Source organism: Asterias amurensis, chromosome 14 (assembly GCF_032118995.1).
Source record: "Asterias amurensis chromosome 14, ASM3211899v1".
Taxonomy (NCBI): Eukaryota; Metazoa; Echinodermata; class Asteroidea; order Forcipulatida; family Asteriidae; genus Asterias; species Asterias amurensis.
This window is the reverse complement of record NC_092661.1, coordinates 6,503,246-6,625,141: the sequence shown is the minus strand read 5'-3', so window position 1 is coordinate 6,625,141 and position 121,896 is coordinate 6,503,246. Positions and strand designations below refer to the sequence as shown.

The 121,896-nt window shown below is 39.8% G+C and overlaps 3 protein-coding genes and 2 pseudogenes across 3 annotated transcripts; 4 read left to right on the top strand and 1 right to left on the bottom strand.

Annotated features, from left to right (window-relative positions):
- The first annotated feature begins 1,068 nt into the window (after window positions 1-1,068).
- Window positions 1,069-60,020, top strand: LOC139947616 (U3 small nucleolar RNA-associated protein 14 homolog A-like). The gene is made up of 13 exons (XM_071945571.1): window positions 1,069-1,236; window positions 14,550-14,640; window positions 19,885-19,955; window positions 24,622-24,689; window positions 26,027-26,172; window positions 30,234-30,389; window positions 34,044-34,166; window positions 34,664-34,758; window positions 43,879-44,002; window positions 49,169-49,246; window positions 51,052-51,776; window positions 54,537-54,642; window positions 55,720-60,020. The coding sequence occupies exons 1-13, from the start codon at window positions 1,208-1,210 to the stop codon at window positions 55,975-55,977; spliced, it is 2,070 nt and encodes a 689-aa protein (XP_071801672.1). The 5' UTR covers window positions 1,069-1,207; the 3' UTR covers window positions 55,978-60,020.
- A 767-nt stretch (window positions 60,021-60,787) lies between these two features.
- Window positions 60,788-81,228, bottom strand: LOC139947617 (proteasome assembly chaperone 1-like). The gene is made up of 6 exons (XM_071945572.1): window positions 81,072-81,228; window positions 77,531-77,640; window positions 76,587-76,780; window positions 75,413-75,614; window positions 67,753-67,889; window positions 60,788-62,431 (listed from the first exon to the last, which is right to left on the bottom strand). The coding sequence occupies exons 1-6, from the start codon at window positions 81,164-81,166 to the stop codon at window positions 62,357-62,359; spliced, it is 813 nt and encodes a 270-aa protein (XP_071801673.1). The 5' UTR covers window positions 81,167-81,228; the 3' UTR covers window positions 60,788-62,356.
- On the top strand, window positions 70,379-71,396 carry LOC139947300 (uncharacterized; annotated as a pseudogene).
- A 7,170-nt stretch (window positions 81,229-88,398) lies between the features above and the next one.
- On the top strand, window positions 88,399-109,371 carry LOC139947050 (organic cation transporter protein-like). The gene is made up of 10 exons (XM_071944879.1): window positions 88,399-88,916; window positions 92,919-93,022; window positions 94,310-94,464; window positions 96,860-97,028; window positions 97,334-97,475; window positions 100,847-100,938; window positions 101,101-101,306; window positions 103,284-103,392; window positions 105,762-105,971; window positions 106,947-109,371. The coding sequence occupies exons 1-10, from the start codon at window positions 88,455-88,457 to the stop codon at window positions 107,080-107,082; spliced, it is 1,785 nt and encodes a 594-aa protein (XP_071800980.1). The 5' UTR covers window positions 88,399-88,454; the 3' UTR covers window positions 107,083-109,371.
- LOC139946935 (uncharacterized) lies at window positions 97,951-100,398 on the top strand (annotated as a pseudogene).
- Window positions 109,372-121,896: the final 12,525 nt, after the last annotated feature.

Genomic DNA, 121,896 nt, shown 5'->3' with positions numbered 1-121,896 from the left:
GTATAGGCCCGCTCGATCAACATTAGAGAGGTTTTGCAGAGTCCCGGATACGAATACGCATACAGATATCGAACCGTACGCGAGGCATGAGGCTCAAGAGGGCGCTATTAACCAAACGGCTGCACCCATGGACAATCGCCATTCTCTTTTTCTGAAGCATGGTGGTTAACAAATGTCCAACTACATCCATGTATGATACCTCTTATAGACATGTTGAAAACCTGGTGCATTAAAAAATAACAATCCGCTACAAAAACATGAACAAAATATACTTGATGTTTACTTACGGCGACAGATTCCTGTTTGAGCGACAACTTGTGTACAACGGTTATACAACGTCAAAAAATGATGACGTATTATGGCGTATCCGTTCACGAAAGAGTACCGGTGACTCTGCGAAACCTCTCTTATTACATAATTTTTTTTTTATACCATGCCAATTACCATCATTGACAAATGGCAATATTCCATACGGATTATAAATACAATTTCTAATCCAACCCTTTAAAATTATTACTACCTGTAAGAATACCTCCCTTACCCCACATTACCTTTCGCAACATTTGTATATACAAAACCATCCTCACCGGTGAGGTGCTAGCACCTCATCTAGCGGGGTGCCGCGCGAAGCGCGGCATCTTGCTAGGGCGGCCCCCCCCCGCTAGATTTTACAAGGCCGAGTCCGAATTGGCGGCTACGGCTAAAGCTGTTGCTAGGGGTGTTGCTAAGGACATATTATACCTCAACGCAGTGATGACGCGGAAATCTAGCCGTTGCCGTAGCTGTAGCCGCTAATTCGTGTTACGAGTGTTGGGTAGTGACGTCTAGGGCCAAGACTAGGCAGACGCCTAAAAGAGCACGTGTAGATTATGAAATGCAAGCGAGTTGAGCGCAAATCAGGGATCTCTCAATTTCCAGATCGCGCAGCTCATTTCGCGTTTTATTGTTTGTTGTTGCGTTCATTTACATGGCCCATTCTGCAAATTGAGCGTTCAGTCATCTCCATCTCCATCTCCATCTCCATTGGTTCAGTCAGCAAAATATCCTGCCGGATACATCTACGCTAACTTGCGCACTGCGTGTGGAAATAGACTACTACATATATACTACAGTTAACCAAAATGTTCTGAAAATTTGAGTCTCTGTAGATGATAGTCGGATGGTAGTATCATCATAAACCAACATTATTTCAATTTCCGCAGTCACCATGGCGTCACTGTTCTCTGAGCTCACCAGGTGATATTAACATTATTTATGTTTATTAATTAGTTATAAAAAGTTAATACTACTATATATTGCTAACATCACATTTTGAGAGCTAATGTTACAAAATAGTATTTAGTATACACATAATGAATGTTTATGAGTGCAATGGTGCGAATATGTTCATTCGTTGAAAGATGGAATGTTCTTATCAACGAGGCCGAACCGAGTTGAATGGAACATTACAGCTTTCAACGAATGAACATATTCGCACCATTGCACGAATGAAAAACATTCATTACAGTCGTTTGACCAGTTCTGGATCACTTCTTGAATTCACATGGTTTTTTGTTGCAATCTCTTTGATATCTTAAACAAAAAAGTTTATCAGTTTACCTAAACATGTCATAAAACTCACCAAGTATTCACTGACAAAAAAAAATTAGTTCTTTTGAAGAGGCTTTGAGAAAAGTATCGTCACCTGTTTGACCAGTTCAGGATCAGTTGAATCTATTCTGAATCAGTAGAGTGCCCTTTATTGCAAACCCATACTCCCATTCATAAAACTGTCTCTCAAGGACACGACACATCAGAGGTGTGTTGGCATGGACTTGGACTTCCTTTCTTTAGTGAATGTCATGCAAGTGTCTTCAATAGCAGCGCAAAAACCCAGCGACAAAACCACAAAACAACAGCAAAGGCAAATGAAAAAGTGAAGCGAACCTAAAAAGCATTATTGACCCCTCCAAGCTTAATTTTCTTACAAAATAAAAAATCTACAAGAATTTGTTGAAGTAATGTTTCTCAAAATCAACTAAATAAACTTTCTACTGCAGTAGTATGATTTTACCAGACTTAGTAAGTTAGTGCGGCACCATTTGACGCAATGAGATGTTAAGTGATCCCGAACTGGTCAAGGGTAAGTTGCCCCCTCAAAGAAGATATTGATAACTTTGTCTCCTCAAAGAAACAAGATGACTGCACGGTAATTACAGGAATGTTTTTTACACATTCTTATCATTTTACATAAATATTTTTTGCCCCGGCACTCCAATTCTTAAGGTAAGAAGTTTTAACAGTGGTTTTCAACCAACATTTTTCAACAAAAAAATGACAAATTTTGCAGACAACCTTCAGGAAAACGGCCATAATTTATTTGCTGATGATGTTTGGCACCTTATTTTGGGTTTGTTGGTTTAATGGATGTTAATCTTCACATTTATCAAAAGAAATTGGAAATAATGAGGAATGATATAATTATTTGGTTATTGCAAAGTTGAAGTGATCCCGAACTGGTCAATGATCCCGAACTGGTCAAATGACTGTATTTGTTTTATATAACATCCAAGTAGATTTTTGTCATTTTGATTGAAAGATACAACTTTCAAAACAAACAAAGCGTAGGCCTACAATTTTTAATTTTAGAATCCGAATGCTAGTAACTTTACTAATATGCCTTGCAGTAACACTGCTGAGTTACCAAAGCAAAGACACGCGCAAGCAGTGATGTTTTTACTCAGCTTTTTCGTTCCATCCGAAAAGTACCATTGCACGCTGGCAGCGCGCAATGGTACTTTTCGGATGGAACGAAAAAACACGATGAGTGACTCAGCGTGCAATGGTACTTTTATTTGCCATCACGTGACGGACAATCCTCCAATCAAATGGCAAGGATCGGCTTGGGTGTTATATAATATAGTCTAGTCTAGGGGGGAGTATAGTTGCGATAACGTAACCCTCCTCCCGACGGCCGCCAGGCAGGCCGAAGGGTTACGAGATTCTTTCGTGCGGCAAATGACAATCTGGTCCAACACGTACAATTTCGACAGCTAGTCACCAGTTTGCCCCATTTTTACCACTTTCAAAACTCATGACACAAATTCTGAGGGCACGAACTTAATCTGCAATGTCTGATGAACATTCAAAATATCATTGAAAAAATATTTTTGAAGAAAAAGGACAAAAACTTACCAAATCCGGGAGCGTAATCCAAAGTTTATATTTTGAACCTGTCGCATCGCTAAGCAATTGCTTTATAATCTGGTGACTAGCTGTCGAAATTATACGTGTTGGACCAGATTGTCATTTGCCGCTCGAAAGAATCGCGTAACCCTCCGGCCTGGCGGCCGTCGGGAGTAGGGTTACATTATCGCACGAGTTACGGGTCCTGCACGCCATAGATAGAGCTATCATGCACAGTACTGTTGCGAAGCCGTCTGGAAGTTAGTCCCCATCACGGCCGGTGCCTTTCGGCAAATCACGCTCTGTTAAAAAGCAAAAATCCATTAAAAACCCTGAACCAAACTAAACAAACCCTTATTAACATTTTTTATCGTATATCACAACTTATATATAAAATAACAAACCTGTGAAAATTTAGGCTCAATTGGTCATCGGAGTCGGGAGAAAACAACGGGAAAACCCACCCTTGTTTCCGCACGTTTCGCCGTGTCATGACATGTGTTTAAAATAAATCTGCAATTCTCGATATTGAGAATTGATATTGTTTTAATGTTTTTGCAAAAAGTAAAGCATTTCATGGAATAATATTTCAAGAGAAGTCTTTCAACATTACCTTCTGTAAACCCTGTAAGTTATTTTTAAATGTGTGAACTTTTAATTTTTTGTTCTGTTCCGAATAGCCCGAAACATAAAAACAGCGCCGCACTTTCACCGACATGGACGCAATTTCAGCCTAGGCCCGGTAGACCTAAACAATTACGTTAAAAAAAACTTGTAGACTGAACGCGGTGCGAGCGGACGGTTAATTTTCTGGGGGCCCAAATTTTCTTGAGAGTTTGGAATTCTTATCTTAAAACTCCCATCAAGTATTTTACCACTAGCAACGTTTATAAACAATTTTTTATTTTGTAATTTACACGTACGTTACTTTATTTTTAACCACTTGACTCTTCGAGCTCTTCGAAGAGTTTGTTGGTCAATAAAAGGCCTCTGCCAATTTGTATGGTGTCGACATTTTTGGTGCCAAATTTGCAAGGTGCCTAGTTTGCAGGTGCCAAGTTTGCGAGGTGTCGAAGTGTCAGGTTAAAACTATGACTCCCGAGGTGAATCTATTTCCCTCGGCTTCGCCTCGGGGGGAAATAGAACGCTCCGGGGATCTACTCGGGAGTCAAAACTATGCATAGTTTTAACCATCGCATGAGTAAAAGCAGACAATATTTGTTTTATAACACCCAAACTTTTCTAAATACTGTACTATTAAGTTACAGACCTGAATGCTACAATAAATCAAACCAACATACAACTCTTCTTAAAGGAACACGTTGCCTTGGATCGGACGAGTTGGTCTATGAAAAGCGTTTGAAACCGTTTGTTATAAAATGCATATAGTTTTTTTGATGTTTTAAAAGTAGAATATACTGATCCACACAAGTATCACTCAAAATTGCACGGTTTTCATTTTATGGGAGTCAAAGTTTTGACTCCCATAAATGGTCGACTGTGTTTGTCGACGAGGTAAAACGAAAACCACGCAATTTCGAGGCATATTTGTGTAGATCATTGTATTCTACTTTTACAACATCTTTCTAACCATCAATTTTATAACAAACGGTTACAGGACGCTTTTCAAAGACCAACTCGACCGATCCAAAGCAACGTGTTCCTTTAACTTCACATTTTTGAACATGTGTTACTGTGCTGCATGTACATGTAGTGTCATGTAATTTGAATTGGTTACAGACTATTCATCCTCCTTGTACACGTAACGTTCGTACCCTCATTTCAGATAGATGCACATCTACATGTAGGTACTGCACACCGTGTGATGCACTATCACACGGCCGCCATTTCTAGTAAAACCAAGACATATCATGTGACGCGCTCTAACATGTCTAAACCAATGAAAAGGCAGAATATTTGTAAGGGGTGTTAATATTTATTAGTATTACTAATAAATACGAATACCGGACACATCGGCACCTTGCAAACTCGGCACCAGCAAACTCGGCACCTCTCAAACTCGGCACCCACAACCTCGGCACCTTGCAAACTCGGCACCCACAAACTCGGCACATGCACAACTACAAACTCGGCACCTGGTTGAAAACGCTCAATCTGCCACGGTTACAAACTCGGCACCCAGTTGGAAATTGAAATAAATCCCGATCCTTGTCGTGTGTATCGACAGGTTCGGCGTCGTACCGACGACGATACATACCTAATAATTAATATGTATTTTCACTGTCATGGTGAGTTTGCCCTTTTCAAAGATCTGTATCAAAATAATTAAAATTTATTTTGTGTAAACTTTTGAAGAAGTTTTTGAGTCGAAAATACGTAATTTCGATGTCCAAGTATTTTTTGGGAACATTTACACGAAACTTTGATCCAATAAAACACTAATTAAAAATAAAGAGTACGTGTGTAAATAATTTCTGTTACAGACTGTCGTGCACTGACTGTGTTTTATTACAAGATGATCGTAACCACTTCAAAATTAAGGCTGCTGAGACATTTCACGATTCCACTAAACACCGGGTGAGCACGCTGAACTGTCGCTGCCGCCGCCGCCGTGGTGGGGCAAAAGTCCCCCACGGCCGACGGCCGCCATGTAGGCAAAACACACTCCCAAATCACACTCTCTTCAAATCAAAAAGTCATTCTCAACTAAACGCTAACATTTTCAAAGCCCATCACATCAACACATAGCGACTCATGCACTTTCACCAATATGATGTGAAAGAAAAAAAGAAAAAAAAAACTGTACGTGCGGACGTAAAGTTTCCGGGACAAAAAAAATCTCCGATGCCAATTTTTCAAAAGTTCGGAACCGGTTATGGTCGTATAAGCTAGCATAACTACTAATTATTTCAACTAAATTCAAACCAGTTTTTATGGTGTTAATACTACGTACTCTTCGGTTGGTATTTGCTGTTGGTGCCGAGTTTGTTGCCGGGTTTGGTGGACCAAAATAGGCCGGTGCCGAGTTTGTTTGGTGCCGAGTTTGTTTGGTGCCGACATTCTTGGTGCCGAGTGGGTGCCGAGTTCGAGAGGTGCCGAGTTTGCGAAGTGCCGAGTTTGCTGGTGCCTAGTTTGCAAGGTGCCGAAGTGTCCGGTACCCATGTTACCATCCTCTAGCTCTCAAACAAGTAAGTTAGTACTACTCTTGTACTACTGCTAGTACAGTAGACGAGAGGCTACTTATTATGTGACTAGTATGTACGTACTACTAGTCGCTTAGTAGTTTACATAGCCTAGTTCATTGGCTTGTGCATGCTAACCTCTAATGTGGCATGTGGTTCATGTTTGTATTAAATTAGGCATGCTGAGTGCGTATCCTGGGCCCAATTTCATGGAGCTGCTTAAAGACAACTGGACACTACTGGTTATTGTCAAAGACTAGTCGTCTCTCTTCTTTGTAGCCTTGATTCAAGGCTGTTGGTGTAGTGTGCCCCAGCCACTGGTGCGGCACGATTCGGCAATACAGTACAGCCCTTTAGTTGCCATCGAGGCACGCAGGGACCGAGACGAGCGAGACCGGCAACGTGTGCCCATGCTCGCTACACGCAAGGGAAGCTCGCGTGTTTGTCAATAAAACGAGGGCGTCTCTCGAGATGAGGGATCCCACGTTCAGTTGGGAAGCAGCTATACGAGACAAACGAGCGAGCACCCACGAAACTATCGAGTACCCACGAAACGAAACGAGCGCTGCACAATGCAAGGACAATTTCAGGGATCGTCTTCTTGAAAGTTATTACAAATGCAGTAAACACAACCAGTGTCGGTATTGACCAATAATGAGAGCAGAGCGGCGTACAAAGCAAAACATTGAAGTGTTGTTATACTTTGTAACAAGTTACAACAAAGTGTAGCAATTTTATAATGTAGTTACAATTGCGGCACATCTAAGGGGAAGTTGTCAATTACTGTGAGGCTAGGAGTGGCTGGCTCCAAACTCCTGTCTGTTGTTGCTGTTTGAGACTTTGAAGAATTTTCGACGAACTCCCATGTTTTTAATCATAATCGCCGTTAAGGGACGTTTCCATATACATGTACAACATTTATGTCTATACTCCTGGGCGTTTTGGGACTTTTGTGAATTAGGGAACATTTTTTAAGGAGAAGACGTCAGTTCAAACTGAATGTTTTCAATAATAATGTTGTGTGACGATAAGCAGTTGGCTTTAATTGTATTTCAACAGTTAAAATGTCCGTACTCCGTCTTTAATAAGTTGACGTTTTGAGACATTGAAAGCAATTTTTTTAAAGGGTAAGAAGGTCTAAACTCCGTCTGTAATTGCCATTATGAGACGATCCAGTATTGGAGAATAAATATATTGTTTATTAATTAATAAGCATGTTCGACGAACTTCCATGTTTTTAATCATAATAATCGCTGTTGTGGGACATTTTCATGTACCCAATTATGTTTTTTTTCCACATGTCGGTACTCCGTCGTTGTGAATAACAAATAGCCAATTTTTTAAGGGGAAAACGTCAGTTCGAACTGACTTAAATTTTGTTTTAACAGTAAGAATGTCCGTACTCCGTCTTCAATAAGTTGCCGATTTGAGACATAGATAACAATTTTTTTAAAGGGTCCAAACTCCGTCTGTAATTGCCGTATGAGACGATCCAGTATTGGAGAAAAAAAAATAATATTGTTTATTTATTAATAAGCATGTCCATCGAACTCCCATGTGTTTAATAATAACAATCTCCGTTGTGGGACATTTTCATGTACCCAACAATTTTTTGTGTGTACAAATTTCGGTGATCCGTCGTCGTGAATAACAAATGGCCAATTTGGGACTTTTGAGTATTTGGGAACAATTTTTTAAGGGGAAGACGTCAGTTCGAACTGAATGTTTTCAATAATATTGTTGTCGCGGGACATTTGTAGTTGGTTTTAGTTTTGCTTCAACAGTACAATGTCCGTACTCCGTCGTGAATAACAAATTGCCAATTTGGGACTTTTGAGTATTTCGGAACAATTTTTTAAGGAGAAAACGTCAGTTTGAACTGACTTTAATTTTATTTCAACAGTAACCATGTCCGTACTCCGTCTTCAATAAGGTGCCGTTTTGAGACATTGCTACAACATATTTAAAGGGTAATGAGGTCCTAACTCTGTAATTGCCGTATGAGACGTTCAAGTATTTGAGAAAACAATAATGTTGTTTATTTAATTTAGTAAGAACGTCCGACGAACTGCCATGTTCAATAATAATCGCCGTTGTAGCACATTTCCATGTACCAAAATTGTTTTTATTGTAAAAATGTCCATGTACTCCGTCGTCGTGAATAACAAATTGCCGTTTTGGGAACATTTTTTTAAGGGGAAGACGTCAGTTCAAACTGAATGTTTTCAATAATATTGCTGTTGTGGGACGAAAGCAATTTGCTTTAATTTTATTTCAACAGTAAGAGTGTCCGTACTCCGTCTTCAATAAGTTTACCTTTTGAGACATTGGTAACAATTGTTTTAAAGGGGTAGGAAGGTCCGAACTCCGTCTGTAATTGCCGTATGAGACGTTCAAGTAAGGGAGAAAAAATAATGTTGTTTTTTATAGTTAGTAGATTGTATCCGTTGTGGGACATTTCCATACAAACTTTTTTTAACTGTAAAAAGGTCATACTCCGCTGCGAATAACAATGCTGTTTTGGCACTTTTGAGTTTTGGGGAACATTTATTTTCAGGGGAAGACGTCAGTTAGAACTGAATGTTTTCAATAATATTGCGGTTGTGGGACATTTACAGTTGGTTTTACTTTTATTTCAACGGTAAGAATGTCCGTACTCTGTCTTTAATTAGTTGCCGTTCCACAATCGGTATTCCAAACTTTAACCAGGGAGAGTCGTCAGCTCTCATTGTTTAACGCTAAGCGCATTTGTAAGTAATATTCTGCTTCTCTCAATGATGGCTCATTGAAAACGGATCCGCATATGACAATAAACGTTGATGTTGCTGGGAAAGCTGGCAACCAGTAGTGGCTAGTGTATCATTACAACACCAGATAAGACTCACAGCAAGTGCATCACATAGACAATGCACACTAGGGGGTGTTTAAATAAAGCGTGGAGCCCCCATTGTTTAATTTGTTAGAGATCACCACTTGGCTTTGGGACCAGTCAGCTAAACCACAAAGAGGTGCGAATGCAGCTTTATTTGTGGGAAGAGTTGTTGGTGGTGGGGTTTACGAGAGGGTAAATTATCATACTGGTAGTCACGGCCCATAGGAGTTTTTCCAATGACTACCATAATACAGGATGAGGGTCGTTTCAAATAGGGCATACAGGGGAAAGTATTGAGTGCCGGCTAATTTATATTAAAAATAGAGAGTAGTGATGAGCGAGCTCAGCGCGTTTTCACCAACTGAACGTTTGTTAGTGGGTGCAACGAAGTGTTAAGTTCTATAATTGTATCTGTTAAAAAACTCCAGGCCTCTAATTACGAAACACATTTCACGGCACTACCACTTTGGCCTTGGAGTAAGCTAAATTTCAGGGGCACTAGATAGTAGTACCATACTGCCAAAAATGAATTTAAAAGAAAAGGGCACGAAACTGTAAGCCAGCAGATGTCAATGAACTTTCCTTGTTCAGTCACAAAACCACAAAAGACACTGCACATTGCCAGTCTTCTGAGTGAAACAATGTATAACAAACTGCAGAGGATTAAGATAAGAGGTATTTGTATCTAATCTGTTGGTGTGTCAATCTTCTCCCAGCATCGTGTTTTTTTGTGGGTAGAGGTAGTGATTCATTTCGTGGATATAGGTTTTGTTCTCAATTAATGTCAACTTTTGAAAGGGTTTTCTTTTCATTTTTTATTGTTTGCATTTGAACCATAGGTCCATTTGGTTTGTATGTTGTTTGCAACAGCAAAAATGCCAGACTGGATCGGCGCTTAAAGGTGTGGCTATACAATTCAAAACTTTCTTTAGGTAGTCATGATTAGGCCTTTTAAAACATGGTAAGGCTATTCCAATTTTATTAGATGGTTTACGGATTTGTAGCTTCTGAAAAAAGTCCGCCATGCAGAAAAATGATGATGATAAATGTTACAATCTATCTAAATCACTCAGCCGAGAATCTAGCTTTAGGTAACCTAGGGATGGCATCCATCTCGCAATTTCATCATTTACTACTTTAAACTAACCAGAGGTACACATAATAGGGGTAGTTCGTTCAAACATTTGTTTACACAAAAATAATAAAAAATAATTGTTTTCCTCGTGGAGCGCAGTCTTGTGATTTGCACATTTTGCGCTCTAATATCGAGCAGTTCTTTAACAATTGTATGCGCAATTGTGAGATTGTGCAAACCCCAAGAATGCGCCACACGAGTATCGCCACACAAAAATATTATTTGCTGAACATCTGGTTGGAGAAATGTATCGAACACACTGTTCTCGCTGCGATACGGCAATAAATCTTTGCGGAGAAAGGAGGCATTTATAGACCGTCTACTGAAAGTATAACCATAGCCCCCCCCCCCTAAAAAAAATAATAATAATCACTTAGATGTGCCGCAATTGTAACTACTGGGGGTAATTGTTATACACTTTGTTGTAACAACGCTGAATTGTTTTGCTTTGTACGCCGCTCTGTCTACATTTTTGACCAACACTGCTTACACATCTGTATTTCTATCTTTGTTTTACGTCCTAAACTGAATCAAAATGAACAAACTGTTAACATTACCTTTTAATAATAATTGCCATTATGGCGCATTTGCATATTGGACAATTGCGTAAAAGTAAAAAGGTCCATCTCAATACAATTTCCGTTTTGTGTCATTGGAGTAGTGGAGAAGAAAATGTTAAGGGGAAGACAGCAGTCCCAACTCGGGGTTTACAGCTGTTGCAACTTTTCCCCTAAAGCTGTTTCCCCAAACAACGGCAATTTTCCCCAAAACTCGAACGTTTCACAACGGCAATTTATTAAACAGACGGGTCGGACACTCCTATATTTAAACTTTTTTTTCTTCCAATACTCGAATGTTACAAAACGGCAATTTATTATACAGACGGAGTTTGGACAGTCTTAACATTTAAACAAAAATGTTTTCCAGTACTTGAACTTCAATTCATTAAACAGACGGAGTTTGGACAATATTAACATTTAAATAACGTCTCAAAAGGGCAATTTATTAAACAGACGGCTCGGACGTTCTTAATGTTTTAACAATTTGTTTTTCAATAATCGTTACAAAACGGCAAATTATTAAGCAGAAAGAGTTAGGTCCACTTTTTCCCAAAAAACAACGGCAACTTTTCCTAAACCATTTTTCCCCAAATAATGGCAAATTGAAAAACTCGAACGCTATCCAACGGCAATTTATTAAACCGATGGGTCAGACATTCTTAATATTTATTTTAAAAAAATCACTAATATACTCAAATGTTACAAAACGGCAATTTATTAAACAGACGGAGTTTGGATAATCTTAACCATTTAAACATTTTTGCCCAAAACTTGGCAACTTTTCCCCGAAACATTTTTTCCCCAAACAACGGCAATTTTCCCCCAAAACTCGAACGTTACACCACTGCAATTTATTAGACAGACGGGTCGGACATTCTTATATTTAAACAATTTTTTTTTCCAATCTCGAATGTAACAAAACGGCAATTTATTATACAGACGGAGTTTGGACAACCTTATCATTTAAACAAAAACGTCAATTTATTAAACATCAATATAAACCACATGGGAAACTGACTGGGTAAATTTGTAATTGATTTTTGGGGTTGAACAAAGAATTGACTAGAGTGGGATTCGAACCAACGACCTCCGGATTAACGTGCCGGCGCTCTACCAACTGAGCTATCTAGCCCTATATTGGCGGTGTCCCTATTTTGTCAATATCTTTGTTCGGGGGTGCCAGTCAGAAGCCATACAACCGTTAACTGCCGTGTAGCCAGACGGAGTTTGGACAATATTATCAGTTAAATAAAATTGTTTTCCATTACTCGAATGTCTCAAACGGGGCATTTTATTCAGAAGTTTGATATTTGTTCCCCAAACAGTCCCAATTTTTCCCCAAAACTTGTTTTCCCCAAACAACGGCAATTTTCCCCAAAACTCGGAACGTTACACAAAGGCAATTTATAAGACAGACGGAGTGTGGACAATCTTACCATTTAAAAATCTTCCCCCAAAACTCGGCAACTTTTCCCCAAACAACGGCAATTTTCCCCAAAAACTCGAACGTTACACAACGAAAAAATTATTAAACAGACGGGTCAGACATTCTTATATTTAGACTTTTTTTCCAATACTCGAATGTTACAAAACGGAAATTTATTATACGGACGGAGTTTGGACAATCTTAACATTTACACAAAAATGTTTTCCAATACTCGAACGTCAATTTATTAAACAGACGGAGTTTGGACTATCTTAACATTGAAATAAAAACGTTTTCAATTACTCGAACAAAACGGCCATTTATTAAACGGCAATTTATTAAACGGAGGGTTTGGAAAATCTTGCCATTTAAAAAAACAAACTTGTTCAACACTCAAACGTCCGGGCATTCTTTTCCTATACTCGAAGTTACAAAACGGCACTATTTATCAAACAGACGGAGTTTGGACAATCTTACCATTTAAACATTTTTTTCCCAATAGGCCTACTCGAGCGTTACACAGCGGGTATTTGATACAGACGGGTTGGACATTTTTTACATTTCAGAAACGTTTTTTTTTTCTCCAATACTCCCACGTCTCAAAACGGCAATTTATTTAACAGACGGGGCGGGCATTCTTGATTTACTTCCAATACTTCAATGTCAAAATGGGAATTTAAGTTCAACAGGTGGGTCGGACAATCTTATCATTACCTGAACACAAAATGTTGAACAGCAATTTATTAAACAGACGGGGTTTGGACAATCTTCGGCTACCATGAAAAAAAAGTTTTCCACTACTACCAACTACATCGTCTTAAACAGCAATTTTAAAAGAAGATGGAGTTTTATTGGACGACAAAAACTGTCAGCCAGACTGCATGGACAAACTCTAGAACTCTGTGGGTATTTTTTGACAACAGAACAACTTCAACACCACACGAAACCACATCCATGGGTTTATTAAATTTTGAACGAGAATCAGGCGTGGAATTTCGTTAATACACACAAGAAAAAAAAAGGAAAAGCAAAACAAATAATACTGTCAGATTCTGACTCTGACAAGTTTCTAGACGAAGAGTTTTAGTCTTCTATTTCTCATCCCTTCCCATGGTTTTTACAACTTTGCAACGTCATTCCCAAGAGTTTAACTCCTCCATTATGAATGAAATTCATGACGACACGGACACCAATAGAAGCGGGCGGCTTGAATTTCTGGTTGCATTCTTTATTATCATGTCTGTCTGTCCATGTTTTTTTTTTAAGATCCCTATCTGAGATCGTCCCTTACAGAAGCAGCCTGCGTGCCTCGCGTGGCTTAATCTTTGTTCTGTGTGTAACGAGGGCTATTGATCTGCTTCAGCGAACATGAAGACCTCGTCTCGAAAAGATGGTCATAACGAGCCTCGATTCACTCGCTAGCTACGAGGCGTGTGCACTCGAGAGGGGTAATAACACGCTCGTTAAAGCCCTCGTTTCCCCTGCGTGCCTCGATGGCAACTAAAGGGCTGTACTGTACATGTACATATATACAGTATGTGCAAGTACATACGTATAGCGAAGGTGCGCGTGGCTCAAACAACAGCCTTGATGGGTTTGTAACTGACAGCTTATGTGTTTCTTTATATTTTTTTGAAATCCAAGAAAAGCGCTTGAATGCAGGATGTGGTCGTTCATTCTAAACAGTGGCAAATCACAGGCGCGATTGAGAATGACGTGTTACTGCTAGCAATCATGCCACGTCCAAGCAATCATGCCACGTCCTTGACTGTGTGTTATAGGCCTACGCTGTACACTGTATAGAACATGACGTACATGTGCTTCAGCAGTGTGTGGTGTAGTGCTGGGCGAATAGTGAAATTTGGTATACGGTTAACCCCTGGCCAACTATCCGAAATTGACCGGATATTCAAATATTTTTTTCCGTCGTTTGAGGACGCTGTTTGTTTGTGGTCGTTCGTTGGGCGGATTGATATTAGTTTTTAGACAGTGTCGCTAGGTTCATTCATAAAAATAGCGGATCTAATTTAAAGATGGCGATTGGCTTTTCTTTTGATATCGTGATTGACTCTACGTAATAAAAATAATAAGAACCAGGCCTCGGCGGGTTTAAACCACTAGTTGAAAACCGATTCAACACACTTTGATTATGCTTGAGGTAGTAAATTGTTTCATATTAAAAAAAAAATTGCCTTAATGTATATTATTATTGTTTCCTCATTTCAATGAATGTCATGTTCAACTGTAGGTCATCCGATGACAGCATTGTTCTGACTAAAGATTGTGACATGAGTGATACTTGTAGTGATGATGAACACACTGAAGAAAGGTCACTTAAGGTAAGATCACTGTAGTCATAGCCAAACTATTGATCCCTAATGATATAAACACATTGCACGGTTAGTTGGCTCTCTTGCTATAAGCTTCAAAGTTGAACCTGAGTAGATGTTTCCAAAAAACCTGCTTAGTAAAGATTTATTGCTAGTCCTGAAATTGAGTGTAAGAATACAGTATGAAGAATTATGCATAGCTGTTTCATTAATTACATTTTGAAATTGTGTGAATTTGATGAATAAATTGTAATCGAAGCAGTTATGACCTATTTAACCTATTTAAACAAAATTATTTAGATTATAGACGATGTGACTTATGTTTACATTCAAACCGCCCTCTGTTGACAAAACACTGTTCACGTCATGTTTTGCCAAGCAAAAAGACGCCTAGTCATTGTAAGATTGCATGTACTTTATAGCTTGCTGCCATAACACAAAGGTTTTGCCCGGCTGTATGTGCGCCAATCATGTTATGGTTTTTAAGTGACATCAGAGGTCTTTAAATCGTCTATACCAAGTTCAGTTAGCAATTTGTGACTTAAAAGTGCAAAATTACAAAAAACATAAAATATCATGTGATGACGTCATTATAACATCATTTCACAATTTACAAAAACTTGCCAATATCTAACAAGCTACAAAGTTTCAAGTTGATCACACCATTACTTTGGGAGTTTTAGTACGACTGCAAAAAGTGCACCTTTATTATTAATAATAATAATAATGATAGTAGATGGTGTAGCCAATCGGCCCGAAAACAGATCCTTGTGGAAGGCCTATCGAACTCCTGCTGGGTTGAGATGACTTTCCTTTATTTCTACTTTGGTGGTCCAGTCTTCAATGTAGGATTTGAACCACTGGAGTGCAATGCCATCGACTCTTATCCTACTTGACATACGAGAGATATAGATTTGACGGTCGATGGTATCAAATGCTGCCGAGAGATCGAGTGATAACAGCAATACAGCATGGGCTTTATCTAAAGCAAACATTATGTCGTTTTTCACCTTCACAAGAGCGGTTTCGGTGCTGTGGAGAGGTCTGTACGCTGATTGGTATTGCTCATACAGGTCGTTTTCAGTCGTGTGATCCATTAATCGACGACAAACAACTTTCTCAATAATCTTTCCAAGAAAGCTCAGATTGGCAACTGGTCTGTAGTTGGAGAGACAGTTTCTGTCGAGTGATGGCTTTTTGAGAAGCGGTCGAATGACCGCAGTCCTTGCCGTCGATGGGAGGATTCCAGATGAGAGGGACGAGTTGACTACCTCAGTTATGATGGGAAGAAGGTCTTGGATGTTTTCCTTTAAGAACCATGTAGGAATAGGGTCCAGGCTGCATGACTTAGTCGCTGATGCCTTGATGATTTTCAGTATCTCATCTTCAGTTGTTGGATCGAAGCAGACCATAGGTGGAGATGAACGTGGTCTGGATTCAAAGGAGCGTTCAGAGCTTGAGGAGATATTCCTCAGACTTCGTTGAATCTTCTCAATCTTGTTGACGAAGAATGTAGAGAACTGGTTGCACAGGGTTTCAGCACAGTCGTGGAAAGGAAGACATAAGGCCTTTCGGTTCAAAAGGTGGTCTAGAGTTTTGTAGACTTCTTTGGTATCAGAAGTAGACAACACTCTTCGATAATAACATATCTTTGTACGGCAAATCAGATTTGATGTTTCACGTTTTTCAATGAGGTAGTTATTACGGTCTGTTGCGGAATCACTTTTCCGCCACTTCCTTTCGGCTCTGCGCTTTCTCCGTCTAGCGAGATGAATCTCATCAGAATACCAAGGCATTCTCCGGCATGCTGCACAGGTCTTTACAGTCACTGGGGCAAAAGAATCAAGAAGACCTCTTAATGTATCATTATACCATTCAAAACCAGACTCAGCGTCTTCATGTTGTGAAAATAATTGAGTGGACTGTTGAAAAGAATCTGTGAATCTGTCCCTGTCAATTGCACGATAATTACGCGAGGTTCTTGTTATCCTCTCACGTTGGTTAGCAGCAATAGTCAATTCCAGACTCACCACCGAGTGGTCAGACATGAGCATGTCTCGGACACTGCATTTCTGGATTATAAACTCAGAGTCTCTTGTGAAGACAAGATCAAGCGTGTGTCCATGCGAATGAGTTGGCCCAGTAACATGTTGGACTAAGCTGGCTGCTGATATAGCCTGAAGAAACCCATTTACATCTGTCTTGGTAGGATTGTCTACATGAAAGTTGAAATCACCTAACAGAAGTAGTTTGCCTGGGATGACGTATAGATCAGTTAAGAAGGTATCAAATTCACTCATGAAGTCTACTAAAGAGAGTCCATTAGCGGGTGATGGTGGTGGACGATAGACAACAACCAGATTTAGTAGAGCAGAAGATGATGACTTGTTCACAACATGAACACACTCAAATGTTCTGAAGTCATTTGCCAAAGCCCGGGCACAGAGTTTGAGCTCGGATTTGAAAATAACTGCTATACCTCCACCACTTCCGGTTGTACGTGGTTTATTGAGAAACGTATAGCCAGGTGGGGTACATTCACCTTTAATGACCTGGTCATCATCTTTGAGCCATGATTTGGTGATGACGAAGATATCTATATCATTTTCAAGAATGTAGTCATATGTCGTTAAAGCTTTGTTTCTCAGAGAACGAGCATTCCATAGATGAACTGTTGTACCGGACTGGATGTTAGTATTATGTCTGGGTATACTCCTTAGATTGCTGTAATTGATGCCCTGCCCGGTGACGTTGATGGCAGGCAGGCGAGCAGATGTCCATACTGGAATATGCCTCTGCTTCCTTCTCCCGCCTCTCTTGCCTCTGTGTACTCGACGTTTCCGAGCGATCCCAAGAGAACAAATGTTTTTCCAAACTTCATCCTGAAGTCGACATGTTGTCAGAAACTGGCTTTCACGATTGATTTGAAGCAATTTATTTCTGTCATAAGCATGTGGATTGGAGTGTATGCCATAGTCACTTGTAGACGTATCACATGAATAGTAATGCTCACCAGTAGTACATGTAGTAATGTCAGAGCTCCTAGGTCCAGGGTTCAAGCTAACATCTCCAGATAACAAGATTCGCAGTTGGAAGGTTGATGTAGAGTTGGCATAGTATGCTATGCGATTTCCAAGGAACTTTCTGGGTTTCAACTGGATCTGTACATTACATTCATTGCTGCTGCACTTGAATACATGGGGGTGTTCATTCCTTCCCAGTGAAGACACTATAAGGACAATGGCTATCAGGTTGACTGACTTCAAGTATTTCAAATAAAACACAGGTGATGATGTCATTATGACATTGTTTTAGCATTATCATTGCACCAATACCTGAATACCTTCCATCACTGAAAGTTTTATTGCAATTGCTCTTTAGGAACTATGGAAAAAGCGTGAGTACTTAAAAAAAATAATAACAATAACTAGGCACAATTGCATTTGTGCTCACAATCAATGATTGTCAATGGAAAAATCTCTACCTATTAAAGTTTCTTCAATTCGAAGTTGTCAGTTTTAGGGCCATTCACCTATTATAAATTTACTGCCTTTTTGGGGGGATACTTTTGAATGTTCCATCTACATAGCCTGCCTTATTTTATAGCGATGGTTGTCGCTCTTTTTTTTGCTGATAAACCCCCCCCCCCACACATACAACACGATGTTTTAAAAAGGAAGCACCCGCGCAGTGTGTGGCTAAAATCGCCACCAAATGAATACATGTATTCAGGTCAGTATGCAACAAATGTGTTGAAGAAATCCGATAGTGGATGAAGAATAATTACCTCAATCTTAACGATAACAAATGAATGAAACAGAACATAAAGTCTTTAAAATGTCTGCAGCAACAGAACCTTTTGGGTTAACAGCATCTTCAGGTGTGGATCTATGACACAAACTTTAGGGGGCAAATCTGTCAAGAGTGAGCATGCAAGTGTGAAGCCTTTATGGCTTGGGTCCGGGCCCTGAAAATTTGCATTTTAGATGCTCTGTGGTGCAATCTTAGGCCAATTTTTGGGGGGGTCACTTGATATAGTGTTCCCCACTCATCAGAAACTGGTGTCATCCGTTTCCCCCAGGATTGATGCCCATGATGGCGAAACCTAGTACAAAGTTGAGCTGGTCAAAAACATGGGGGGGGGGGGACTTTTGATATTGTTTCCCCCACCCTTCAAGAGTTGGGGGAAATGTCCCCCTGTTCCCCCCACATATTTTATACAATATACATATAAGCAAATGCAGTGCGCGGCCTGGATACATTGTAACAAGCCATACTTGAAAAAATCGGCCATGTTTTCAGAAAACTGGTCGTGCAAAACTTGGCTGCTTCTTCTCTTCTCTTGGCTGCTTCTTCTTCTTCTCAGCGTCCCTTGTGCGCTTATACAAAAGCACCCTTCCCAAACTTGTAAGAACTTGAAACTTTGCACATAGTTAGATTAGGTAGAGGAAACCATTTGAGTTATGTCATGATGACGTCATCAATTCTTGAGTTATGAAAATTCAAAGTTTATTATTGAATAAATAAAAATGCCTCACAGACATGACCCCATTTTGACCTTGTCTTCCGGCTAAAAAAGAGAGGTTGAAAATTTCAAAATTCATGTCTGTAAAGAACTGTGCGCACAGTAAATCTCCCACTGGGATGTGCATTTATAAACATTTTTTATGTACACCACGTGTAGTATATTATTAGCGGACAGAGTCATGCTCCGGTGCTCATCCCTACATCCCTAGAGGGCAAAAAGCTTTGCATGCAATAGTCTTCGTTCAAGGCATTTTCAACATACATTTTCCTTTCGGTTAGTTAGTCTCTTCTACAGTCGTCAATGGTTCATATAAGTTCATATTTCATCAACCACATAAGCTATGTTTAAACCAGAAGTGACCGTAAAATGCTTTGAAAAGGCATTATTTAATGGCTTTTAGGTTGAAACATAAACCCTTTGATACTTTACCATCACAATATACAAGTCTGTCAAATGTATTCCTTTAAATATCTTGAGAACAAGGAAACTGCAATACATACTATTGTTACTTTTCACCAATCTTGTACTCCTGGAAGCCAAAGACCTGGTTTTTGTAGATGACAAAAACTCGATGTCTAGTGTAGGATTAATCTTTTTCTAAAAAAACACACAAACAGAATAGTCAAAATATATACATACATGTAATAGTTATTATATTTAACATGGATTCTGTTTTGGTAGCTGTATAAGTTTTGATCATTACCTTTATCTTGTATATTGAGCAGGTTATGCCTGAAGGGAGTAGAAGTCACTCTAGCCTGCTGGATGCCATTGCTTCACTGGATACCAGTAAGAGGTAGGACTTTTTGCAGGCCTGGAATTACAACTTGTTTAGGGCAAGGCCACTTTGGCCTTGGATCAAGCCAAATTTTGAAGGGCACCAAGGCCAAAAGTTTCAAAATAAAGAAGGCGCGAAGGCCAGTAAGTTATAGAAGCCTTATTAAACAAGTAAATTTAAAAAACTGCCAGAGGTTTCCCTGTGGGTGGTAAACCCAATGGAACAGTTTTTTATGAATAAGATATTGATAAATCATATCTTATTCAAGATATTGATAAATCATATCTTATTTATAAAGAAACCAAACGGTTTTGTAAAAAGAAGACAAGTAAAAAAGAAAAAAAAGAGAGAAAATTTTGTTATGAAGAAGACAAAAAATCATGCCAAGTTGAGGCTCTTGCATTTGGGGGCATAGTTCTCAAATTCATAATTTACATCCCCTCCAAGCGCTCTTTTGCGCCTTTATTTTGGCAAATTCCTTCGTAAACATTTTCCAAGAGTCATTTCATTCACCAACTATACTTTCACGGACAATACCATATGGGCATTTTAACAACAGCGCCCTCTGTTGATCAATGTATTGTGTTAGACTGGTTCCTTGTGAAATCGGGACGTCAGATAAACGAGCGTGTGGATTATATGCGATGCAGGTTAGCGCTAGCATGTGCAATGACTCGGAGGAGGAATCGCTCTCCGTTGCGCTTGTATTGTAACGAAGTCTGTCCCTGGGCCAGACGGTGTCACGGCCGATCATCTAAAACACACTTCAAACACTAAAATACCAGCCCTTTTGGCCCACATTTTAAATTTTTTGCACTAGATTTGGCGTTGTTCCCACCAGCTTTCATGAAGGTACTCTCGTACCTATTCTCAAGAAACCGAATGTTTATCCTTCTTAACCAAAGAATTATCGTCCAATTATTGTTTCTAATACTTTTTCCAAGATTTTTGAGATGGGTTTCTTAGAATCTTGTTCAAATGTGAAGTTTGACCCTCTGCAATTTGGTTTTGTTAATGGGAGGGGGACAGCCATGGCCGCAGCCACAGTCAATGACGTCATGGATTACTGTGTTAATAAAGGTTCTACTGTGTTCTGTTGCTCTCTCGATGCAGAGGGGGCATTTGATGCAATCCCCCATGATGTCATTTTCGATAAGTTATGTGACAATATGTGTGACGATTGGTGGAGATGCTTTTTATCATTGTATACTAATTTGACAGTGAATGTTAAATGGAACGGCAACATTGGCAGAAAGATTTATTTGTAAAGGCACCAGACAAGGAGGGTTATCATCTCCTTTCATTTTTAATCTTTTTTATAGAGATCTCGTTTCTGGTCTAAGTGCTCTGGAATGTGGTATTGTTATTGCCCAATCCACCTATAATGTTTTCTGCTATGCTGATGATTTGTTGCTTTCTGGTTTAACTGCCACTGGTCTCCAAAAGCTTATTGATTATGCAAATGATTATATTACATCACATGGTCTGCGTTTCAACCCAAGTAAAACGAGTTGTACTATCTTTGGTAAGAACACTTAATCATCGGACCCCTCTTGGGTTCTGAAAGAAAGTATTTAAGGGCAATTCCACACTAATGGGCACAAAAGTGTGACTTGGGAGGGGAATGTTTGATAGTAGTAACACAATGAAGTATGTTGTCATGTATTTTTGTCTGTGTACATTCTGAAGCACATGAGGATTGTGGTGAACAAAAAAGAAGGTAAATGACCGAGTATTTAAGAAACTGGAAGGATAAGTCTTCAAGATTTACACGTACGTGACAAGGACAGACATTTTGGTTATCATTTGATAGAAGTTATACTAGAATAAATGTAAATTGCCCAATGTTGTCCAGATACCAATTCTACAGACCCTTAGGGATAGTTACCAGCCAAATTTAAGAAATTTTCTCCCCTGCTATTTAAGAAATTTAACTTTTTACAACAAATGGTTACGTACAAACAAAGACAGAATTTTGTCACAAATTGTCTGTCCAGTGTTTGTGCGTGATTTTTTTTGCGTTTTTATTGCCTTAATACCCACAGCAACATCTCAGTTTTATTGCTTACAATCTTTAAGAGTCAGAAACGTTACTGACACAATATTTTGTAATTGTTTTCAAATTTTTTCTTTACTTTCCAGGCCATAAGTCTGTCTTTTGTTACATACGTAACACATTTCAAATGACCTTGTAATTCCTAGAGGTTATTTAAGAAATTTAACTTTTTACAACAAATGGTTACGTACAAACAAAGACAGAATTTTGTCACAAATTGTCTGTCCAGTGTTTGTGCGTGATTTTTTTTGCGTTTTTATTGCCTTAATACCCACAGCAACATCTCAGTTTTATTGCTTACAATCTTTAAGAGTCAGAAACGTTACTGACACAATATTTTGTAATTGTTTTCAAATTTTTTCTTTACTTTCCAGGCCATAAGTCTGTCTTTTGTTACATACGTAACACATTTCAAATGACCTTGTAATTCCTAGAGGTTAATGATTTTTAATTTTTTTTTTAAAATAGGAACAATTATAAACAGATTTAAAATGTAATGGAAAAGACTGTAACAAAAGAGTTCCTTTTGTCTTGCTCTCACATGCCTATCTTACAAAGTTATCCCAAAGGTGCATTAGTGTGGAATTGCCCTAAACTCAATATCACTGACTCCATTACCTACCTAGGTGTTGTAATGTCAAATGATCTGAAACCTAATTTGCATTACGAGGAAAGAATTTGTAAATGTCAAAAGGCTTTTTATTCATTGCAATGTACATGTATTGGCATGTGTAGGAACGGCAGTTCAACCTGTGTTAAAACTCATGTTTGGAACACAGCTCTGACCCCTGTTCTTATATACGGATGCCAGTGTGTTAATTTCAATGCCACATCTTTCCAAAATCTTACAAAAAACACAGGGTAAGCTGGTTAAATCTGCCATGGGTCTTCATAAGTACTGTAAAACTACGCCTAGAGTGTCATGGCCGAGTGGTTAAGAACATCGAATTCAAGTTCTGGTGCGTTTTCACCGGAGTGTGGGTTCGAATCCCGGTCGTGACACTTGTGTCCTTGAGCAAGATACTTTACTATAATTGCTTCTCTTCACCCAGGGGAATAAATGGGTACCTGCGAGGGTAGAGGTTGCTATTGTGAATGAAAAAGCCTTTGGAGCGATATAAACTGTTGCCCAGGTTGTATACTCCCAAGGGAGCTGAGAAACATTAAAAAGGGATGTTATTGGCCCTATGACCAGGGCACTAATGTAAAGCGCTTAGAGAATTAAGTGTTAGTTATTAGGCGCTATATAAATCGAAAGTTATTATTATTATTACATGGTTTGAATTTATGTAAGATCAATGATGTTTTGTCGACATTTCAACTTGATCTTGTTTGTCAGATTTTTAACAACACTTCTAAGGCTAGGTCTTTTTATGCCCACCTTTTAAATTGCGAGGCCAGTGACGATTTGCTTATTCTAAGAACACATTAATTGATAGAGTTAAAAATAGTTTTAGCTTGCACAAAGTTTTTTTGCTGCTTAACTGCATGATTAATCCTTCTTGCAGGCGAAAATTTAACTCTGACCTTAAAAATATGTAAACTGCGTCAACCATGGTATTTGTGATAGTGTAAAAACAGTTTTGTTTCGTAATCAGTTTCTTGAATGTGATGACCTTGATACTCTCGGTCAACTGCTCAGATCGTTCCGACAATCCTTTTGTTTCATACTTTGTCAGGATGGTCTGGGGGTCGTCCGAGAGTGTCAGGGTTATCCTGTTTCTTTATTTGCGTGTTTATGTCCCTTATTTTGGTGGCACGGTTGGCTTGTGAGTAAAGTGCTCGCCTCTCACCAAGGTGACCCCGGTTCGATTCCCGGTCGGGGCCATATGTGAGTTGAGTTGTGCGTTGGTTCTCTGCTGTGCCACAAGGGTTTTCCAGACCATCCGGTTTTCCTCCCTCAGGAAAAAATCAAACACTTTCGATCTTGGCTGTGCTCCGTGGTCATAATGGGTTGAAGTGGCTGGCAGCTGAATGCGCCCTTGCATGCCTGCTTCTCGAACACGTTGTAGCCGCGTCCTTCGCAATTCAGCTCTTAGCTGCGAGTAAGGATGATTAGCCCCCCAAATTATTATTATTATTATTATTTTGTATTTTTGATGTAATTTTTATCTTCTCCGTTTTTGGAGGTTTTGAGGAAATAAATAAATAAATAAATAAATAAATAAATAAATATTATCTCTCATGATTGCACAGTTCGACTCAATTAATTATTGAATCTTGGATACAAGGTTCCATTCATCAACTTAAAAATGAAGTCAGGATGCCCTGCGACACAGGAAAAAATGCACGCAAAATGCCATTACCAAATAGCCTACTTCTGGGTACCAGTCGCTGCACACTAAGATCGCTGATTTTGTCGGGTGCTACATTTTTTGAAAGACGCATTTGGTGTTTTGAGAATTTTGGATGGGCGCATTGCTCGGACACAATCGCGTTTGGAGAACCCTGAGTCTGACTTACTCTTAAATATATTTAAGAATAAGTCAGACTCAGGGTTCTCCAAATATATACGTCTTAGGGTTACTGTCCTCTTTTATGGTGGAAGTTACTTTCTTGTTTCAATGTCTCATTATTTGCCAAGTCCTTTTCAGTGTCATAACTGGTTCTTCTCTTTAAAACTTATAGGCAAAAGATGATGCAGAGATCAGAAGCAACTGCAGAAGTATCAGAGTTTACTTTCACGAATCCAGAAGGTATGTACATTGTATCATGGATAGATGTGTCAATAACATCGGACTCTCTCATGACAAGAAGCCTTTGGTGGTTTTCCTTTTTTTGTGTGAACTAGTTGGTGAAATTTGACTCCACAAAATGTAGAGACCACGTCAGCTGGCAGATCAACGATGGCTTGGAACCCGTTTTTGGTTGTGACAGAGTATTTGAATGCCAGGGTTTTGTCATTGGTGACTCGTTCCACGTCGTACAAGGGAGTGGGCGACTTCTTGGAGTGGAAGCGGGGAGGGATTGCTATTGATGCGATAGCAGGCAGTGATCTGTGTTTGCAGAGGCTTTAGCTCCTCTGTAGACCCTGTTGAATTTTACAGTTTTCCGGTTCTTGATGAGGATGTGGTCAAGAACTTTTTGTCTGTTGCTGTCAATTGAGATCCAGGTGACTCTGTGGATGTTGCGGCAGCGAAACCAGCAACCAGTTATTAAATGTCCTGTGAGGCGCAGAAGGAGAGGAGCCTCACTGAGGTGTCATTGGAGGGGCCGGAGTTGAAGGGGCCTAGAAAGGATTCAAGCCGTTTCTGAGCAGCAGGGGGAGGAGGCGTTCATGTTGCCAAGGACGACGAGTTCATAAAATAACAAACCTGTGAAAACTTGTGCTCAGTCGGTCATTGAAGTTGTGAGATATTAGTGAAAGAGAAAAACACCCGTTGTTGCACCATGGTCACATGAACTGAAGTTGTGTGCTTTCAGATGCTTAATTTCAAGACCAGATGCGTAAGTTAAGTAGTGACCATGCTAGTAAGGCTTCTGAGTTGTTAAAACACAAATTCAATAAATATACATATCATATCCTTGGAGGTGAAAGGGTAAAATGAAAATTCGTCCCCTCCCTCCCGCCCCTGCTTTCCCGTTGCTACAGTGCTCGGGATTCTACACCAAATCACTTGTACCCATACCTAAACCTATGTGGAATTTAGTGCACTGTGCGATGGCGGCGATGCATATACATGTAGCTTACTATCAGCCTCTCCCCATTACTCGTATTCAAGAAAGGATTTATGATAATAATTATTTTGAGTAATTACCAATAGTGTCCTCTGCCTTTAATCATCACTGTATCATCTTAATATGGAGCTAAATGTATGCAAAAAAGAACTCAAAAGACTTTGAATAGCAGTTAATAAAATTAGACACATTCAGATGGTTTTGTACGTGTACATGTATGTTATAAAAAAAATTTTTTTTTATCTTTGTTGCAGAGTATTGATTGTGGAGGCATCTATTCTGTTAAATTGCAGGAGATTATTTGATTGCTCATTGCACTTTAATGGTATCACTTGTGTCTATTTTTCTTTTGCAGGAGAAAAGACAGGTGTGAAACTTCATGAGTTGATGGGTAGTCTGTCTAACACACGTAGTCATTCTGAAGTTAAGAAACTACTAAGCAATGTACAGAGAAATCAGAAAGTGGTTGATACACCCTTACATAAACACCAAGAAGACAAGGTATAGTAATAAATACCTCAGACAGTTTCGCTATTCCTATTGGTGGAGAGCGCATCACGTGGGTGTGTATAAACCTTTGTTTATGACCAGTAAAAAGTGTTGAAACATGGGCGTGACATGCGAGCTTGCACCTGTGCTTATAAGACAGTTTCTTCATTCCTATTGGTTGAGAGCAACAGCTGGGACAGTTGTGCCACATCTCGCGATACGCGCGACGCGCACAGCATTCTCTTAAGGAGTTGTTTACCCGAGGGCCTTACCATTCCATAGCTGGAGGGGTGTTGTGTTGAAAGAAATCATTGAACAATTATAATTTTTGCATTTATTTTACTTTTTGACCAAAAAGTGTTAATGTTTTATGATTGAAAAGGTATTTATGAATGGGAATCAAAGTGTGTTGAATCGGTTTTCAACTAGTGGTTTAAACTTTGTCTCGGTAAAATTATCAAGAACCGGGCCTCGTTGGGTTTAAACCACTAGTTGAAAACCTCTTCACCACAGATTGATTCCCTTAGTAATAAATACAGGCAGCTCCCAGTGACAAGAGGTGATTACAACACATTTCAAGAACCAGAAACATGCAGTTTGGCAATTTTAAAATGTCCTTGGATGGCACATGGTCACCTTTTTATTTGTGTGTGTTATGTAACTTTTTTGCTCTCTGTCATGTCTGCTGGAATACTTTTGGTTAATGACACAGTCTTATGTTATTGTTGTGTATTTGTGGTTATTTCAATAAGCAGTAGTGTCCTTCGCTGCGTAGCATACTCTAATGAGTTGACTAACCTTTGGCAAAACTGCACCGAATTATCTTCCTAAAAATAATTGCACATTACTCATATTCTCCTTGCCAATTATGATTTGAGTTCAAAACACTTGATTAAGTGTGTAGATTACAATCCAAACTCACCCCGTTGACCCTAGTGGCTGCTTGAGACGAGCTTGATAATGCAATGCCATAAGTCACGATCCCTCATGCAACAAGCTAGTTCATCCGTAGTCTCCATCTCTGTATCTTCCTTCATCGTTTTCACCATGTTCTTGATTGGTCTCCCTCTGCTTGGTTGTCCATGTGTTGGCTCCCACAGAATCACCCTGCTGTTAGCTCCAGATGCCTGATGCTGTGCCCAGCAAGGCTTAGACATCTTGACCTGATCTTCTTTGAGACCTTTGGCAGGTTTCCATAGAGCTCGGCATTAGTCATATGGGTCTTCCAGCTCACGTCCAATGCCATTCTAAGCAATCAGGTGTAGCACCCATTGAATGCCTCTGTCTGTGCTGCTGTGAGTGTCCATGTTTCACTGACGTAGAGAATAATTGTCTCAACTTAAACCTCTTTGACATGTTTGATTTCCAGATTTCCAGTATTTCTTCATGTAATGAAGAGCTTTCCATGTCAGGGGCCTTCTGTACTTTGATCATTGGGGCATCGTGGTCACTGATGTTGAACACCATGTACTCTGTTTTCCTGGCTTTGAGGTGCAGCCTCACTTTCTCACATTCAGACTCCATTCTGATCAGGCGCATTTGAGTCTTTCTGATCTTGTCTACTATCGCACCAATTAATCAGTAAAGTCAAGATCAGATAGAGTGACCAACTCATCTGGACTTCCTTGGTGTGTTGGTGAGGCCCAGATCCTTGTGTTCCTTGAGTGCCTGTCTCAGATTGAATCGAGAACAATGAAGAACAGGAAAGACGCCAGGGTGTCACCTTGAAGGACTCTTGCGAGAATGTTCAATGTGTCAGTCCACAGGAAGATTGTTCCTCTTGACTTCCTCAATGATTCTTCACAGGGCCAGGATCTGTGTAACCTTAGACTTCTCCCTGAAGCCATTCTGGTTGAACCTCGGCTTGGGATCCATGGCAGCACTTATACGGTTGAGAATCAGTCGGTTATAGATCTTGATTAGGGTACACATATATATTATATTTATTGGTTTATAATGAATAGTGTAGATGGCCTTAGCTTTCGATCCAATCCGGACCTTCTTCAGAGGCATAAAACAAGTACAAACAAATACATATCCATTTATAGAAAAAGAGAGGGGGAAAGGGATTAAGGAAAGGATCCAGAAAGAAGCGGGAAAATAACAGCCAATCAAAGTTTCTATTTCAGAAACAATATTGGTGGCTGCCTTGAGGCTGTCAAACATGTACACATCAAAGAGTTGAGCTTGGGCTGCCAAATTGGACATTTTTATTTGCACGCTTCCCTTGAGGTAGACTCTTAATTGCTTCAAAGTTGGCCTCCATGAAGTACTGGCAACATATGGTTTCGCAAACTCTCCCCTTTGCTTCACTCCTTTTCACTCTTTTCTATCTCTCCTTCCTCTTCATTTTAAAAAAAAAAAACCCAAAACCTACTTCTTCAGTTAGCCTCGTCATTAATCCTTTGCGGTTTTGTTGATCTCTCTTTCCTTGCTTTGTTCTTGTTCTATTTATTGTTCAGCCCTTTGATCTGTGCTAAAGGCGCTATATACATGTAAATACCTATGTTATTATTATTATTATTATTATTATTATTATTATTATTATTATTATTATTATTATTATTATTTATTCCATAGTACCTGGAGGCGGATGACCACCTCCACAGTGTACTTGTCCTGTAGCTCAGGCCGGAAAGAAAGTACTAGCAGTCAATCTTGTCTATGGGGCTGGTTTTCTTTGGTTGTCTCAAGCTGAGCCTCATTCTCATAGACACTACTCATTGATCCAACATGTCAGTCTTGAAGCTGCTGTAAGCCTCGGCATTGAGAACACTGTTGCGCCAATTACGCCTGATCAGGATGTTTTTGATCTGGCACTTGGCTTCTGTATCCCTGTCTTGGAAGAACAAAGTTTTCCTTGTCATTTCTAAAATTGGGTGTTGGCTGCTATGAGGTCCTACTCTTGTAGAAGATTGACTAGGTACTGGACATTTCTGTTAGACTCCACATTAAGGTAGGTGAAGTGAACGTCTTCTGGACCTAGGCGGGCGTTAATATCGGCAAGTACGACCAGGAAGTTGTGAAGTGTTGCCTTGTCCAAGCATTGCTTGGAGATCCCTAAAGAGCTGCTCAATTTCAACCTCATCGCTGTTGTGTGGTGAGTGAACCACTATAACGGTGGTGATAGGATTACCACCAAACTCGGGCTGACAGAGTTGACACTCTGCACAGCACTTCTAACTCTCAGACTCAGCAGCAATCCAACTCCTCCTAGAGCAGACTTGGTAGTTGGCTCTCTCCAGACAGATGAATTAATCAAGCTCATCCCCTCCACCTCTTTTAACATGACCTCCTCGAATTCATGGACGGGGTGATGTTCCTGGATCCCCAGAATGTCAAATACGCAGTTCTGACTTCGCACCACCAGTTTCTCACACCTTGATTTCTTTCTGACCTTGAAGGCCTTGAAAGTCGATACACATGTAATCACCAACTTCTTGCCTTTAAGAAGGGATGCAGTGGCCTTGACTCTGTAGTTTGACTGATCCCATCCCGGGGTTTTAAGGACCCGTCGTCATTATGCTCTGAAGAGTGAGGATCTTGGTCAGCTGCTGATCTCCTTCAAACTCCCACCGCTGGAAGCTGTATAAGATTTGATATAATGTTGTGCTTCATCATGCTTTTCAATGCTATACTATCCTGGGGGCGCTGCACTCCAGGCCGACTCAAATGTTGGGGTGTGAACCTTCCTTCGCCCTTCGTTCCACCCCACCAGATAATTGGGGTGTCCCTATACGCAAGTCACCCCTAACAAGTTGTATGGCCGCATGAACAGATGCGTCTGAGATATTCAGCTGTAGTCTATGCCTCAAAAGACGACAGTAGACACCAGGAGAGCAGATCTGCTCTGTCTCTCTCTTTGAACCAAAAGAGGGGGGGGGGGTTAAAATGGGACTTTTCCTTCTCATATGTGAGTTATTTTAACTTTACAGTCTCCCAATGTCTCAAACTATTCTGCTTAGAGCCACGATACACAGTTGAGTAGATAATACCACATATCAATGTGCCCCTATTTATTCGTACATGTACATTAACCTCAAGTTGCGTATTTCTCTTTTTTTGGAGTGTAGATCCGACGCACTATTGGATATGAAGCAGCTTCTAAAGAAGTTTCCAAATGGGATCAAGTTGTCCAAAGTAATAGAAAAGCTGAGCAATTGTCTTTTCCAATCAACCAGCCTGTTATTGGTCTGCAGTCTACTGATCAATTTGTCAACAAATTTAAGGTTTGTTTTAGAAGTTAACATTTGTTTGATTCTGTTACGCCTCTTCTTTTTGTGTACTGTCTTTATTGACGAGTTGGCAACACAGCTAAGACCCAGTTTTAGGGCTTGGGGCAACAGACCGAACAGCTGCTGCTGTCGTTTTTTTTTCTTGTTCTTTTGTGAACTTTGTGAACTTTAATGACAAGTGGAGCTTCCACAAATGTGTGAACATTGTTTTTCCACCCGTCTTAATCAAATCAAATATAATTGAAACTGAGTTAAGCCTCAAAATTAAAACAATAGTTTTACTTCATATAAAGATGAAAAGTCATGTTGTTAGAAGTTGGAGTTAATAATGTGAAAAACTCAGCCATTGAATGAAACAATTGATTTTTACAATCTATACAGAAAGGCCCTTTTGAAAAAAGAGAGTAATTTTTGCATAAAAATAACTCCAATTCAACCTCGGCTTCCGGCTCATAACTGTAATTTGAATTGAGAATTATTCAAAAATTGAGATTGCATCTCTGTAGTCTAAATCTTTCTTATTTTTGTCTAATCGAAAACCTTTTCAAGGGTAAAAAAAAAAAATTTGTTACAATTGTTAAAATAAGTTGTCAATGTAACCGTTTGTTTGACCACATTTAGTACTTTCTTGTACATTGATAATCAAAGAGAACACCCTGTTGCAGCGGATACTTTGCATTCTCCCCGATGAGATGTATTGTTGTATTGTTAGAATGGCTTGTGCAAAACTGTCTCAACAATAACGTGAAACTGTTAGAAACAACAAATTTCTTTGAAAGAGTAAGCTAACTCCTATAAACAATTTAGCTCAATCAAGACAACAAGAACTTCCTGATAACTGTACTTTTGTGTTTAAAAGATCATACAGTGTCAACTGTTCAGGTGAAGTTCAACAACCAGTTCAGTGGAAATGTTCAAGTTTTTGTTTTAAAGTTTCAGTCTTTGAGATGAGTTGTTTTGGGTATGTACAGGCCCAAGCCAAGTGAGATTGTCATATATACATGTACTTGCCAGTAGTTTTTGGTAAATTCAGCTATGTTTTCCAATATAAGAGATAGGCCTGGGCGAATTATTTGAATATCCGGTTAATGGCGAATAGGTTTTCCTGTCCGTAACCGCGAATGCCTTTTTTTTCTTAACCGGATATCTGCACAGGGCGCGAATAGCTATTTATAAACCGGATAATACTGTAATTACAACTAAGTAACCGGATATTCTTTAATATCCGAATATCCAGGGACGTCGAGCGACAACTGATATGAATGTTTTGTCTGAATCCTTATGAAACTTTTATTAAGACAGCATAAAATACATGTAGCATAAATTAAGTATTTAACTATGCCACCTCCATGAAGAGTACAAAACAATGACATTTCCGACGTATTTTGTTCAAAGATTACAAAAGTTTTCCTTCACGTAGAGCCATCCACGATCAAAAGAAAAAGCAAACCGCCATCTTTAAATTAGATCCGGTCATTTTTATGAATTAACCGAGTGACACTGTCTGAAACTAATATCAATCCGCCCATAAGATCTCATTCACAAACGAACAGCGCCCTCTAGCGGCAAAAAAAAATAAAAATATATATATATGTGGTTTATAGAATATGTGGTTTATATTATATAATGAATAGGGTAGATGGCCTTAGCTTTCGATCCAATCCGGACCTTCTTCAGAGGCATAAAACAAGTACAAACAAATACATATCCATTTATAGAAAAAGAGAGGGGGAAAGGGATTAAGGAAAGGATCCAGAAAGGATCCAGAAAGAAGCGGGAAAATAACAGCCAATCAAAGTTTCTATTTCAGAGACAATATTGGTGGCTATGAACCAATAGGAGTGAAGTGGCGAGGACAAAGGATGTTTAGAATGAAAGGATGGGTTACTGGACCATAAAAGTGGTAAATGTATTGTTCGACAACAATGCAGGGAGACATGAAAGGGTAGGATTAGAGAGCAAGTTGCATCATGATGCAACTGACAATGGTCAATTAATAAGAATAGCAAGATCAAAGGTATGATGATTTTAAAAATAGGTATGAGGGACCTGTGGAAAAAAAGGGGGGGTTAGTTAGTTACAGTGATGAATTTATAAAAACAACTTTAAACAAGATTAATTTATACTTTATGTACAGAAGATATACAACATATAAGTTCTTAGGCCGAAGTGAAGAGGAGGGTAATGAGAAGTTATTTAACACCAGTGTTTATGTTAAGTCCAAAGGGTTTGACTGTCTTGAGTTGGTGAATCCAGTGTGATTCTCTACTCTTGCGGTGTGTGTCATCACCATTGGAAGCTTCAATCACCAGAAGTTCAACATCACTGACACTTTGATTGGGGCTGTTGAAGTGGATAGAGACTGGGTACGGTTTCTTAGTCTTTATGGAAGAGACATGATTCGCAAAGCGAAGACTAAGTTTGGTCTTAGTCTCTCCCACATATTGTAGTCCACATCTCTTACATGATATGACATAGACTACATTAGACGTGCTACATTCAGAGTCGGTCTTGATGTTGTATGGTTTATATTGTATATATATATATTTTTATTTTATTTTAATAGCGCCCTCTAGCGGCGAAAAAACTATTAGAATATTTGGTTAATTTCGGATAGTTGGCCAGCGGTATCCGAATAACAAAATTTCACTATTCGCCCAGCACTAATAAGAGATGTTGTTAAGTTTTTGGAATATTATAAAAGATTGTGTAAGTTTTAGGAATAAAAAAAATGTTAACAGTTTTTTTTCAGGTTCAAACAGTAAAATCTGGATTTTAAAGAACCAAACACAAACTTAAATCTTAATTGAAATACTTTGTTTAAACAAAAATCAATCTCTCTGTCACATGTTCCAGTTGAATGAGCTGAAACAATGAAAACCTTTTAAGGTTCAATACATCATTGCACTAAGGAGTGATGATCATTTAAAAATGATCATCACTCCTTATTGCAATGATGTATTGTATGGGCTGTAACAGTCACCAGATGCTTTCAATCTGTAGAAAATAAGCCCTAGGAACCAGACAGATGCAAACTCTGTGTGTGCATAGACTGCAGGAGTTGACTGTTCAAACTACATGTAGCTCAGTACGATCTAAACATGCGGCATTTGATCAAGAATTAAATTTGGTTGAATATTGGAAAGGCACTTTTGCTAGACAATTTAACCCTTACTGCTTCCATACTCCAATTTAACCCTTACTGCTTCCATACTCCAATTTAACCCTTACTGCTTTCATACTCCAATTTAACCCTTACTGCTTCCATACTCCAACTTAACCCTTACTGCTTCCATACTCCTGTTTTGATGAAGATCATACAATAACTGTTAATTTTCTTTTTGTGAAAGCAAACTTTTATGTCATATCAGAAAAAATAAATACTTTTAATCAACTCAAGGCAAGCACAGCAATCTACTTTGTGTGAGCTTTATTAGTGACGTTTCAGTATAAGTAACAAGTATGTACAAATGTACAATGTACATGTACATGTACAACGTCACTTGATTAAGGGTACACATATGTACATGTTCATGCACACTGTTACATCAAACTCCTACCTACATTGTACATAAACAAGTATTCACATATAATGTGCACCAAAATTGTTCATGTTTGTATAAACTGATTTGTGTTGCATTATTTCAGCCAAGCACTCCCTTAGAGCAAGAAGTCTACAAGATTCTTCACGGGAGTAGACATAATGATCGACCAAATAAGCAGCTGACATTAGCAGAAGAAGATGCACTCACATCATTGAGTATAGAAGAGGTTTGTTGTAAATTCTACTTAATCTGTTTAAGTTTATCCTTATGCTAACACACTGACTGGCCCCCAAATTAACTGCCAATCCAAAGCCACCTATGATTCTAATGGCATCCAATGCATTGTTGGATAGTTTGCTAGATTATACATGTACACTGTTCCCAATCTATTGCAGGGTGGGCCTTTTTATGATAAGTGTACCTGTTAAGATTGACTCTGTACCCGACTAACAGTAACTAATAAGGGAATCAATGTGTGGTGAAGAGGTTTTCAACTAGTGGTTTAATCCAAATGAGGCCTGGTTCTTGATAATTTTACCGAGACGAAGTTAAGGTAAGGTCAAAATCATCACAGACTTGTGAGTTGTGAATTCCAAACCTTTGGACTCCAAAATTCCTTTGAAAATTTAAAGAAAACTTTAACATTGACTGTGGGAGGGTTGTTGATCGTACAGTGATGTTGTGTTGTATATTGAATGTTCATTACATTGAATTTCATACTAGGCCCAAGAACGTCGCTCTGAACTGCAAAAAACACGAGCTCTGCTGTCTTATTATGAAGCCAAGTGTCACAGGAAGAAGAAGATCAAGAGCAAGATGTGAGAAGTTTCTTTGTGTAATTTTACCACAGCTTTTGTGTTTTAAATCTCTGCACAATTTGTGAATGGTTGATGTATGCTTTATTTGTTACATGTATCTTGCTTCATGTCTATACTTACTGTTAACAGACATATTACCTATACACAGCACCTATGGAAATCAATGTCTGGTGGATAGTGTCATTTTCAAAGCATCCGACTGTACCCAAACCATGGGCAAAATCTGTGAAAACGCAAGCGACAACACGTGAAAAGCAATGGGCGAGTGGGGAGATAATGACAGAAAATGTGTGTTTTTAGGGTAAACAAATTACCAAAACTCTAAGAAACAATGTTAAATCAATCGCTTCATGTAGATACCTTTTCTCTCGTTACTTGTGTGCTGTTTCTCCTCTTTTTTAAAAACTTTCTCCAAAATGATGAAAGTAGATGGATTTTATAAAAATAAATATGTTTGTCACAAAATACTGTACAGTATATCTGGCCAAAGTGCGCGTCGGTGCGTGTTTGCGCGGGCGTTGATGATGCGTACCGCACACAGACTTACGTGCTAATGATACGCGATTGTTTGATGTGCATTCAACGCAAGCGTACGCAAAACGGCGGGCCAAAGTATGAACTTGTGTTACAGAGTGAGCCTAGAAAGGATTTGCCAGAAAAAAGGTGTAGTAACGACATTTTAATGGTTAAACTTCAATGCCAAACATTGTAAACAGTCAAATGGAATGATTATTAAGTATTGTCTTAAATTGTAAGGTTATAACCCAGCATCGGGTCAATATCTCATGAAAATTCATAAAATAATAACTAAAAGTTAGGGCACTGCCTCAAGGCTATGCCGAAATGTGTACACAATTAGCATTGATGCACGTTGTACTTCCGCCCATGGTTTGAGAAAATCCAAAACTTCACGCTAGTGCCCCCTGCTGCGGGTCTTTGACAAAGACCAGTCTTCTCAATTGGTGTATCTCAACTTATGCAGAAAATAACAAACCTGTGAAAATTTCAGCTCAATCGGCCATCGAAGTTGCGAGATAATAATGAAAGAAAAAACACCCTTTTCACTCGGAAGTTGTGTGCTTTCTGATGCTTGACTTCGAGACCTCAAGTTCTAAATCTGAGGTCTCAAAATCAAATTCGTGGAAAATTAATGCTTTCTCAAACCACGTTACTTCAATAGGGAGCCGTTTCTCACAATGTTTTATACTATCAACCTCTCCCCATTACTTTTCACCAAGTAAGTTTTAATGCTAAAAGTTATTTTGAGTAATTACCAATAGTGTCCACTGCCTGTAAGTATTATATGTCTGTGTTAAAGTTCATGATGAAAGCTTTTATTTTTTAAATCAATGATGTTTACTTAATAATGTATTAACTGACCTCATAGTGTTTTTAGTGTTAGAAACAGTAAATGTCTAATATATCTTTGGATTTGTCTGTTCTAGGCAAAGTACTGTCATTGTTGATTGAATTCCATATAATCAAGGCAGACCTAGTGGAGAAAGTTGGCAATTTTACTTGTTCTCTCATGCATCATGTTATTTGAAAGATTTATTTGCATTTACATCAGAAAACAATATATTAGACAGAAAACAGACCAACTATGACCACTGACTCTTAAAATAGCTTTTTTATTTGGTATATTTGTCTTTAAAGGATTCGGGTACTTTTTCAAAATGTCCACAGATTTACATTAAACTTACAGGGTTTGTAGACGATGATAGTGGAAAGCTTCCCTTCAAATGTTACTAACTAAGGTTGTGTAGTTTTTGAGAAATGAGTAAAACAAGTCACAAAATAATTTTGGTATCATGAGACCAAAATGATTTTAGCATGTAAAATCCCCTTGACCAGTTATGATATTATACAAAAACCATAGCATAACTGGTTTATACGTTTTTACATGCTAATCTGAGACAAAAATTATTACTTTTACTCATTTCTCAAAAACTACAGCACCTCAGTAAGTAAAATTTCAAGGGAAGCTTTCTACTATCATAATCTTCAAACTGTGTAAGTTTAATGTAAATCTGTGGACATTTTGTTTTTTGTTAGGAAAAAGTACATATACCCTTTAAACAAACAAAACAGCAAATATTTATGGTTTGTGGTTTTTCTCAGATAGCTGGCCAGCAGATAAAACATTTGTAAAAATCGTTAAAGGGAAGGTACACGTTTGGTAATCACTCAAATCAAATATTATTTTAAAAACTGACTTGGTAACGAGCATTGGAGAGCTGTTGATAGTATAAAACATTGTGGGAAGCGACTCCCTCTGAAGTAATGTAGTTTTTGAGAAAGAGGTAATTTCTCACTAAAATAATAAGAGACTTCTAGCTAGAAGTCTTTTATTCCTATCTGAAAGCACACAAGTTCGTCCAACAAGGGTGTTTTTTCTTTCATCATTTTCTCGCAACTTCGATGACCGATTGAGCCCAAATTTTCACAGGTTTGTTATTTTATGCATATGATGGGATACACCAAGTGAGAAGGCTGGTCTTTGACAATTACCAAACGTGTACCTTCCCTTTAAAGGGAAGGTACACGTTTGGTTATTACTCCAAACAAATATTAACTTAAAAACTGACTTGGTAACGAGCATTGGAGAGCTGTTGGTAGTATAAAACATTGTGAGAAACGGCTCCCTCTGAAGTAGCATAGATTTTGAGAAAGAGGTAATTTCTCACTAAAATAATAAAAAACTAAAGACTTCTACATGTAGCTACAGTACAGCCCCATAATAGCCATCGAGGCACGCAGGGGAAACGTTTTGTAACTTTGAGTATAGGAAAAGAATGCCCGGACGTTCGAGTGTTGAACAAGTTGTTTTTTTAAATGGTAAGATTGTCCAAACTCTCTCTGTTTAATAAATTGCTGTTTTGTAACATTCGATTATTGGAAAACAAATTGTTTAAATGTAGGAATGTCCGACCGGTCTGTTTAATAAATTGCCATTTTGAGACGTTTTATTTCTGGAAAAAAAATAGTTTTAAAGCCAGTGGACCCTTTCGGTTCAGAAAAAAAAAAAATTCACAGATTTACAAATAACTTACAGGGTTTACAGAAGGCAATGGTGAAAGACTTCTCTTGAAATATTATTCCATGAAATGCTTTACTTTTTGAGAAAACAGCCAAACAATATAAATTCTCGTTACTGAGAATTACGAATTTATTTTAAACACATGTCATGAAACGGCGAAACGCGCGAAAACAAGGGTGGGTTTTTCCGTTGTTTTCTCCCGACTCCGATGACCGATTGAGCCTAAATTTTCACAGGATTGTTTTTTGATATAGAAGTTGTGGTACACAAAGTGTGGGCCTTGGACAACACTGTTTACCTAAAGGGTCCAATGGCTTTAAACGGCAAGATTGCCAAAACTCCGTCTGTTTAGTAAATTGCCGGTTTGTAACGTTCCAGTATTGTAAAACATTATTGTTTAAATATTAAGAATGTCCGACCCGTCTGTTAAATAAATTACCGTAGTGAGACGTTCGAGTGTTAGAAGGAAAAAAAATGTTAAGAGTGTCCGACCCGTCTGTTTAATAAATTGCCGTTGTGTATCAGTTGGATTATTGGGGAAAAAAGTTTAATTGGTAAGATTGTCCAAACGTTGAATAAATTGCCCCATTTGAGACGTTCGAGTATTGGAAAACATTTTAGTTGAAAATTGTAAAGAATGTCCGGACCCGTCTGTTTAATAAATTGCTGTTTTGAGACGTTTGAGTATTGAAAAAAAAAAATTGTTATGGTAAATTGCCGTTTTGTAACATTCGAGTACTGGAAAAAAATTGCTTACCGGTAAATATTAAGAATGTCCGACCCGTCTGTGTAATCAATTGCTTTTGGTGTAACGTTCAAGTTTTTTGGGAAAATGTTTAAATGGTAAGATTAGCCAACCGTCTGTTTAATAAATTGCCGTTCGAGACGTTCGAATTCTGGAAAACATTTTTGTTTAAATTTTAAAAATTTCCGACCCGTCTGAGTGTTTAATAAATTGACGTTCGAGTATTGGAAAACATTTTTGTGTAAATGTTAAGACTGTCCAAACTCCGTCCGTATAATAAATTGCCGTTTTGTAACATTCGAGTATTGGAAAAAAAAAGTCTAAATATAAGAATGTCTGACCCGTCTGTTTAATAAATTTTTTGTTGTGTAACGTCCAAGTTTTTGGGGAAAATTGCCATTGTTTGGGGAAAAGGGTTTTGGGGAAAAGTTGCTGAGTTTTTGGGGAAAATGTTTAAATGGTAAGATTGTCCACACTCCGTCTGTTTTATAAATTTCCGTTGTGTAACATTCGAGTTTTGGGGAAAAATTGCCGTTGTTTGTGGAAAACAAGTTTTTGGGAAAAGTTGCGACTGTTTGGGGAACAAAAATCAAACTTCTGAATAAAATGCCCCGTTTGAGACGTTCGAGTAATGGAAAACAATTTTATTTAACTGATAATATTGTCCAAACTCAGTCTGTTTAATAAATTGACGTTTGAGTATTGGAAAACATTTTTGTTTAAATGATAAGGTTGTTCAAACTCCGTCTGTATAATAAATTGCCGTTTTGTTACATTCGAGTATTGGAAAAAAAATTGTTTAAATATAAGAATGTCCGACCCATCTGTCTAATAAATTGCTGTGGTGTAACGTTTGAGTTTTGGGGGAAAATTGCCATTGTTTGGGGAAAAAAAAGTTTTGGGGAAAAGTTGCCGAGTTTTGGGCAAAATGTTTAAATGTTAAGACTGTCCTAACTCCGTCTGTTTAATAAATTGCCGTTTGTAACATTTGAGTATATTGGTGACTTTTTTTTATAAATATAAGAATGTCCGACCCGTCTGTTTAATAAATTTCCTTTGTGTAACGTTCGAGTTTTGGGGGAAATTGCCGTTGTTTTGGGAAAAAGTTTTGGGGAAAAGTTGCCACTGTTTGTGGTAAAAACAATCAGAACTTTAAATAAATTGCCCCGTTTGAGACATTCGAGTAATGGAAAACATTTTTATTTAAAGGTAAAAAAATTCCAAACTCCGTCTGTTTAATGAATTGACGTTCAAGTATTGGAAAACATTTTTGATTTAAATGTTAAGAATGTCCAAACACCGTCTGTATAATAAATTGCCGTTTTGTAACATTCAAGTATTGGAGAGAAAAAATAAAAGTCTAAATATAAGAATGTCTGACCCGTCTGTTTAATAAGTTTCCGCTGTGTAACGTTCGAGTTTTTTGGGGGAAAAATGCTGTTGTGTGGGGAAAAGGGTTTTTGGGAAAAGTTGCCGAGTTACAATTGCAGTACAGTAGTTACGATTGCGGCACATCTAAGTGATTTTTATTTTTTTATTTATTTTTTTTTTTTTTGGGGGGGGGGGGGCTTATAGTTATACTTTCAGTAGACGGTCTATGATGGCCTATGCCTCCTATCGCCGCAAAGATTTATTGCCGTATCGCAGCGAGAACGAGCCGCATGACAGTGTGTTCGATACATTTCTCCAACCAGATGTTCAGCAAATAATATTTTTGTGTGGCGATTCTCGTGTAGCGCATTCTTGGGATTTGCACAATCTCACAAATGCGCATACAATTGTTTAAGAACTGCTCGGTATTAGAGCGCAAATTGTGCAAATCACAAGACTACGCTCCACCAGGAAAACAATTATTTTTTTATTATTTTTGTGTAAACAAATGTTTGAACGAACTACCCCTATATGTTGCGAGATGGATGCCATCCCTATGGTTACCTAAAGCAAGATTCTCGGCTGAGTGATTTAGATAGATTGTAACATTTATCATCATCATTTTTCTTCATGGCGGACTTTTTTCAGAACCTACAAATCCGTAAACCATCTAATAAAATTGGAATAGCCTTACCATGTTTTAAAAGGCCTAATCATGACTACGCAAATTTTTAAAAACCAGTGCCGTGACGACGAGTAAACATTAGTGGAAAACAATTTACAAAGAAAGTTTTGAATTGTATAGCCACACCTTTAAGCACCGATCCAGTCGGGCATTTTTGCTGTTGCAAACAACATACGAACCAAATGGACCTATGGTTCAAATGCAAACAACAATAAAAAACGAAAAGAAAACCCTTTCAAAAGTTAACATTAATTGAGAACAAAACCTATTTCCACGAAATGAATCACTACCTCTACCCACAAAAAAACACATGCTGGGAGAATGATTGACACACCAACAGATTAGATACAAATACCTCTTAATCCTCTGCAGTTTGTTATACATTTGTTTCACTCAGAAGACCAGCCGCCATGTGCGGTGTCTTTTGTGGTTTTGTGACTGAAAAGGAAAGTTCATTGACATCTGCTGGCTTACAGTTTCGTGCCCTTTTCTTTTAAATTCATTTTTGGCAGTATGATACTATCTTGTGCCCCCGAAGTTTAGCTTACTCCAAGGCCAAAGTGGTAGTGCCGTGAAATGTGTTTCGTAATTAGAGGCCTGGTGTTTTTTAACAGATACAACAATAGTACTTTATAACACTTCGTTGCACCCACTAAAAACGTTCAGTTGGTGAAAACGCTGTGCTCGCTCATCACTACGCTCTATTTTTAACATAAATTAGCCGGCACTCAATACTTTCCCTTGTACATGTTGTACAACTCCTATGGGCCATGACTACCAGTATGAAAGATTACCCTCTCGTAAACCCCATCACCAACAACTCCTTCCCACAAATAAAGCTGCATGTGCACCTCTTTGTGGTTTAGCTGACTGGTCCCAAAGCCAAGTGGTCATCTCTAACAAATTAAACAATGGGGGCCCCCACGCTTTATTTAAACACCCCCTAGTGTGCATTGTCTGTGATGCACTTGTCTTATCTGGTGTTGTAATGATACACTAGCCACTACTGGTTGCCAGCATTCCCAGCAACATCAACGTTTATTGTCATATGCGGATCCATTTTGAATGAGCCATCATTGAGAGAAGCATAATATTACTTACAAATACTGATGTGGAAACTTCGTATCTTTTATGCTGAATGTAATTCTAAATACATGTAGGTCCCTGAGTGATAGTGACTGCCCTGCAAAATCTCCCTTGTTCCAAGTTGCAACTTTGTAACGGAGTGAACACTATACAAAAATATCCCACAACGGCAATAATATATTATTGTAACAATAACAACTTCGGACATTCTACACTTTTACAATATTTTTTCCAATTTGCAAAGGTCCCATAACGGCAATATTATCAAAAGGAGGAGTTCGGAACTTCTTACCCTTACAAAAAATTGTTCTCAAATACTCGAACATCTCATACGGCAATTACAGACGGAGTTCGGACCTTATTAACCCTTAAAAAAAAATTGACTGTTATCAATATCTCAAAACGGCAACTTATTAAAGACAGAGTACGGACATTGTTACTGTTGAAATAAAAGTAAAGCCAACTGTAAATGTCCCACAACCGCAATACTATTGAAAACATTCAGTTCAAACTGACGTCTTCCCCTTAAAAAAAATGTTTTCCAAGTCCCAAAAGAGCATTGTTATTCACGGCCGAGTATTGACCTGTTTACAATTAAAACACTGTACTTGGAGATGTCCCACAACGGCGATTATTATTAAAACAAAGCTCGTCGGATATTCTACTAATCAATAAACTACATTATTTTTTTCTCCAACACTCGAACGTCTCATACGGCAATTACAGACAGAGTTAGGACCTCTTTACCCTTCAAAAGAAATGTTACCAATGTTTAAAAAGGGAAACTTATTGAAGATGGAGTACGGACACTCTTACTGTTGAAATAAAATTGAAGCCAACTGCTTATCGTCCCACAACAGCAATATTATTGAAAAAATTCAGTTCAAACTGGCGTCTTCTCCTTAATTTGTTTTCCCCCAAATACTCAAAAGTCCCAAAACGGCAAGGAGTATAGACAAAACTGTTGTACATGTATATGGAAACGTCCCTTAAAGCCATTGGACCCTTTCGGTACAGAAAAAAAAAAAAAAGTTCACAGATTTACAAATAATTTACAGGGTTTACAGAAGGTAATGGTGAAAGACTTCTCTTGAAATTTTAGTCCATGAAATGCTTTACTTTTTGAGAAAACGGTAAAACAATATAAATTCTCGTTAGTGAGAATTACGGACTTTTTTATAAACACATGTCATGACATGGCGAAACGCGCGAAAACAGGAGTGGGTTTTCCTGTTATTTTCTCCCGACTCCGATGTCCGATTGAGCCTAAATTTCCACAGGATTGTTATTTTATATATAAATTGTGACACACGAAGTGTGGGACTTGGACAATACTGTTTACCGAAAGTGTATAATGGCTTTAACGGCGATTATTATTATTAAAAACATGGGAGTTCGTTGGAAATTCTTACTATTTTAACAAACAATATTGGAAGTCTCGAACAGCAACAACAAACAGGAGTTTGGAGCCAGCCACTCCTAGCCTCACAGTGACAACTTCCCCTTAGATGTGCCGCAATTGTAACTACATTATAAAATTGCTACACTTTGTTGTAACTTGTTACAAAGTATAACAACGCTTCAATGTTTTGCTTTGTAAGCAGCTCTACTCTCATTATTGATCAACACCGACACTCCTTGTGTTTACTGCATTTGTAATAACTTTCAAGAAGACGATCCCTGAAATTGTCCTTGCATTGTGCAGTGCTCGTTTCGTTTCGTGGGTACTCGATAGTTTCGCGGGTCCTCGCTCGTTTGTCTCGTATAGCTGCTTCCTAACTGAACGAGGGATCCCTCGTCTCGAGAGGCGCCCTCTTTTGATTGACAAACGAGCGAGCTTCTCTCGCATGTAGCGAGCAGGGGCACATGTTGCCGGTCTCGTTCGTCTCGGTCCCTCCGTGCCTCGATTGCAACTAAAGGGCTGTACCGTAGCTAGAAGTCAATTATTCCTATCTATAAGCACACAAATTCGTCCAACGAGGGTGTTCTTTCTCTCATCGTCTTCTCACAACTTCGATGACCAATTTAGCTCCAATTTTCACTGGCTTGTTATTTTATGCTTATATGTTGGGATATACCAAGTGAGAAGACTGGTCTTTGACAATTACCAAGATTGTACTTTCCCTTTAAGTTTGCTTCCAATCATATACAAATTTACAACATATTTACAAGTCATCTTGATTGTTTTTGAAGGTATCACCGTATTCAACGAAAGAGCAAAGCTAAAGTAGAGGGTGAACAATTAAATAAAAGGCTTCAAGATGATCCTGAACAAGCCAGCACACTGCTTTTGCATCTGGACAAAGAAAGAGCTAAGGTGACTAATAAACTACACACTAATAACAAAAATGTGCATGGTGAAGACATTTACTAATTTTTGCTATCCCATGCCTGGCCATTTAACTTTTATTTGTAAATACCTCAGACAGCTTCGCTATTCCTATTCCTCATGTGGGGGTGTTTAAAAGGTAAGGATGATTGGTCCTCGAGGCATGTCCAAGGCCATGTCACTTCTTGCAGTCAGGCAGTTTATTCAGTAAGGGTGATTGGTCCTTGATGAATGTCCAAGGCCATGTCACTTCTTGCAATCAGGCAGTTTATTCAGTAAGGGTGATTGGTCCTTGATGAATGTCCAAGGCCATGTCACTTCTTGCAATCAGGCAGTTTATTCAGTAAGGGTGATTGGTCCTTGATGAATGTCCAAGACCATGTCACTTCTTGCAATCAGGCAGTTTATTCAGTAAGGGTGATTGGTCCTTGATGAATGTCCAAGGCCATGTCACTTCTTGCAATCAGGCAGTTTGATAAGTAAGGGTGATTGTTCCTTGATGCATGTCCAAGGCCATGTCACTTCTTGCAATCAGGCAGTTTGATAAGTAAGGGTGATTGTTCCTTGATGCATGTCCAAGGCCATGTCACTTCTTGCAAGCAGGCAGTTTAATAAGTAAGGGTGATTGGTCCTTGATGAATGTCCAAGGCCATGTCACTTCTTGCAATCAGGCAGTTTGATCAGTAAGGGTGATTGTTCCTTGATGCATGTCCAAGGCCCTGTCACTTCTTGCAATCAGGCAGTTTAATAAGTAAGGGTGATTGGTCCTTGATGAATGTCCAAGGCCATGTCACTTCTTGCAATCAGGCAGTTTATTCAGTAAGGGTGATTGGTCCTTGATGAATGTCCAAGGCCATGTCACTTCTTGCAATCAGGCAGTTTAATCAGTAAGGGTGATTGGTCCTTGATGAATGTCCAAGGCCATGTCACTTCTTGCAATCAGGCAGTTTATTCAGTAAGGGTGATTGGTCCTTGATGAATGTCCAAGGCCATGTCACTTCTTGCAATCAGGCAGTTTAATCAGTAAGGGTGATTGGTCCTTTATGCATGTCTAAGGCCATTTACTCCTTGCAATCAGGCAGTTTGATCAGTAAGGGTGATTGTTCCTTGATGCATGTCCAAGGCCCTGTCACTCCTTGCAATCAGGCAGTTTGATCAGTAAGGGTGATTGGTCCTTTATGCATGTCTAAGGTCATTTACTCCTTGCAATCAGGCAGTTTAATCAGTAAGGGTGATTGGTCCTTGATGAATGTCCAAGGCCATGTCACTTCTTGCAATCAGGCAGTTTATTCAGTAAGGGTGATTGGTCCTTGATAAATGTCCAAGGCCATGTCACTTCTTGCAATCAGGCAGTTTAATCAGTAAGGGTGATTGGTCCTTTATGCATGTCTAAGGCCATTTACTCCTTGCAATCAAGCAGTTTGATAAGTAAGGGTGATTGTTCCTTGATGCATGTCCAAGGCCATGTCACTTCTTGCAATCAGGCAGTTTAATCAGTAAGGGTGATTGGTCCTTGATGAATGTCCAAGGCCATGTCACTTCTTGCAATCAGGCAGTTTAATCAGTAAGGGTGATTGGTCCTTTATGCATGTTTAAGGCCATTTACTCCTTGCAATCAAGCAGTTTAATCAGTAAGGGTGATTGGTCCTTGATGAATGTCCAAGGCCATGTCACTCCTTGCAATCAGGCAGTTTGATCAGTAAGGGTGATTGGTCCTTTATGCATGTCTAAGGTCATTTACTCCTTGCAATCAGGCAGTTTAATCAGTAAGGGTGATTGGTCCTTGATGAATGTCCAAGGCCATGTCACTTCTTGCAATCAGGCAGTTTAATCAGTAAGGGTGATTGGTCCTTTATGCATGTCTAAGGCCATTTACTCCTTGCAATCAAGCAGTTTAATCAGTAAGGGTGATTGGTCCTTGATGAATGTCCAAGGCCATGTCACTCCTTGCAATCAGGCAGTTTGATCAGTAAGGGTGATTGGTCCTTGATGAATGTCCAAGGCCATGTCACTTCTTGCAATCAGGCAGTTTGATCAGTAAGGGTGATTGTTCCTTGATGCATGTCCAAGGCCCTGTCACTTCTTGCAATCAGGCAGTTTAATAAGTAAGGGTGATTGGTCCTTGATGAATGTCCAAGGCCATGTCACTTCTTGCAATCAGGCAGTTTATTCAGTAAGGGTGATTGGTCCTTGATGAATGTCCAAGGCCATGTCACTTCTTGCAATCAGGCAGTTTAATCAGTAAGGGTGATTGGTCCTTGATGAATGTCCAAGGCCATGTCACTTCTTGCAATCAGGCAGTTTATTCAGTAAGGGTGATTGGTCCTTGATGAATGTCCAAGGCCATGTCACTTCTTGCAATCAGGCAGTTTAATCAGTAAGGGTGATTGGTCCTTTATGCATGTCTAAGGCCATTTACTCCTTGCAATCAGGCAGTTTGATCAGTAAGGGTGATTGTTCCTTGATGCATGTCCAAGGCCCTGTCACTCCTTGCAATCAGGCAGTTTGATCAGTAAGGGTGATTGGTCCTTTATGCATGTCTAAGGTCATTTACTCCTTGCAATCAGGCAGTTTAATCAGTAAGGGTGATTGGTCCTTGATGAATGTCCAAGGCCATGTCACTTCTTGCAATCAGGCAGTTTATTCAGTAAGGGTGATTGGTCCTTGATAAATGTCCAAGGCCATGTCACTTCTTGCAATCAGGCAGTTTAATCAGTAAGGGTGATTGGTCCTTTATGCATGTCTAAGGCCATTTACTCCTTGCAATCAAGCAGTTTGATAAGTAAGGGTGATTGTTCCTTGATGCATGTCCAAGGCCATGTCACTTCTTGCAATCAGGCAGTTTAATCAGTAAGGGTGATTGGTCCTTGATGAATGTCCAAGGCCATGTCACTTCTTGCAATCAGGCAGTTTAATCAGTAAGGGTGATTGGTCCTTTATGCATGTTTAAGGCCATTTACTCCTTGCAATCAAGCAGTTTAATCAGTAAGGGTGATTGGTCCTTGATGAATGTCCAAGGCCATGTCACTCCTTGCAATCAGGCAGTTTGATCAGTAAGGGTGATTGGTCCTTTATGCATGTCTAAGGTCATTTACTCCTTGCAATCAGGCAGTTTAATCAGTAAGGGTGATTGGTCCTTGATGAATGTCCAAGGCCATGTCACTTCTTGCAATCAGGCAGTTTAATCAGTAAGGGTGATTGGTCCTTTATGCATGTCTAAGGCCATTTACTCCTTGCAATCAAGCAGTTTAATCAGTAAGGGTGATTGGTCCTTGATGAATGTCCAAGGCCATGTCTCTCCTTGCAATCAGGCAGTTTGATCAGTAAGGGTGATTGGTCCTTGATGAATGTCCAAGGCCATGTCACTTCTTGCAATCAGGCAGTTTATTCAGTAAGGGTGATTGGTCCTTTATGCATGTCCAAGGCCATGTCACTCCTTGCAATCAGGCAGTTTGATCAGTAAGGGTGATTGGTCCTTGATGAATGTCCAAGGCCATGTCACCATGCAATCAGGCAGTTTAATCAGTAAGGGTGATTGGTCCTTTATGCATGTTTAAGGCCATTTACTCCTTGCAATCAAGCAGTTTAATCAGTAAGGGTGATTGGTCCTTGATGAATGTCCAAGGCCATGTCACTCCTTGCAATCAGGCAGTTTGATCAGTAAGGGTGATTGGTCCTTTATGCATGTCTAAGGTCATTTACTCCTTGCAATCAGGCAGTTTAATCAGTAAGGGTGATTGGTCCTTGATGAATGTCCAAGGCCATGTCACTTCTTGCAATCAGGCAGTTTAATCAGTAAGGGTGATTGGTCCTTTATGCATGTCTAAGGCCATTTACTCCTTGCAATCAAGCAGTTTAATCAGTAAGGGTGATTGGTCCTTGATGAATGTCCAAGGCCATGTCTCTCCTTGCAATCAGGCAGTTTGATCAGTAAGGGTGATTGGTCCTTGATGAATGTCCAAGGCCATGTCACTTCTTGCAATCAGGCAGTTTATTCAGTAAGGGTGATTGGTCCTTTATGCATGTCCAAGGCCATGTCACTCCTTGCAATCAGGCAGTTTGATCAGTAAGGGTGATTGGTCCTTGATGAATGTCCAAGGCCATGTCACCATGCAATCAGGCAGTTTAATAAGTAAGGGTGTCACTGTACATTTGAAGCATTCTATATGCAACCACTAGTCATTAGACTAGAATGGGAAAGGTTATAAAAAGTTTATAATAAGAAAAACAAGTGAAAGGTCAATAAATATCTGAGCAATATATATATAATAGCAGACCATTTTTTATTTTATTTAACAACATTAAAAATAGAGCAACATGGCTAGATGATACAAATAGAAACACTATGTAATATTTTCACGACCTTCACTTCGCTTGTGGGCCAAGCTGCTACTTTAACCCATACTGCGCCGATGTACCGTTTTTCATATTCAACGCCATTTTAATAACAATTAATAAAATACAAAAATGAATAAAAAATAAAAGTCACCTTGGGGTTCATCTGGATGCTCGCCATAACTTTTACAACCATTTAGACTCCATCACCAGGATGGGCTAAATCCATCCACGGCTTTCTTGGCAGAATTCTACATGTAGGTCATTGCACTAGCAAACTGAAAGAAGCTGCCTACTTTACATGTACATTTGTACGTCCTTGCATTGAAAATGCATCTTCCCTCTGGGACCATGGCCATACCAATTTGTTCCTTTTTTCTTTTCCCGTTTTTTTCCACTGATTTTTTTGTTCCTGAACTTTATAACTTGCTGAAAAAATGAGGGAAAGAAGCCTGGAATTGCGTTATCTAGAAGCAAAAAATCCATTGCCCAACTCTGTAATGGCTTTGCGCTTCACGCTCGCATCGACTACAATGTTTTAAGCTTCCTATAAGCATGTTTAAAAAAAGCATAAGATAAACTTTGTAAATTGAAATATTTTCCATGAAGCTAATGCTACTGCATGAGTACATGTACATGTATTAAATGTACATGCATATGAGTGATATTGTAACAGCACAACTTTGAACATGCTGTAAAGGTGCAAGTGTAGAATAGAAGCAGAGCAAGCCGATCATTGCAATAATCAACCTTCAGTTTACTTGACCTTCCTCTAGACCTTCCTCTATTTCAATTGCTTATATTTTCTATTAAATGTAGGAACGTTTGACCCTGAAGCATCGTAACACAGGAAAATGGGCCAAAGGAATCACAAGATTCGGAAAACATGATCAGAATGTAAGTCAAACATTGTCTTAACAATTTGTAATGAATGTCAAAATTCACATTGGCAGGAAGTATGAACCGGGCTTAAGGCTTTGAACCATTGACTGACCCAAGGAGACATCATTTATAATGCTCTTCTGCCTAGTGTGTCTGTGGTCTTACTCAATGAGACCCAAGGAGACATCATTTATAATGCTCTTCTACCTAGTGTATCTGTGGTCATACTCAATGAGATCCAAGGAGACATCATTTATAATGCTCTTCTGCCTAGTGTGTCTGTGGTCATACTCAATGAGACCCAAGGAGACATCATTTATAATGCTCTTCTGCCTAGTGTGTCTGTGGTCATACTCAATGAGACCCAAAAAGACATCATTTATAATGCTCTTCTGCCTAGTGTGTCTGTGGTCATACTCAATGAGATCCAAGGAGACATCATTTATAATGCTCTTCTGCCTAGTATGTCTGTGGTCATACTCAATGAGATCCAAGGAGACATCATTTATAATGCTCCTCTGCCTAGTGTGTCTGTGGTCATACTCAATGAGACCCAAGGAGACATCATTTATAATGCTCTTCTGCCTAGTGTGTCTGTGGTCATACTCAATGAGACCCAAGGAGACATCATTTATAATGCTCTTCTGCCTAGTGTGTCTGTGGTCATACTCAATGAGATCCAAGGAGACATCATTTATAATGCTCTTCTGCCTAGTGTATCTGTGGTCATACTCAATGAGACCCAAGGAGACATCATTTATAATGCTCTTCTGCCTAGTGTATCTGTGGTCATACTGGATGGGATATGGTTCACCTTAAAGGAACACGTTGCCTTGGGTCGGTCGAGTTGGTCTTTGAAAAGCGTTTGTTATAATATGCATGGGTAGAAAGATGCTGTAAAAGTAGAATACAATGATCCACACAAACATGCCTCGAAATTGCACGGTTTTCCTTTTACCTCGTCGACTAACACGGTCGGCCATTTATGGGAGTCAAATTTTTGACTCCAATAAATGGCCGACCGTGTTTGTTCGCACAGTAAAAGGAAAACCACACAATTTCGAGGCAAACTTGTGTGGATTGTTGTATTCTACTTTTAAATTATCTTTCTACCCATATGCATTTCATAACAAACGGTTTCAAATCCTTTTTATAGACCAACTCGTCCGATCACAGGCAACGTGTTCCTTTAATTTATTGAAAAAGACAAGAAAAGGAGGTTTGATAACACAAATGCTGCAAGACCAATCCAAACACCAAGTTTGGTGTTGAAATGCAGAGGGCTTTGACAACAGTTTTTATTTTTTTGGCCATAATGACCTTGACAGTTTTGCCTGAGGGAGCTCAACACGATTGGGCTTCTGAGGGATCCCAAGATCTACACAAATGTATCCAGAATGAAAAAAGTTTCAAATTTTTTGGGCTTTACACATACATGTACATGTGCACCTTGTTGTGATAAAATTTGCAGGCATATGATATAACTCAGGTCGAATCAAACCCATGACCTTTGCCATTCTACATGTAGAACAGATTTCCACCAAAATTACCAGGTAGCTAGAGGCAGCTCAAATCCTACATGGGTGTATGTTCAAGCTGTGGGTACCGCAACAATTAAAGAGATTTTAAATTTGCATTGTGGTCAAAGAATATTGTTCGATTTTACCCATACACTTACGTGTGTAAACTTCAAGATTGGGGGTGTCAATAATTTAAAAAAATTGTTACCAGTACGCAACCTGCACACCCCCCCCTCTCAAATGAAGTGCAAAGCAAGTACTCAAGTTATAAGTTGAATCTTAATTTCTTTGTTTAAACAGGCAAGGAAGCTTCTAGCTGAGCAGTTGGAAAAAAGCCACGAGCTTACTAAGAAGCAAAGCCAGGTGACTGCTGATGAAGATGAGACAGATGATCTTGCTGATGAGCCTAGTGATGCTACACCTCAGGTGTCATTGACTGATATTAATAATCCTTGGTTCATGGCAAGTGTCAATAACAAAGATAACGATTCTATGGATCAAGAAGATTTAATATCTCTCCAGCCTGTTAGCAGTCATGTGCAAGAATCACATAACACTCCAATTCAAGATGTAATGAACGACGGCTTTGAAGCAGATGATATATCTTGTGACTTGACTGAGATTATTGTGAAAGACAAGAAGGAGACTGAGGGGATTGGTTTTGAATCACTTGATGAGACACAGACCCATTGCTCACCACTCACTAGACGGGATAAATCTACTCCAAACACTAGGGACAAAACCAGTACTAGAACCTTGTCCTTAATGTTAGCAACAAAACCTAACACCATACAGGGAGCTGTGCCTCAACTAGTTGTTGAGGAAGAGCAGGCAATGAATGCAGCAAATCAACATCTGCTGAATATACAAGAGGCATTTGCGGAGGATGACATTGTACAGATTTTTCAAGATGAGAAGCAGGAGCATGTTGATCGAGACAAGCCCAAAGATGTCAGTCTCGTTTTACCAGGCTGGGGGGCATGGGGTGGTGCTGGTGTCAAATTAGGCAGACCCAAACATAACAGGTATGGCAAGGGTTGCACATTAATCATTTTAAAAAGAATTATGTTTAAAGCCATTATACACTTTCGGTAAACTGTATTGTCCAAGTCCCACACTTCGTGTATCACAACTTATACATGTGTATAAAATAACAATCCTGTGGAAATTTAGGCTCAATCGGACATCGGAGTCGGGAGAAAATTACGGGAAAACCCACTCCTGTTTTCGCGCGTTTCGCCGTGTCATGACATGTGTTTATAACAACTCCGTAATTCTCGTTAACGAGAATTTATATTGTTTTACCGTTTTCTCAAAAAGTAAAGCATTTCATGGACTAATATTTCAAGAGAAGTCTTTCACCATTACCTTCTGTAAACCCTGTAAATTATTTGTAAATCTGTGAACTTTTTTTTTTTTCTGTACCGAAAGGGTCCAATGGCTTTAAATGAAGCCTTTGTTTATTATATAGATGTGATTCAACTCTTACACTCAGCAGTGTTTGATACCTAATGCTCATTTAAGAAATGGTGCAGGCAAGAAATTTGTCTGAGATGAATTATGAAGTCAGAAGTGATGTAGCTTCCCATGAAGTCCTGAATGTTGATGTGTTTGCTCTCACAACTTGCCAGTTGTTTGGGTAGCAAATTAATAACATGATTTGGTCATCACAAAAATATAACAAGCAATGATTACTCTGTGGAAATTCCAAAGTGTTCAATGAGGAGATACCGTTTTAAAATAAGGGAATAAAAGTGCAGCGACGAGTTCTTTCACGGCTGTTTAAAACAGGCAGGGTCGTTGCCGTGTGCCGTTCTCGGTTTCCTTTCACACGTAACAAGAAACGTCTTGCACCAAGACTAGCGCAGAGTATCTGCTCACAACCGGTTATAAACACCCCCGCGCTCTCCACCAATAGGAATAGTGAAACTGTCTGAGGTATTTAAGAATGAATTATAACAGCCGACTTTCCTGTCAAACAAAACCTTTGATTTTATACCAACATTTTATAAACCAAAAATATAAAAAAGGGTTGGTAAAGGTTAAGGAATATAAGAACCATACGGGCAATTCCATCAGTCGCATCACACTTTTCGTTTTCATTTCTTGATCTTGGTGCTAGTAGTAGCTCTATGTGAGATATTCTTTCCACTAAGTTTATAGACTGATTTGTACTTGACACCAAAGGCTTTGAAGTGATGACATTAGAAATGTTGTGGGCTTTGTGCTCTGGATGTTATAATGTTGTAAAAAGGGGTTAGTCGCATTACACAAAAAGGACATGGTAAAAAAAAACACTAGCACGATTCAAAAGTCTCCTTTAACTAAAAAACGAAAGTTAACGAAAGTTGACTACATGTTACACACAACTCTTATACTTGTGTATCCAACAGAATAGTAATATCAAAGTCTTATATACATGTAGCGCACGTATTTACCAAACAAGGTGCTCAAGGCTCTGAGTATATACAAAATTTCAGAAAGATAGGTTATTGCAGTAATGAATTCTGAGACTCAATTATGTAGCACCTTATGTTAACAAGGTGCTACGGCGCATACAGCAGCCACAGCCAGGAACACTGGGGTGAACCCCTGCTCTTTTCGATAAGTGCACTGGGTTCTTATACACGCGTTACACAACACATGGGACCAACGGCTTTACGTCCCATCCGAAGGATGAAGCAATGATTAAGTGTCTTGCTTAAGGACACAAGTGCCACGGCTGGGGATTCGAACCCATACTCTGCTGATCAGAAACACCAGAGTTTGAATTCGGTGCTCTTAACCGCTCAGCCACGACACTTCCATATATCCTTATAAATGGTCAGCAACTTGAACTTATTAGGTATACATGGTAAAACCATGGTCAGTCGCATTATGGTTATTCGCATTACAGTTTTTCCAGTCAATTTAACCAAGCCTACATGTACATGTATGTATTAACATGGAGCCCAAGCTGAGTTATTGTTTGGCAAAATTGCGTTCATACCTTGTCAACAACTTCAATAATTTGATTTTATGTTACATGTAGCTACATGTAAAGCCTTTATGTGGAAAGAAAGTTGTGACAAAAATTTTATTTGTTGGTGTCGTTTTCATGTTTTCTTGGAATTGGCCATATAGTTCAATAAAGAGAGCTCACTGATTTTGAAAGTTTTGTCAGAAGCTATCCTGAAATACAGTGAAGAAATACCAATTTAAATTCTGAAATCATTTGCTCACTTCAGTTGCATCCAATGATCTACATTTACATTTGCAGGGACATTATAAATGTACACACACATCATAGTTTTCAGTGAATTACATGTATGATTTGACAACATAATTATTGTTTGATAATTTTGAGAGCTAGTGGATTTCGATTTATGTTTCTTAAAGGGAAGGTACACGTTTGGTAATTACTCAAAACAAATATTAACTTAAAAACTGACTTGATAACGAGCATTGGAGAGCTGTTGATAGTATAAAACATTGTGAGAAACGGCTCCCTCTGAAGTAGCATAGGTTTTGAGAAAGAGGTAGTTTCTCACTAAAGTCACTAAAATAATAAAAGACTTTTATCCTATCTGAAAGCACACAAATTCGTCCAACAAGGGTGTTTTTTTCTTTCATCATTTTCTCGCAACTTTGATGACCGATTGAGCCCAAATTTTCACAGGCTTGTTATTTTATGCACATGATGGGATACACCAAGTGAGAAGACTGGTCTTTGACAATTACCAAACGTGTACCTTCCCTTTAACAAACAACCATTATTATTAATCCTTTGAATTTGTTTTCTTTAGGTTTCTTGCTAAGGCAAAGACTACCAAACTACAAAGCCGCCGTGATGATCACTTACATCATGTTGTTGTAAATGAGAAAAGAGATAAAAAAGTAGCTGTACATCAGGTAAATCCAAAGTGTTTTTTGTGTGATGCACACATGTATGTACACATGGTACAAAAGATTGGCATCACCCTTGACCCAAGACATGTTTTTTCAAAACATGGGAGTCCATTCCAAGGGGCACCAAGGCCAGGGTGTTTGATGTGTTTAATGTGTACATTTCATTGTCAATGTATATGTAGTGTTCCAAAGACAATTTTAGAACATGAAAGTGTTGGCGCTCTACCAACTGAGCTATCCACATTGTAGTAGCCCCATATTGGTGGTCTTCTTGTTCTTTTAATATTTATGAATGGGGGGTGCTAGTCAGAAGCCATTCAACCTGTAACTGCTGTGTAGCCAGGGATTACACCCAAGTTTACAACATGCGAAGCACCAGCCAAGGGATCACCTTAATGGGATGCAACTTTGTTTTAAGTATCAAGTACTACAAGGGAAACTGATAACCTGAGATTTGAATTGTAAAATTCAGATGGAAAAAAGTGATCTTTTAATATCGATGATTCCAGAAAGCAGATATTATATCCAATGTTTATTATTCGTGTTTTTATTTTGGTCCGACATACATGTACGTACAGGTACATGTAATTTCGACTAAAGTTTATTACAGAACCGTGATACTATTTATGTCATCAAAATACATGACACAATTGTAAACAGCATTAATACCAGCTGAAGATACACGATATTTTGTAAGATTGTGTTGATTTCACAATAACATCCATGCCATCTTTTTGACTTTGTGGATATAAACATTGTTGCAATCTGTTCAATGTTCAGTCTGCATTCTGATAACGACCCAGCAACTGTAAACAGTTCAAATTATAATCAAATAATCAAAGTCTTATATAGCGCACATATCTACCAAACAAGGTGCTGAGTATATACAAAATTGATTTGCTGATTTGCACATCTTTAAGAGGCACAAAATAGTTTCAATTATTTGTCAAGTATATTACTTGTACCTTGCTTTAATACTGTTTTTTCTGCAATGTATAAAGACAACTTTCTAAGTTACTATTCAAGGTGTGTTATTGCAGTTAAATGTTATGATGCTGCTTTCATTTATATTTTGTTCAGGTGAACCAGTTGCCATTTCCCTTCAATAGTCCTGAACAGTTTCAGAGTAGTGTAAGAGCACCAATTGGTAGTACTTGGAACACACCATCAACTGTGAAACAGCTTACTGCCCCAAAGGTTACAACCAAGGTGGGAACAGTCATTCAACCTATCACAGCTGTGGAAACATTCAAGAAGAAAGGAAAGCGCAAGAGGGAGAATCTTCAACGAGTGTCAACAGATCTTCCTCTAAACATTCAAAAAGTGTCAAAGAGATAGAAATAAGTGAGAATGAATTGAGAGGAAATAAATGCCAAGAGATGTGAGATTAGATGTCAGAATTTCTCTTTCAATTCTGTTCAAAACAAAACAGGCATGACGGGACTAAGCTTTGTTTCTGTTTGGCAGCACAGACTGTATACTCCCTTACTCCGGTAAGCAATTTATTTTGCTTTTAACGTAGCAAAAAAATTTGTTTAAACGTACACCTATTTCACGAGCTTAAGCATGTAAACAAACTGCGCATGCAAGATTTTAGATCGTTTGCTTAAGCAAAAAAGAAGAAGGTAGGCCCCCGACTGACAAAATGGCGGGCGATATAAATGCAGAGTGTCGATAAAAAAAAATCATCACCTCAGCCCTGATATGTACTAATTGTAATGGTTCAAAGCGCCCCTTGTAAGGTTAACACAATAACTTGAGATTAAATAAGAAGACAATACATTGTACAACATTTCTGAAGCATTTGAGACACTTGTTTAACATCGCTACACCTACCATACAAACACACGTAAAATACACACTGCTGCGCCGTCACACTGACAATGTATTACAATGATGTTGCACTGCAGGGCCCAATTTCATAGGGCTGTTTAACGGTAAGCAAACTTGTTTGCTTAACGTAGAAAGAAAAATTGCTCAAGCATAAACCTATTTCACGAGTGGTTGCTAGCTTAAGCACGTAAACAAACTGTGCGCGCAACATTTTAGATTGCTTGCTTAAGCAAAAAAGAAGAAGGTGCTGACAAAATGAAGGGCGAAATAAATGCAGAGTGGCAATTAAAAAGTCATCATCTTCTGTGTCTGATTTGTATTATACTCAGACACATTACAGACTAAACAATAACAAAAGTAGTTTGATTTAGGCCACAGCTTAAAAGCCGAATTTATTCACACACCAAAATGTGAAATGTTCCCCTAAGTAGATTAGTAGTAGGTTATGAGCCGGACACCAAACACAGGGCAAACTGGCTAAACAGACACACATCAACCATAACATTACGACATAAATTTTGAGGACTACCTTCGTCCCCAAAACAAATATGGACACCACGTCCAACCAAACACAAATGAACTTACCGAGTCCAATGGACTATACCAAGTCCATCCTAGTGGCCAACCAAAGGGGCACCATATGTCCTACCAACATTTAAACAATATGGACTCATTTGTCCATACCCACATAAAACACTGTACCACTACAACAAACATGACACCCCGGGACCAACGAGCACACCAGGAAGAGTTACAGGTCACTACCGGACCTCCGCAGTTGAACACACAAACGGACATTGCCTTGTTAGTACAAAATAACAAACCGTTGTACATGAACAAACAAAAAGTATCAACTTAAATATGAACCTAACTAAATACTTGTAAATATTCCCCAAAGCGGAAAGTCTGAGGGGAAAACGACTGTAGCCCCAACGAAAACCGAAGGGCACTATAAAAAGTAACTAAAGTACTTATTGTTTTTAAGTTAGAATTCGTCCCCCTTATTAAAGTTGGAACGCACAAGAGGAAACACATATAGATAGATAGGATCTGTATTATTGATACAGAATGAAATTTTCATGAAAATGTTCATGAAAAGTTCATCAACCAACTGTTCCATTTGTTGTACATGCTAAAGATCATTCTTGAAACGTTCATGAACACCATGTAGAACTTTGATGGCCAGTTCATGAACTGATGTCAATGAACAACATGAATTGTGCATGGATATTCATGAACAATTTATGAATATCCATGAATCATGGATTTTGATGAACAAGTTATGATCATCTCTTGGGGGATTGTGCCTACCATTGAAGTTCTAGTGCCTTTTAGTTAGTTTCTATTAGTTAGTTACAAAGGGTTATATAAGAATAACATATTATTATTATTTAGTTAAATGATTTTGAAATCAGAAAAGATCAAGTAAATGGATGTGGAATGCTTTGAAATCTTGGATGTGTACATGTATATGATTTATCGTAACTTGAAGTTATTACTTTCTAAAGTGAAATAGACCTGATTTAAAGACACTGTACACGTTTGGTAATTGTCGAAGACCAGTGTTCTCACTTGGTGTATCCCATCATAAGCATAAAATAACAAGCCTGTGAAAATTTGGGCTCAATTGGTCAACGAAGTTGCGAGAAAATGATGAAAGAAAAAAACACCCTTGTTGGACAAATATGTGTGCTTTCAGATAGAATAAAAGACTTCTAGCTAGAAGTATTTTAATAGTTTAGTAGTGGGAAATTACCTCTTTCTCAAAAACTATGTTAACTCAGAGGGAGTCGCTTCCCACAATGTTTTATACTATGTATCAACAGCTCTCCAATGCTCGTTACCAAGTCAGTTTTTAAAATAATATTTGATTTGAGTAATTACCAAACGTGTACCTTCCCTTTAACAAGTGATGCAGTATACTCTTTTGAAAATATGGCTATTTTAGTATTGATGTACATTAATTATTTTTTGAGATAATCGAACTAAAGAGCTGCCAACTCTGGATGATTCTACAGAAAGTTCCCTGAAAATTAACCAATTGTTCAATGTTCTGATGAACAAATTTGACCATCTCCCCTTAATGGAAACGTTTTTCATGTTTCTCTGTGATTGCTTTACAAAATCTGCCCGATTGAAAGATGCAAATGTCGGCAGCCTTTTCCTACAAAAAGTAGAAAGGAGCCTCCAGACCAATGGTCTGAAAAACTTGGAGAAAATGGATTTTTCGTACTTTGCTTCCCAGACCCTGAATTTAACTTTTTTCTTTTCTTTCCAAACTTTTGTTTTCTGCCTTTCTCTCTCTCTCTCTCTCTCATAATTTATGGTCTTGATTATTTATGTTACACTAGTATACATGTACCTGTTTGTGTGTGTGTGGTGTTGTCATTTAGCTTTCAAGAATTAATAATTTGTACTGTTAAAGCCATTGGACACTTTCGGTAAACGGTATTGTCCAAAGGCCCACACTTCGTGTATCACAACTTATATATAAAATAACAAACCTGTGAAAATTTAGGCTCAATCGGTCATCGGAGTCGGGAGAAAATAATGGGAAAACCCACCCTGGTTTCCGCACGTTTCGCCGTGTCATGACATGTGTTTACTATAAATCCGTAACTCTCTTGTCGAGAATTGATATATGTTTCAATGTTTTCTCAAAAAGTAAAGCATTTCATGGAATAATATTTCATGAGAAGTCTTTACCTTTACCTTCTGTAAACCCTGTAAGTTATTTGTGATTTTTTTTTTTTCCCTGTTCCGAAAGTGTACTTGTATAATGGCTTTAAATTTAGGTTGTTTTGTCCTTGGAGCTTTTTAAAGATTTAAACTTTCCACTTCAGCTTAATTGTATAATGTTTGGCAGCATGTAGTTAGGAAACTATGACCGACTTACAAAAAACAACCATTGTAATTGACATCAAAATAAGAGCCTATTGAAAAAGAACTAATGTTATAAGTCCACCATTTAAAAAAATGAAAGATGATTTAGCGCTAGATTAGTTAGAAATCTCTCTTGGTTAAAATACTTTCGCAAATCGTTGCAAATTATGTTTGTATTATTTGATAAAATGAAAGTTTCTGTCAAATATTGCTTTCTTAAATGAAGTAATTTCAAAACATGTACATATGTATGTAGTAGTATTTAGAAAATATTCACACTATAAGGGCAAGGTCGGGAATATTTTGGAAATGTCAGTCACCCCAAATCTCACCACAGTCGGTGCCATTACTTAACAGTGCACCATTATGTTTGATATCTATGGTTCAGCCCGGAGGGTCACGTGCTGAAGGCAACACACAGCCTTTTGTGCGCGGCGCACAGCTTTAGCCAATGAACAGCTGCTTTCTGACCTCTAGGTGAGCATGAGGGGCACAGGTTTAGCCAATGAACAGCTGCTTTTTGACCTCTAGGTGAGCATGACCTCTAGGTGAGCATGACCTAGAGGTGAGCATGAGGCGCACAGGTTTAGCCAATGAACAGCTGCTCTCTGACCTCTAGGTGAGCATGACCTCTAGGTGAGCATGAGGCGCACAGGTTTAGCCAATGAACAGCTGCTTTCTTACCTCTAGGTGAGCATGAGGCGCACAGGTTTAGCCAACTTGTGGAGAGTCTTAACGAAAATTTTGTAATACATTCAGAGCTCTAACCTGTGTTAAAAGCAAATGGTCTTTGACATCATTTACTTTATTCCTTAGCTCTATCATTTTGCACGACTGGCGCGATTTGGACAGTTTGACCCGTCTGCACAACAGGTATTGTACCCATTGCACCATTCGTTCAAAAGAATGGAGTGATTTAACAATAGCATGACCTCACAAGTGTCTGTTAAAGGCTTTAAAATACAGTTCAGATTTTAAAAGTTAATGCAAAAACCATGACCTTTACTTCCGGTATTTTTCTTGGAAAGTTAAAGTCTGCTATAGCCACAAAGTTTGAGACTTATTAACATCAAGTTTTAGGCCAGAGACTTTTGTGAAGGAATCAATTAGCTTATTGTACACACTAGCTGCAGTTTGGCTATTAAGTGTAACCAATGGTTCAGGTTGCTTTCAATTGTTTTGAACTTGTGAATTTTCCCCTCATGTATAATGCTGCTGTTGTGTGCTTATTAGGGTCTTTGACAAATGTTTGTACAGAATAGTAAATGTGATCGGGCATCAAAAACAAAAGTGCAAAATTGGGTATTTCATTTTGAATTTTTAGAGCTTACATGTACATGCAGGGCATACCTTGTATTATACCATTACGTGAATTATAATTTATATTGTGAAAGATTTGAAACAAATTTCAAAAGAAGTCAAAGGAAACTAATTAAAAAGGTACAATTGAATTTAATCATTTCAAAATGTGTACATGTGAATATGGTTATCAAATTTGAACAAAAAGCTTGAACAAAAATAGAAGAACACCCCTGGACCCCTGTAGTCAGTAACCCTCCTCTCAAGCAACCCAGCACTGGAACAGATGTGGACACCTGTTACATACAATGTTAACATGGACACTGTGAAGTTACATTTGAGTATGCCAAGTCACCTTAAAACTAGAACAGCGAAGCTGCCATGGCGAGCTGCCGATAGCGAGATAGAACCAATAACTGACAGAAAAACCAATCACTTGATCAACTGATGGTCAAAGGGGTCATGACAACAATGACAAGTATGAAATTATGACCATTTAGGTTTTCTTTGTTTTAGCTCATTCAAATGAAACCAGTGATGCACTCTTTGGGTTTTATCTTTTCATATGCATCGATATGTAAGAGGCAATATTTGATTTAAGTTTCAAGTCGGTGTATCATTGCAATAAGGAGTTATGACCATTTAAGGTTTTCATTGTTTCAGCTCATTCAACTGGAACCAGTGGTGCACTCTTTGCGTTTTATCTTTTCAAATGAATCTTTGAAATAAGCAAAAAGGTTCAAGTTTCAAGACAGGACATCATTGCTGTTTTTCAGTGACTACTTTTTTACGAATTACATAAATTGCGTAATGGTTTAAAGGCACTGGACACAATTGGCAGTCTTCTCACTTGGTGTGTCTCAATATTGTATGCATAAAATAACAAACCAATGAAAATTTGAGCTCAAGTTGGTCGTCGAAGTTGCGAGGTAATCAAAGAAAAAACACCCTTGTCACACGAAGTTTAGTGCTTTCAGATGCTTGATTTCGAGAACTCAAAATCTAATTGTGAGGTCTCTAAATCAAATTTGTGGAAAATTATTTCTTCCTCAAAAACTACATCACTTCAGATGGAGCCGTCTCTCACAATGTTTCATACTATCAACAGCTCCCCATTACTCGTTACCAATTAAGGTTTTATGCTAATAATTATTTTAAGTAACTACCTATAGTGTCCAGATCCACCGCCTTCAACCTTCAGCTTGTTTTTGTAAATTTGAAAATGGGCTATACATGTAGCATTTTTATATTCCAGTAAATTATTATCTCAAACTTTCAAATTTCAAATGGGGGGCAGGGGTGAGGGCACTGACATCATTTGGGGGAACGACCCCCCTTAGTTTGCCACTGCTCCTTACCTGCTTTCTTCCATTCCCCTTGTTTATTACGGACCCGGGGGACCCCATCGTGGTGGTTTGACATCCTTTAATTTCTCCTCGGAGATTCAGTGTCCCTTGCAAAGAACAGGAATTGTGGAAGCTCCCCCTTCGGAAACTCTCCACTTGTTTTTCTATAGTAACTTAAGTATTTGTGGGAAGGAACACACCATTTTCATTTTGCAAAATAGGCTTCTATTGAAAATTTGGACTGTTTTGATGAGGCATCGAGGGCTTAAGGCTAGAGGCTGGTAAGAATGTAGAATGAGAAGTTCAAGCTGGGAGACCAAGCCTTGTTTCAAGAACTCTCTCTCTCTCCCTCTCTCTTACGTATAAAGACTGCCTTGAAGAGCTCTTCTTTCAACAAGCTTCCTCAAAACAGATTCTGCATCAGGATTTTCCTGTGTAAAAGAATGATAAACTCCAATCAGCTTTTTTCTTTATTCTGGATTACAATTGAAAACTTGAGGTTAAAACAAAAGTCTTTTAAAAGGTTTTTTTTCGAGGTGTTGCCTGAAAAACATGAAGGCACACAAAGCAAATTCTTAATTTCAATATGGCAATTTTTTGTGCGTGTAGGACACATCTGGAATAAGTGAAACAATTACATGTACCATAAACTCTGCAACAGACATCTCAAAAAATAATGTAATTTGAAAGTTTGTTTTTAATCTGCTGCTAGAGGGCGTCTTGGATTGTAAGACATCATCTGTCTTAATTTTTTTCAACCGGACCCTTGCCAGACTACCACACCAGTCAAAACACCTCAAAAAATTGCCAGTTTTAAATAACAAGGCACCTAAAGAATATCCAACCTTAGTGAAGTTTATGTGATGTTGGGAATGGTTTCGAATACAGGATACATTATAGTATTAAACAAATCTAGTCACAGCAATTGTATAGACATCTTGAAGGTAGCAGACCTCATGTTTGAAAGGAAAAAAAATAAGGCAAGCAAGTCTTAATACGAGATATTGATATAAGTAAACTTAATGGGGCTCATGCAGCTCTAAAGATTACCAGTTTGAAATTAATAAGTTTGAACACACATGACGTCATCCTGGTGTAACGTCCTTTGAATCATCTACATGTACTTGTTATGTCTACCTGCATGCAAAGTTTCAAGTTAATGCAAGTTCTACAACATTTTCTATATGTTTTATTGCACAATATTTATGAATATTGACGACTGTAAGTGACTTTCTAACCGAAGGAAGAAATGTTTGTTGTAAAACGCCTTGATCATGGAGTTATATACTATGTAGCGTACTCTGCTGGAGCGTGACTCAGCACTGCACAAATTACAGTTGTATGTGTAAACTCTTTGTGCACTACCAATGGGGAAAATAAGTAGTTTTTGAGAAATGAATTTTTGAAGTTTTCAACTTCCGTTTTGAACTGGTACTCAAGGTCAAATAATGATGAACTCCGTGTAGCTTTGAAAGCTTTTTGCAAGACCTCTCTGATGAGGAATAAATTGTTGGAATAGCTTCTATAGGCCTACTTCTTGAGTTATGATTTTTTGAAAGAAAAAACTTTAACGTGAACTTTTGAGTTATTTTAAGTACCTGTGATGCACCTACTTATTGTTTAAGTGTACTAGGATGTGATTAGTGACATTTTATCCTCGTTTTGTGCTGCACTTTTTCAACTCTTTCAGTCTACCACTGTGGACAATGTTACCAGACTTTCCATAACACTGATGTGAGATACTGCTACAGTCTGGTACCCTGCTTCATTATGTGCCATCATACATGTACATCCACCAGTGCTAATACCAATCCATTGGCTTACTCTAGAGATACTTTGCTTTCAAAGAGACATTTGTGCTACGATGTCAAACTTAATCATCAAGTGTGGAACACTATTACAGCTCTCAGAATCAACAAATTCTGAAGAGGGTGTCGTGCTGGACGAATGAAACAACGACCAATTGCCATTGCAACCATAACAAGTCAATTCCGGCATGCCCATTATGACCGCTCTGTCAACTGTTGTCGTCGGTGTAACATTACAAACCTTGTCCACATCCCATTGCAACCGATGGAAGTCAAAGATGCACCATCAGTGAAGTTTGCAGCTTGGAATGCACAATCAATTAAATCTAAGACTGCATCTGTGTGTGACTTCATAATTTCGCTTGAACTTTTGATTGCCAGGGATAACGACAACATCATATCAAACATCACAGTTCAGAGTGACCAACCATCCGATCACGCAGCTACGGTATGTAACCTAAACATTGCCCGTCCTGACCCAGTGAAACACAAGACTACAATTCGCAAACTGCGTGAAATTAATATTGAGCAGTTCAAGTGTGAAATTAATGCTTCACCTCTTGTAATGAATCCAGCCTCAGACTTGAAGTCACATGTTGAACAGTATAATAGTGTCTTATCGGAGCTCACCGACAAACATGCACCAATTGTGACACGATCCATAACACTGAGACCTCACGCCCCCTGGTACAATGACATGTTGCGTGAGCAAAAGCGGGCAAAACGTCGTCTTGAGCGAATGTCGAAAGAAGAATGTCGAAAGTACAAGTAGTCCCTTGAAAAGACAAAGACAGACTATCACAGAGCTCAAGCAACCGACTTTATTGATAAACTTTCTGCTGCCAAACCAGCCAAGGTTCTCCCACTGTACGAATCGGCCAGTGAACTTGCATGTAAATTATCTGAGTTCTTCCAGGAGAAGATTCAAAAGGTGAAGGATCAACTGGATAGTCTGTCTCCCTTCACGCCCGTACAAGATGAAAAGAGCATGGTCCCCCAACTCAGTAAGTTTAAAAGAATGTCACATGCAGCAGTACGTAAAATCGTCCTGGACTCAAAGTCAAAGTCTTGCCCCCTCGATCCAATTCCATCTTGGCTGTTGAAGAGATGTCACAATGAACTGTTACCTACTGTGTGTGATATTGTGAACCACTCTATTACATCTGGGGCAGTACCAGGCATCTTTAAAGAGGCTCAGTTAACACCACTGATTAAGAAACCAACACTTGACCCGGAGTCCTCATTGTTAATTTGTTGAGACTAGCAAGCCAAGGTGAATTTCACTGTATATGTATTTATATGTGTGACAATAAACAATTGAATTAACTAACTATCGTCCAGTTTCGAATCTGTCTTTCATCTCAAAAATCACAGAGAGATGTGTGGCAGCACAGTTAACCAGCCACCTCGACATCTACAACTTACATGGTGAAAGACAGTCATCTTATCACCAGCACCACTCGACAGAAACTGCACTGCTACGTGTGTCAAAGGACATAATATTACGATCGGTCGATGCACATTTGACGGCCGCCTTTGATACCATAGGTCATGCTATTATGTTGCAGAGACTGCACCAAAGTACATCTCAGACCTACTCACTGAACACAGACCTACAATGTACATGCTCGCTGAGATCCAAACACTTGCTCAAACCTGTCAAAACATCTACTTCATACAGTGATTTGTCATTTGCATCAGCCTCACCAAAACTCTGGAACAAACTGCCCACAATTATCAAATGTGCCGGGTCATTACAATTGTTTAAAGGTGCTCTCAAAACATATTTTTTTAGTCACTAAACGCAATTTTTAGTTTGCTTTTATTGCCCCTGGTTCAATGTACATTGTTGGATTAATTTCTCAAATTTTTCATATTTCCTTTTTTATGTGTTTGGGTCTGTTGTTTCTAGTGTTTTAAATTTGTATCTGGTTTTGTGTGCATTGTTGTTTCTGTTTAGTCACTTTACACATTTTTACATGTGTAGTTGTTCATAGTTCGTTGTAAATTGACGGATTAATTTCTTGTATTTTTTAAAATTGGCAAGAGACAAAGAGGTTAAAAAGGTTCCCCTTACAGTTAAAAAAGAGGAAAAACACATAGAAAAATATATGAAAAGAAAGTAAATGCCAACAAAACAATAACAAATAACTATAAAAAAACAAAAACAAAAACACTATTGCCTATGTACAGAATGTACGTAGTAAGTTTCAAGTTTCTAGACATGTAGTGTTTGTATATTTACAAACACTAGGTATTCGGTGTAGATCTGTCTGAGTTAGAGTAAGCATGGCCTTACACAAAATTTAATTTACACATTCATGACATTGGAAATAAGACACATTGATAAACTTAAAAACTGATGGGGTCATTAGGATTTCAAAACTTAAATTGTATCAAGTCTTTGATAAACACTATAACTCCCTTTCCCTGTGTATGTGTGCGTTCTTAGCATTGACAAATTTTGTAAAAAGGAGAAAAAAAAGGACGGGATTTGAATCCCCATCATTTGCATTGCAAGAGCAAATGGGTTACCACGGGGCCTTATAAAATTGATTCTGAATAACCAGAGGTGCAGTACTCACTGTCTATCCAGTAGTAATAATGCAAATTTGTAGGCCACAAATGGACCAATCAGAAGGTTGTCTAATTAGTATATTTTATGGAGTCAAAATACTCATAAATGAAAGCTTTATACAGTGACAATAACACTTCACTGATCCCCCTTTGTTAAAGACACATGGACATAAGACCTCAAATTCTAAATCTGAGGTCTCAAAATTAAATTTGTGGAAAATTACTTTTCTTGAAAACTACGTCACTTCAGATGAAGCCGTTTGCCCCATAGTTTATACCATCAACCTCTCCCTAATACTCCTTACCAAGTAAGGTTTTGTGCTAAATAAATATTTTGAGTAATTCCAATAGTGTCCACTGCCTTTGAATAAATATATTTTATCAGAATGCAGTTTAGTATGAAATTAGCTGGTAAAATAGTCAAATGGTAAAACAGTCAAATTTGTTTTCAACAGCCACAACAAAACTCAGCAAAATTAACTGAAAGTGTAGTAAAATCAAAATAGCTTTCAAAATTTCTCATCTTTTTAATAAACAGACAGAAAAAGTATACATTCAGTTTAAGGAAAATAAATTTAAATAAGGGAATAATGGGGTAGCGACGAGTTCTTCAACGGCCGTTTAAAGCCGGCAGGGTCAGCGGCCGTGTGATAAAGTCCCCGCACAACAACGACCCTGCAAGGTTTTAAACGGACGTTTAAGAACAAGTCACTACTCTTTTATTCCCATTCATAAACTTTAACAATTTAACAATTGAAAATTCGAGGTTTGAAATGTTTTTTTTTCAAAAACCTTCTGCAGAATATGTTCGATGAGCGTCTGTTGTGTGTTAGCGCGCGCGCTTAGATTACACACGCGCGCTTAGATTACGCGTTGTTACTAATAGCTATGAATTGCTTTCCACGTGATAATCTTGCGCACTCGACACGCGGAAGCCAGCTTGTTATAAACAGCTCCAGCTGGTTACTATCAAAGGTTTAAACACCCCCACGTGACGCGCTCTCCACCAATAGGAGTAGAGAAACTGTCTGGGGTATTTATGAATGGATGATCAACACCAGCCTATTCTTTATCCGCTGCTGTAGGAGCATGGTCCATGTGTTATGGTTGGTCATTAGTGGGTTGAACTTGAAGAACATTAGATCAGCAGCACATTTTATATTAAATTCATGTAACATAAGTAATGATAAAGACCACATAAAGACAGCTCCCTAATATCAAGCATGCATGAACGCACATGATGTCCTCAAGATATGCTTTCTGATTGATTAGAGGACTTTTGGGGCAAAAACAGTTGCATACATGTATGCATGTACATGTACATGTATGTGACTAGACTAGGGGGACTATTAGTCATTTGAACTCACCTGAACAATATCTTTAATTGGGTCAGATGATAGTAGAGGCAGGAATACCTTGATGTCATCTGTGTGTAGGAACAGGCTGTCAAAGAAGCCAATGCACAACAGGCAGGATACACCATATATCTGACAGTGGCTTAAGACTGTATCAAATGAAGATAACAAGAATTTGGCATTTAAACATACATAAAGGGAGGGTATACGTGTACCTTTGGTAACTGTTACCGAGACTAATGACCATAAAAACTTACTTGGTAAGAGCATGTAATAGGCACTGCAGCTATTGGGTTTTATGCAGTTGGGCGTAATGTGTTACGCCACCATTGATGGGCGCTTATTCAAATTAGAAGCACTGATGCATGGCCGTACATAATCGGCCCGCTGGCCATGAGCACGCCGTTCAGGCCGACACTACATCGTTGAGTTATACACCACACCTTAAAATACTCGGTTAGCGTTTTAACGAAATGACGTCTAAACCGAGCGAGCCCTCCATTAATACTGAAGAACTGTTCAGCAAGTTTAAATCTTACTTCAATAAAAAATTTGAAGATCTTAACTCTAACACTGCTGCTGATGACGATGCAGTGAAGGCGCTAAAGAACCGTTTTGAAGCCAAGGAGTTGACGAGACAAGGAAATTCAGCCCAATTTCACTTCTGCGGTCAACTCGAATTAGCCCACGACAAAATCAAGGTCGCTCTGCTAAAGAAGGGAGACATTCAAGACGCCATCGAAGCTATACAGGCCGCTGAAGAGCTGGTTGCAGACAGAAAGAAAAAGATCAAGATAGCAGATAGCAGTAAGGCCGGATGGACAACTGTGCAGCACATGGAAAAGGGAGATTCAGGTCAAACCTCTGAAGAAAGAAAGAGAATCCAATTAGCAGAAGAGTCCGCCTTGAAAGAGATCCACGCCAGAAAACGTCAGAAAGTACGACCCACAACCTTTTCTAGAGGAAATGAGGCTCTTGGTGATCGCTATCTTTTTCGAGGTACAGTGTACATATATTCTTTAGTTTCAATAGTTTGGGCAGTTTACCCCCCAAACCAGCAACACAGTTTTCTTTGTCAAATTCAGAATCGGTCCAATGCCAGCCCCTTCCCATGATATAATAACAATAATACTCTGAAACGAAATTTCATCTCTTGTGTCCTTATTATCGAGTCCAATAGAATGAAACCATTTTTCATGCGTATGAGCGTAGCGAAAGAGCATGAAAATTGGGTTTTATGCAGTTGGGCGTAATGTGTTACGCCACCCTCGATGGGCGCTTATTCAAATTAGAAGCACTGATGCATGGCCATATATAATCGGCCCGCTGGCCATGAGCACGCCATTCAGGCCGACACTACATCGTTTAGTTATACACCACACCTTAAAATACTCGGTTAGCTTTCACCAAAATCTTGTATATTTCTTTCTCGTTTTTCCTCTTTTTTGTCATCCCTCTTCTTTGCCCAAAACCTTTAGGCATGCCAAGCGCTGACATATGTTTTACCTGCCGAATGCCAGGCCACTGGGCAAGAGAGTGCCCCTTCAGCACGCCCGGGGCATCCAGATTCAAATCAAGGGGTAGAGCTTCCCCGTTATACAGCAACTTCACCAGCGCCATACCGTGGCGAGTACCATTTTCCCAGCGAGCTGTCCCCTCGGTCCTCCCAAGCCCAGCAGCAAACAGCACAGTGCTCAACCAGCCAATTACAGTGCCCGAGTACGGCGCAGGACCCTCACAGCAAGCAATCCGTCATTAAACCATCTCAGTTCGAGACAAAGTTCAGTGACGTATTGGAGGTACAATGTAATTATCAATCATGTGTTATGGAAGAGCTACATGTATGCTCTGACAATACTCTGTTAAAGGGCGATTTAAACAACACGCTCAGTTCTGGTATACAATAAGTTCTTCCAGAATGGTCATATCGGTTATCACAGAAGGCTACAAAATTCCATTTACAGCACAGCCCCATCCAATGTTTTATCGAACAATTCAGCCAATAAAGAATACCAGTTTGTCACAGAGACCGTCCTAGATCTGTTGAAATCAAAAAGAATAACAGAAAAACACGAGCCTTCCTATGTGGTGAGCCCCCTATCTGTGGCCTACCAGGCTTCAGGAAAGAAACGTCTAATTTTAGACCTAAGCAGGCTTAACAAATTTGTAAAAAAGGAAAAGTTTAAGCTAGATGATTGGAAAGTTGGCTTAAATCTCGTCTAAAAAAATGCGAGACTATTCACATTTGACCTAAAATCAGGTTACCACCACACATGATTTTCAGCCTTACCTCGGTTTTTCATGGGAAATGCGAGGAGTAAAACGTTATTTTGAATTCAATGTTCTCCCTTTCGGTTTATCCTCCGCACCCTGGTTGTTTTCGAAAGTCATGAAAACTTTAGTGACACATTGGAGAGCATCGGGTATTTTTATTGCACTATATCTAGATGACGGCATTGTTGTGATACCAAGTACAGGGAACACGGAATTAGATCATGCCTCAGCTACAGAAATAGCTAAGCATGTAAGGATTGAGTAAAGCCTACTCAATTCAGCTCCATTATCCGTCAGAAAATTGCATTCTCTGGTTGGACAAATCATATCATTAAGTCCAGTGTGTGGAAATATTATAAGACTCATGACCAGACATTGTCAGATTAAAATTGCTCAAGCGGCCGATGAAGACGAATTAATCGAGCTCAATGTACATTGCAATTCCGAAATCCAATTCTGGAAAAATAATGCAGCCTCTTTGAATCTACGTAATGTCTTTGCAACAAGGAATGTTACTAAACTTGTTTGTTGTGATGCTAGCGCACAGGGCGCAGGGTCAATCATTTGTAATGGACCAAACAAGAAGCCCAGAAAAGCTCCACATGGAGAGAGTTAAATACTATTCATTTTGCCATTAATTCCTTTTTGCCAATGTTAATTGGTTCACAACAAAGTTTTCTCAGATAGTCAATCTGCCACAAGAATTGTAGAAATAGGAAGTATGAAAAGCGATCTGCAAGATATAGCTCTTGATATTTTCACCATATGTTTACGTAATAACATCAGATTAGAAGTCGACTGGATCCCAAGAACTCGGAATGATCAAGCCGATTTCATCAGTCGTCTAATAGACACTGACGACTGGGAGTTATCCTCAAATTTTTCAACGAATTGAATTCACTTTGGGGCCCACTCAGTATCGACTGTTTTGCCAATTACTATAATGCAAAACTAACTCGTTTTTACTCCAGGTTCTGTAACCCTGGCACGTCAGGCGTTGATGCCTTTACTCAAAACTGGCAAGACGAGAATTGTCTGATAGTCCCACCAGTAGTTCTCATTCCAAAGGTGCTAGAGCACATCCACCTCTGCAGAGGAAAAGGCGTGTTGGTATTTCCCCAATGGCCCTCTTCCATATTTTGGCCAATCCTCTGGTCACATTACAGGTCATGGATAAAAGGTTTTATCACAACAAAAGGAAACGTTGCACTACAGCTAGGTAGAAATAAGAACTCACTTCTATAGGGTCCCCACGATTCACTGGCAATATTTGTGCTGTTTATATTGATTGTACAACCCATACTAATACCTTCTCCTCTCAGTAATTCACAATTACATTTACTTATGTAGGATAAATTAAAACATTTTCATCTCTACTTTGCCATTCCCATTTGATGCACTAGATTATACTCAAGCAACAGTTTTGGTCAGAGTTCCCCCGAGGTCTGGAAAGTAAGAAGAAACGCATCTTCAACGAAGTCATATTAGCCAAAGCGGAAGGCACGATAAACAATTCTTTAGTTGGTTGCAGGATAACGGTTTAGAGATAATTCTTCCAATTAGAGATCAAATAATCGCTGCTTACCTGGTTAATAAGATAGAAACCGCTAAATCCGATAACTTTATCACTTACTCATCAGCAGCAATAAAATGGTTAATACAAAACCCAACCCCGTTGATTTGCCTATAGTTCAACAAATCATAGTAAGTGCAAGGCGCCAATTGCACAAACCACCCAACCAGAAAGAGCCCATAACCTTGGAACAAGTAAATTGCATCGTTGACAAACTAGTCGGAGAAAACCGTACCTTAATAGACTTGCGTACAGCCTGTTACATCTCTCTTAAGTTTTCGCTACAGAATTGAAAGATGGCAAAGGTATGAGCATTTTCATACCTCAATCAAAGACTGATATATTCAGAGATGGTAGTTATGCTTATATTTCAAGCACGGAAAGCAGAATATCTCCAATCTCCATTTTGAAGAGTTATATGTCAAAGTGTAACATCCAGATTGGTCAGGATTAAGCTTGGGCGATATCGATTTATTTTATTCACGATATATCGCCGACAATATATCGCGATATTCGATATAATCGCGATTAATGAAATTTGATATCATCAGTCTTAAAACTCCAAGTGAAAGTTGTAGAAGAGACAGTCCTAGCATAAGAGAGGTGTTCTAATGACCTATTCTTCTGGTTTTACTCCAAACCTATGGGGTGCAAGATGTCTCAGCTAGCAAATACATCGCGATATTTAAGCGATATATCGCGATATATCGATATTTCGATTAAAACCAAATCCATCCGATATCGAAATCGTGTCCAAATTAATATCGCGATATTCGATAATATCGTGATATCGCCCAAGCTTAGTCAGGATGCGTTCATTTTTACTGCATTATCGTTCCATTCTAGCTCCCAATCTTACACACCACTCTTGAATAGACCACTTAGCTACACAAGGTGCAGAGAGTTATTTCTGGATGCTATGAAACAAATTGGAATTAAAGAACCCAAACAGTACGGCTTACACAGTATGAGGTCGGGAGGGGCCACGCATCTTACAAATAAAGGTATTCCCGAAGAACTAGTCATGCAACATGGCAGGTGGAAGACCACAACCGCAAAAAATAGATTCGCTAAAAGAGAGGTAGAACAGAGATTGCTGGTCTCTAGATTGTTGAGCACAGAATGAATTATAACAACAAATGATAACCCTATAATAATTTGAAAATTATACAACTTTGTTGTAAATAAGGAAAAGTGCGAGTTCAATAAGCCTATTTTGAAACCAAGCACAACAATTAAATGTGTACCAAAATGAGAATGTTTTTGAAATAAGTTAGAAGTAAAGATGCATTTAAAGTGTACTTATTGTTGACCATCGAATACTGTATCATAATTGGCAAGTGAGGTTGTAATTTGTACAAATGAGATTGTAATTTGAAATAAGTTGGAGCTTACAAAGTGTGAAGCATAGTGTACTTATGTTGACTAATTAATGCTGTAATATTGTGAGGGAGATTTCGGGAGATACCCGAAGGGCCTAGAGGGCCATGGTTCAATGAACCATCAGGAGAGTGTCAATTTATAAACTAACATTATTTACTAACATTAACAAATAAATTTATTCAGTAATATGTATTAAAACTCATCGGTCCAATGCCGGCCCCTTCCCATGATATAATAATAATAATAATACTCTGAAAGGAAATTTCATCTCTTGTGTCCTTATTATGAACCATTTTTATGCGTATGAGCGTAGCGAAGGAGCATGAAAGTTGAAATCAATATAGGATCATTCTGTGTCACCCCCCCCCAAAAAAAAAAATAAAAAATAAAAATAAAAATAAAAAAACCCAACATTAAACCCTCGCCTCTTCAAATTTGCTCAAATTTGGTTCATGGGGTAGTCGTGGCTCATAACAAGCTCAAATTTCAGCTCCATCTGTTAAACGGTTTTAGCGCTACGGCAAGCTATTTCTGGTTGATTTCGTTCAAAATGTGCCTGCCTGCCAATATTCATGCGACCATAAATCTGTAACCATTGGGTCAAATTGGTTGAAATTGATGTCTCTGTTAAGAAAACTACATAAGCTTTCCAAATGTGCCATTCCCTTTTTTATAGGAATATGTTTAGGTTTAATAATCCTTTGACCTTGGATCACGTGGATCACGTGATCTGGCGATGAACTTCGGTGAAAATTAACCTCTGTATGTTTTCTCCACAACATTAAAAATTTAGAGTAAAAATATTTTTGGCTTGCTTTCAAGCTCCACTCAAAGTTGTCCTACTTGCCTATTCCTAATGTAAAGTACATTTATGCATGTACATAACATACATGTCCATACGTATGTACATGTATGATTTTGCTTGTATAGACCAAGACCGGTCTCGAGACCTACAACACTGCTTTACATGACGGAGATGAACATTTAATTTTCGCAAGAGGTAGTGGCTCTGAAAAGAGCTGACCCTGCTTCCCTCTGAGTTGCCTACTACAGTTTATCTGTTTCCGTATTTCTTTAGTCGTACTTATTTGACCTCATTTAGCGAAATTGATTGCCTCTTTATGAAATCTTTAGTCGAACCTGGCTTTGCTAATTTGAATGATGATTGTGTGCACTGGCAGTGTTGCAGGTCTCAAGACCGGTCTCGAGACCGGTCTCGAGACCACTTTTTAGGGTCTTGGTCTCCTTACATTGAGGTCTCGGTCTTGGTATCCGTCTTGGATATAATCTGCTGATTATTTGTTTACGTATTATTATTACTATTAGTACTACTTTTGTTATTATTATGATTGTGAAGGTCTCCAGTCTTGGTCTTAAGACATGTTGGTCTTAGTCTCGAGCTTACCGGTCTCGACTTTACATGTACAACACTGATTGTGTGTCATGAAAAAGAAAGTCGATTTGCTGAATTGAACGGAGTGCTAAAGGAATTTAAATGGCTCAAAACGAAATAGACTGGTCGAATTCTGAATTGAAATGCAGTAATAACTGGAGAGGTAAAACAGCTTTACTTCGAATGCCTGAATATTGAATTGGCTGCTCATCTGCCGAAATTTACAGAAAAAAAACACTATTTAATAGTACTATATAAACTTGCAGAGTACAAACATAAATCCCTTTTTGATCAATAGTTATCTGGTTGAGAAGCTACAACTTAAATTTGCTCTGTTTTTCTTAGCTAATTTTTTTGTACTTTGATCATTTTGTGTCCTCAATCTTATCTACAGGACATTTTCTGTTCATCTGGAGTCATCTGCATTGTGAAATTAGTGATTTTCTGTTGGGATTTTTTCACTAACAGACACTTTGGTGACTTAAGTATTCATGTCGTTGACATCCATACAATAATGCAAACCAGTTTAAGCATCTACTTCAGGCTTTAAGTCTTACCCACCATATCAAGGAGCCGACTCATCGTCTCGGTCATTGCCTGGACCTTGTCATAACTCGTGACATCACCCCACCTATTGTCTCAAACTTTGTTATACTACCTGGATTATCAGACCATTATGCAGTCATGTGTAACTTGAGTCTGTTCAAGCCCAAAGTCCAAACTGTCAATGTAAAGAGCCAACAGTGGAAACATGTAAGTATTCCGCAACATAGGAACTCATTTAGCAAAGCTAGAAATTGATCACGACTGCTTGGACTCCTATGTCAGCCAAAATCAGAGTGCTGTCAGTGTAATTTAATTCAATGAAGAAGACAACAAATCATCCCAAAAAGTTCAGTTTCTTGCATTTGAGAGCATGTCTGCTCGACGAAATACCGGCACAAAGGAAAATGTGATCTTTCTTTTGCATGCTGCGATACATGTAAGATGAAATAATAATAACAATGATAATAAAACGTATTTATATAGCGCATTACAAAAAAACATACCTGATGCACTTAGTCCTTTGATAACATTTGGTGATTCAAGTGAAGGACATGGCTGTATTTTCCTGCCTGGTGTACTGGATTGCATTGAGCGTAGAAAGCAGGCTGGAATCTCTGATGATGACATATCCGTTCTGTACTCTGCAGTGGATACCATGTCCATTACAATGACCTCCATATCTGTTGAGTCCAGGTTTTGAAAGAGCTACAAATGCAATAATACACGGGGGAAACATTCAAAAAGTATACCAATGCAACTGTAACAATGTAGCATTACGTCACTGTTTGTATTTGTGTGTTAAACTGTGCAGTCAAGATACAGTGACCAAGAATCATGCGTCTTGCATCTTGCGTCTTGCACGCGAGTGTATACGCGGACGCACGGAAGCAGACAACACTGTGAGAAAATGATCAAAACAGGATTTTTTTTAATGTTGGGAGCTGCACGAAAATGAGGATTTGTGAGGAATATATGACAACCAAAACCCACTGCAGAAAAATGTATGCCGCCATGGAATGTGAATCTGTTGAAATAAGTGGCTTCCTGCAGGTACAATAAGATTTGAGTTATAAAGCTTTGAAAATTTTCCGCCCCAGAAACGGGCCTTAATTGTTAGGAGTCTGTATCTGTGTAGAGCACAGAGGAAGAGTCCTACAATGTACATGTGTAGGGCTAGGTCTAGCTGTGACAGCTATAAATAAACAAGAGAATTTTTAAATCCAAGTCCTTTACAAGTTCTTTTCAGTGTGCATTTGAATCCAATTATTATAATTCCTGGCGAGAAGGTACTTTCTGCACAATATCATTCACAACAATGTCCCATAGCTGGCAGTTAGAAACACTTAGGTAAATCATGAATCATTGATGAAAAGGTGCAAATCTGGTCCCTGATTGGCTCCGCAGGCAAGTCAGGAAAAAACACTAAAGAAACACATAAACAACCCGATACAAGATATCCAAGACCTCGCGGCTGGATATCAAACCAAGAATAGACTTGCCCAAAGCTAAGAGGCGAAACGGCACGCTGCCCATGGTAGCGAGTATAGACTTACACAAAGCTAGCTGACGATACGGCAATCAATATTGCACACTGCCCATGGTAGTGTGACTGGGAAATAATCCATGCAAAGGTCTTAGACAAAGACTAAGCTATTAGCCAAAATTACACGTTTATACCTGTTTTGTCCATACATGTGACATTTCAGGAAGAACCTCATTTTTGCACTGACAGACTAGAACATCTGGATGGTTTTTCAGCCGGTAAACTGAGCACTTGTGATGACCTTTAGCAGAATTTGACCTGCTTAGATCATATTCTATTGTCGCGACAACTTCTATCTTGCTCCACAAAATGTAGGCTTCTAGAAAACCTTAAAAAGTAAAAAAGAAAACATAAAAATTTGATGCAAGTAAAAGAATCAGAGATTATACATAATGAGTTGCAGTTAATATTGGGAGTCTCATCGATGGCTACACATCATGCACTTCTACTGTAGGTTCATTAATTTCAAATTAAGCATTTGCGCTTACTGTTTTTTTTACAAATCTCAGAGGACACAGAGGGCGGCCGATGTTCAACATTCTTCGGGTTCTATTTCTATGGGCTGAACAAAGACAAATTGACTAGAGCGGAATCTGAACCAAAAACCTCCTACATTAGACTGCTGATGGTTATTTCTATAAGTCTACAGTGTACATGAAGGTGAAATAAGCAATTTCCATGACCAGGTTTGACACAAAAAAATTGGTCTCATCCATATTAAATTAAAATTTAATACTGTGTATGTAATGTATGTATCACTTACGATCCAAAATGCAAGGCGAGAAAACTTAAGAGGATTAAAAATCATTGTAAAAGCCCAACTTATTGTGGTTATCTTCATCACTATCACCGTCAATGTCTATGTGTTATTATCACTATCAGCCGTTCATGTACATAGCAACACCACAACTGTAATAGTCAAGTTGGGTCTGGTCCCAACTACTTACATACAGTTGGGATGATTTTAAAGTTAGGCTGGGACATGGACATCTTTTGGAATCACATTCCCAAACATCATTGCAAAAGATAACTCTAAGCAGCTAAGATGTGCTCTAAACAACATATTGATGGTGCAAACCTGTTGCTGCAGGACCAACAGCTATGATGAGTGTTCTGCAACTCAATTTCCTTACTTCAGATTCCTCCATCTCTTTATTGACACCTGGTTGCCAAGCAAACTGCGGCTCACTGAAAATGAACCTTTATAAAGTAAGTTTTTATATACAAGGAGCTCGTAAATAGAAAATGTTGAGAAAAAATTATATTATTCATTCTTCACAATCTTATTTAGTTCCCTTGAAATACATATTTTCCTAAAAACAACATTTTGAGGGGATTTAAGACAGTGGACACTATTGGTAATTGTCAAAGACCCGTCTTCTCATTTGGTGTATTTCAACATGTATGCATAAAATAACAAACCTGTGGAAATGTTAGCTCAATCGGTCATCGAAGTTGTGAGATAATAGTGAAAGTAAAAACACTCTTGTCACACGAAGTTGTGTGCTTTCAGATGGTTGATTTCGAGACCTCAAGTTCTAAATCTGAGGTCTCGAAATCAAATTCGTGGAAAATTACTTCTTTCTCGAAAACTACGTTACTTCAGAGGGAGCTGTTTCTCACAATGTTTTATACTATCAACCTCTCCCCATTAATCGTTACCAAGTAAGTTTTTGTGCTAATAATTATTTTGAGTAATTACCAATAGTGTCCACTGCCTTTAAATATTTTTTTGACAGAGAAAAACAAAAAATTATTTTGGAATCAAGGGTTAATTTACGAGGAATAAAAGATTTGTTGAGGGACAAAACAGTTTTTTTCAGCTATAGGGCCTAAACGTTGTTGTCCCATTACTGGCTCTGCTTATAATACATGTAAATAGCATTCCAGACAGTGTCGCTATTCCTATTGACGGAGAGCGCGTCATATGGGGGTGTTTAAACGGTTAGTAATGACCAGTTGTTTTCGGATATGTTTAGATGCATACTAAACTGCTCACAAAAAGTTAGGAAACCTTTTTTCAATCAAGTATATTTTTATCATTTATCACTCCGTTTGTATTAAGTTATAATATCAATGCAAAGCTGAGGTGTACCTCTTTAAAATGATACCACATTTGCAATGATGACATGTTGCTTAAATTGGCTACATGAATATGAGTGACAATGAGGCAAAGTCACAAATCAAATGTGCCAAAATTACCGTTATCTGTACTAAACAGTTAGTAGGAAATGATCAATAATCAAACCAGTCAAGCTTCAGAACCATGAATGGTTTACACAAACATTGATAGAGTGTCCCCCACCCTTCAAAAAGTTGTGACATCCTTTGCCTCCAGGATAAATGCCCATAGTGGGACACAGGCATGACAGGGACAGGGTTTGGTACCGGTCTAACACATTGCAAAACTTGGGCTTCAAAAAAAGAGTAGGGGGGGGGGGGGACATTTGATATTCCGCCCCCCCCCCCACCCTCCAAAAGATGGGGGGGGACATGTCCCCCTGCCCCCCCCCCCCTGATTGACGCCCACTCATAGAAACCTCAACGAAATCTCATTCATAATCAAAGTTCTAGGAGTAGCGGCTTTCAATCATCTATAGCAACAAAGGGGGTTATTAATCATTACTACTTCTAGAAACTAAGTATGCTAAGGCTCTGCTCACAGGGAGCCTAATAAATAGTTTCTAGAATAGTTGTGATAACTTAACCCTCCTGCCGACGGTAAAGCCGGAGGGTTACGACTCAAACTCGAACGTCATACAGCAATCAGGTCCAACGCGTATAATTTTGACAGCTAGTCAACAGATTTGCTCCATTTTTACCACTTTCGAAAATCATGACACAAATTCTAGGAACACAAACTTAATTCTCAATGTCTAATGAATCCTTTCCTACCACCATTGAGAAAATGTTTTGATGAAAAATTACGAAAACTTACCAGATCCCGGAGCAAAACAGTCACAATTTTCCAGGTTGAAAATTTGGTGCGTTGCATAGCCTGTTTTTTTTACCGAGCCGAGTTGGACTAAACCATTCAGTTAAAGGGGTGTTACAAGGCAGTGCGGCAATGCGTGTTCGTTTACAATGCCCGCCGTTCACTCATATAGGGCGCACGCTCAGCCGCACTGCCTTGTAAACACCCCTTTAACAGAATGGTTTAGTCAAACTCGGCTCAGCAGGTACCTGCAGTTCAGCGCTTGGTGACCAAAACATAAAGCATTGAACATATCGGGGGTAATTGTGATACCGATAACGTAACCCTCCTGCCTCCTGCCGTTCACTCCTGCCGTATCACAACTATTTCTAGAAGTGAACTCAATACGCTGGACTACAAGGAAGAAGCGGAGGGAGGAAAACCAGCGTACTATTTCATACTATTTGCACTATGAATGACGGGGCTATACTTCTATTCTAGTTCTAGAAACTAGGCGGATAACTTTCCGTATGGCGCCACCACTTTTTCACTCATTTTTACAAAAAGGGATATCTCATTGAGGTAAATTAGATACTATATTATTTCATATCGAATGAAAAAGTAGTGGCGCCATACGGAAACTTTTCCAACTAGGCTCCCAGTATTCCCCCGTGAGCAGAGGAGGCTGCCAAGTAGTCAGAGTCACCAACAAGCAGATCATTGTCCCTGCCTCTTACACCATCCATGGGCATACCTTGGAGGCTGTCAACTCCGCTAAATACCTGGGAGTCCACCTTGATCCGAAGCTAAGCTTCAACACCCATGTTGACAACATCTCAAAAAGAGCCACTAGCACCAAGGCCTTCTTCTCCCGTAATCTGAGCCACAGCAGCCAGAAAATCAAAGAAGCTGTCTACACCACCTTTATTCGACCAGCAGTCGAATATGCGGCAACTTCATGGGATCCCCACACGCAACGTAACATCAAGAAGCTAGAGCAAGTCCAACGAAGCTCAGCTCGATTCGTCATGGAAGATTATAGAAGAACGAGCAGTGTTACCGCCATGCTAGATCACCTCGAATGGCCCTCTCTTCAGGAACGTCGTTACCAAAGCCGCCTTCAAATGATGTACAAAATAAGATTCAACTTGGTCGACATCCCTTGGAACACCCTTCTCACACACTCAACCACATCAACAAGAGGTCATGGCTACAATCCCACATACCAGCTCTTCAGTCTACGCCAGCTCCTTCTTCCCGCGCACCATCCGGGACTGGAACAACCTCCCAGTTGATCCTGCTGCGTACCCGTCCCTTGACGCTTTCAAACTGGCGTTAAGGGACCCCCGGCTGAAGTAAACCTCATCTCCAGCTTTTTACTCGCACCTGTACATAATTCTATCTGCACCTGACACAAATTCCTGTTGCCTAAGTCAACACATGCGCTCACACGCAGTGCGTACACCTTCAACCATTTGAAGGCTGCACTTTACAAGGAAGAAGAAGAAGAAGGCTCAGCATGCTCAGGTCAGAGCCTTGGTAATAGTAGAATGTAGCTAGTAGAAGTAGGATGGATTGGAAGTAGGATGGATAATGATTACATTTAAATCATTATAATACAAGTTTAAGGCCTACAATTTTACATGGATAAGAATAAAATTACGATTAAACAAACAATTAATGGAAGTATTATCAATCAACTAACGGGAACCTTTGGAGCATTTCGTCTCCTTCGTCTTCGTCATCATCGTCCACTGCTCTTGAGCTCAACGTGAGCACTTCCCCGAAGAAGGTTGCCATTTTTTGCACCAACCAACAACAACAAACAACTAACTGTGATATATGTATGTTGGGCGCTATCGGTCAATCTGCGCGATCAACCGATCGCGCTGCGCTGTTGAAAGATCAATTTGGTCGCGCAGCAATCGGTCGATCGCGCATCGGTCAATCGCGCAAAGATGTTCATTGCGCGATCGACCGATTGTTGCGCGATCGACCGATTGCTGCGCGACCAAATTGATCTTTCAATAGCGCAGCGCGATCGGTTGATCGCGCGCGCAGATTGACCAATCGCGCCCAACATGTACGTGCTGACTGCGCTGGCTGCTGATGAACTCAGCACCTTAATTTGGTGATAGCACCCAATTTGGTGCTGGCGAGAAATTTGGTGCTAGCACCAAATTTAAAAAAAAAACATGTCAACACACCGTCATGACGCTACAACGGCAACGGCGCCCCATAATCGCGCCGCAGCGGCGGCGCGATGGCGCGCCGTTTATTGGCAGTAACAAGTAATATCCTCCGCTTACCAGTTTTCACGCTATTATGCCTTTTTCTTTGAATTGGGAAAAAAATAATGATGCCTATATCAACCGATGCCCTAATTATCTTCATTTGTTAATATGAAGTATGCAAACATATATTTAAACTTGATGGACATTGAAATGTTCACACCACACACCGATCTTTAAAGGAACACGTTGCCTTGGATCGGTCGAGTTGGTCTTTGAAAAGTGTTTGTAACCGTTTTTTATAAAATGCATATGGGTAGAAAGATGTTGTAAAAGTAGAATACAATGATCCACACAAACATGCCTCGAAATTGCGTGGTTGTCCTTTTACTTGGTCGACTAACACGTCGGCCATTTATGGGGGTCAACATTTTGACTCCCATAATAAATGGCCGACCATGTTAGTTCGCACAGTAGAAGGAAAACCACGCAATTTCGAGGCAAACTTGTGTGGATCATTGTATTCTACTTTTAAAACATCTTTCCAACCATATGCATTTTATAAAAAACGGGTACAAACGCTTTTGTTTTGACCAACTCGTCCGATCCAAGGCAACGTGTTCCTTTAATGACTTCAACTGGTCCCATTTGTCTTGAGTTTTTCCTGTTTTCACGGCAAACGAGAAAGTATGGTTTCCCGGTGAAGCCATACATGGAAGAAACATCTGAAGTGACCACAAGTGTTCTTTGAGACTCTGTGTATGACAGTATAGCCAGCAGTTGCCTTCATTTTATTCAAAATGTTTTTTTTTATTAAATTTTAAAAATCACCATGGTAGCTTGCAAAAAAAAAAAAAAAAAAAATATATAAAATGTGTGAATAATTATTGGCTTCCAAATCTGGAATTTTTATTTATTTTGTTTAAATTTTTCTCTTCTTAATATTTACAATAAAGCGTATAAATAAACAGCGATAATTGAATCAATAAGCTGATGTTTAAATTTTAATATTAATAATAACATTGATATGAGGGTTAAAAAATCAAAATCTCCAAAAATATTAGAAAATGACATAAGGCACATGGCTTCTTTAAGCCTCGGTATTTTTTTTCCAAAATGCTCAGCAAAACATTCAGTCACATGATTTTGATCATCATGAATTGTGAATTGAAATAGTGTTTGATGAAACTTTTTCGGTGGGCAAATATTTTTATATGGCCTCAATATTATGACATGTTTTTGAACCTTGTAGAAATGCCTAAAATACCAAACTTTTTGCATTTACAAGTGCAAATGACCAGTGGAGCCTTACGTGTTTCTAAGTTTTGGTCAAGGGAGGGGAGACTCTTTTGCTTGGCAAATAAAACCACACAATTTTTATCTAGGGACTGTTTACATCGCGCACAGAGAGGTAAAAGATTTGCCACGATTTTAGGGACACCTCGAAAACAGGACCTCCTACGATACAGTATGTTAAATGTTTTCAAAGGTAAATCAATATTCAGCCCAACTAATTAAAAATGTGCATAATATAGCCCGTCAACCAAAGAGTAAGGATACATCTATACATGGAGGAAGGAAGAGAAGGAGCTCGAACGAAGGGACTTCAAAAGTCGAACCTGCGGTACACCTCGTAGACACCCACATACCTTACACAGACAATGGGCGACCTGGCGTATGTGAGTTTGCGCGTGCGCACTTGGTTCTTCACTCGACCATGGTGTCGTATGTCGTATGGATATAATACAGAAAAACAACTTTTTTGAGACCTGATAAAAATTGTGTACACTTGTGCTCACCAAATCGAAAAACACAATTGAATACCAACCACCCTCGTGTGCTAATACCCAAATTTTGAACCACCGCTAGTGACCGAAAGTCAAAAAAATCAGTGAAACACCACAAACGGTATGTAAATGAAAACGTGTATAATTCACAATTCTTGTCTCCAATGATTCAACTTTACACGAAGGCAACGGTGCAGAGCGGCGGTACCGCACGTTCTGTATAAAGAAATCTAATCCTGCTCGTTAATCGGCCGTCCAGCTGGAGGTCTTCTATCTTTTCCCACTAGTTAGACGGGGGCATTATCAGGGTATTCTTTTGTTACTCTGCGGTTTTGCGGGTCGTTCGAGCTCCTTCTATTCCTTCCTCCATGATCTATATCTAATTTTCATTTGAAATGTTTTCAAAGTAAAACAAAAAATCTTCAGATTTCTGTTCACAGATGTCTTCCTTGGATCCTAAACAATTATATCTAGGCGCCCCATATAAATTAATTCACTAATTAACTCAGCCCAACTAATTAAACATTTGCATATAGCCCGTTAGTCCGCATTTTCTATATACGAAATAAGCGCAAGTATCGAATATTTATATCTAAAGTAGAATAAACAAATCTTCAGATTTTTCTTCACATATGTCTTTCTTGGATGCCAAACCGTAATACCAAGGCGCCCCGAATAAATTAATTCACTAATTAACTCAGTCCAATTAATTAAACATTTGCATAATTCTTGAATCATATGGGTGCGTTCGTTTAGCTTCCCTGGGTCTTCCCCGCGGTCTCACCCGGGTGAGCCCCTGACAAGAGCTAATCGAACGATCACACTCGCCCTCTCGTGGTGACGGCATGCACCTCTGGTCATAGTCTGGTCCCCTGACCAAAGATTCTATGACGTCTCTTGTTAAAAATCTTAGGTCAGGTATCACCCACGGTGATAGTCTTGGCCCACGGGCGCGCTTTGGCGATTCAACCGCGCGTAGTACACTATCCAGAATCAAGCACCATAGTCTTGGGCCAAGACTACCACGGTGATAGAGCATGACGCAACTTGTCAGGGTCGGGGACCTCTCCAGGGAAACCATGTCTGCACTAGTTCGTTGCGATAACGTAACCCTCCTCCCGACGGCCGCCAGGCCGGAGGGTTACGAGACTATTTTGATCGGCAATTAATGACAATCTGGTTCAACACGTATAATTTCGACAGCTAGTCACCAGATTTGCCCCATTTTTACCACTTTCAAAAATCATAAAACTTAATCCTCAATCAACCAATGTCTAACGAACACTCAAGTCAAAACACCTTTGAAAAAAAAATTTGAAGAAAAGGGACAAAAACCAGATCCCGGAGCGATTTCCCAGGTTTATATATTTTGAACTTGTCGCATCGCTTTGCAAACGCTTTATTTAGGCACAACGCCTGCATTGGCAATAGCTGGCATAAAAACTTCTGGATCTACGGCCGACAGGAGTGACATTACGATTCCATACCGAACACCAACGATACTGTCCGAATGTTGACGACAACACGTTCGGAAAAATTCGGATAACTTCGAAAAAGGAGGAATTCCTCCCTTTTGGTCACGTGATTTTGGGTGATACCGGGCCCTAAATTCGACAGAACCTAGTCGGAGATTTTTGGGTCTGGGAACCAGACTACTCTGGTCACCCCCAAGTGACCCACTCCACAAGCAGGGCACTAGGGGCTGACCCAGGTGAGCCTAGCCTTGCTCACGGCAGTCGAATAATTCACTCCGAAAAAAGACCACCGCTGTATAAAAACCCACCTGTATTCACTGTGCGTAACATACGATGCCCCGTACACTATCCGCATGCGTCGGCCGTGTCGGCCTGACGGCCTCCGCATGCGGTTAGTGGTACGAGTGCGGATGACTTGTTTGTGTGCACAGTAGTCGTGCGATGTGACAGTGTGTATATGGGTGGGTCATGCGGTGTGATCGCACGTACCACGCACAGGGTATACGGGTGGGTTTACAGTCTTTTCGGAGCGAATAATGCGACTGCCTTCTTGAGCAAGGCTAAAAGGTGAGCCCCGTCAAAGAGCAAGTTCGAGTGCGCACATTTAGTCCACCAGCCGGTCGACCACAGACTAGCAACGCACGTACTCACCCGAACGACTCGTTTGGTAGTCTAGTCAACCTTCCACCTTTTCACTAAAGTGTCACTGGTTCCTCTCTGCGCTTAACACATGTTAGAATGGAATATGCTGTTGGGACCAGTGAAGAAACCATGGGCTCGAGGCTGGTTCCAAATGGTCGACCACAGTAGTCAACCAATGGTCGACCAGCCTGGGTTCGAGTCAAAATGGTCAACCTTTAGTTAACCATTGCATTGTGCACACTCGAACTTGCTCAAAGCTATTCGAACGTACCGACCGGGGCAGACCGGGGTCGACCCAGGGAAGCTAAACGAACGCACCCATACCTGACTCCCCTAATCGAACCCCGGGGTGGATTTCACAAAGGTAGTCCTAACTTAGGACTAGTCCTAGGCAATGCTAAGAGATAGGCCCAGTCCTAAGTTAGGATGAGTTACTGGTCCTAACTTCGGACTGGTCCTATCTTTTAGCATTGCCTAGGACTAGTCCTAAGTTTAATAGGACTGCCTTTGTGAAATCCCTGGTCTCATAAGCCAATCAGACGACTCGAGAGGGAGTGAGTCAAATGAGTCAAAGAAACATCATCCAACCTCTAATTTTCACAACAAAATTATCATCTGCTAGATTGAGTTTCATTCTCCTTAGTCACTAGATAGATCATGTGATGTGGTTGCTATGGTGTGTAAAGTTGTATTTGCATGTCTCCACACAGGAAAATTGTTCAGGATGCTCAACTTGGTCGATTTGCATTATGACGTCACTTTTGCACCAAAAAGTTGTGTATTCCGAACCCCAAAGTTTTGCGAATTTTGTATGTCTCGACGCAGGAAATTATTTTGTTCAGGATGCTCAACTTGGTCGATTTGCACCGTAAAAACGCGATTTCCAAAGCTGAGTATGAATTCAAAATGGCCGCTTTTCCCTTTTCCTAGCCCGCCCTGCGAATAAACTTGTTAATTTTCGAGCCACCGCGGAAAACCGAATAAGCGCGATTACTTCGAGCGGTTACCCCACCTGAGTGTGCTGGTGCAAATTTGAACTCTGCCACTATTATATTTTGGCTGTAATCGACGATTTTTTCGTCAAAATATGACGTCACTTTTGCACTTTTGTAATTCCCCAAGTTTTGCGAATTTCGCATGTCTCCACACAGGAAAGTTGTTCAGGATGCACAACTTGGTCGATTCGCACCGTCAAAAAGCGATATCCGGAGTTGAGTTATTGAATCCAAAGTGACCGCTTTTCATTTTTCCCTGCCCGGGGAATAAACTTTTACACACCGCGAAAAGCCGAATTAGCGCAGTTACTTCGTGCGGTTACCCAACCTGAGTGTGCTGGTGCAAATTTGAACTCCGCCACTATTTTATTTTGGCTGTAGTCGACCATCTTTTGTTAAGTTTTGACTTTTGAAAAAAAAAATGTAATTCCCAAACTTTTGCAAATTTCATGTCTCCACACAGGAAAGTTGTTCAGGATTGGTCGATTTGCACCGTCAAAACGCGATTTGTAGAGATGACTATTCGATTAATAGTGGCTTGCTTTTGTAAAAGCCAATAGCATTCAAGTTTCAACGTACGTATTATTTGTATATAATTTCTTAAGTAAACTCTTGTCTAAATTTGTTGTGATGTGCCATGTTCATCGAGACCCTGCTGAAAACGCAGGTCCTACACACCACACAGCATATGCATCATGCCGATCAGGTACCCAGACTAGACATGGGACCAGACTACCAATTTTCTCTTCAAATATCGCGCCTCGATTGACGTCACGAACAGCGCCCTCTCGGGTCGGGTCCTACTCTTCAATTTGTAATTAAAACGAAAACAATATTTTTCAAACCTTAGTTAAAATGTCAATGTAAACATTTACAACCATATTATGCGTTGAAAATTGACCTTTATTTTATGGCTGATCTTGATAAATGAACAAGTCCCCTTAATAAACTACAAAGGTAAAAGCAAAGATCGAGTACTTTGGTAATTAGTATTTAATCTGATCTGACTATACTTGAACGATGCACTATTGTAACCTCCCACAACGGTCAGGTTGGCAAACTTCGATCCAAACCGGACCTTCTTCATATGAGATATGATTTTGGGGGTTGAACAAAGAAATATTGACTAGAGTGGTATTCGAAACAACGACACCCGTAATGTGATAACACACACCGCAGGCTAAGAGAATCACATTGGATTCAACTATTGAACTTTTACAAGTTGTTTGAAAATGGCTGTATTGCAATTTAATTAGGGCAGTTGTGTTTTTAGTTCGCAGTCTGACCATCACACAGGGTGGCGCTTAGAAAAAAAGAAAGAAAAGAAAGGAAAAAGAACAATTAAAAAACAGTTCATAATAATAGTAATTACCGTTTTATGTCACTGACCGATCCAATCATTTGCATAATTATTTTATTATAGTTTTGCAATTACAAATATAGTTCATTTATTTCTCCGTGTTTTCCGTTGATTCTACTACAAAGCCAAAGCTCAAATGGTTGAAGGAACAGTTATAATGATGTGTGTCCCTTCCAGCACGAGAGTGATGCTGTTACATAAAAGTTAAAACAACTGAGGGTAATAAAGTGATCTCTCTTCGCTATCTTCAATTGGTACGGCACGTTCGTAGCCAAGATTCTCTGCCAAGTAGCCCCAGTCTGGATTAAAACAGTCGTCATTTTGGCGAGTTGCTGTCGGAACACACCCCTTTACAGTTATGTTAAGATAACTTAGAAATGCATTAGTACTTATCTAATAGAAATTTCAAATTATCAAATTGGAACGGGTAGACTCTTTAAAACACGTTATCTTGGGCCAATGTCCACGTAATTAGCATAGCACCAAAGGTTTAGGAGGAAATTTGGGTATCACGGAATAGATTCAGTTGTTAGAAACTTTGATTTGTGTTAGCATTATCCGCCATTGATGTGTAAAGTATAAACAGTAGGCATTCATCATGTCGAAGGAGCAGACGGACACCAATGCTCAAAAGTCATCAGCCCTCAAGTTTGATGACATACTCTTCACTGTTGGCGAGTTTGGAAAATGGCAGAAAATCTTGTGTTTTTTGGTGTCGCTGATCGGCATCATGACAGCCATGAATACTCTCGGACAAGTCTTTATGGCCGCAGATACTGACCACTGGTGTCGGGTGGCCCACTGGGATAAGGCCAATTGCACGACCGGTCAGTTCGATGACTGGGAGTGTCTTAAAGCAAAGAGGAACGCGTCTATCCCGCTCATTGTGACCAACAAGGAGACGGGGGAGAAAGACTACGATAGTTGTCACATGTACGATGTACGGAAGCTAGAATTCAAACCTGGAATGAATCCAACTGACTATACCAACAAAATTATAGACTGCTCCAATGGTTGGGTGTTTGACACTACGCAGTATAAGACTACTATCATAAGCGAGGTGAGTCATTTGATTTATCAACAAAATATACCTTTGTTTAAATTGTTGACAACAATTTGATGTAAGTATTGATGATACAAATTTAGAAGTTATTCTGACAGTTATTCCGACAGACCCACTGCTGTCCAGACCGGACTCCTAAGGATCATGAGGGCAATAATAAGGTCTGCTTGATAGCTCAATATGGGGGACCTATGGCACAATGATGAGGCCTGATTGATAACTCGATAAGGACCCAGGGCGCAATGATGAGGTCAGATTGATGACTCAAAAGGACCCAGGGCGCAATGATGAGGTCTGATTGATGACTCAAAAGGACCCAGGGCGCAATGATGAGGTCTGATTGATGACTCAAAACGACCCAGGGAACAATGATGAGGTCAGATTGATGACTCAAAAGGACCCAGGGAACAATGATGAGGTCTGACTGATGACTCAATAAGGACCCAGGGAACAATGATGAGGTATGATTGATGACTCAATAAGGACACAGGGAACAATGATGAGGTCTGATTGATGACTCAATAAGGACCCAGGGAACAATGATGAGGTATGATTGATGACTCAATAAGGACCCAGGGAACAATGATGAGGTCTGATTGATGACTCAATAAGGACCAAGGGAACAATGATGAGGTCTGATTGATGACTCAATAAGGACCCAGGGAACAATGATGAGGTCTGACTGATGACTCAATAAGGACCAAGGGAACAATGATGAGGTCTGACTGATGACTCAATAAGGACCAAGGGAACAAAGATGAGGTCTGATTGATGACTCAAAAGGACCCAGGGAACAATGATGAGGTCTGACTGATGACTCAATAAGGACCAAGGGCGCAATGATGAGGGCCCAATTTCTTTAGAGCTGCTTAACGGTAAGCACATTTTTTTGCTTAACGTAGCAAAAATAATTGCTTAAAACCATTCGGATTCCATGCTAAACGTACACGAGCTTAAGCACGTAAACAATCTTCGCGCGGAGATTTTAGATCGTTTACTTAAGCAAAACTGAAGAAGGCAGTGTAATTTGCACTATGTGCATGGCCTAGGGCTGCTTAACGGTAAGCAAATATGTTGGCTTAACGTAGCAACAAAAATTGCTTAAGCGTAAACCTATTTCACCAGCGGTTGCTAGCTAAAGCACGTAAACAAACTGCGCGCGCAACATTTTAGATCGTTTGCTTAAAGGAACACGTTGCCTTGGATCGGTCGAGTTGGTCTTTGAAAAGCGTTCTGTAACCGTTTGTTGTAAAATGTATATGGTTAGAAAGATATTGTGAAAGTATAATACAGCGATCTACACAAATATGCCTCGAAATTGCGTGGTTTTCTTTTTACCCTGTCGACTAACACGGTCGGCCATTTATGGGAGTCAAAATTTTGACTCCCATAAATGGCCGACGTGTTAGTCGACGACGTAAAAGAAAAACCGTGCAATTTCGAGTGATACTTGTGTGGATCATTATTTTCTACTTTTAAAACATCTTTCTAACCATATGCATTTCATAACAAACGGTTTCAAACGTTTTTAATAGACCAACTCGTCTGATCCAAGGCAACGTGTTCCTTTAAGCGAAAAAGAAGAAGATGCTGACAAAATGGCGGGCGAAATAAATGCGGAGTGCACTCGAGTGGCGATAAAAAAGAATTCATCACCTTCTGTGTCTGATATGTATTATTTGTAATGGTTCAAAGTGCCCCTCGAAAGGTTTACACACTAACTTGAAAGTAAACAAGAAGATAATACATTGTACAGCATGATTCTGAAGCATTTTAGACACTCGTTTATTCGCTACACCTACCATACAAACGCACGTACAATCACCGCTGTGCCGGCACAATAACATCGTTTGCAATGAGTGTTGAATATGCGCTGCGTGAATAGGGTGCTTATAAGCAAAATAGAGGCTTTAAGGACCCTTTTTGTTTGCTTACCTATGTAAGCAAAAAACCTTGCTTAAGCAAGGGTATGAAATGAAAAATTTGCTAGGTGCGCCCGTTAAGCACAAAATCGACCGTTACGGGATGCAACTCTTTGAAACTGGCCCGGTGCTTAAACAGGGTGCTTAAGCAATTGGGCTTTAAGGACCCTTTTTGCTTGCTTGCCTCGCCGTTTTAAGCAAAAAACCTTGCTTAAGCAAGGCTATGAAATGAAAAACTTGCTAGGTGCACCCGTTAAGCACAAAATCGACCGTTAAGCAACTCTATGAAATTGGGCCGAGGTCTGATTGATGACCCAATAAGGACCCATGCCACAATGATGAGGTCTGATTGATGACTCAATAAGGACCCAGGGCGCAATGATGATGCCTGATTGATGACCCAATAAGGACCCAGGGCACATTGATGATGCCTGATTGATGACTCAATAAGGACCCAGGGCGCAATGATGAGGTCTGATTGATGACTCAAAAGGACCCATGCCACAATGATGAGGTCTGATTGATGACTCAATAAGGACCCATGCCACAATGATGATGCCTGATTGATGACTCAATAGGGCCGGACCCAGGGCACAATGATGAGGCCTGATTGATGACTCAATAAGGACCCAGGATGCACTGATGAGGCCTGATTGATGACCCAATAAGGACCCAGGATGCACTGTTGAGGCCTGAATGATGACCCAATAAGGACCCAGGGTGCACTGATGAGGCCTGACTGATGACCCAATAAGGACCTAGGAAGCACTGATGAGGCCTGATTGATCACTCATTAAGGACCCAGTGTGCATTGATTATGACTGATTGATGACTCAAAAAGGACCCCTGGTGCACTGATGAGGCCTGACTGATGACTCAATGGGTGTGTTTGTTTAGCTTCCCTGTGTCTACCCCGCGGTGCTCACTCGGGTAAGCCCCTGACAAGAGCTAAATGAACGACCACTCACCGCTCTCGTAGTGACGTCGTTTACCTGGGGCAAGCCCCCAAGTGCAGTGACCCACTCCACAAGCAGGGCGGGGGGGGGGGTGGGGGTGCTGACCTGGGTGAGCCCATGGAATGACCTCAAAAGCTATTCGAACGTACCGGGGCAGACCGGGGATGACCCAGGGAAGCTGAACGAACGCACCCAATAAGAACCCAGGGTGCAATGATGAGGCCACTATAGACCAACCTCGTTCTCAGGGGTGATCGATCTCACCGCGCCATTTTTCCCAGCATGCCTTGTATCGATACGGCGCGCTGCCCATGGTAGCGAGGCTGACTATAGACCGTATTGAATAACCCCTTTTTGCAATGAAAAGTCGCCATCTTGTAGGTCAGATATTTAAGCCGTGTGACGTCATATTCAATACGGTATATAACACTACAGTCTCTCCTGTCTTTAAAGTCACCTGGAAATAGAATTTGTTTTTCTTTCAAACATAAGAGTATATGCTTACGAACAATAAAACAATTTTTTTAGTAATTGTTTGTCACGATTTATATGTTTAAAAAATGTATAAAGTTGTTTGGGGGGCTGACTCCGCCTACCCCCTTTGTGACGTCAATCGAGGCAGACTTTGCCTGCAATGCGTATAGTAAACACACGTGCAAAGTACATGTACGTCCAAGTCGTGAGGTGGTACATTTCAAAAAGTGTTTTTCTGCATTCAGCAGCAATACACCTGGTCGGCATTGCCGAAAAAAAAACAATTTTTTTTTTTTTTTTTTGAAACGTACAAACTTACGACTTGGTCCGTACATGTACTTTGCAATTGTGTTTACTCTACGCATTACAGGCAAAGTCTGCCTCGATTGACGTCACGAACAGCGCCCTCTCGGGTCGGGGTCTACTCTTAAATTTGTTAATGACATAAGAACTGATTTTTTAAAACCTTAGTTAACTGTTTATTCACATTCCACTCATCAAAACACATATATTAGTGACAAAAGCTTTATTTTGAAAAAATACCACTTCCAGGTGACTTTAACATTAATGGGACCATAAGCATAACCAAAGCATATTTCAACCAATGAATTGTTTTAAAAGCATTTTTACAATTTATTTATCGATAGTTCGAGCTTGTATGTGACGCTCAGACTGCATCCAGCTTCCTGCAATCCGTCTACTTCGCTGGTCTTCTCTTCGGCTCTTTTTTCTTTGGCTCAGTTGCGGATTGGTAAGTCAGCGAGCAGAAACGGTCACAGTTCAAACACAGTAACATTAGTATCTATGGGTGCGTTCGTTTAGCTTCACTGGGTCGACCCTGGTCTGCCCCGGTACGTTCGAATAGCTTTGACGGGGCTCACCCGGGTCAGCCCCAGTGCCCTGCTTGTGGAGTGGGTCACTTGGGGTTCCCTGAGGTGCATGCCGTTACCACGAGAGGGCGAGTGTGATCGTTCGATTAGCTCTTGTCAGGGGCTCACCCGAGTGAGCACTGCGGGGTCGACCCAGGGAAACTTATCGAACGCACCCTATATAAAAGATAATGCCTTTTTTCAAGTAAAAAAAAAAGGAAACAATTCAATAAAAAAAGAAAAAAGAAATTAACACTTAAAAACAAAAGAAAAATATATGATGAGTTGAGTGGTCAATTTCGAAGTACCAGTTGTTTGTTAATCTATATTGTAACTAGCAAAACTTCCCTAGTAAATTGGTCATTTAAAAAACTCTTTTAACCAATACGTGGTAAAATATACTTGTTTTTTACCTTAAGTTCAACAGATGGTATCTTGTTCTTCATTGCCCAACATTGAGATTGGTTGTTAACCTTTGTTTTGGGGATAAGCTCGACTAATATTGGGTGGATTTTGAACCCGTTTGTTAACACATTGTAAATTTAGACCAATTAATGGTCTCCTGATCTACCCCATTGGTTTAAACGTGTTCAACCAACACTGAAGCTTGTTAAACCCCTTTTAGAGCAAGCTTAACCTATTATTGGTTTAGTCCATATAAAAGTAAACCGAAAAACAGAATCCAAATGATTAACTCTACCCATGCCTTGAATCCTCGGACCTACATGGGTAACAGCTATATTTGAAACAAGCAGTGGTTATTTTATATGACCATAAACTGGTGGTTGATATAGGCTACATACCACTATTAATGTGGGCGGCCCTATCTTGGATAGTCAATATCTGAGCTTACACTGATTTAAAAAAAAAGAAACGATAATTAAAGAGCAACGATAATTTGAACAACAGATGAGCACAAATATTTTGACAAAGAAATTAACACAAATATATTGACCAACAAGCGAGAAAAAAAAAAATTTGACCCATAAAAGAGCACTATTATTTTGACCAACAAAAGAGTAAATCTATTCCAATAACATGTGCATAAAATAAATAACTGATTAAACGACGATTAATGACTGGTGCAAAATTACTCGATTTTCAGTATCCGATAAATAGTTCTGAATATTGAATATTGCTTTTATTTTGTTTTTGTTTCTCCATAACAGGCTTGGACGCAAACCTACCGTCTTCATATCAACTATGTTGTTCATGTTAGCGTCTATTGGCAACACGTTTTCACCCAATTTCTTTGCTTACATGCTGCTGAGATTCTTTGTAGCTGCTGGCGGGATTGGATCGTATCTTGTGGCATACGTCCTAGGTACGTTCACTATTATAGCAAATACCCACAATACTATTCTACCGTCCCTTGTTTGTTTCCCCCAACGCAAGAGTTAAGGCCCTGTCACACCATGGCGTATCGGCTAAACGTAAGCCAACGTATGCGAAATATTGAAAATACGTTGGTGTACGCTGATATAAGTTTGGGGTAAGTTGGGGATACGTCGTTTACGTTAAGAGCACGCTGTGATACGCTGTTAAAATTTTGAACACGTCGAGCCTGCGAATTATTTTGAGCATGTTCAAAATTTCTCGGCGTACTGAACGTGTGCTTCATACGTTCTGCATAAGTTCCCTGTAAGTTCATGGTACGTTAGACATACGTTGACATACGTTGACATACGCTGGCATACGTTAGAGGAACGTTACTCGTAGGTTGGTATACGTTGATATACGTCGGTGACTATTTCTACTGTAAGGTATTACCACTTTAAAAATCCACGAACAATATTTCGTTTATATCTCACTGCTTTGGCTTTAGGCATACGTTACGTTACTCATACGCTTGCATACGCTGTGATACGCTGTCATAACTTTGTCATTAGTTATTAAAACGCTATCAATACGCTATGTATACAGCCTTTCCAACACCGATGTCGACTTTTTCGATGCAATTCGTTTGGAAGTTGGACGTTCTTGGACTTTGACAATTTTCGAACTATTTTGTGCATACGTTGGCATACGTTCAGGCGATACGCCATGGTGTGACAGGGCCTTTATAATTTGTATCAGTCAATCCGATATTTATGGTTTATACTCTGCAGCACATGTTAGTCATGGTTACGTTAAACCTTAGCCTATAAAATTTACCCCCTTGCAACCCAAAAATGAACAGAAAAACAAAAAAAGGAAGTTGACAGTTCAGTGCCTTGGCAAGTGCAAAAGTGTAAACAGAAACCAGTTGGCTGTCGGCACTGAAGACCAGTTGGCTGTCGGCACTGAAGATGAGTTGGCTGTCGGCACTGAAGATGAGTTGGCTGTCGGCACTGAAGATCAGTTGGCTGTCGGCACTGAAGATCAGTTGGCTGTCGGCACTGAAGATCAGTTGGCTGTCGGCACTGAAGATCAGTTGGCTGTCGGCACTGAAGATCAGTTGGCTGTCGGCACTGAAGATCAGTTGGCTGTCGGAACTGAAGATCAGTTGGCTGTCGGCACTGAAGATCAGTTGGCTGTCGGCACTGAAGATCAGTTGGCTGTCGGCACTGAAGATCAGTTGGCTGTCGGCACTGAAGATCAGTTGGCTGTCGGCACTGAAGATCAGTTGGCTGTCGGCACTGAAGATCAGTAGGCTGTCGGCACTGAAGATCACTTGGCTGTCGGCACTGAAGATCACTTGGCTGTCGGCACTGAAGATCAGTTGGCTGTCGGCACTGAAGATCAGTTGGCTGTCGGCACTGAAGATCAGTTGGCTGTCGGCACTGAAGATCAGTTGGCTGTCGGCACTGAAGATCAGTTCTTTTTCTTTGCTAATTTCTTAAAGCTGTTAAGCTGAAAAATATGAAATTTGTTTTTAAACGGTGTTACACAATTAAAGTATTGCAAGGAGCATGTTCATGTATTTAACCATGTATTCATGAATTAGTTTATTAATTGGTAAAGATAATTTGTCTATGAGCGCCAGAATGTTTTTGTACCATATATTTGGCGGCTGCCACTTAAAGTCACTTGTTAAAAAAATGTTTATTTTTGCAAACATAAGAGTATATGTTTAGTAACAACAACAGATTTTTTAAAGTAATTGTTTGTCACGATTTATACGTTTAAAAAATAGTTAAAGTTGTTTGGGGGTTGACTCCGCCTACCCTTTTGTGACGTCAATCGAGGCAGACTTTGCCTTGATACGTAGAGTAAACACACGTGCAAATATACATGCAAGTCCAAGTCATGAGTTTGTACGTTTTTTGTTACATTCCACTCATCAAAACACAAATTATGCCAAAATACCACTTCCATGTGACTTTAAAGGAACATTACAGAATTGTCTGTTTTCTAACAAAACAGTTGCTGGCAGTGTAAACACTTTGTAGTCCACCATATACACAAACTGACAAACGATTTTTTTTCTTAGAATTCTGTAATGTTCCATGAATATCCGCAAGATAATTGTCTGTACCACAATGGAGGAAGGAAACTCACTTTCTTTATTTAGCGGATTTTAAGTGCGAGCTCTCTTTGTAATACATTGACTTGCTTCACTTTGATCCTGCTTCATGCTCTAGATAATAAGTGGTGGCCGCCAGATAAATGGTACGAACAAAATATTCGCGCTCATGTACAAAATATTTCACCTGGCCCTTGGTCGGCTTCCGTCTCTTTTCTTCATAACAATTTATGATACATGTACAAATTATGCTTGACACCCTTTCCACCCACAGCATGTGAATTCATTGGTCCGAACAAACGTGTCTTGGTCGGTATCTCTGTTCAGATATTTCCCTCCATTGGTTTGTCAATCCTTCCGTTGATTGCCTACTTTGTTCCGACTTGGAGACCTTTGCAGCTTCTGATAGCTGTTCCAACATTTCTGTATCTGCTTCTATACTTGTGAGTATAACCCAGGCCTTGTACTACCCTCTAAGAGGCTCCAGGACATTCAGTGATCATTATAACCAACAAGAAAGCAACATTGTACCACTTATATTGTACCTGTCACGTTTTCTAAACTTCAACCGAAACAGCATTAACAACACACTATATTTGTATTTGAATACATCCGTGAAAGATCGTCTGGTGGCATCCTTCATTAAGAAAGAGCTGAATCACTTTCTGTTGACTAATTAAAAATACCCACCTATACCTCCGTGCTGTCCCTGCATTGATTTATCGTTCTTTAAATCTTTCTCAAATAGTTACTTCCCGGAATCAGCTCGTTGGCAGATGTCTAAAGGACGGTATCGACAAGCTGAAACTACGCTCAGAAAACTGGCAAAATCGAATAAAAGGGATTTTCCAGAAGATGTGTTTACCAATGCAAATATTAAAGCTGCACAGGTAAGAATGAACCAATGAAACTGCATGTTACAACCAACCAACAAAACTGGAAGAAAGAACTAACAAACATTAAAACCGTAGGTAATAAGAACTAACCACCAAATCTGTAGGAAATGACAAACTACAAAACTGTAGGTTAGAACCAACAACACAAATTCCATGTGAGAACCAACAGTATAACTGCAGTTATAAGAACTAACCCTCATAACTGCATGTAAAAGAACAAACCCACTTATTAAACTGCATGCAAGAACAAACCAACAAAAGGGAACTCCCATGGGTCTCCTATTTCCTCAGGTTAGCGAACATTTTCATGGAAGATTTTGAACAGAAAGCCCTGGGTACCGCTCGACTCAAACCCAAGCTTTGGCTCCGATATGTGGATGACACGTTCATCATTTGGTCACATGGATTGGAAAACCTTGATGACTTCCTTAGTCACATTAATCGCCAGCATCCGAACATTCAGTTCACCATGGAAACTGAGACATCCGATTCATTACCTTTCCTTGATGTACTCATTTCCAAGAGGACTGATGGTTCTCTAGCACACTCCGTGTACAGAAAACCCACCTCAACGCTACCTCAACGCTCGGTCATTCCATCTTCCTTCTGTGAAAACCTCAGTAGGGATGTACCAGAACGTAAACGAAAGGACGTACGGAAACCTAAAAATGTCGTCCACTAGTGTGCAGTAGGCCGCATCTGATAAGCCTGTACGTGTCACATGGGTACCTAATTATTCCATTTGGCGTACGCCCAGTTCTGAATAATGAGCAATGAACAGTGCACTGGATAATAGAATTCACTCGCAGAACTACTTTAGCCATGTGTCTTCGTTTCGTGCATGTGACCTCTTAATAGTGACCATTGTTTTGTTTTCTCGGGGAAGTAATGTTTAAACTTTAACTTCAAATATTCAATTTCTAGGAGATTTTACGTCCGAGTTTTGCTTCTAAAACAGACCTTGACTCCCCTGAGAAAATCGGAGTGTGCATTCAGATACTTGAGTGGGGGTTGGGTGTATGTGGGGTCTCGAGGGACACACATGAAGAAGATAATGTAATCAATAAATTAACACAAAACTAAACAATTCAAACAAAGCATAAAAGATGGGGGGGGGGGTCTACAGAATTCTGCCCTAAATAGTTAAAGGTGTTTAACACGTTTGGTAAATGTCAAAGACCAGTAGTCTCACTTGGTGTATCCCAACATATGCATAAAAATAACAAGCCTTTGTGAAAATTTGGACTCAATTGGTCATTGATGGCAAGAAAAAGCTGAAACAAAAATACCCTTGTTGTGTGCTTTCAGATAGTAATAAAAGGCTTCTGGTCAGAAGTCTTTTAAAATTTTAGTAAGAATTTACCTCTTTCTCAAAAACCGTGTTACTTCAGAGGGAGTCGTTTCTCGCAATGTTTTATACTAGCTCTCCGTTGCTCGTTACCAAGTAAATTTGTATGTTAATTTATATTTTGATTATTTACTAAACGTGTACAGTGTCTTTAACAAGCTCACCAAAAATGGACCAAAATGGCTTAAAATTGCCCCCCTCCTTTAGCATTGCAGGCGATCGGCGGCACTAATTTTTCATAAAATCCCGGGAAAATCCCTGGAGTTTTTAACCCCACCGTCACCACAGCAACCGTTCTCACTATCCCATTTTATATAGGTAACTTCCGGGAGTACTATTTCAAAGGAATATGCACGGCCGTTTCACACATACGATCAAACCCAAGGAAATACTTATGGTGTGGAAAGGGCTTTTCTTATTAGTTTAAAAAGATCGACCGAAGGTTCCCCGGGAATAACTATAGTGCGAAAAAGTTCATGAGATTCCACACTTCACTCAATTCAATTTGGCGGGTTGAACCAACGTCATGTGGTTACGCGTGCCGGGGCTCTAAGCTGTCCCACTGCACACGACTATCTCTTCTGTCAGGAGGTATGCCCATCCTTTGTGTGCCACAATTGGACAATAGGGCTACAGGTTAATCTGGGCATGGTCGTGGTGCGCCCTTCCAGACCGCCTCTCGGACAATAAAGATTTGCATACGTTCCAGTAATGAGGGGACAGGCAGCGCTGCTGGTGCAAGAGTATCGAGTGACCAATCAAAATTCTGGTTACACGCCCGAGCATTTACCATACGTTCTATTTAGGTTTCCGTACGTCTTTTCGTTTACGTTCTGGTACATCCCTAGTGAACCGAACCCTACTTCAAAGGGCACACATTATTTGTGACAAGGAACATTTACCTACTGAACTGGAGCACTTTAACACAGTGCTAAAAGAGAATGGGTAAATACCAAACAAACGAGAGTCCCTTTCAAAACACAACTCTCAGTCTGCACAATCATGCCCATTGCGGTCCTTCCATACCTCACACAAAATTCAACGGATCCTCCGTGAGGCAGAAATCAAGGTCTACTACCGAACTCACAACAAGTTGGAAACGAAGCTACACACCCACAAAGACAAGCATGACTCTAGCAGTCAGGCAGGGGTCTATTGAATTCCTTGTACTTGTGGTAAAGTGTACATTGGCGAGACCGGTAGAGACCTAACTACCAGGCTAAAAGAACACAAAGCACACGGCCGCAGAGGGGAAAATGACAAATCTGCCATTGTCAAACACTCCACCGATTAAGACCATGTCATAGATTGGGATCAGGCTCGAATCATAGCGCTTGAGAGACAAGGCGCAAAAGGGAAGCTATCGAAATAAACAGACACGACACTGTGCCACAAGATATCGGTTATTTCACCAGCAGCATTTGGCATACTATCCTACAACCCTTCTCCTCTAACAACCCCCAACCTACTGACACGCCTCACTTCACCCGAGGGGTTTCTCACACAATGGGCAACCCTAACAATAGCCCTGAGCCCGCCAACCACACAACCAATCAGAGCATTGATTGACCTGCAGTGGATCCACTGAACCCCTATAAATAAGCCCACCTCTTCAGTCTCCTGACGATGAATAGAGCAAGCTAGTCGAAACGTTGAGACCAATTCAGAACTAACTCCGCGGCAGTACAGTTAATTACGATCCTATAAGCTTAAGTAGTAGTCCAGTCTATTTTCTATACTTCCGCCCTGGTAATAGTTAAAATCAGGACAGTTCTTTTCAATACTGATAAGTCTCCCGAACCTCCGATTATCTACTCCGCGGCAGTAGAATAAAGCAAGACAGTTCCCTAAGAACAACTCTACCTGGCAAGTAGATACACACATGGTGTTACCGCAAACCAAATATACTGTGATATCTCACCATGCAATGCCTCAAATCCTATATGCCTTTACTTATTGTGTATTATGCTTCCGTCTTAACTTAATCGAAGTGTACAAACTGTCTCATTTTTACCAGGCTGAAACGCACTCGGCAGCCAAGCAAACTGCATTTGGTCTGTTTGCTTCTCCAAACATGTGCATTAAGACGTTGAATATGATGTTTAACTGGTAAGTATAGCTTCTAGTAAGATCACAAGATGCCAACAAATTCGTATAAAACCTTGTGTGTTTCACAAAGAAATCTTTCTTTCAATTGTGATTTTGAACAGACATCGTTTAAAAACGTTTCTCGTCAGTTTGACCCTGTATACATTCGCTCTTATACAACAGGGCAGTGAACAGCATGGTGTACTATGGATTGGGTTTGAGCACCTCAGATCTCGGGGTTGATGACTATGTGGCAGCAGCAATCTCAGGTTTAGTGGAATTCCCGTCTCTCATCTTCTGCCTCTTCGCCTTGCAGTACGGCCGTAGATATAACCTGAGCGGCAGTATGTTAATAGGAGGCATTGCTTGCGTCACTACTGCTTTCCTAGGTAAAAAAATACTATTCCGAAACCAAAATAACAATTACAGTTAGAATGTTTTATTGTCTGCATCATAAATATACAGAAATTTAGTTTCCATTGGCACATAAGAAGAAAACAATTATTAGTTTTCATTTCTTTTCATTTCATTTCATTTTATTGGAATCACATTTCGTGGCCCACAGGCCAAATTGCACATGATTTACAATAATTAAATAGTAAAAACATTATTATTATTGATATAATTATTATTATAAATATAAAAAAAAAAGATATTAAAAAACACACAAGAACAGGACTGGTGGAATACAAACAATGATGAACTGCAATAATACAAAAAAGCACAAAAAATACATAAAACAAATAGAAGGCAGGATAAAAACACGCTATCAAAAACACACGGAAATACGACTGGATGAGGAAAACAATCAATAATACTAGCAAAAAACAACGAAAGTATTAAAACTATGGAATACAATACAAAATGCAACCAGAGAAAGAGAAAACAACATAATCATTGGGTGTTAAGCAAATTAATGAAATCAGGAATTGGGCTATTTTGAAAACGATTGGTTTTGACACGGAGCTGGGATATGTTGGTGGCACTTCGGAGGCATCTGCCATGACTTGCCAACCTGGATGGAGGAAGGAGACCACTGGTTCGGTCTGATTTAGGCAAACCCTCCGCAAATCCACGGCAGTGGTCCACCCTTCGGTTAGATAAAGAGACAAGATTACACAATTCTAAGGCATCAGTATAAGACAGATATGAATGACCTAAGATGGTTCTACAGGCTCTTTTTTGAATTTGTTCAATGTCGTCACTTTGATTTTTTGTCAAACCAGAATGCCAAACTACATCAGCGTATTCAAGTGTAGATCGCACATACCCTTCATAAACTATTTTGAATTCGTTGCAGTCAAAACCAAAACGTTTCAATGTTCTAACCATAAACAAACGTCTATTCGCTTTGCGTATCATGTCGTTAACTTGGGCATCCCATTTAAGATTGCTTTGAAGTACAATGCCAAGAACTTTAGCCTCCTCAGTGTATGTAATAGATTCAGAACCGATTTTAAGATCAGTTTTGGGGGGAGGAGCTTTACTGAAACTTACTTGGAGGGCCCGACACTTGCTGGGATTATGCCTGAGTAAATTTTCATCAGACCATTTTTGAAAGCAATCCAGGTCATTCTGAAGATGGCCAGGCTCAGAAATATTACGATTCTCAGCAAATGTCTGGTCATCAACGTATGTCCAGTACTGAGATTTTGAGCCCTGAGCAGCATCGTTAATTACAATCTGAAACAAAACTGGACCCAATTTTGTACCTTGAGGCACACCACCCTTTAAAAACACATAGTCTGAAAGAATATTGTTGTACTTAACACATTGTTGTCTGAGATGGAGAAAGTCGCAAATCCAGGGAACGATGGATCCACGAACTCCAAGGCCAATGATCTTTTCTATAAGGAGGGTATGGTCGATAAGGTCAAAAGCCTTGGAGAAATCAGTAAGAACCACCGTTCCCAGGTTACCACTTTCCTCAGCTCCCTGAAAGAGATAATGCATTAAATGGGTTAGGTAGTGTGAGGTGGAAACACATTTAGCATTGCCAAACTGTCTATGATCAATCTTATCCTGTATTTCATCAAGTAACCATCCTGTGACAAAATCTTCAACGACAACGACAGCGACAACGACACCAACACAACAACGCTGAGGACGACCACGATGACCACGAAGACAATGGTGATGAGGAAACAACCTCGACCACAAACATGACCATAACCACTATGACAACGATTACCACGACGACAAAGACGACAACCACGAAGACAACTACGACCGTGACGGTTGAGAGTCGTGTAACTTTTTTGTATTTTGTTCATTAACAGCTGTTTGTTGCTTCTAACTGTTAGAATATTGAATGTTATGCTTTTGATTACAAGATATTGGATTTATTTACTTTGATTAAAATGCAGAAATGGGCATTGTGAGGACAGTTATTGCCATGATTGGGAAGTTTTGCATTACAGCATCGTTTGCGACTATCTACGTCGTGTCAGGAGAGATATTCCCTACACCTGTAAGGTATGTAAAGCTGGAAAGTGAAGTTAGATGGAATATTGGAAGATGATCGAGCCCCTAAAGGTACAGGTAAAGGAATCACGTATCAACAGGTAAAGCAGTTACAAACATTGGCGTTTCGTTATTTTGAAACAGTGTTCCAAGAAACAATTATTTCTATACCCCGAATTCTACCTCACATCCTGACGTCACCCCCAGATACCACGTTTGATAGCGATTTCCAGCCAGAAGCCGTCATTGTGCGATGCAACCAGCTGCGGAGGGGGTGTATCTGTCCCGCTCCGTCGTTTATACACCTGTCATACATAGACACCGCTTCTACTACGATGGAAAAGTGGCCGAGAGCGTGGCCAATCGCGGGCCTATCATGGCCAGACGTTGGAGGATCTCCATGGGCGTGGTTTGGTCGGGGTGGGATCTCCTATGTCGGGAAGCCGCATTGTCTCCCCACGTTTATTTTGAACATGTTTAAAATAATCGTATAGCCGGGTCGTAGCCGACAATAAGCGGGGCAAAATCACGTAGTGTGAACGCCATTCGTAAAAGCAGCGTTGTGGTGACATCGTGGTAAGATATATCTCTGTGATCAATAAAAACGCAGCACTGTCGGCAACCACTTCGAAGTAGAAACCCGCTGGTCGGCCATTGGTCCAGGTGTAATCGTCGGTAATCGTAGTTGACTTATAGACGCCGCTTCTACTACGATGGTTTTCGGTTACCATTTGTGTGGGTTAGCCAACAACCTCGATCCCCCGGTTGACTGATCTCGCCGTGCAATTAACCCATGGATACAAGGATGCATTAATACGCGTCCGAATGCACATCCGAAAACTGTCTCTTAAAAATGCACATGTACAGAGCCCAGGGACGTCAGAAAACGGATAAGTTTTCACCGAGTTTCCTTATACGCCTTTTAACCTCGGCTCGGGCCTTTATCACACGGCCACGACACTGCCGGCTTTAACTCGTCACTACCCTTTTATTCCCATAATATAAAATCTGATCCGTTTATGCTGGTTGCATGAATAGACTGGATCCTTATGCTGCGTCATAGTAAAAAGTTTGTACTAATCACAGCACCAGTTTACTTACAACATTGTGCGACAATGTCACGAAGATTTGACAGTTGCAACGGCTGGAAACACGTATACGCTGGCCTTTTACCGCTTTGGGTTTTTAAAATCATTTTTCGCTAAATACGTGACATTTTGATGATTTTGTTTTACAGCTACCATCTATAAAAACATTATTTATGATTATACACCCCTAAATAAACGGTGAGCCGGTGTGTCCCAAACGTATTGTAATAAAACAAGGTTCTTAATTTTGTGTGTAGTTATAATTAACCACAAATAAATCTAAACACAAATTGATCCAATAAAGTTGTCTGAATCATGTTGATGAAACTGTGTTACATAGGTTATTAACATAATTATTATGTTTTTCAACTCTTTAGTGGTTCTCTAATTCGATAAGTCAAGTTTCTGTTACTCTAGACACCTCACGTGGTCTCTGTAGTGACGTCATAGTGGTAAACAATTAGATCCTAATATTAAACAAGTTTATTGAATTTATTAGGCGAAGTTTGATTGGGATGCTACCGACCATCATGACGAAAGAGATTACGTGCCCACCATTAGAAACCATTATGTTAACGGCAACTTGACTTGTAAAATATGAGAATTAGATTGCTGGCTGGTTTTAAGCGCTATCTCACGTAAATCTCTCTCGTTTGTCAGGATGGTCGGTAAAGTCCCAAGGCAAACTTCGCCTTATAAATTAGAATCGTTTATTTTAGGATTATTATGCAATGAAAACGAGCTATTATTTTAAGGGAACCAACCGTTTTTATCCAGGATATTTGTTTACCTTTGTTTTGCACCGAATCAATGCGTCCAGATAAAAAAAAGTAAAAAATAAAATAATATTAAACTCATACAGAATATTAATGACAAGTCCCGTACGTAAACAATATAGCACGTACTGCAATAAGTGTGTACCAAAAGAAAGAATAAAATTATGTCTTGAAAAAGTCAATCGTTTCTTAGACTGCATTATGATTATGAAGAAATGGTACCTTTTTTTATTTGAAAATTGTCTTTGTCCACAATTAAAATAGTTAGTCGATTAAAAGAGGTTGGTAAATTAATTCATTTCTAGAGCCTAGGTTCCAACGCTTATTTCAAAGCAAGGCTGGTTTATGTTTTATGGCCGAATTGTTCTTTTTCTGTTTAAGCGTATTTCTTGTTTCTTTAGCATGCACTTATAATTGTTTCATTATGATAACACACATGATCTTGAGTTTCACGTTTTATAATATTTTGATTGTTAATCAATAAATGAATGACTGCATAAACCCCTTTGTGATACAGGAGTGCCGGGATGGGTTTGTCATCCACTGCTGCCCGTGTTGCGGGTATCCTCTCTCCCTATATTCTACAGTTGAAGACTGTATGGGAACCTCTGCCATTTATCTTGTTTGGTTCTTTGTCCATTCTGGCGGGTCTGCTTGCATTGCTTCTCCCAGAGACTAACCACAAGAAACTCCCTGAGACTCTGGAAGAAGGGGAAGCATTCGGAAAGTAAGTTCAGATGATGTGTTGTAATAGGGTCTTCATTTAATGCCCCACGATGCTCTTTGCAATAATGATCGATGCTTGATCTTTAAAGGATGTGATAGGCGAAGTTCTGCTCAATGTCATGATGCATCCATTTACTATTCAGATCAAATGTATTTAAAACAGACTTTTAAGCTAGAGGGAGGGAACAACTTAATCGACACCCTGTTCATGTTTGTGTTGTTATTGTGATACACGTTTGTGATTTCTCAGCTTGTATTGGGTTGTTTCAGCAAAAGATTTCTCATCGCGTTTTCTCCCAACATTTGTTAAGTTGCTTGTTGCACCACATTAACCCGTCCGGGTTTGCTCTAGAGCATTTCTCGTAAATGTCGTTAAAGAAAGACAGGACATTGTAAGTTTGCGACAAGTCGATCTGTTTGTTTTAGTGCAATTACGAGAAACGATCCAATGGCCACAAAGCGAGGGAGATCATAGATCCCCCATTCCGGTGTAGTTTATGCCTGTAGCCGTAGCTATCCAAATAAACAACGCTGGTTTGCTATTTGCAATTTGCTCAGCTTTTGAAATCGTTTTAGGTTGAAGGATTGGTACTAATAGGAAGTGTAAATGATCAAGTAGAAAATACTAAGGGAACTGATTGGTTACATTTTAAATAATGTTGCATTGAACAAAGACTAATTTACCAATGACTTCCTGATTAACACGCCGGCTCTCCAGCGAGCTGCGGGCAGACACAGACCCTATGTGGACGGTCTACCTAATAATCGGCATTACCCTTGTCAAAAAAAGATATCATACTGTCAGAGGTCACACAAAAGTTTAGGATACAACCTCGAAAGAGGTGAGGGGATCATCCAACCACAAATTATACAAATTTAACGAGAAAGACTTTAGATTGAAATTGAAGTGCTTTTATTACGATAAGACTTACTTTGTCTTCAATTATTTCAAATAATGTTGTTTTGTTCTGTCCAGACCAAGATGTCTTGGAGGAGGAGACAACGAGGACAACATTGCCATGGTAACCATGACCACGAAGGATGCTGACTTGCAGCAGGAATTGGATAACCATGCGTATGAAACGACATTGGAGATAGACAAGAAGATCTAGATGGTATAAGAAGCTCTCCCCTGTTACAATTCAGCTTCATGTATTTCAGAAAAGGTTACAATGATTGCAAGACAGTTTGTTCGTGTACTCTAAAACGTTTTGTGATAATATTTAAAAATAAAGTTGTTGTTGTTATGGTGGTAATCCTGGGGTGTATTTCACAAAGAGTGAGCCTAGGAGATATACAAATTACATGGATAGTCCTAAGTTAGGACGAGTAACTGGTCCTAACTCAAGATAAGACTAGTCCTAACTCTTTGTGAAATCCACCCCAGGACAGAATATTTGTAATCAAAAATAATTCGTGAACTTTATAGGTTCCCTTAATTGTATCATGGTAACTTAATTGTTTTAAATGCATCGTATACCGGAAGCAACCGCAAATATAACTTTGCAATCAGCGAGTTTAAAACATTCTGCAATATAATGAATTTGTATGAGTGCAATTTGAGAATATTTCCTTGATTTGAAAATACATGAAATGTTCCATTCCATTCAATTCCATGTTCCATTCAACGAGGTGATTGAAGCGGAGTTTTATAAAACATTCCATCTTCCAATAAATGAAAGTAATTGTGTCCGTTATACAAACACGCATTATTTGTTCGATTTATAAACAGGTTTGATTGTTTAAATAATAAGAATGAATTTTGTTGTATACGCTTCCAATATGATGCCAACTATACTTCAGTGTTTTACGCAGAATGAGTGTATTGTACGTTATAGAATGTAAGACATTATGCAGATCATATTCTGACGTTTAGGCCACGATGAAGCTAATGTGAAAAACAACATACCTTTATGAAAAGTCAATGAAATGTTAGTTCTGGTTGGCCTTTAATCCAATAATTCACTTATGCATTAAGAAAAGAAGTAACGTGCAGCAAATTTGTCTCTGAAAGACGCACAATTTGAATGACATTAAAACATCGTTTTTACTTTCCAGTCGTCAATATTGTGAATTCGTTCACTTATCGCACAAAATTACGTTTTACCAGAGACAAAACAATTTCTCAAAATTGTTTCACTTTGAGTTTTCAGCCGTTGCTTGAACTTTAACGTGGCACTTATTGATATATCTATAGATACATGTAAACAGGTGATGGTCTTTATTGGACATGTAATTAATCTACTATATTATATATATTTTTTTGGCGGTAATTATTTAATCTACAAGCAGTGTGGTGACCACGTAGGTTGTTTTCCCTTCAATAGTAATGTAGATGATCAAATGATGATTTTGGTAAAAATGTCAATTATAATGTAAGGCATGTCTAGGTTGTCATGGTAAAATTTTGGACTTTTCAAATTGTGTCTCATTATTAGCCATGAATAGGATGAAGTCGTTCAAAGCCACGCAATGTGCATTCACTTTAAAAAGTTTGTGAATATGGGGAGTGCTCCGTGTACAACGATTATAACAGTTAATTACAAGGTATCGCATAGTTGAAATGGAATAATGATTGCTCTGTGGCCTCTCGAAGTACCGCCTACACTCATAATCCATTATTCAAATTTGGAACACAAAAGCTTGAACTGTTATCGTCTGTACATAGCGATAAAGTATTATCTACAGGTACTTTGGTACTTTGTAATATTAAACTTTATCTTAAAAACACACCCCAATAATGTGAACTACATCTTCATAAAAAAAAAACACACGAATAAATAAAATAAACCCACACGATTAATCCTACATACTTTAGTATCAAACCTATTATCAAACTCCAGAATGTCAAAGTCTATTAGACTGAAATGCTCTGAGTCCCTGGATGCTAGTTGCACTCAACATGAGAAATACAATTACGTGTTGCAAATTGATATAACCAACAAAATGAATCTATGGTATAATGCTAAAACAAAGTTAATGGCCTGACGTTACTACACAATGAATCTTTCTCGACAGCTTATAACAGCACAGCAAACATGAATAATAATAACAACAATAAAGAACATTTTATAAGGCGCATTATGATTCACAGATTCCTCAATGCGCCTAACAATGAGAAACTAAAAGGCAAAAAACAAGACCATCTAAAATATGGGCTAACTACTATTATCCCGAAAAATAACCGACATAAAAAAAAAGATTCAACAATGCAACCAAAAGTAGATACAAATTAAAAACATTATAAACAACAGACCTAGGTTATGGGAGTCAAACATTTGACTCTCATAAGTTATTCGATCGTTGACACACGTGACATAACCTACGTTACTTGTAAATAAGTTAATGCAACATGATTGCAGCTTACTGCAACGGTATAAGCACCCTACTTTGTCTTTTATGTAATATTCATATACATTATTTATAAACATAAACATAAGTTATGGAAAAGCAAACTTTCCAGGGGCCGGTGTCCCAGGTAAATCTGTCCGCATATGATTCTGTCCCCTTCATAGAATTAGGTTGAATTCGATTCGGGATGGTAGGGCGTACAGGACGGAAAGTAACCAAACGCGGCGGTCCGGCCCAGGTGCTCATCACGCTTCCGTCCTGATTTGTAAGCTGCTTCAAGTTCTAGCTTTGGACCGGACGGTGACACGGCCACCTGATCACGATTCAGTGCAGTTTATAACAACCGTAACAACGTGTACAAAATGAAACTACTCGGTGGTGCTTACAGACCGGAAGTTATTTCACCCCAAAACCGTACGCTGCAGGACGGAGACAGTTCGTGCATGCGCAGGTCGATTGCGCTCCCTCTCCGTTCCCTTCCTTCTCCCGTCCCGAATCGAAAGCTCCCTATTAAAATGGGCTGTTGGGTGATGATTCACAAGAGGGCATTATCAACAAATTTGCCAAATTGGGGGGGGGGGGGGGGGGGGCGAGGGGATTCTCCGGGGGACCGATCTCCTGCCACACACGCTGATGCTCTGGGCTTGTTGTGCCGACTATTTAACCCTAGGCTTCGACGCGGGGGGGGGGGCATGGGAAAACAGATATGTGAAACATATTAAGGTGTTTGCTATTCAGATCCAGTGATTTCATTGGTTACAATTATATCATTGGATAAATGCAGTGACTAAAAGCTACCGGTATACCTGTGTTGGTTTTGATTGGTCTGAGGTCACCTAAGACGACCAATCAAAACACAGATATGGAAAGCTTACTTTCGGTCGTCTGCATGCTGTGTCTATATATGTGCATGTGAAATGAATGTAGGTCAAAGGTGAAGATACACGACGGCTGGAGGTCAGTCTCAGGCTATGTCGTTAACTAGCCTGAACATCTGACGTCACACTTCGAGGCTCATGAAGTGGACACAAGCAGACGACCGAAAGTAATTTAAGCTTTCCATATCTGTGTTTCGTTTGGTCACCCGAGGTGACCTCAGACCATTAAAACATACCCAGCTATGTGGCTTTTAGTCACTGCATTTATCCAATGATATCTTTGCAAGCAATTTTATGGAACCACTAGATCTCAATAGCAGGTACCTGACATGTTTTAATTTTTGTATCTCAAGTGAGGGCGCTATTTTCGGTGTGGTCCAGAGCTGTGTATTGAGAGAGTTGCGCACATGGAGGGACCAGTTTTCTTTGGTCACGTGGGTGGCCCTGTTTTCTCCAAATGCAGCACAACCCAATGGGCAGACTAGTCTGGCACCCCGTGTTCACCCATGAGTATCTTGGGATCAAAATGGTTTCTAATCGCAAATTGTTGTAACTCTCCCAACAGACCTTTCTTTTGTTGATAAACAAACCGCCTTGGTTGGCATGGTCGGCCGAATGTTAGTAAAACACTCAATCGTAAAAACAGATGTTTTAACCAAATTCAGCATTTTCTGCAAACTTTCAATAAAAAAAAATACCTCTCATTACCATTTGTTTTGTTTTTAACAAAATAAACAAATTTGGTTACATTGTTACCAAAAATAGCGATCTTTTTTCAATTTGCACTTACGGCTTTCCATAGTTTTCCAATCTGGGTTGGCAAAAACTCGGGCTGTGACGTTGCAAAAGAAAGGTCTATACGGCTCTGGTGTGGTCCAGTGGTCTGAATGTACTACTTGTCCCGTCGAGTACTATAGAGGGCGTTAAATTTACTAAAAAGGACCGTTTTGCACGGTGGAGGACACGATTGCCTTATGCACTAACGTCCGGCGGACGGTATTGCATAATTGAATAATGTTCGCCGGATAGTACTGCATGGAGGACATAATTGTATGCGCCACCGGCTCTAAATGACACACCCACTAACGCTGGGAGGGGCTGTTTACAACAATATTGTTCTGGGCATGATAGGAACGATTGTACTGCAGTCGCACAATGCGCACAATTACATTTAAGTCTATCCGCATGATAAAACATGCATAAGGCTCCATGTGTTACATTCGAACTTGCTTATTTACAGCATATAGAATGACAATAACTGCATTGGATTTACAAAATAGAGCTACATTATTATTGGTAGTCAAATGTAAACAGGAAGCAGTGACCCGGAGGGTTCTAAGGTCAGGGGGAATGGTTCAATGTGCTTTTGCGTACGTCAGCCTAGTCTGTATGCTTTATGGCGTTTGGACTGAGCAAACGCTTCCAGTGATCACGTTATTTCGGCTTTTTCGGGGTGCCACGAAAATTAAAAAGTTTATTTCCCGGGCAGGGAAACGGGAAGAGCGGCCATCTTGTTTTCTAAAAGTCAACTCTGGAAATCGCGTTTTGACGGTGCAAATCGACCAAGTTGAGCATCCTGAACAACTTTCCTGTGTGGAGTCATGCAAAATTCGCAAAACCTTGAGAATTACAACTTTTTGTGCAAAAGTGACGTCATAATTTGACCAAAAATCGTCGATTACCGCCAAAGTAAAACATTGGCGTGGTTCAAATTTGCACCGGCACACTCGGGTGGGGTATTCGCAAGAAGTAATCACGTTAATTCGGCTTTTCGGGGTGCCTCGAAAATTAAAAAGGTTATTCCACGGGCAGGGAAAAGGAAAGAGCGGCCATCTTGTTTTTTCTAAAAGTCAACTGTGAAAATCGCGTTTTGACGGTGCAAATCGACCAAGTTGAGCATCCTGAACAACTTTCCTGTGTGGAGTCATGCAAAATTCGCAAAACCTTGGGAATTACAACTTTTTTGGTGCAAAAGTGACGTCATAATTTGACCAAAAATCGTCGATTACCGCCAAAGTAAAACATTGACGGGGTTCAAATTTGCACCGGCACACTCGGGTGGGGTATCCGCAAGAGGTAATCACGCTAATTCGGCTTTTCGGGGTGCCACGAAAATTAAAAAGTTTATTTCCCGGGCAGGCAAACGGGAAGAGCGGCCATCTTGTTTTTCTAAATAGTCAACTCTGGAAATCGCGTTTTGACGGTGCAAATCGACCAAGTTGAGCATCCTGAACAACTTTCCTGTGTGGAGTCGTGCAAAATTCGCAAAACCTTGCGAATTACAACTTTTTTGTGCAAAAGTGACGTCATATATTGACCAAAAATCGTCGATTACCGCCAAAGTAAAACATTGACGGGGTTCAAATTTGCACCGGCACACTCGGGTGGGGTATCCGCAAGAGGTAATCACGCTAATTCGGCTTTTCGGGGTGCCACGAAAATTAAAAAGTTTATTTCCCGGGCAGGCAAACGGGAAGAGCGGCCATCTTGTTTTTCTAAATAGTCAACTCTGGAAATCGCGTTTTGACGGTGCAAATCGACCAAGTTGAGCATCCTGAACAACTTTCCTTTGTGGAGTCGTGCAAAATTCGCAAAACCTTGCGAATTACAACTTTTTTGTGCAAAAGTGACGTCATATATTGACCAAAAATCGTCGATTACCGCCAAAGTAAAACATTGGCGTGGTTCAAATTTGCACCGGCACACTCGATTGGGGGTATCCGCAAGAGGTAATCACGTTATTTCGGCTTTTCGGGGTGCCACGAAAATTACAAAGTTTATTTCCCGGGCAGGGAAAAGGGAAGAGCGGCCATTTTGTTTTTTTCTAATAGTCAACTCTGGAAATCGCGTTTTGACGGTGCAAATCGACCAAGTTGAGCATCCTGAACAACTTTCCTGTGTGGAGTCATGCAAAATTCGCAAAACCTTGGGAATTACAACTTTTTGGTACAAAAGTGACGTCATATATTAACAAAAAATCGTCGATTACCGCCAAAGTAAAACATTGGCGTGGTTCAAATTTGCACCGACACACTCGAGTGGGGTATCCGCAAGAAGTAATCACGGTATTTCGGCTTTTCGGGGTGCCTCGAAAATTAAAAAGGTTATTCCACGGGCAGGGAAAAGGGAAAAGCGGCAATCTTGTTTTTTTCTAATAGTCAACTCTGGAAATCGCGTTTTGACGGTGCAAATCGACCAAGTTGAGCATCCTGAACAACTTTCCTGTGTGGAGTCATGCAAAATTCGCAAAACCTAGGGAATTACAACTTTTTGGTACAAAAGTGACGACATACATTGACAAAAAATCGTCGATTACCGCCAAAGTAAAACATTGGCGTGGTTCAAATTTGCACCGACACACTCGAGTGGGGTATCCGCAAAAAGTAATCACGGTATTTCGGCTTTTCGGGGTGCCTCGTAAATTAAAAAGGTTATTCCCCGGGCAGGCAAAAGGGAAGAGCAGCCATCTTGTTTTTCTAAATAGTCAACTCTGGAAATCGCGTTTTGATGGTGCAAATCGACCAAGTTGAGCATCCTGAACAACTTTCCTTTGTGGAGTCATGCAAAATTCGCAAAACCTAGGGAATTACAACTTTTTGGTGCAACAGTGACGTCATAATTTGACAAAAAATCGTCGATTACCGCCAAAGTAAAACATTGGCGTGGTTCAAATTTGCACGGGACTCTCGAGTGGGGTATCCGCAAGAAGTAATCACGTTATTTCGGCTTTTCGGGGTGCCACGAAAATTAAAAAGTTTATTTCCCGGGCAGGGAAACGGGAAAAGCGGCCATCTTGTTTTCTAAAAGTCAACTCTGGAAATTGCGTTTTGACGGTGCAAATCGACCAAGTTGAGCATCCTGAACAACTTTCCTGTGTGGAGTCATGCAAAATTCGCAAAACCTTGGGAATTACAACTTTTTGTGCAAAAGTGACGTCATATATTGACCAAAAATCGTCGATTACCGCCAAATGAAAACATTGGCGTGGTTCAAATTTGCACCGGCACACTCGGGTGGGGTATTCGCAAGAAAAAATCACGTTAATTCGGCTTTTCGGGGTGCCTCGAAAATTTAAAAGGTTATTTCACGGGCAGGGAAAAGGGAAGAGCGGCCATCTTGTTTTTTCTAATAGTCAACTCTGGAAATCGCGTTTTGACGGTGCAAATCGACCAAGTTGAGCATCCTGAACAACTTTCCTTTGTGGAGTCGTGCAAAATTCGCAAAACCTAGGGAATTACAACTTTTTGGTGCAAAAGTGACGTCATAATTTGACCAAAAATCGTCGATTACCGCCAAAGTAAAACATTGACGGGGTTCAAATTTGCACCGGCACACTCGGGTGGGGTATTCGCAAGAAAAAATCACGTTAATTCGGCTTTTCGGGGTGCCTCGAAAATTTAAAAGGTTATTTCACGGGCAGGGAAAAGGGAAGAGCAGCCATCTTGTTTTTTCTAATAGTCAACTCTGGAAATCGCGTTTTGACGGTGCAAATCGACCAAGTTGAGCATCCTGAACAACTTTCCTGTGTGGAGTCATGCAAAATTCGCAAAACCTTGGGAATTACAACTTTTTTGGTGCAAAAGTGACGTCATAATTTGACCAAAAATCGTCGATTACCGCCAAAGTAAAACATTGACGGGGTTCAAATTTGCACCGGCACACTCGGGTGGGGTATCCGCAAGAAGTAATCACGCTAATTCGGCTTTTCGGGGTGCCACGAAAATTAAAAAGTTTATTTCCCGGGCAGGGAAACGGGAAGAGCGGCCATCTTGTTTTTCTAAATAGTCAACTCTGGAAATCGCGTTTTGACGGTGCAAATCGACCAAGTTGAGCATCCTGAACAACTTTCCTTTGTGGAGTCGTGCAAAATTCGCAAAACCTAGGGAATTACAACTTTTTGGTGCAAAAGTGACGTCATAATTTGACCAAAAATCGTCGATTACCGCCAAAGTAAAACATTAACGGAGTTCAAATTTGCACCGGCACACTCGGGTGGGGTATCCGCAAGAAGTAATCACGCTACTTCGGCTTTTCGGGGTGCCTCGAAAATTAAAAAGGTTATTCCCCGGGCAGGGAAACGGGAAGAGCGGCCATCTTGTTTTTCTAAATAGTCAACTCTGGAAATCGCGTTTTGACGGTGCAAATCGACCAAGTTGAGCATCCTGAACAACTTTCCTTTGTGGAGTCGTGCAAAATTCGCAAAACCTAGGGAATTACAACTTTTTGGTGCAAAAGTGACGTCATAATTTGACCAAAAATCGTCGATTACCGCCAAAGTAAAACATTAACGGAGTTCAAATTTGCACCGGCACACTCGGGTGGGGTATCCGCAAGAAGTAATCACGCTACTTCGGCTTTTCGGGGTGCCTCGAAAATTAAAAAGGTTATTCCCCGGGCAGGGAAACGGGAAGAGCGGCCATCTTGTTTTTCTAAATAGTCAACTCTGGAAATCGCGTTTTGACGGTGCAAATCGACCAAGTTGAGCATCCTGAACAACTTTCCTTTGTGGAGTCGTGCAAAATTCGCAAAACCTAGGGAATTACAACTTTTTGGTGCAAAAGTGACGTCATAATTTGACCAAAAATCGTCGATTACCGCCAAAGTAAAACATTAACGGAGTTCAAATTTGCACCGGCACACACGGGTGGGGTATCCGCAAGAAGTAATCACGCTACTTCGGCTTTTCGGGGTGCCTCGAAAATTAAAAAGGTTATTCCCCGGGCAGGGAAAAGGGAAGAGCGGCCACCTTGTTTTTCTAATAGTCAACTCAGGAAATCGCGTTTTGACGGTGCAAATCGACCAAGTTGAGCATCCTGAACAACTTTCCTGTGTGGAGTCATGCAAAATTCGCAAAACCTTGCGAATTACAACTTTTTTGTGCAAAAGTGACGTCATATATTGACCAAAAATCGTCGATTACCGCCAAAGTAAAACATTGGCGTTGTTCAAATTTGCACCGGCACACTCGACTGGGGTATCCGCAAGAAGTAATCACGTTATTTCGGCTTTTCGGGGTGCCACGAAAATTACAAAGTTTATTTCCCGGGCAGGGAAAAGGGAAGAGCGGCCATTTTGTTTTTTCTAATAGTCAACTCTGGAAATCGCGTTTTGACGGTGCAAATCGACCAAGTTGAGCATCCTGAACAACTTTCCTGTGTGGAGTCATGCAAAATTCGCAAAACCTTGGGAATCACAACTCTTTGGTGCAAAAGTGACGTCATAGTTTGACCAAAAATCGTCGATTACCGCCAAAGTAAAACATTAATGGGGTTCAAATTTGCACCGGCACACTCAAGTGGGGTATCCGCAAGAAGTAATCACGCTAATTCGGCTTTTCGGGGTGCCTCGAAAATTAAAAAGGTTATTCCACGGGCAAGGAAAAGGGAAGAGCGGCAATCTTGTTTTTTCTAATAGTCAACTCTGGAAATCGCGTTTTGACGGTGCAAATCGACCAAGTTGAGCATCCTGAACAACTTTCCTGTGTGGAGTCATGCAAAATTCGCAAAACCTTGGGAATTACAACTTTTTGGTACAAAAGTGACGTCAGATATTGACAAAAAATCGTCGATTACCACCAAAGTAAAACATTGGCGTGGTTCAAATTTGCACCGACACACTCGTGTGGGGTATCCGCAAGAAGTAATCACGGTATTTCGGCTTTTCGGGGTGCCTCGAAAATTAAAAAGGTTATTCCACGGGCAGGGAAAAGGGAAGAGCGGCAATCTTGTTTTTTCTAAAAGTCAACTCTGGAAATCGCGTTTTGACGGTGCAAATCGACCAAGTTGAGCATCCTGAACAACTTTCCTTTGTGGAGTCGTGCAAAATTCGCAAAACCTAGGGAATTACAACTTTTTGGTGCAAAAGTGACGTCATAATTTGACCAAAAATCGTCGATTACCGCCAAAGTAAAACATTAACGGAGTTCAAATTTGCACCGGCACACTCGGGTGGGGTATCCGCAAGAAGTAATCACGCTACTTCGGCTTTTCGGGGTGCCTCGAAAATTAAAAAGGTTATTCCCCGGGCAGGGAAACGGGAAGAGCGGCCATCTTGTTTTTCTAAATAGTCAACTCTGGAAATCGCGTTTTGACGGTGCAAATCGACCAAGTTGAGCATCCTGAACAACTTTCCTTTGTGGAGTCGTGCAAAATTCGCAAAACCTAGGGAATTACAACTTTTTGGTGCAAAGGTGACGTCATAATTTGACCAAAAATCGTCGATTACCGCCAAAGTAAAACATTAACGGAGTTCAAATTTGCACCGGCACACTCGGGTGGGGTATCCGCAAAAAGTAATCACGCTACTTCGGCTTTTCTGGGTGCCTCGAAAATTAAAAAGGTTATTCCCCGGGCAGGGAAAAGGGAAGAGCGGCCATCTTGTTTTTCTAATAGTCAACTCAGGAAATCGCGTTTTGACGGTGCAAATCGACCAAGTTGAGCATCCTGAACAACTTTCCTGTGTGGAGTCATGCAAAATTCGCAAAACCTTGCGAATTACAACTTTTTTGTGCAAAAGTGACGTCATATATTGACCAAAAATCGTCGATTACCGCCAAAGTAAAACATTGGCGTTGTTCAAATTTGCACCGGCACACTCGACTGGGGTATCCGCAAGAAGTAATCACGTTATTTCGGCTTTTCGGGGTGCCACGAAAATTACAAAGTTTATTTCCCGGGCAGGGAAAAGGGAAGAGCGGCCATTTTGTTTTTTCTAATAGTCAACTCTGGAAATCGCGTTTTGACGGTGCAAATCGACCAAGTTGAGCATCCTGAACAACTTTCCTGTGTGGAGTCATGCAAAATTCGCAAAACCTTGGGAATCACAACTCTTTGGTGCAAAAGTGACGTCATAGTTTGACCAAAAATCGTCGATTACCGCCAAAGTAAAACATTAATGGGGTTCAAATTTGCACCGGCACACTCAAGTGGGGTATCCGCAAGAAGTAATCACGCTAATTCGGCTTTTCGGGGTGCCTCGAAAATTAAAAAGGTTATTCCACGGGCAGGGAAAAGGGAAGAGCGGCAATCTTGTTTTTTCTAATAGTCAACTCTGGAAATCGCGTTTTTACGGTGCAAATCGACCAAGTTGAGCATCCTGAACAACTTTCCTGTGTGGAGTCATGCAAAATTCGCAAAACCTTGGGAATTACAACTTTTTGGTACAAAAGTGACGTCATATATTGACAAAAAATCGTCGATTACCGCCAAAGTAAAACATTGGCGTGGTTCAAATTTGCACCGACACACTCGTGTGGGGTATCCACAAGAAGTAATCACGGTATTTCGGCTTTTCGGGGTGCCTCGAAAATTAAAAAGGTTATTCCACGGGCAGGGAAAAGGGAAGAGCGGCAATCTTGTTTTTTTCTAATAGTCAACTCTGGAAATCGCGTTTTGACGGTGCAAATCGACCAAGTTGAGCATCCTGAACAACGTTCCTGTGTGGAGTCATGCAAAATTCGCAAAACCTTGGGAATTACAACTTTTTGGTACAAAAGTGACGACATACATTGACAAAAAATCGTCGATTACCGCCAAAGTAAAACATTGCAGTGGTTCAAATTTGCACCGACACACTCGAGTGGGGTATCCGCAAGAAGTAATCACGGTATTTCGGCTTTTCGGGGTGCCTCGTAAATTAAAAAGGTTATTCCCCGGGCAGGCAAAAGGGAAGAGCAGCCATCTTGTTTTTCTAAATAGTCAACTCTGGAAATCGCGTTTTGATGGTGCAAATCGACCAAGTTGAGCATCCTGAACAACTTTCCTTTGTGGAGTCGTGCAAAATTCGCAAAACCTAGGGAATTACAACTTTTTGGTGCAACAGTGACGTCATAATTTGACCAAAAATCGTCGATTACCGCCAAAGTAAAACATTGGCGTGGTTCAAATTTGCACCGGCACACTCGGGTGGGGTATCCGCAAGAAGTAATCACGCTACTTCGGCTTTTCGGGGTGCCTCGAAAATTAAAAAGGTTATTCCCCGGGCAGGGAAACGGGAAGAGCGGCCATCTTGTTTTTCTAAATAGTCAACTCTGGAAATCGCGTTTTGACGGTGCAAATCGACCAAGTTGAGCATCCTGAACAACTTTCCTTTGTGGAGTCGTGCAAAATTCGCAAAACCTAGGGAATTACAACTTTTTGGTGCAAAGGTGACGTCATAATTTGACCAAAAATCGTCGATTACCGCCAAAGTAAAACATTAACGGAGTTCAAATTTGCACCGGCACACTCGGGTGGGGTATCCGCAAAAAGTAATCACGCTACTTCGGCTTTTCTGGGTGCCTCGAAAATTAAAAAGGTTATTCCCCGGGCAGGGAAAAGGGAAGAGCGGCCATCTTGTTTTTCTAATAGTCAACTCAGGAAATCGCGTTTTGACGGTGCAAATCGACCAAGTTGAGCATCCTGAACAACTTTCCTGTGTGGAGTCATGCAAAATTCGCAAAACCTTGGGAATTACAACTTTTTTGTGCAAAAGTGACGTCATATATTGACCAAAAATCGTCGATTACCGCCAAAGTAAAACATTGGCGTTGTTCAAATTTGCACCGGCACACTCGACTGGGGTTTTCGCAAGAAGTAATCACGTTATTTCGGCTTTTCGGGGTGCCACGAAAATTACAAAGTTTATTTCCCGGGCAGGGAAAAGGGAAGAGCGGCCATTTTGTTTTTTCTAATAGTCAACTCTGGAAATCGCGTTTTGACGGTGCAAATCGACCAAGTTGAGCATCCTGAACAACTTTCCTGTGTGGAGTCATGCAAAATTCGCAAAACCTTGGGAATCACAACTCTTTGGTGCAAAAGTGACGTCATAGTTTGACCAAAAATCGTCGATTACCGCCAAAGTAAAACATTAATGGGGTTCAAATTTGCACCGGCACACTCAAGTGGGGTATCCGCAAGAAGTAATCACGCTAATTCGGCTTTTCGGGGTGCCTCGAAAATTAAAAAGGTTATTCCACGGGCAGGGAAAAGGGAAGAGCGGCAATCTTGTTTTTTCTAATAGTCAACTCTGGAAATCGCGTTTTTACGGTGCAAATCGACCAAGTTGAGCATCCTGAACAACTTTCCTGTGTGGAGTCATGCAAAATTCGCAAAACCTTGGGAATTACAACTTTTTGGTACAAAAGTGACGTCATATATTGACAAAAAATCGTCGATTACCGCCAAAGTAAAACATTGGCGTGGTTCAAATTTGCACCGACACACTCGTGTGGGGTATCCACAAGAAGTAATCACGGTATTTCGGCTTTTCGGGGTGCCTCGAAAATTAAAAAGGTTATTCCACGGGCAGGGAAAAGGGAAGAGCGGCAATCTTGTTTTTTTCTAATAGTCAACTCTGGAAATCGCGTTTTGACGGTGCAAATCGACCAAGTTGAGCATCCTGAACAACGTTCCTGTGTGGAGTCATGCAAAATTCGCAAAACCTTGGGAATTACAACTTTTTGGTACAAAAGTGACGACATACATTGACAAAAAATCGTCGATTACCGCCAAAGTAAAACATTGCAGTGGTTCAAATTTGCACCGACACACTCGAGTGGGGTATCCGCAAGAAGTAATCACGGTATTTCGGCTTTTCGGGGTGCCTCGTAAATTAAAAAGGTTATTCCCCGGGCAGGCAAAAGGGAAGAGCAGCCATCTTGTTTTTCTAAATAGTCAACTCTGGAAATCGCGTTTTGATGGTGCAAATCGACCAAGTTGAGCATCCTGAACAACTTTCCTTTGTGGAGTCGTGCAAAATTCGCAAAACCTAGGGAATTACAACTTTTTGGTGCAAAAGTGACGTCATAATTTGACCAAAAATCGTCGATTACCGCCAAAGTAAAACATTGACGGGGTTCAAATTTGCACCGGCACACTCGGGTGGGGTATTCGCAAGAAAAAATCACGTTAATTCGGCTTTTCGGGGTGCCTCGAAAATTTAAAAGGTTATTTCACGGGCAGGGAAAAGGGAAGAGCGGCCATCTTGTTTTTTCTAATAGTCAACTCTGGAAATCGCGTTTTGACGGTGCAAATCGACCAAGTTGAGCATCCTGAACAACTTTCCTGTGTGGAGTCATGCAAAATTCGCAAAACCTTGGGAATTACAACTTTTTTGGTGCAAAAGTGACGTCATAATTTGACCAAAAATCGTCGATTACCGCCAAAGTAAAACATTGACGGGGTTCAAATTTGCACCGGCACACTCGGGTGGGGTATCCGCAAGAAGTAATCACGCTAATTCGGCTTTTCGGGGTGCCACGAAAATTAAAAAGTTTATTTCCCGGGCAGGGAAACGGGAAGAGCGGCCATCTTGTTTTTCTAAATAGTCAACTCTGGAAATCGCGTTTTGACGGTGCAAATCGACCAAGTTGAGCATCCTGAACAACTTTCCTTTGTGGAGTCGTGCAAAATTCGCAAAACCTAGGGAATTACAACTTTTTGGTGCAAAAGTGACGTCATAATTTGACCAAAAATCGTCGATTACCGCCAAAGTAAAACATTAACGGAGTTCAAATTTGCACCGGCACACTCGGGTGGGGTATCCGCAAGAAGTAATCACGCTACTTCGGCTTTTCGGGGTGCCTCGAAAATTAAAAAGGTTATTCCCCGGGCAGGGAAACGGGAAGAGCGGCCATCTTGTTTTTCTAAATAGTCAACTCTGGAAATCGCGTTTTGACGGTGCAAATCGACCAAGTTGAGCATCCTGAACAACTTTCCT

Excerpts from the sequence above, each read along its gene's own strand:
- LOC139947616 (XM_071945571.1), top strand. The coding sequence starts at position 1,208 with ATGGCGTCACTGTTCTCTGAGCTCACCAG. Across the intron at positions 34,167-34,663 it reads CATCATTGAGTATAGAAGAG|GCCCAAGAACGTCGCTCTGA; the intron begins GTTTGTTGTAAA and ends ATTTCATACTAG. Across the intron at positions 54,643-55,719 it reads AAAAAGTAGCTGTACATCAG|GTGAACCAGTTGCCATTTCC; the intron begins GTAAATCCAAAG and ends TATTTTGTTCAG.
- LOC139947617 (XM_071945572.1), bottom strand. The coding sequence starts at position 81,166 with ATGGCAACCTTCTTCGGGGAAGTGCTCACGTTGAGCTCAAGAGCAGTG. Across the intron at positions 75,615-76,586 it reads CACATGTATGGACAAAACAG|CTCTTTCAAAACCTGGACTC; the intron begins GTATAAACGTGT and ends TTGCATTTGTAG. Across the intron at positions 67,890-75,412 it reads CAAAGGACTAAGTGCATCAG|TCTTAAGCCACTGTCAGATA; the intron begins GTATGTTTTTTT and ends CATTTGATACAG.
- LOC139947050 (XM_071944879.1), top strand. The coding sequence starts at position 88,455 with ATGTCGAAGGAGCAGACGGACACCAATGCTCAAAAGTCATCAGCCCTC. Across the intron at positions 97,476-100,846 it reads CAAATATTAAAGCTGCACAG|GCTGAAACGCACTCGGCAGC; the intron begins GTAAGAATGAAC and ends CATTTTTACCAG. Across the intron at positions 105,972-106,946 it reads GAAGGGGAAGCATTCGGAAA|ACCAAGATGTCTTGGAGGAG; the intron begins GTAAGTTCAGAT and ends TGTTCTGTCCAG.